The sequence below is a fragment of the Enoplosus armatus genome, chromosome 4, assembly GCF_043641665.1.
Source record: "Enoplosus armatus isolate fEnoArm2 chromosome 4, fEnoArm2.hap1, whole genome shotgun sequence".
Classification (NCBI taxonomy): domain Eukaryota; kingdom Metazoa; phylum Chordata; class Actinopteri; order Centrarchiformes; family Enoplosidae; genus Enoplosus; species Enoplosus armatus.
In genome coordinates, this window is record NC_092183.1 from 26,554,651 (window position 1) to 26,676,365 (window position 121,715).

At 44.1% G+C, this 121,715-nt stretch overlaps 14 protein-coding genes and 1 non-coding gene across 26 annotated transcripts; 8 read left to right on the forward strand and 7 right to left on the reverse strand.

Moving 5' to 3' along the window:
- Positions 1–13,509: 13,509 nt before the first annotated feature.
- Positions 13,510–22,271, reverse strand: LOC139283872 (cytotoxic granule associated RNA binding protein TIA1). Of its 5 annotated transcripts, XM_070903927.1 has the most exons (12): positions 22,110–22,271; positions 21,248–21,344; positions 20,919–21,017; positions 20,033–20,087; positions 19,662–19,749; positions 19,297–19,372; positions 18,934–19,042; positions 18,745–18,840; positions 17,848–17,932; positions 17,184–17,322; positions 16,551–16,702; positions 13,510–14,897 (listed from the first exon to the last, which is right to left on the reverse strand). In XM_070903927.1, the coding sequence occupies exons 1-12, from the start codon at positions 22,133–22,135 to the stop codon at positions 14,759–14,761; spliced, it is 1,161 nt and encodes a 386-aa protein (XP_070760028.1). In that variant the 5' UTR covers positions 22,136–22,271; the 3' UTR covers positions 13,510–14,758. The 5 variants fall into 5 exon arrangements, with proteins under 5 accessions (XP_070760028.1, XP_070760031.1, XP_070760030.1 ...); XM_070903930.1 differs by lacking the exon at positions 13,510–14,897 and having other exon boundaries at positions 15,672–16,660; XM_070903929.1 differs by lacking the exon at positions 13,510–14,897 and having other exon boundaries at positions 15,672–16,672.
- Positions 22,272–22,681: 410 nt separating this feature from the next.
- On the reverse strand, positions 22,682–22,752 carry trnag-ccc (transfer RNA glycine (anticodon CCC)). Its single transcript has one exon. It is a non-coding gene; the product is annotated as a tRNA-Gly (tRNA).
- Positions 22,753–23,075: 323 nt separating this feature from the next.
- On the forward strand, positions 23,076–26,840 carry rchy1 (ring finger and CHY zinc finger domain containing 1). The gene is made up of 9 exons (XM_070904479.1): positions 23,076–23,164; positions 23,695–23,814; positions 24,000–24,115; positions 24,218–24,296; positions 24,398–24,442; positions 24,556–24,614; positions 24,959–24,988; positions 25,575–25,695; positions 25,840–26,840. Exons 1-9 carry the CDS (start codon positions 23,114–23,116, stop codon positions 26,050–26,052), a joined length of 834 nt encoding a protein of 277 aa, XP_070760580.1. The 5' UTR covers positions 23,076–23,113; the 3' UTR covers positions 26,053–26,840.
- A 3,982-nt stretch (positions 26,841–30,822) lies between these two features.
- Positions 30,823–39,940, reverse strand: lrp13 (low-density lipoprotein receptor related-protein 13). The gene is made up of 21 exons (XM_070904797.1): positions 39,877–39,940; positions 39,584–39,742; positions 38,914–39,129; positions 38,599–38,808; positions 37,908–38,123; positions 37,562–37,791; positions 37,088–37,217; positions 36,428–36,618; positions 36,159–36,345; positions 35,666–35,878; positions 35,375–35,558; positions 35,086–35,287; positions 34,559–34,723; positions 34,023–34,223; positions 32,907–33,459; positions 32,645–32,764; positions 32,359–32,466; positions 31,993–32,226; positions 31,451–31,832; positions 30,937–31,045; positions 30,823–30,846 (listed from the first exon to the last, which is right to left on the reverse strand). The coding sequence occupies exons 1-21, from the start codon at positions 39,938–39,940 to the stop codon at positions 30,823–30,825; spliced, it is 4,098 nt and encodes a 1,365-aa protein (XP_070760898.1).
- Positions 39,941–41,932: 1,992 nt separating this feature from the next.
- Positions 41,933–48,601, forward strand: LOC139284505 (mothers against decapentaplegic homolog 2). 5 transcript variants are annotated; one of them, XM_070904798.1, is made up of 10 exons: positions 41,933–42,168; positions 43,591–43,680; positions 43,917–44,110; positions 44,943–45,077; positions 45,444–45,518; positions 46,435–46,488; positions 46,690–46,902; positions 47,044–47,181; positions 47,913–48,057; positions 48,478–48,601. In XM_070904798.1, exons 1-10 carry the CDS (start codon positions 41,933–41,935, stop codon positions 48,599–48,601), a joined length of 1,404 nt encoding a protein of 467 aa, XP_070760899.1. The 5 variants fall into 5 exon arrangements, with proteins under 5 accessions (XP_070760899.1, XP_070760900.1, XP_070760901.1 ...); XM_070904799.1 differs by having other exon boundaries at positions 45,444–45,506; XM_070904800.1 differs by lacking the exon at positions 43,591–43,680.
- Positions 48,602–51,373: 2,772 nt separating this feature from the next.
- On the forward strand, positions 51,374–52,557 carry LOC139284262 (immediate early response 3-interacting protein 1-like). The gene is made up of 3 exons (XM_070904476.1): positions 51,374–51,516; positions 51,936–52,037; positions 52,122–52,557. Exons 1-3 carry the CDS (start codon positions 51,426–51,428, stop codon positions 52,175–52,177), a joined length of 249 nt encoding a protein of 82 aa, XP_070760577.1. The 5' UTR covers positions 51,374–51,425; the 3' UTR covers positions 52,178–52,557.
- A 32-nt stretch (positions 52,558–52,589) lies between these two features.
- Positions 52,590–54,551, forward strand: LOC139284261 (uncharacterized). Its single transcript, XM_070904475.1, has 5 exons — positions 52,590–53,028; positions 53,102–53,265; positions 53,468–53,710; positions 53,802–54,011; positions 54,270–54,551. Exons 1-5 carry the CDS (start codon positions 52,787–52,789, stop codon positions 54,461–54,463), a joined length of 1,053 nt encoding a protein of 350 aa, XP_070760576.1. The 5' UTR covers positions 52,590–52,786; the 3' UTR covers positions 54,464–54,551.
- An 8,954-nt stretch (positions 54,552–63,505) lies between these two features.
- On the forward strand, positions 63,506–73,082 carry susd1 (sushi domain containing 1). Of its 2 annotated transcripts, XM_070904366.1 has the most exons (17): positions 63,506–63,773; positions 63,910–64,050; positions 64,414–64,569; positions 64,884–65,036; positions 65,410–65,589; positions 66,768–66,947; positions 67,087–67,266; positions 67,406–67,582; positions 67,699–67,878; positions 69,641–69,805; positions 69,957–70,051; positions 70,250–70,436; positions 70,583–70,676; positions 71,875–72,130; positions 72,236–72,275; positions 72,468–72,561; positions 72,966–73,082. In XM_070904366.1, the coding sequence occupies exons 1-17, from the start codon at positions 63,719–63,721 to the stop codon at positions 72,982–72,984; spliced, it is 2,352 nt and encodes a 783-aa protein (XP_070760467.1). In that variant the 5' UTR covers positions 63,506–63,718; the 3' UTR covers positions 72,985–73,082. The 2 variants fall into 2 exon arrangements, with proteins under 2 accessions (XP_070760467.1, XP_070760468.1); XM_070904367.1 differs by lacking the exons at positions 66,768–66,947; positions 67,087–67,266; positions 67,406–67,582; positions 67,699–67,878.
- Positions 73,083–76,218: 3,136 nt separating this feature from the next.
- Positions 76,219–78,054, forward strand: zbtb26 (zinc finger and BTB domain containing 26). Of its 2 annotated transcripts, XM_070904766.1 has the most exons (2): positions 76,234–76,785; positions 76,852–78,054. In XM_070904766.1, exons 1-2 carry the CDS (start codon positions 76,234–76,236, stop codon positions 77,497–77,499), a joined length of 1,200 nt encoding a protein of 399 aa, XP_070760867.1. In that variant the 3' UTR covers positions 77,500–78,054. The 2 variants fall into 2 exon arrangements, with proteins under 2 accessions (XP_070760868.1, XP_070760867.1); XM_070904767.1 differs by having other exon boundaries at positions 76,219–78,054.
- A 1,531-nt stretch (positions 78,055–79,585) lies between these two features.
- Positions 79,586–82,688, forward strand: p2rx4b (purinergic receptor P2X, ligand-gated ion channel, 4b). Its single transcript, XM_070904481.1, has 12 exons — positions 79,586–79,728; positions 79,821–79,968; positions 80,139–80,210; positions 80,986–81,058; positions 81,135–81,231; positions 81,319–81,399; positions 81,523–81,664; positions 81,826–81,962; positions 82,048–82,141; positions 82,235–82,300; positions 82,398–82,502; positions 82,656–82,688. The coding sequence occupies exons 1-12, from the start codon at positions 79,586–79,588 to the stop codon at positions 82,686–82,688; spliced, it is 1,191 nt and encodes a 396-aa protein (XP_070760582.1).
- Positions 82,689–83,194: 506 nt separating this feature from the next.
- Positions 83,195–86,872, forward strand: gucd1 (guanylyl cyclase domain containing 1). Its single transcript, XM_070904576.1, has 6 exons — positions 83,195–83,305; positions 83,461–83,545; positions 83,756–83,921; positions 84,025–84,116; positions 84,219–84,460; positions 85,557–86,872. The coding sequence occupies exons 1-6, from the start codon at positions 83,299–83,301 to the stop codon at positions 85,646–85,648; spliced, it is 684 nt and encodes a 227-aa protein (XP_070760677.1). The 5' UTR covers positions 83,195–83,298; the 3' UTR covers positions 85,649–86,872.
- A 427-nt stretch (positions 86,873–87,299) lies between these two features.
- upb1 (ureidopropionase, beta) lies at positions 87,300–90,191 on the reverse strand. Its single transcript, XM_070904923.1, has 10 exons — positions 90,088–90,191; positions 89,330–89,501; positions 89,115–89,202; positions 88,943–89,037; positions 88,697–88,855; positions 88,425–88,594; positions 88,263–88,344; positions 87,923–87,965; positions 87,530–87,684; positions 87,300–87,383 (listed from the first exon to the last, which is right to left on the reverse strand). The coding sequence occupies exons 1-10, from the start codon at positions 90,189–90,191 to the stop codon at positions 87,300–87,302; spliced, it is 1,152 nt and encodes a 383-aa protein (XP_070761024.1).
- An 822-nt stretch (positions 90,192–91,013) lies between these two features.
- LOC139283595 (uncharacterized protein C22orf15) lies at positions 91,014–92,729 on the reverse strand. Its single transcript, XM_070903586.1, has 6 exons — positions 92,637–92,729; positions 92,352–92,478; positions 92,013–92,099; positions 91,689–91,811; positions 91,242–91,313; positions 91,014–91,150 (listed from the first exon to the last, which is right to left on the reverse strand). The coding sequence occupies exons 1-6, from the start codon at positions 92,727–92,729 to the stop codon at positions 91,032–91,034; spliced, it is 621 nt and encodes a 206-aa protein (XP_070759687.1). The 3' UTR covers positions 91,014–91,031.
- Positions 92,730–95,474: 2,745 nt separating this feature from the next.
- adora2aa (adenosine A2a receptor a) lies at positions 95,475–98,150 on the reverse strand. The gene is made up of 2 exons (XM_070904487.1): positions 97,813–98,150; positions 95,475–96,354 (listed from the first exon to the last, which is right to left on the reverse strand). The coding sequence occupies exons 1-2, from the start codon at positions 98,148–98,150 to the stop codon at positions 95,475–95,477; spliced, it is 1,218 nt and encodes a 405-aa protein (XP_070760588.1).
- Positions 98,151–105,180: 7,030 nt separating this feature from the next.
- Positions 105,181–114,082, reverse strand: specc1la (sperm antigen with calponin homology and coiled-coil domains 1-like a). Of its 2 annotated transcripts, XM_070904425.1 has the most exons (16): positions 113,957–114,082; positions 113,729–113,867; positions 112,011–113,641; positions 111,347–111,554; positions 111,114–111,187; positions 110,552–110,727; positions 110,099–110,262; positions 109,829–109,831; positions 109,663–109,781; positions 108,831–108,921; positions 108,218–108,307; positions 107,974–108,133; positions 107,603–107,705; positions 106,359–106,475; positions 106,157–106,216; positions 105,181–105,270 (listed from the first exon to the last, which is right to left on the reverse strand). In XM_070904425.1, exons 1-16 carry the CDS (start codon positions 114,080–114,082, stop codon positions 105,181–105,183), a joined length of 3,351 nt encoding a protein of 1,116 aa, XP_070760526.1. The 2 variants fall into 2 exon arrangements, with proteins under 2 accessions (XP_070760526.1, XP_070760525.1); XM_070904424.1 differs by lacking the exon at positions 109,829–109,831.
- Positions 114,083–121,715: the final 7,633 nt, after the last annotated feature.

The following is a 121,715-nucleotide window of genomic DNA, read 5'->3' on the forward strand; positions in this document are numbered from 1 at the left end:
AACTACTCAATCGGTAATCCAAATCCAGACATTAAATTTGAGCTACTAGTGACCGACAATTTGTGCGGATTCTACGTTTTGATAACAAGTGTTGCACAGACAAACGAGTGCGCACGCAAGCAAGAGCCACCATCTGCAGTTGTGAAACTGTTTCCATCAACGGAAACATTATCTTGGTAATAATCTCAGAGGAAAGTCGAGACAAATTTCAGCCTCCTCCAAATCAAAGAGGGGATTGAATTTGTCGCCCACACTGATGACTGACAGCAGTTGGTTTGACGCCATGTCTACCGCTGCGGCTGGAAATTGGAAATACTACGCACGCATGAAGCTGGACAGGTGGCGTATATACATATATACGTTTGCAATGGACGTTTTGTTACGCTTTGTGACGCCGTTGGAATCCATTTTAATTGCTGTGGAGCGCGGCTGACTTACACCGTGGACTCAGCGGGCTACAGAAGGAGCAAGCTGCAGGCTTTTTAGAGCCACCGCACCTTTTGCAGGTTAAGTGTTTGATACTTAAATGTTATTATGAGTGAAGTACTACTTTAACATGTGGGAGAAAAAGATTCATTAGAGATAAATATGACAAGTATCTAAACAAAACTCGAGCATTTGCTTTTAAGAGCTTGTGTGTAACTGCAGTTAAAGCATTTTAGCTGTTCTCACTTCATCCATTTACTCCACTGTCTTTCTTCCTTCTCCCTCTCTCTCTCGCTTGCTTGCTCCTCTTATGTCCTTCATTGCCTCTCCCCATCTCCTCCTCCTCCTCCTCTCCACTGGAGCTTTTTGTTTTTTAACGGATGAGTTATTGACTTAAGCAGGGCCAATTAATCAGGGTGTAATGGGGCAGTGGGGAGGCCCAGGGAAGCCATGCATCATGGGCCAGAGATGAGCTCTGTCAGCCTGCTCATACAGCCCTCCTCAATCACTCCCACATTAACGCCAGGCAGAGATGAGGAGGAGGGAGGAGGAGGAGGAGGAGGAGGAGGAGGAGGGAGAAATGCGGATTGGGAAGGAGAAACAGGGAGGGGAACAAGAGCAATATAGGAGAGAAAGGGAGTAGAGAGTGTGCACATATGTTGCATGAGCCTGAGTAAGACACTGACTGAGAATGTGAGAGTTTGTGAGAGACCACACGTAGACTGAAGGCTTCATGTGCCACCCATCAACCCTGTTGTCTTTGGCAGCTGTGTGTCTCATCTGATCTTACCATGTGGCCTAAGAGTGTGTGTGTGTGTGTGTGTGTGTGTGTGTGTGTGTGTGTGTGTGTGTGTGTGTGTGTGTGTGTGTGGCGAGGGTGGTGTTGTTGTGTTGCGTCTGGGTCAGATGAGATCAGACACTTGACTTGACTTTACGCCCAAACATAGCATGCCAGAGATCAAAACCATACAAACAACCCAAGATATCTGTTGTTTCCAAGCACACACACACACACACACACACACACACACACACACACACACACACACACAGTTATTGGGCTTGATGAAAGCTCTTTTGATGTATGGAGGGTGAAAAATGACTTTTACATGAGTTCCATTCCATTTAAATTAATAAACACAGGGACAGATATATAAGTAAAGGCAACAAAATTATGTGAATGAATAAATAGATGAATGCAAAAGGACGTAAAAATATTATGTAATATTATCTTTTTAAGTCTATTCATTTCATGCACATGTAGATTTATTTATTCTTTTACTTATCTATTGAAATATTTATTTACGTATACATATTTTCTTCCTTCATATTAATATGCATTCTGCAATTTCTGAAATATACAATTGTCTGCAAGAAACGTAATTTAAGAAAGAGGCGACTCTTTTATAGAGCTCAAGTTTTCACCGTGACAGCTGAGCTCTGTCGAGTGAATATGTCAATAATGCTGATCCGACGGCTAAAGTTCAGCCTTTATAGCAAGTAAAGTAAATACATAGTCACCTAATACGGCCACTGAAAAAGAAGGGGAATCTGGAAGGGGAGGGGCACCAGTAGGAGCCCATGCCCCGATCATGCTCCACCCTCCTACCAGCCGGCCTGCCTGTGCGCAAACGCAGCCCTGCAACGGTGGGTTCATGTAAAATTCATAGTCGGCACTGTCGGACACATGTTGTTCCACTCAGCCTGACTGACTTATCTGACTTCCATTGGTAGAGCCTTTACAAATATCACAGACATGCGTCAGTCAGTGGGTTTAGGCCCCACCAAGCAGCTGTGTGTCACATCATAATCCCCCCTGTCACGACACAGTTACACTGGAGCAAAATATCCACTTAACATGCCGTCCATCACTTTTATCTCCTTCAGCTAGTGCTCGCTTTCTTTTCCGTCTGTCATGATGGAAGCTGAAATATTGCCTCTTAAAGTATCACTTTTTTTTCCCTGTGAAATCCAGGGCAGGATGTGCCATAGAAACATATCCATTTTTGTCCAAAGGGCCTCCCTGCGTTATTAATGCACACATTTTTAATATGGCCGGCCCGAGTGAGAGTCGGTGTCCTGACCCCTGACAGTGTTCGTGACATGTTCTGTCCATTCACCTTCAGTGGACCAGTTTCACCTTTTGAACACGAAAGTTGAAACCAGTTTACGCATTTCATTTCCCCCTAAACCAACTGGTTCTACAGCATCCTGCTTTTGTGATTTATGTGATCAAGGATCAAAACTTCACTCTGGGCCCCTGATGAGAATTGGAAGCCTTAGATAGAATACAGATTTTTATAATGACTGCTGCAAAGCCGAAACAGAAGTTCAGCTGAGTAAAAAGAATATGCAAAACACCCTCATCCTTCCCCTGGAGTGGAGGAAAGCTGGTGTCTGGTGGCGTCTGCAGTGTTTTTGCCTGGGGGGCTGCAATGAGTTGCCAAGCTCAACTTGAGAGAGAACAGCAACAAGACAAAAAATGAGAGAATTTGAAGAATAAATGACCATCACAAATTCACTTCTCCACCCTGTCCTCTAAGCGTCTGCTAGCATGCTGTATGTCTGCAGGGTGGATCAGCACACTGTGTCCACCTGCATCCGATGACTGAATACAGGATGTTGGGTCATAGGATGCAGAACATAGGACACAAGACATAGGAAATTGAACATTACGTACAACACGAAGGACGTAAAGAGGAGAACATAACATAGAACATAAGGTCCAGGTCAGTGGTTCCCAACCTGGGAGTCCCATGCCAAAGCTCCACGGGGGGTTGTTGTGTGTTTATTTTAAGGGTATACGAATGCATTAAGAATTAAGGATTAAATAGATCAAATATTATATACATGCATATGTAATATAAGGAAAAATCCTCTGATACGTTGGAATATCCACCGGAAATGTTTTTAACCCTACAATTTTAAACAAATTGCTCGTTTTACACAAACTTCCTGCAGGTATTACGTTCACTTTTTAGGTTAATTGTTCAGTTAATAGTTCTGTGCTGGTATTGTTGGGGTTTTTTATGCGATGAATATAATGAAATGTATGTGGGTGGGGGTCGTCAGTGTGTATATACACTGGTGAAATAGGGGTCCCTTAAGAAAAAGGTTGGGAACCACTGATCTGGGTTGTAGTGCACTGAAATTAGATTGGAGGAATCGGGACCCGACACACAAATGCAAAAGACAATTAAATTTACCCAGTGAGGTATGAATGAAAAAGGTGAAACGCCTCTAATTCATCTCAGAAATCGCTGTGCACGACACACACCCGCCCACACACATGCTCATACAGCCGTCTCAAAACAGAAGGCACCTCAGTACGCTGACAATGAAGATTACCTTAACTGATTTACTATGTGAGATCAGTGCTGTCTTCTTATTGACACACACACACACCACGTACCGCTGCAACACGTCATGCTGGTTTGTGCGTGTGTGGAGGCACTGCCAGTAGCCGATGCTACCTTTTGTGTGTGTGTGTGTGTGTGTGTGTGTGTGTGTATTCGTGGTGCACATTGGCAGGAAGCAGAGCTGAGAGAGTTGATTGTGCCCTCGGATAGGGACTGAGTGACATGAGGAGAATGGCGATGGTTGGATTTTCGAGGGATGGGGGTTGTTGTTATGGCGCCCAAGGGCAGACTGAAAGACATGTTTTGACATGTGGCCCTTAACTCCCATAATCCAGCTTGATCTGACCGCTTTGCAAAGCCAAAGACTTACTGTACGTGTCAATTTACCAGGACAAGCGTAAACAGAGCAAGAAAGAAAGGTTTTTTTCACCCACAGTAGTAGTTAGCAAGATCACCTGGCTACTCCAACTATTCCACTAATCGGTGAATACATGTTTAAGGGGCAACACAGGAAGAAGGCGCTCTGCTAGTTCCTGAGTTCCTGGCATTGGCACATAATGGGAATACTAGTCAGGTGGAACAGTCACCTTCAACATGCGAACCTCCTTCGAGAACGCCGAGGAAATGAAACAAACAGCAGTTAAGATTGGTGAAGAAGCAACCCAAGCCTTCCACAGGCCTGACCCTTTTCCTCGGTGTTCTTCTCTACAAGAAATGGCCCTCGGCATTTTGCGACTTAGAGCTTCGAGATTCATTGGTTAGCTAGCTAGGTAGTGACACGCCCGCTCCCGACGCCATGCCCCGCCTGCCGGTCCTGTTTCACATGGGAACACATTCGACACTTCTCAAAATGCTGTTTCAGGGAGTTGTTGTTGACTTTTATTCTTATTATTACTATTATTCTTGGAATAGGATGCATCTCTAAACTACAGGCCTGCGTTTCATTTATTCAGATGGCCGCTGTGGTTTGTAGCGGCAGCGATTTTCGTCTAGAATTACTGTCAATACAGCTCCGTCAGCTATTCTGCGTAAATTGTATCTGACGTCTAAACTCTTTACAGCATCTTAAGTGGCGGCATTCTCTCAAGACGGCTTTCCTCCGAGAAAGGAAGTATAAAAGTAACTGTTTCTCATTTCGCAGGAGGGGGAGCAGGGCCTCAGTCAGGGCCCTTGGGTGCCTCTAGCCCTAAATTTGAGAACCAGTCGAGTACACCAGAACCAGGATCGAGCAGCAGCATTTGGCTAATGGCTGAGAACATACAACAACAACAAAAAAGACCCACTCTGTCGCTATATTTCTGCTAGTGCCCCACACACACATACATATACACACACTTATCTACCCCCCCATCCTCCCACCCTTCCCCTCTCTCTCTCTCTCTCTCTCTCTGTTGGTGCTTTATGGGTAATGTCGAGTGACACATTTAAGCGGGGGCTGTCAACCCTGTGTATGTACCGCTGAATGGCAGAGCCACTGAACGCTGGCGACAGGCACACACACACACACACACACACACACACAATCCACATACATATCCTACCCTCCATTACTGTGTCACCCAAATACTGCAGAGGCCTCAGTCCAATTTGTACTCTGAAAGCATCACACACACTCGCACACCATCCATAAGAAGTAAGCACATACTGTCAAACACACACATTCAGACATGCCGCGTCGACCTTGGCTGTTACATGTTCGTGTCTTTCTTTCTCTTAGCGCTCAGATCTTCTGTCCTCTCTCTCTGTCGGCCGTGCGTCCAGCGTGCCAGAAGTGAAGAGAAGAAGAAGGAACGGCAGAACAAAAAAAAACAATCTGGAACATGATGCTCGGCGCTGTCAGAAATCTCCTCTTCTTCGCTGACATTTGGATTTACACATCTCATTTTCCTGAGTGACAAAGTACATAAACACACGCTTCAAGTCGAGGAGCTTGGCAAGCCGCTCCCCTCCAACACACACACACACACACACACATATATATACATACATACAGCCCTCGCTTTGGCTTTTTGGATGAATTTAAGGAAGGGGAGGGGGATATGACAACTAGTCTTTGATCCATGGAGCTCTCTCTTACTCTCTGCGCTGGTGATGAGCGATGAGTCAAGTCAGATGGGGGATTTTTTTTTTCATTTGGAGCATTACAGACAGTGGTAATGGGGGGGGTTAGCCGCAGGCTGCCTTTGTCCTACATAGGACTTCTCCAAGACTCCCTCTAAATATGTGTGCAGCGCAGGAAGTGGCTCGGGCTGAGCAACAGCCAACCGGTGTCCTTCATCTGCATCCCGTCTCCTCCTCCCCGTCTGCAGCGCCGACAGCTTGAATGATGAGGTGACACACACCTGTCAGCGCTGAGCCTGACACACCCTGACAGACACACAAACAAGAGCGAGTTCACACACATGTGCAAATACAAACGGTTGCACAGACACAAACACAAATATAACCTTATCTAAACACACACACACACACACACATTATGACCAGATTTCTAAACACACAGCTGTCCTGACCTGTACATGTCTGCAAGTGGGCGTACAACAAGCATGTGTGTGTGTTTACATTGGAAGCAGTCGCAGTTGGAGTGTACCTGAGAGCACAGCTTCATCTTTATTTGCCTGCTGGATTATTCAGGTTGTGTTTGACGCGTTGCCTATAAATCAGTCACGACTGTCTAGCGAACACCCCGACAGCCACGAAATCACCTGCAAGTCTATTTACACATGCCAGGAATTTGACTCGCTGCTGAAGCTGTATACAAAGTACATAATAAAGCTGTCAAAGTTATAAACAGGGCGGCAGAGCTCTGAACAAGACTTGGCACAGTAAAGTTTGTGTAGTGTCAGAAGAGTTCGACTGATATAATGGTTAGCTCAAATGTCGGGCCAATGTTTTTATGAAAACAGGATATCAGCCGGTCTGATATAATAAATGTTCCCTCTCTTCTTACTCGACAGGCCTGACAGTCGTCTGGATTTAAAGGGTCAGTGCACCAAAATTCCAAACCGTATATATCCTCACACTTTCCTTAAGCGCCACGCAGAAGTTTAATTTTTTTTCCGCAGCACAGTGGAAATGAACATAATTTCATTTGTGCTAGTCGCACACATTGAAAGATTATATTCAAAATATTCAACAGGAAGATCTATGTTGTAGTATGTGGATTTTGTGTACGTGAGAAATGCCCGGATGTATGCTAGATTAGCAAGAATTTTGTGAATATGTGACGTGAGCTTACTGGATATACTCAACGGGCCCAAGATGCACAAACTCTGCAATGGCGCTAAAATAAATGTACAAATAGAAACAAACAGAAGCTACGCAGGACATTAAGGCACAGTCAAGAGGAACAAAGCGGGAGCTCACATAATGCACTATAAAGAAATATTCAACACTAAAATATTTAATCGTTTTAATTTGCCATAAAATGATACTGGGCAATATTATATTTGATTGATCTACATTTGTCATTCAACAGTAGCTTAGGCCGGTCGCATGATCGATACGGTCATGTGATGCAGAAGATGCATTGGCAGGTGGGAAGGCTCAAATGAAAGATGCAGCTGAGTTGCATTATGGGAAATGTAGGACCCAGCATTTTTTTTATCCCAAATTGGCCTTCAAAAGCCAAAAACCATTATCAGTGTCAACCTCCTTCATCAAACTGCAGCAGACATCTGTACAGCAGTAAATGCACTACAAATACAAGCAGTTGTATGAAAGAAAAATGATATTATGTTTAGCCCATTTTACATGTCAATATTAAATGTCACACAGGTTTTTCGCAGTTCTGACCAGCGCCAAGTCCCACCTGCCACGCACACACACACACACACACACAAATGCAAGGTAATGCTTAACATGCGCAGATGGGCTCTTTCTGTATACCTATTTTCTATAGTCAACCTCATGATTAATGTAGCAAGAAATATTTACCATTTAATTCTACTTGCAAACTCAAGTAGCCTGCTACTTCTGGTCAGAGGTGGAGCTGATTCCATTTTCTACTTGAAATGAGAACACATAGGTTGTTTTTCTTTTCATTTTAGAAGCACGTGTTGTGTGTTACAGTGAGGCGATGAAACAGTTTGAATGTGAGGAGTTTGTGGAACGAGGTCACCCATCCCTTCCTTCAGTCTTCACTGTTATATGAAGAGCATTCTGACAGTTTGAAGGATACGGCTGCTGATATTTCTTAATTTTTTTGTTTTGGTCAACAAATCCCATGAAAAGACCAAAAGCAACAACGCACTGGTCCCACTAACGAGTGTTGTCTCTGTATCATCTTATTCCTCTGTGCCAGAGCGCCATTGTCGGTCCAAGGCTAAACTGCCATGAACACACAAAATGTAATTTTGTATTAATGTAATACAATGTCCTGCCGCAGCAAATATACTAGAGCACCAAATGTGTGTTAATCCGCAGTTGAAAATAGTCCCTAATAAATACACTTTTTACTCCTGTTTGAATGAACGTTTGTCAAGAACTACAGTGCCCGGCTGGTTTAGCAAATTACTGAGCCTTTATTAAAAATGAAAGTATACATTTATGACCTGCCTTCAAGGATTTATATCTTCAGTAGGAACCAGTGGGCTTGGAGTGGAGTGCCACAGACAGGGAAAGTCGGTTAGAAAGTACTGAGAGATGGACTCCCTGACTCACGACAGAAACACTCTCGCTTCTCGCCAGCTGGTGCCAATCCAGGCTGCAATAAATAAAATGCAAAACAGATTCAATAAAACCTGCATCAAAGAAAGGTCATTATTTGACGGCACACATTTTAGGAGTTTGTCATCTTCAGCAAACACTGCCGTACCTCCTTCAAAGACTGCCCCGGTGCAGCTCTGCTGTCCATAATAAGTAGCACATATTTAAACTGTGCGGCCGTTGTCCACTGATTACATTTGCTTTGGGTTTTGCAACCCCAGTTACATGTAGACACAATACAAAGTAACGGAGGTTATTTCAGCGCCAGGAGAGAAGCTTAAATAATGAGCTTTTCAAAGAAAGTATTACCATCCAGTGTGACTTTTATGGTCTTATTGTACTACATGCTGTAGATCCCTGCGCAGACATGAACCAACCCCTCCAACACACACACACACAATGTTCAGTGATCGACTATGTGTGCGAGTGTGGTGTGACAGAATGCCTTAATTATGGATTAATTGTGTCATTAGCAGGTTTCTGCTGTTGCCACCACATTGGGCCTGTCAAGGTTAATTACTGGAACATGTTTATTTGCTGTCAGCCGCTGCCGCAAGCTGTCACTTGCATGGAAACACAGACAAACACACAAAAGCTGTTCACTCAAACAATTCACAGGGCACCTCGTGTCCCTCAAGCCCTCAACATATTTCTCTGCTCTTTTGTTTCTGCTGCGGCACACTTTGTACAGTCCTCAGTCAGCCGCCTGAAATACAAACACACCGTGGCCCTGCAGCTTCCCTCTAAACTGAAGTCACGAGTGCAGCTGCACTAGGACCCTCCTTCAAAATGATGTTATTTAAAAAAAAAAGGCTTTTAATTAGCCCAGTCTTCTTAAAACATAGTTGGACCGAAGCGGTTTGCACCACTGTCACTACACATTTCAGGCCTGTACTACAGCCGTGACCAAAAGTTTTCACAAAGTTTGCTGCTTCAGTGTTTTTAGATCTTTTTGTCAGATGTTACTATGGTATACTGAAGTATAATTACAAGCATTCAAAGGCTTTTATTGACAATTACATTGAGTTTATGCAAAGAGTCAATATTTGCAGTGTTCACCCTTCTTTTTCAAGACCTCTGCAATTCGCCCTGGCACGCTGTCAATCAACTTCTGGGCCACATCCTGACTGATGGCAGCCCATTCTTGCATAATCAATGCTTGGAGTTTGTCAGAATTTGTGGGTTTTTGCTTGTCCACCCGCCTCTCGAGGATTGACCACAAGTTCTCAGTGGGATTGAGGTCTGGGGAGTTTCCTGGCCATGGACCCAAACTTTCAATGTTTTGTTCCCCGAGCCACTTCGTTATCACTTTAGCCTCATGGCGAGGTGCTCCATCATGCTGGAAAAGGCATCGATCGTCACCAAACTGTTCTTGGATGGTTGGGAGAAGAAGTTGCTCTCGGAGGATGTTTTGGTACCGTTCTTTATTCATGGCTGTGTTCTTAGGCAAAACTGTGAGTGAGGCCACTCGCTTGGCTGAGAAGCAACCCCACTCATGAATGGTCTCAGGGTGCTTAACTGTTGGACTGACACAGGACTGATGGTAGCGCTCACCTTTTCCCCAAACAATTGGAAAGGGGATTCATCAGAGAAAATGACTTTACCCCAGTCCTCAGCGGTCCAGTCCCTGGACCTTCTGCAGAATATCAGTCTGTCCCTGATGTTTTTCCTGGAGAGAAGTGGCTTCTTTGCTGCCCTTCTTGACACCAGGCCATCCTCCAGAAGTCTTCGCCTCACTGTGCCTGCAGATGCACTCACACCTGCCTGCTGCCATTCCTGAGCAAGCTCTGCACTGGTGGTGCCCCGATCCCACAGCTGGATCAACTTTAGGAGACGGTCCTGGCGCTTGCTGGACTTTCTTGGGCGCCCTGAAGCCTTCTTCACAACAATCGAACCTCTCTCCTTGAAGTTCTTGATGATCCGATAAATGGTTGATTTAGGTGCAATCTTACGAGCAGCAATATCCTATATACAGCCTGTGAAGCCCTTTTTGTGCAAAGCAATGATGACTGCTCGTGTTTCCTTGCAGGTAACCGTGGTCAACAGAGGAAGAACAATGATTTCAAGCACCACCCTCCTTTTAAAGCTTCCAGTCTTCCGTCAGCATGACAGAGTGATCTCCAGCCTCGTCCTCGTGAACACTCTCACCTGTGTTCACGAGAGAATCACTGACATGATGTCAGCTGGTCCTTTTGTGTGGATAAACCATGATCCTGTAATATTTCTAGAATACGCCAAAAGGTTAGTTTTACCATTGTTGTCTGTGCCTCACAAACTTTCTGGACCAATTAGGAATTCAGTACATTTTGGTTAAAACACTCTTTATGTTTGAAGTGACTCTTTTCAACATTACTACCCTGTAATAGCCTGGTCTGAACCTTGATCACAGCTCTGTAGTCAGGGAAACATCATCTAACGTTTAGGCTACGAGAGACAATTATGGGACAATGCTAAAAATGCTAAATGCTAAACTGCTGTTCAACTGTTGAGCCACTGTAACAGCAACGGAAGTGGGCGTCACGCCGTCTGACTCAGTACTAACCATTATATAGCAATATTTGCCTAAAGTTCCCTAGCATTAGCTGACGTTAGCCACAATAAGCTACTGGTCACACCAGGCCAAGTAAGACCGTAGCAGCAGAACTCCTGAGTGTATTCGATTGGGCGACATGCATTTTGTTGCTGAGACTTTTCATTTGTGAGAGGAAGAGTGAGTTATTTCTTTTCTCAGGAGTCACAAAGTCTCACATTAAAACACAACAACAACAAAAAAAAGCTCATGTCTTACAGCTTCACATTGGTTTATTTGCAGTATTACGGTAGCTTATCTATTGCCACAAGACAAATACCGTGTGTATTTGTATTGTGCGCGCATCTCAAGATGAATAGTGAAGTATGGAAGTAGTCTGGGAAAGGAAAGGAAAACCAGCTGAAAAACAGATCACTTTTAATAAAAGTACAACATGAACTGATGTAAATACTAACAAAATATAAGACTAAATGAACAGAGCAATGCAACACTGATCAGTTGACAGTGACTGTTAAATGTATATATGCATCTCCGTCACACATCTGTCACAGGATGTGGATCATTTTGGGCCTGAACGCATTAACAGATGAAGAGACATGGAAGACAGCAGCCACAATGACGGAACTTTTCCCAAATGTTGAATGGAGCCTATAGTATATTCCCTCTGCCCCACACGGTTGCACCTTTTCAACCAGGACAAGAATATTACTCAGAGGACAGGGTGAATGTTTGCACCTCGAGAAACAGAAGAAGAGGAAAAAAGTGAGAGAGGGGAAGCAGGACAGACAAAAAGAGAAAGCGAGCGTGGCCGCTTTGATTGATTTCAGCTGTAATCTGTTCGCTAACTCATCTCCTGACATCTCTCTCTCTCTCTCTCTCCATCTCTAACAGACTCTCCGTCCATTAAAGCCCAGTTGGGTCCTGGCTGAGCAGCTGTGAAGAGACAAACCATTTATCAGCCTGTCAGCTCTTGCTGCCTGTTATTCCAGCCAGACAGACTGCGCTGCTGTCTGAGACCCAATAACTCTGACTGAGGGGAGCTGGCACTGCTGTCTCACATGACACAAACACACACACACACACACACACGTTCAAAGACTTTCTCAACAGAGAGACAAGTTTACAGAAGTGGACACAAAAAAAAGACATTTTCCGCTGACTAGAAGAGACAGAAAATAAACGTTTCATGTGTGTGAATGAACAAGTACTGCCTACAGTCATTTAACATGCTGACAGACTGACTGACCTGAGGTCTGAGTGGAGTGACACAGTGCTTAACAACAGCAGAGCCAAGCCACCTGCGCCACAGCACAATACAGGAAACATGGACCGAGGGCGCCATCTGGTGCACAGATCAACAACTCACAGTTTACATTTCGGCGGTTGGCTGTCACGCATGCATTTCCAGGACAAACTGGTGTTTTGCATAGACGTCACTGTCGATACACAATACCTCATACCCACCGTGAACCAGTGGACTACACTTAAACTCAGTAGATATCAGTAAAAGCGCTAAGTTGGACTGCAGGTGCGGTGCCACCTACTATTTGAATGTGCCTCTATGCCACAGGCTCAGAAAACGGTTTTCTTCCGCACTCTGGCATGACAGGCTGACCCAGCTGACCTCCTCACGAGCACCTGAAACCTCAACTTCAAAACGCCCAGCGCAACAAGGTTTATAATTCAAGCTTTTCATCGTTTCCCTTCTGACACTTTAGGCTCACCTCTTCATCTCGGGCTGTTGCTTACTTGAGTTTCTTCTTTAAAAACACTCCGCACAGGGGAAATTTGTGTTTTAATAACAGTTTAAACACCAGCAACATTTTCTCGTTACATTTTGACTCGTCTCAGTAGGAAAGGCCTCCGTTCCATTAACTGTCCCAGTAAACTAATCCAGTGGGCCAGCACGCACAATACCAGGACCTCCCCTACGTGGAATGCAGCCATTATTAGTTATCGTGTGCTTTTTTTATTTTATTTTATTTTTTTACTGCAAAAGATTTCAGGAGAACAAAAACAGAATAACAAAACATACATACATGAGGAGCAGGCTACATAACAGTATAGGTCTAGCTGTCTTAGTAGCCATCTTCCTGTATCACCCATTAATGTCCTCAGCTGGACATGCACAAAACACTGGTATGCGGAGGACGCAGTTCAGTCAGGCCCTAGCATGCTGTAGCCGGAGTGTCGCCCTCATAACAAATGTCGCTGTACAAGAAATAGTGACCGTGCGTAATAACTTTTCTTTTTAACATGCAACATTTCAATGGCCTGTCAACCAGGGAGAGGTCTCGTCTTATGACTTGTAGTTTGAGTAATAAACACGGTGGCCTCCGTCAACTTTTGAGATCTTCACATCGAAACGTTTCACTCGACAACACAAACCTAAAAAGCAGAAATAACACTTCTCATATTTTCGAAAGCAGCCTAAATGTTTCCTAGAATAAACAACCCCTCCATGAGGAAAAAAAGGACAACAAACTGTGTGGTTTATGTGCATTAGCATTTTAATTGGACAAAGCAAGAAAACATTGATTACAGTAGCAGAGTCATCAGTTCTCAGGGCTAACACCTTTCTAAACAAAAGGGTCTGAAAATGTCTGTAGGCACTGCCTAATTAAAAAGAGTATCTTGTCAGGTAAAAGAAACCAGCTCTATAAGGCAACAGTTACAATGTAGGCCTCCCCATTTCTCTGGCAAAAAGAGCAAGTGTAAAGGTTGAATCCACTCAGATTTTTGATATAAAATACTGGCGTTTCAATAGATATTTAAAAACCATCACAAGTGTCAAACATGTTCACCCTTTAACATTTGAATTGTGTTAAATTTTAAGGATGCACTGCATGGCAATGCTGTCTATCCCTGCATGGAAGAATCGTGTGTTGCACTGCGCCAGTGTCACATTTGATAGTGCCACTCTGCTACGCACAATGTTGGAGTTAACTGTCGAGTTATCAAAACAAACAAAAAAAAGAAAGCAAGCACCCACAGTTAACAGTAGCATTTTACTTACATCGTTTCAAATGAATGAATGGTTATTTACATGTGGCGAAAAGATTTGAGGCTGTCCGAAAGATATGAAGGAGAAATGGAATGCAAAAAGGGAGGAAAAAAAAAAAGAAAAAACACTCTTGGTAGTCAAATTTGTCCAAGTACAAGAGAGGAAAAAACTGTGCAATATTTATCTGCCCTTACAGAGAAACAGCAGTGGCAACAATCCCTGCAATTGATTTTAATCCAAGAGAAAATGAGAACAAATTAAACAGATTTCCATTCCAAAGGTTCATAACTTAGCACGACTCAGACTGAACAGTTCCTTTAAAAAAAATGACAAACCTCTCGGTGGCTGTGTGAGAGGAAAGATGTGAAAATGGAAGCAATTTGTAAAACTCCAGAAAAAAAAAAAATCCAAAAGTTTCTCCTTTACAGTTTTATACTCATTTACAGTTAACTTAAAAATGGTAAGAGCCCTGGTTCATGGCCAGTCTTGCCTACCACAAAGGGTGTAAATACCTGTGTGGGTCAAATCGCTCCTCCCTGGCTCCCGTTACGTCAACCCCCCCCATGAAATCCCATTTACATCTCCTATAGACGTCAACCTTCCCAATAGGTTCCACATCCCAGTAAAAGTCTTAGTCCTGCCACAAATGGAGGCGGTGTTACACAGCCCTGTGGGGCACCGTACAGCCAATAAGAGGCTGATGGTTGACAAATCTCCCACCCTGCCCACTTATCAGTGTGTGGGGTATCCTGCGGCTCCCATACCGGGCTGGTTGGCTAGCATACTCCCATTCAATCCCTGTGTAGGCTCCATAACCCCACCGTTACTGATGGCGCTCATGCCAGTCCACCCAGCACTGGCCGGTAAGTGACTGCAAAAAAACGAGGTAAAGAGAGAGAGAGAGAGAGAGAGACACACAGAAAGACAAAATGCCAGCAGGTTAGAAGAGACAAGGCGAAAGGGAGCAAAAGGGACGGTTTATATTAGAGCTACTAGAATCTGGACAGGCTAGAATGAGAACAAGAAGGCAAACAGAGTTATCAGAGGTTGTGAGGGTGAGGCAGGCTGGGCAAAAATCAAGCTAGCAAAAAAAACAGGGGAAAAAAAACAGAAGGTGGAGGGCTCTTTGGAGGGGCCAAAGGTAAGTGTCATTTGATTAAACATGGGTGGACAAGCAGACAAAGAGGATACAGGCTAAGCGCAGCGAGCTACATATTCCTTTCTACCCCCCTCCCAACTGCGGATAGCCACAAACACACAACAGCTGTAACCAGCCTACAGACAGGTAAGCCACACTGTATCGAAGAATGCAGACCACCTTCACCCCCCTTGCAACACTTCTACATTTGGCTACAAAGTATAACAAAGAAGTAAGTAAATTCTCACCTAAGTCACATGATGTCTTTGAAGTATTTATGTAACTCAACTAAATTCTAAAGTTCAGTGTGGAGATAAGACAGCTTATACAGGATAAAGTTTTATCTTCAAATTTCAAGTCAAGAGAGGCGTCGCCTCTATCTTAGGAATTGTGCATTTACTGTACATTCGACAAACAAGCACACTATGACTGCTTTCATTCCCTCGCGCCTTTGTACAGAGCCTATGCATACAGCTGTTCACCAAGAATTTTAGACTGTCAACAACATATGGCCTCTCCTTTATTTTTCTTGGGTGCACAAAACGTCACTGCACATAGGCTGTCTAAATAAAAACAAAATTTGATAACAACCTACAAATGATATTTAACATGTCCTACTGACATTCATATACAGATCAAATCCTCAGGTATATGTAAAAAGAGATCAATGAAATCAAAAGGGAAAACAATGTAAAAAGCTCTGACATGGATGTAGACATACAAAACAACTGAACAGCCTTAAAGAGCAGTCCTTACACACAGTAGGCAATCTTACACAGAGGGGAAATGAATTCTTCAACAACAAACTATCTCCAGGTGTGGACAGTCCGTGAAAGCGTTGTTCTGGGCTTTTAGCATGTATCGTGTTCAGTCAATTTAGTCAATTATCTTTAAATGTAATGAAATTCAAAAAAGAAAAAAAAAAAAAAAAAAAAGCTTTTAGCTAGTTTTAGTCCGTTTTCTTACAATCAGTTTTGGAGCAGACTACAGTTTGGAACTATTTTGCGCTGTAATTCAAGTGACAAAAACAATTGGGAACAAACCCCATCAGTTATTAGGATGTGCTGTACACAGTGAGCAATAATGACACACTGAAACATGATAGACGACAAAATCAAAGTTCAGATTGTTCTGTGTGTGTGTGTGTGTGCTTCTTTCTCAATCTTCTCAAGATGAGCAGGGTGAGGAAGTTGGCGGGGGAGGGGGAGAAGGGGAGGTGGGGGGGGGGGGTGGGGGAGGGAGGATGTGGGGTTGGGGGAGGGAGGTCATGGCTCCCTCCCGTGGCCAGAGCTGGCTCTCGCTGCCCCGGTCTTGAAGGGGGACTCTGATGGTGCTGGAGTAGGAGGAGGCGATGAAGGGGAGCCCTGTGCACACCGTGCTACTTACTTGAAGCCCTGCTGGTTCCAAGCCTGGCCGTAGACGCCGTAGGTGGGGACCTGCCACCCGTTTGGGACGTACTGGCTGATCTGGGGCCCGTTGCCGTACCACTGGCCCCACTGGCCGTAGGGCTGGGCTGCAGGGAAGCTCATCTTGTTCTGCTGTAGGGTTCAGTTAACAAGTATGGCTTAAGTATGGTTAAGCATACACTTCCTCCATCATAGTAGATGTTTTCAAAAAGTATGTTTTCCAACTATATACGCATTTAAGAAAAGAACAGCTGCTCAAATACATGTGGCCTGTGTTTTCCTCCTAATTAACCAACGCTCCTCTAAAAACATAAATAACAAGTACATAGATCTTTAACGTGCCATTCAGGGGTTTATCCATAGGGGGACATTTCGTGACTGACTTTCTCCTCTTGCGGGGAACTTGCAAAACTTCAACTTGGATAACTGACCGGACAAACATTAGGCCTCCATTTGATGCAATGATGGGTTTTTAAAAACACCACCTCGGCCAGAACAAAGGGGTCCAGCTCCTTGAGTATGTCAGGGAGGATCATAGCTTTAAAGCCACAATGAAGGGAGAAAAATACATGACACTTCTTCATACAGCGTGTGCAGTATATGGTGTCCTCACCTGGGGCATAGGCATCTGCTGCATCGGGTTCATCATGTCCGGGGTCTCTTTACCCCAGTAGCATTTGACTATGTGGCCCTCTATTGAGGTGCCATTCACTGACACAATGGCATGGGCTGCTGACTCATGGGAGTTAAACCTGGACAAAAACAGAGGGAGAGAGACTAAGGACACGCTGAACCTCATTTCATAGATATTTACTCAGCAGTGGTGACCACAGATCTGTTCTGTTAGCAAACTGTGAGAAGTTTTTGTATTATTATTACGACTACGTGGTCACTCAAGAAACATACAGAACATATTAATCTTACAATGCAATACAATGATACCAGGGACTGGAATCAATACTGCAACTAAGTAATCATTACATGATTCCTGCCACCAGAAAACCTGGAAAATGATATAGTAATTATATAATTACAAACAAGTTGTTTGAGTGGTTCTCAATCAGCGTTCAGAGCACTGCTGGTATTATCTCCTACCTTGTAGTGAACTATATTCTCCCTACACCTCAAGTGGTCAGTCCTTGATTATATGGCTAGAATGAAAATCAGCGGGACCCCAGATTGCTGAGGACCAGGATTGAGAACTAGTGCGTCGTATTTTGACCTTGCTTGAAAGAAAAGACGAGAAAAGTAGATATGAAACTTTCAGACACACGCACCTCACAAATGAATAGCCTTTGTCTGGGAAAACTCTTATTTCCATGATTTGTCCAAAGGGAGAGAAGGTCTGTCTCATCAGTTGCTCTGGAAGCCAGACAAACAGAAAGGGAACATCAGATAATGTTTCTATGTGGGTTGATGTGTCATGAAAAAACATTTGCTTGCATTCCAACATCCTCAGTCTCTTGGTGGTCATAAGTTACATTCATAGGCCGGTCACAATTTTGCTCATAATACCGCAGAGCTTTAGAGTGACCTCTCTGAGCAGAATAAACTTAGCCAAAAAGTGTTGTAATGACTGATAAACAGATAACACAGGCATTACTTTATCTTTTCATTAAAACCAACAATTCCCCTGAAAAGGCCAAAATACTTGACTGAATCCTGCTACCGGGTACCGAGCTGTACTAACACATTGGGAGACATGTTCTTTCTTTCAGAGGAGCATGGCCAGTGACGTTTGTCCTCAAACAACCCTGCGACTCCGCTTTCAATCTCTGGATTTAAAATACAGCATCTCTGACAAGGAAAACGTCACTAACATTGCTTTGTGAGTTTGACGAGCTGAGAGTGGTAAAGTACGGTGGCCGTATTCACTTGAATGAAGGAAAATATCATCCATTGCAATGGTATGGCTCTTTCTTGTGTTTTTGGACAACGGGAGTTATATTAGGATCAATAGTAGTAGCATTACTATATTACTATGTTGGTTTCGGCCTCATAGAAAGAACAGTCGTACCATTTAAAGTAGTGCTCGCTGGCTTCCATCAGTAAACAGCTTATTTGCGGTTTTATTCATTTTATCTCTTTGACCTCTTTGCTGACTTTACCTGATATTACCACGGTCAGTTTCATTATCATACTGATGGTAGCAATGCTACTAGCAGTTTCATTACCTGTCAGTCCTGTGCTGACTCCACCACAATACACAGTGCAGTTACTTGGGCTGGACTGATTCACTACTTCATCAAAGGATAGGTGCTTGGAGTTATCTGCCGGGAGAAGACGGAGAACATTGCTACTGTTAATATATGAATCCAACACCTTGAGCAAACAAGCAAAACATGCACATTCATACTACACACTTTCATAGGTGGTCTTTGGGGCGGGGGGCTTTCTTGTGGCCCAGTTAGTTCGAATCTGTCTGCCGCCTAACCACTGGCCACCCATCTGCTGAATGGCGTTCTCTGCATCCTGGAACGAAGAAAGAATCTGGTTATTCCAATGAGCTGGAGTCTAATGATGTAAAATCTAAAATACAGCCCCTTTGCAGCACAGCACACAGAAATGTGTGTGAAAATGCCTGGAAATATCAAATCTAAAACATCCTAAATTTTTAATATAACTAGAAAGAAATGGTTCAGTTTTATGATCCCCACCAATGACAGCAGAATTAACGTGAACATGCACTAAGATTAATATTTGGTGAGTCATGTCTCTGTACTAACCCATTTGTTGAAGAAAGACACAAAGCCATAGCCTTTAGATTTCCCTGTAGCCATATCTTTCACGACACGAGCATCTCTGCGGGCAAAAACACCAATAGGAGTGCATTGAAAACATGCAGCACAACACAAAGCTTGACAGTACAAAAAGTGTAAAAGAATATCAGTTTAGTCATCTTAAAAAACACTCACATTTTAATTACATATCCCATTTCCTGGGGCGATCCCTTTATGAACGTACCTACGTTTTTTTTTTCTTGATATATATATATATTTTTTTCTTGATATGAGAGGGGATAACAATACTTCCCGTTCATTTTCTTCTGTCTGTCCGTATCTTTGCCCGTAAATCTTAGCTTGATACTTACGATATCCTGCCAAACGGTCCGAAGGCAGCTTTGACATCTTCTGTGGTTATTTCTGGGCTGAGGTCTCCAACGAAGACGTGAAAGTGATCTAAAGGGAGCGGGGGGGGGGACATATTTTAAGTCCAAGATTGTGACTTCTTGCCTGAAATGTATCAGTTTGTTAATAGGGAAAAGACAAAGGGAGAGTCATCTTGGCAAAACCACATTCCACACAAGTGAATGAAATGACTATTACTACATAGAAATATGTAAGCACATATACAATGAAAATCTTTTGCTGTGATTTTCAATCTTTCCAACTCATCAATATTTCTGTTCTTCTGAATCAGACTTCTGTTTTTTAATAACATAAAACGAGTACTTGTACTTACTACTTGTGTCTTTTTTCTGGCTGGTTGGCGTCGTGGCCCAGTTGACTTTGACCTCCTGCAGAGAGGGGCAGAGAAAGGACAGGCCAGGTGGGGTATGTTTACATCATTTACAGTAAAACCTGGTAATGTCCACTGCAAGGGTGTATGGTTTAGAGACTGACTTAAAAGTTTTAAAAAAAAAAAGAGACTTGATGTAAAATATATGTGCTATGGTGCCTCAACACTCACTTCTGCCCTGTGTAAGTCAAGACCAATGCACCTCACCTAGTGTGGCTGCTCAGTTCAGCATCACAGTCATTTGATTTCTTGGTTTATGTCCAAGCACTGAGTCCAGAAACTCAACTCATTATTATGCCATCCAGCACCACTTTAATATTCTTTTATAAGGCCCTGTGGTCCTTTAAATGTTGCAGACTAAAATGTTAATGGCTTGCTCTATTGTTCTAAATAACCTGACTTTATCCAGTTCCTTCCAGACTTTGTTTTGTTGCCATCTTTCCAATGTACATGGACTTGAAGATTTTTGACATTACATCACTGGCTTATTCAGTGGACCCCTGAATTACATTTCTACAATATTCCTCCACCTTCACTACCACAGCTTCATATATTTCAAGGCCATTGGATTTAAGAGGCCGGAATGAAACCAATTTTACAAACAGTGAGATAACTTTCTGGCAGTAGTAACGCTCTGAAATGTTTAAGATCTGATTTGGACCATGGCTCCAGCAGCTTCCCCTTGTCAGTTGGAAAACCCTGTCTAATTAATAGAATATAAATGCTAGCAGTCCACTTTTTTTGTTTTGTTTTTTGAAGGCACACAAGCTAAATTCCCCACACCCGAAGCCCACCCATCCCCACTCACCCTGTAGACACGATAGCTTACCTTACCCATTATTTTCCTTCCATTCATGGCTGCCAATGAGGCAGCAGCATGCCTGTGGTCATAGAACTCCACAAAGCAGTACGGATCATTTCCAGCCGTCTGTCAACGGGAAAACAAGACTGATATTAAGTCCACAGCAAAGATGACAAGAGCCACCTATTGTAGTTTGGAGTGCCAGGCCTGACATAATAGACTGGGAGAGGATAATTATCAATATCAAGCACATATGTAGATTGAGACTTTCATAAGCAGCACTACCGCCTTCCAGGCCACTGCTGAATGCCATTTCCTACAGTCAAACAGTATATACCAGAGGGGATAACACTCACATCAACTATCATTTTACAGCTCTTGCATGGTCCTATCTGTGTGAAGACCTGCAGAATGAGGGGCTCGGTGACATCCCTGGACAGATTCCCCACATACCTGCAAACAAGGAGAGAGATGGGGGGAATTGAGTCTTTGTCAAACAGGAAGTAGCATGCAAACAAAGGCTAGTTAACCGGGCTAGCTACAACCCACAACAATTCCTTGTATTTACGAGAAAACAACGATAGTGGCGTAAATACTATTGGGGACAGTGTCAATTTTATACAAACAACTCCAGTATCGTCACCCCCTTAATGGAGCTGTCCCGGGCCGTGTCTACGAGCGTTGACGTGGCTTGTCTGCCAGCTAGCTAAAGATAACGCTAGCCGGTTCAAAAAGGGCCTCATGCTAAGTGGGTTGGCAACAAACGGTTCTTTATAAAATTACATCCCTTCCGCGAGGTTCCAGCTAACGGCTGTCTATTGATAATAAAACACGAGTCTTTAGGGAATAAAGCTACCATTCCATGAAATGTGTGCATTTTAGAAGAAGCGGCTGGCTAGCTGCGTTTGCATTTCGCTAATGATAACTAGCATTGGCTAGCCCTGCAGTTTCATTTTCAGACGAGTTACGGTTCCGTCTATTTGTACGACTAAATCAAACAGAACTTTACGTTCATGTCGAAAATGCTGTGTCTTATTACACGTACAAACGTCGCTACTGTCGACGTGAAATGGCAACGCGAATTGAATACCTATTTGTGGCTAAATTACAATGTTTTACAGTTTTTAATTGAAACAACAACGTGGAAACATTTCGGACGCGCCGTAGTTACACGGAGCCTTCCCATTCCAGGACATAGACAGGGCCGCTGTTACTCACAAGGTTCTGGGTTGATCGTCCTCCATCGTCAAGGTTTAGTGGTCGCGTCCTGAGAGGTCTTTAATCCAATGACATACAAATGGTTTGTGCTGAACTTGAGCGGCCGCGAACGTAAAGGTTTTATCTCCGATAAATCGGTGGCCGATTCTGCTCTCACACACACCGCAGACAGCCTCAGTCTGATGCAAACAATAGGAAGTTGAAGATGGCGGAGGAGCGGCGTCAGCAGCGTCAACCTGCGCGCTGAAATGAAGCCAAAATCAAGCGCTCTTTCTCCCACACACAAAGATGTGCCTCCACATCTGTATGACATACGCTGCAAATACAGGGAATTTTGTAGTTTAACACAACTGTGCAGAATAATATATTCCATTAGCCTATTCGTGATCATTGCTTTATGGACTAAAGTGCAAAACGTTAGAGAAAATTACAGCTGGACGCATCTGGGAAATGCATTCCGGTGACACTAGCAGGTAACTTACAACGCAGTTGATGACTTGAGCATTATTTGGTGTTTATCAAACATTTGGTGCTGCACTGTAGCAATGTACTTCTCACTAATGCAAAATACGTGCGCCGCCCGGGAATCGAACCCGGGTCGCAAGAATGGGAATCTTGCATGATACCACTACACCAGCGGCGCAGTCATTTGGTAGAAGGGGAACGAGCCTCATTAAGCCATTCTAGTGCAAGCAAACAAACAGGAGACATATAAGAACAGTGGAAAACATCCGTTATCGGGGTGTATGACGCGGTAATTTAACTCATTGTTAAGCCACTGACATTATGCCATATCACCTTGCTAGTCACGGCAATTTTGTTTTTTTTAAATACATAACCAATTTGCTAACGGTTTTAACGAATGTGGCAGAACCGACGGAGGAGGGCAGTGTGGCCGAGTCTCCGCTGTACGCCATATCACAGAAGAGAAGAAGAAAAGGGGGACGCGTCGTCGTCGTCGTCGTCTCGTCGTCGCAATCGAAGGAGAACCAGATCTAGGAAACATGGCTTCCTCTGCTGGCTGTGAGCATTATGTGCGCAGCTGCCTATTGAAAGTGAGTAAACTTAATTGTATTGCATTTGTTTGCTTTACCTACATGGTGGAGGCATGTTGGTGTTGAATACGCCTCCCTGTAACCCTGCTATATATATATAACGAGTAGCGCTAGCAACCACTCACAGCTAAGTTAGCTAACGTTAATCAGTTACTTAAAAGCTAATGTTGAACGAGACACAGCAACTGTGTCGTTACCATTATGACATATTAGTTAGCGTCTTATACCTTTCTTATGTGTTAGCTGCATAAGATGGGGGGGGGGGGTGATGGCGTGGGCTTTAGAGTTTACTGAGTATTGTATTATCTTAGCTTTCTTTTAAGTTAGCTTATCACTCACTATCAGTCATACGTGTTGGTTATTAATTGCATTTATGCGCTGAGAATGTTCCAAACATTTTACGTATCTGTAAACTTACAGTTTTGTCGCAGGCAGGAATAACTTATTGTTGAGGCTACCCTAAGTAGTAAAGTCTGACTGACATACCCATCGTTCACCTGCCCATGTGCCCCGTGTGGTATGTCCTGCAGGCCCCCTGCTGTGGTAAGCTGTACGTGTGTCGGCTGTGCCACGATGCAGAGGAGAACCACGAGATGGACCGATTCAAAGTCACAGAGGTGCAGTGCTCCGAGTGTCAGACAGTGCAGCAGGTAAGCTGAGGGAAAACAGGCTGTTGATGCTCCACTGTCAGCTGTGGCAGGGCCACTCTGTGATCTTTAATGTCACTTGTTGTTGGATGTGTGTGTGTGTGTGTGTGTGTGTGTGTGTGTGTGTGTGTAGTGGTTAGCTCACATCAAGAAGAAGAAAAAACACTCTTTTCAACGCATTCTTTTAGGCACAGCAGACTTGCCAGCAGTGTGATGTGCGGTTTGGGGAGTATTACTGTGACATTTGCCACTTGTTCGACAAGGATAAGAAGCAGTACCACTGTCTGCCCTGTGGAATATGCAGGTGAGAAATTGCTCTTTTTTTTTAATGTGACGTTCTCTAACTTCCACTCACATGTTACTCATGTATGAGTTGAGTGTCATCTCCGTGTTTTGACCTGTGCAGGATTGGGCCCAGGGAGAAGTACTTCCATTGTGAGAAGTGCAACCTGTGTTTAGCCCAGGATCTGCAGGGAAACCACAAGGTGATGATTACTCAACGCGTGCGTCAGACTCGCACACATCATGTGTATCGTGGATCCTCATTGCTGTGATTTACAATTCTTTGTGTTTGTGTGTGTTTCAGTGTGTTGAAAATGTTTCAAGGCAGAACTGTCCAGTGTGTATGGAGGTAATAAAACATGTGACACATTAGAGGACGGTATGGAGAGGGATGTTGGGTTTTTATGCAATCCTATACTTTCTCTACAATTCGGTATGTTTTTTTTTTTTCTGTATGTGCAGGATATTCACACGTCCAGAATTGGAGCTCACGTTCTTCCATGTGGCCATCTTTTACACAAGTATGACTCCTTGTTCTCTAAATACTAGTAGCTCAGTGCTGTGGGATTGAATTGTGCATGTTTAGCTGTTTGTGTGTATCCCAGCTTTAATCACACTGCAGGGGGGGAAAAAAAGACATGAATCTAAGACTTTTTATATACAGATTGATTACTCTATATACTATGTTTTCAGAAATCATAGTATCCGTCATAAAATACGAACAGAAATATGACCTCATTACAAAGATGAAAAGGAGAGAAGCCCTGTTTTATGGTTAAATAACTTGTAATCTTCATTTAGTGATCATGGCTCAAGATCTTCTGTGACATAAAGGTAACAATGTGTTTGTCCACATTCTCTGCAGGACCTGCTTTGATGACATGCTCAGAACGGGGTATGTGGAATAAGTACTTTTTTCCTGGTATATGTATAGTTAGTAAAGTAAGGTCTTGTTCCAGATTAATGTATTATTTATTTAGTTGAGTCCTGCTTCAGTCAGCGCGGTTACTTACAGTTAAGTAACCAGGTTAAAGTCGGTTTTCTTCAGTTAGCTTATGTAAACAAACCTGGTTTCTGTAATCAGGGTAGGATATCAGAGAAACCTGGTTCCCCTGCGTCGATTTCCCCCGGAGAACGCCGATTTCTCTGCCGTGTACACAGGAAAGCAGGTTCCCTAATCGGCTTTTTACAAGTAGGCGTGTTTACGACAAAAGACCGCAGACAGTGACAGTAACAGCTGAGTGACGGATGGAAGGAGAGATCATTACACAGAGTGATGCATCCCTCTGTGATGGATGTGATTACTGACCTGCCGCATGTGTATGTGGATTTACAGCAGTCAGGTTACTACAGTGCACGTAAACGCATTCTCCGATTACCCCCGTAACCTGGTTTCTCTGAGTAACCTGGTTACTTAAGTGCACGGAGAGGCACTGAGTGAGGCCTTCCACTAAATGTGATTTTCTTTGTTTTGTTTTAAGAGCGTATCGCTGCCCTCTGTGTATGCACTCTGCCTCGAACATGGAGGACCACTGGGATCAGATAGACAAAGAGATTGCCCAGTCACCGATGCCCACTGAGTACCAGGGTGCCACTGTCAAAGTAAGACCTCAATAGCACAATACAAATTTGCATTTTTTTTTTGTACTTCTTTCAAAGCGAATTTGTACAATTCACTTCAAATGGACAGTGCTGACTGTTGTGAGTAATCGTCTAATCCATCGCTTTCGTCATTCCACCCGGCAGATTATATGCAACGACTGCCAAGCTCACTGCACAGTGCCTTTCCACGTGCTGGGGATGAAGTGCGGCGGCTGTGGCTCCTACAACACAGCACAGGACGGAGGACTCATCCAGCAGACCCAACGAAGGCAGCCGCAGCAGGACACTGAGAATGAGGCGGAAACTGACACAGAGCCAGAGCAGCGGGATCAACCTCAGTCACCCACGCCACATTAAAATTACAGCCAACCACAATGGGTGACATTTATACGTTAGACATTTGGCTGGTGCACCTACTTGTAGTAACTTGCATTGAGTGTAACAGCACACTGAGCCAATGTTTGTAGACTGTACATATTACGAAAAAAACAACAAACCCTTTATTTTCTGTACCTGCTTATCCGAGAATACCATCTGACCCTCCTGGGTGGTGACAGTCCACTGCTTCACGCGAAGGGGAAGTGCTGGTGGAGGTTGCACAGTATCGGACCAATTACGGTTGTTTTCTGTGAAGTTTAGGCGCTGGGCCAAATGTCCCATTTCGATTCTCTCAGTGGGACAATGTGTGAACAAAGGTGTGGCAGCGTCACAGTAATCTGCCCGGGCAACTTCACACTCCACCGTCTTTTGTAAATATGTTGTCAGTCACAGATGAAAATTAAGACTAGCCCCAGAGAAGAAGTCAACATGATTATTTGTTGAAAGTCTGAGCATGAACTTAACTGACATGTCGGCAGCATGGCACAAGGCACAAGGCAACTTTTCTAAAGCCAACCAAGAAGATGACGGTATGAAATATGGCATTGGAAATATGTTCTAAGCCTTGCCTATTTGTTCTGATAAGCTAATGTGACCTAATTACAGCTGCAACACACGCACCCATTGAGTATTTCCTTCTCATAACAAACCCACAGCACTGTCATTTCTGGTATGGCTGCTGTGACAAAAGGCCCTTATTTTCAGTACCATTTGCTTTTACTTTCAGGTGTAGAAGTTTGGTTACCATCACAGTGACAGTAATGCAAACTCCCAATAAACACCATCAGTTTACTAAACACTGTCGCATGGTGTTTTCTTCTGAACCAGTCACTGAACTCCTGAACATTTCATCTCATTTTCAGCTGCTCACACGAAGACGTTTAAGGTGTCGATCCCACAAATCAACAGTGCTCCAGTTTTACCGTTGAAGAGTTCAAACGTTTCCATTGTATTTATATAGCAGTCATGTACACTAGCACCATTATAACAAAGTTACCGCTGATGGAGGCAATGTGCAATCAAAGTTAAAAGTGCAGTCGGGACATTTAGACTTGATGTTACAATGATAAGGTATCAAGACAATGCTACATATACACGTACAGCAGTAACAACAACTTTCTGTCAGGGTCAAATGCTGTCTCCTCTAGGTGGATCCGGCTCAGGGGTCACAAACTGGAAAGTGACGCAAACGGGAACGCCAGCCAGGGCGGTGTTGATGGTGATGGGCAGGGGTGAGGCTGTGGAGAATGGTGGAGGTGTTGTTTTGGTGGTGTGTGGAGGAAAGGGTGGAGTGGCACCCTGGGGGAATACTTGGTATGTGGTGGTGGTGACGACTTGTGGTTGGTTTGTGTCACCAATACCTATGATTATATCAGTTTCTGTAAGGCCCGGGTGGAGGGAGACCTCTGTGTCTGGCAGAACGTGCACAGTGTCTGCGTTAGCGGAGTCCTGTGCAGGATCAGAGTCGGGCATGTCCTGAGAAATGTCTACGCCCAGAGCAGTTTGCAAAGGATCATCTGGCATGAGTTGGAAAGCGTCCGCGTCAGTGGAGGTTTGTGGGTCCTCGGGGTCGGGCAGGGCCAGAGTATCGAGCGCGGCTGTAGAAGGCCCCGCGCCTGCAGAGGGAAGTGGGGCTGCGGTGTCCGGGGCGTCGGTCTCCTCCATAGCGTTGTGCGTGTCTGTCTGCAGGGGCTCCTGTGAAGGCCCAACACGAGTGGCAGTCTCCTCTGATGAGTTTGACTCACTGGACTCCGATGACTTGGATGAATCCTCACCCTCACTTAGACAAACCTGTTTTTACAATAAGGAATGTTCTTAACATTTGTCACGAGTCCTCTTAGATCACAGTGGTGGCAGCAGAATAGGCGAGCTACTCACGGGTTTAGACAACGCTACAGTCACCATGAAGACAGCACAGAGTGTTGTCCTCAGAACGGCCATTGCTGTCTTTCCTGTATTTGCTGAAACAAATAAACCATAAGCACTGTATTGGTGCATCTCCTCCACTACATTTACCTGACAGCTACAGTTTCTAGTTAATATGTAGATAGATAAATAAAACATGATTATCTTCTGAAACATGACGCATTGTTCAGTGAAAAATCAACCTCTTATGAAGTCATTTTAGGCTGGAATTGAGTCCCTAAAATTGTACTTTCCCATAAAAAGTGCAACAGGAAGGTTTCAACACGTTTTAAAGACACAGACACTCATTTCTCGACTCATTTTAAACAAGTTGATTTACATTCAAACTGAAATGTTGTAACTACTAGAAATGTCTTTACAAGACGGAGGGTTTCCCAATACCATCAGTTGTAAATATCCTATAATATATACTTTACTTTATTTACTTTTGATACTTTAAGTACATTTAGCTGATCTTACCTTTTTACTATGTTACTTTTAAGTAACATTTTGAATGCAGGACTTTTACATGTAAATGGTTGTAACACTACTTTTTTAGTAGGGATCCTGATTCCACCACTCGATTCAACTGAAATGTTGTTTAACTCCAAAATAAAGCACCTATTAAAGAATGAAGACATCTTTTACAATATACTGTAACTTTGGCATGGACATGAGCTACAAAAGTGAAATATTAGATGGTAGAGTATTTCAGCTGTGTTATTTCGGATAATACAGCTTTCCTGCTCTAAGACCTACCTTGATGTGTTGAGTGTCCTCTTATCCCTGCACACCATATGGATACAGCAGACTAATTCTGAAATGTCGCAGCTCTGACAAAAGCAGCACAGAAAATTCTCATTTCTTCTCAGTCTTGCGTTCGAAATCTTTATATACGGCTGTTGCTGTGTGTGGGTACAATAAACCAGTAATTCATCATCTGGTTCATGTCCTCAGCATTCTTCACTTCAGCCCTGACACACGAACAATTCAAACTAAATCATTAAACACCCCGGAAACAGTGAAATTAGAGAGTCCTAAAAATTCTTAGAGGGTAATAAGAGAAAAAGTACACCAGAGGTGCCTATTCATAAGCAAAGTAAACATGTGCTTTGTGGTTTGGGTGTAAACAATGGGAAGAACCAGGTTTAGACTTTAAATACATGTCATCAGAATTTCTCTGTGATGTGCCATCAATCATATCACATTACACTGACTGCAACAAAAGCCACATGGTTTGAAAAAAAAACATTTTCTTCAATATCCTCAGTCTGTCACAGTACCCAGTAGCTTTTCTTGCAGCGGTCACTTAAATATGCCATTTGTCCACAGAAACAGACAAATATTGCCTTCCACTAAAGCAGCACGCCCTCCTGGATTCACACCAGTTACATGTGTCCATATCTACATTTATTCTCACAATTTACATGACAGTCAAATAAGGAAAAACTCCCCACCAAATTTGCAAGTGAGGAATGTGAGCATCAAAGCAGTGGACTCTTATTGCTCTTTACTTAAAGGACATACACATCCAAAATAATTCAATGTGCAGGCCTTTAAGTAAACATACTAATATCACAATGTAGAAATATTGTTACATTAAGAACATTAGTAATACCAGCAAAATGTACTCAAGTCATCACACTCACTTTATCTCTGGATTACTGTCATCGATGTGTTAACATTTAAGTATTTCTTAACCACTCCATGTGTTGTTGGGTTGTTTCGTCTGTAACAGTACATCACGTCTTGTAGGGACGACGTTCATCTGCAAATAAAGTCGCTGTCAAATAAATGCAGTAAGGCGTAAAAATTGTCATTGTTCCCTTCGAGTTCTAGTATGGAAGATGTAAAAAGTTGAACAAAATGGTAATACATGAACTTCATTGTATTCCACCGCTGCAGTGAAACAAGACTTCAGCCACAAGAGTCCACAGCTACACTAGCAGCTCTGTGAGGCTGTGCATAGGCTCAGCAGTGCTTTGAGCAAAATGCTAACAATGACCGTTTACATGCTGATGTTTAGGAACTATGTTCACTCTTCGTTTAGCTTGTTATCGTGCAAACATTAGCTTATTAGTACTAAGCACAAGCTGATGGGACCAAAATATTGGACAAATTAAAATTATGGATCAGACAATGGCGTTAGGAGAAAAATATGGGATGACCAAAGTAATAATATTTCATCCTGAGGGGGACATGAACGTCTGCACCAAAGTTCACGACAACCTGTCCAATACCCGAGATGTTTCAGTCTGAGCCGGAGTGGTGGGCCGACAGAGACATTGCCATCTCTAGAGCCATGTCATGGCTAAAAAGGCCTGTGTGCCAAACATGACTGACATTTATATTTTCAGTTGGTCTTTTGTTGAGCTGCAGCGTTAAGTTGAAAAAAATCCGCCTACAGAAAAATGTCTGATGTGCTTTTCGCCTGGCGAAGTTTTTTTTTTTTTTTTTTTATTGCTCGACATTTCATAGACCAAATTATTCATCGAGAAATGGGAAGCTAAATCGACAATTAAAATGCAGCAATCATTCAGATCAGAATAGACAAAACTGCATTTTCTAAACTTAAAAAAAAAAAAAAAAAAAAAAAAAAAAAAAGTCTCTCTTCGCTTCATTCAGAGTCATCCTCAAAGCTGGACCTCTTGATAACTTCAGGATGATGTCCAGAGGAGAGTCCACCCGGTGGTCACCGACCTGGAACTACCCACCATCTCTCGGTGTGTCAAAAATCCAACGCTGGTGGTCTAACTGACAGTAAACAATGCTGAAATAACTTCACAGGAAACAGTGGAAAATGCAAACTGTTTATTTAAAACATTGCTGGCCCATAAATCTGCCTCAGTCCACAGAAGATACCGCTTCCTGCAAAGAAAGAAAAGTTAGACAGTCACCCCGCAAGCACAGAAAGATAATGGGAACCTGCTAGTTTGAGGTTTTTTTGGGGAGGTCCACCTCTGGTTTGTCCGCGTCTGCTGGGGCAGGTTGTGTACTGGGGGTGGTCTCCGCTTTGTTCTCCAGGTCAGTCATACTCGTTTCCTTCACTGCTGCTGGGCTAGCGCTCCTGCAGGGAGGAAATACAAAAATGGCAACTGTTATTGTATGTGATAAACATTTAACCACACAGAAATCCAATGTAGAGATGCACTGAATGTTTACGTCAATATTCCAAAACATGGATGTTGCCAGTCTATCTCGATACTGTTGAATCGATTCCATGGAATTCTGTACAGATGTTCATGGTCCCCAGACTTTTCCTCTGGCACAGCCATGAGGTTGACTTTGTTTATTGAACAAATGTGTCGTCAACTACTGGTTGATGTTAGCATTTAGCTCAAAGCACCACTGCTAAGTATAACCTCACAGAGCCACCAGCATGGCTGCAGAATCTCATTTAAACAGACATTTGCAAGACAGCAACATTTTTTTTTTAATGTTGTGACAGGAAGGTTTTCATAATCAGACAAACCTTGTGTTAGCGCTCTTCCTCCTCTTAACCACCACCGCCATCACAGCAATGACCACCGCTCCTGCACAGAGCCCCGCAGCGCTATAGACAATGGGGCCCTGCATGGTCTTCAGGAGATGGTCTCGACAGGACTCACCGCTGTAGCCCAGTGAACACACACAAGCAGTGTCTCCATTGGTGTCCACGCAGCGTCCGTTGCCGCTGCAGAGTTTCTGGCTGCACTGCTGGGAGTCCAGGTTCCTGAGCTGACCGCTGACATTCAGGGTGGCGTTCAGGCCGGTGTCTTCAAAGAGGGGAGGGAGAGGTGAGGGAAGGGGAGAGGAGCGGAGGGACTGGGTGGGAGCCGGGACCTTGGCACCTGACCACTGCTTCAGACTAACGCCTAAGAACAGAGGACAGTCTCAGACAAAAGCCCATGGCATTTTCCAGGTCCAGTTTTAGATTAAGTCATTACACCTACTTGGTGTACATTATATTTTCTGGTTCTTGCTTTTTTTTTTTTTTTTTTTTAAAAACACAAGGCAGGAGGCATAAAGACTCACAGTTCTCATCCGAGTGGTCATAGCAATCAGCATGCCCGTTACAGAACTTCTCAACAGGCTGGCATGAGAGCTGATCCAGACAGGGCCTGCTGCCACCTGGGCACCGCTGCTCCGGGCTGCAGTGGGTGGCATCCACGAGGATGTGATCATGGGCACACGTGCATGTTCGACCTCCTGGGGTGGCGAGGCACAAGTGCTGGCAGTTGCCGTTGTTTTCCGTGCACTGGTTTGAACCTGTGAAAAGACGGGTTGGTATATTGTCAGTCAACTGGGGTTTGTGATGTATTGATAGAGGTTTGGCACGAGACCACTTTTGGAAGACCCTCTGAACTGACGTCAAAACTGCCGTGTGGTTTTCTTACGTACCGGTCTGACTGGACTCGCTGAACGCCTTTAAGCTGACCACTTCTGTGCCGACCTCAAACCACAACTTGTTTTGCTGCTGCTCATCTCGGTACCAGAGCCTGGTCTTGTCTGAAGGAAACAGCCAGCACAAAGTAATTACATTCGAAATCAGGGAAACAGCATTTCTCGTGCAGGCTATGTCTTGAGCTACTGATTTATATTTAAAAGAAAAAACAATTTAAAGTTAAGTTATGAGGTATAAACGTGGCCTTAGGCGCCATTTAGTACATGCTATATGAGCCATTACCACTGACAGTCATCCAGAGCAGCGTGTCATCACTCAGAGCCACAGCAGCCAGGCCATCGCCAGTCTTCAACTCTCTGTATCCAGACCCATCCAGCTGGACAGAGCCGATGGTCCCTAAACCTGGGCAAGAATCCAAGCTATGTTACGGCTTTTATAAAACAACAAAATGACATTTATTCTAAAGCATTTGACTTCAGTGCATGAAAAAAAGTCATCTTAAAAACAAAAACTTCCCATATTGGCAATTTGTGAAAATTCGTACCCGTGTCAGCCCAGTAAATTGTATCTCCATTACTGGAGAAGTCCAGAGACGTGGGCTGGACGGCATCCTTCCACACCACACTCCGCTCGGCACCGTCCATGTTGGCGCACTCTACAGTAGCCGTGGTACCTGCAGCACCCTGCGGGCCCAGGTTGGTGAAACAAACTCTTCCGCTGGGAGGGTGGAGGGCGATGGACTCCACTCTACCGATACCTTCCTTTATGATAACGGCAGTGTGTGCAGCCGTGATGGAGGTGACCTGCAGGCGGGGCTGTTTGTTGCTGCTCCAGTAGACGTTAAGTGTTGCCCAGTCCAGGGCCATGGCGGTGATGGTGTCGCCCAGGAGTTTCAGAAGCTGGCCCTGAGAGGACAAGTCCGAGTCCTTCAGCTTGAAGGAGCTGAGTGAAGTTGTGCCGTCGTCCGTCAAGAACAGGGTGTGGTCACGTAGGCTGTAGTCCATCATGGCTGCCTCGTTGACGCTGGGCACCTGCAGGGCCAGATGTTCAGGCCAGCCCTTCAGCTCTGCTGCTGTGTGTCGGGACTGCAAGTAGATCTACAGAGACCACTGGGATTAGATATACGTTTATCTAAAAAGTAAACGTGGTTATTTTCATATACTGACGTATGATAAAATTGCAAGTTATGGCCACTAGAAGTACAGCTGATCATGTTATGCAGCAGATGGTGGTTGAAGTTTATGACCAAACAAAGAGCAACACACTTTTCCTGAGGTTATGACCGTCTCTGGGCCAGCACCAGTAATAGCAACTTGGCTTTTGTACAAATTCCCTGGTTTAATGGAGGGTTATGTGCCAGATTAAAAACATCACTTGTTAATCAGTGAGTTTTAAATGGTTGGCTTCAGAGTTTTTAGGTGCTGGTAACTGGATTTGGTTTCCTTTGAGGAGAGCAAGCTAACCGTTTCCCCCAGTTTACAGTCTTTGTGCTAAGCTAAGCGGCTGCAGCTTCATACGGATATGACAGTGGCATCAATCTTCTCATCTAACGCAAAACAAAAACACAAAGCATGCCTTTCTCAAAATGCCCAACTATCCCTTTAAAGTATATTCCGTTAGAGCAAGTTAGACCTAGTGCAACTACGCATTATAGCAAAACCTGGGTGACGCTGGAGGGAGACAGCATCAGCAGGAACCCCGAATTGACCAGGCCGGAGCAGGTCAGGCCATCCTCCGCTAGTAGAAGACCAGAGGGACACTTGCACACTGCCTTGGGTCCCGGGGCCAACACACACATGTGGGAACAGTCCATCTTCTCACAGGGGCTCTCGATGCCCATCTGGAGCAATGGGTGGATGATCTGCAAGTCAAGCAGGGAACACCTTGCAATTCATGCTGACAAACTAAAAATTCAATTATAAAAACGTACCAAGTGCCATGTGTAACATCAGTTCTGCAATTTTCCCCCCCATCAGTGACCCTAAGAGTTTTACAATTTCCCAAAATAGGCTCATATCCTCATAAGTGGAAAGCTTCAAACACACAATGTCATAACCGTGCGTGGGCAATTCAGCAAGCTGCTGCGAGCACTTCACACACCTGAAGTGATCCACAGTTACAGCGTGTCCATTATACAATACCAGCCCCGTTTCCACCTGCGTCTAAAACATCCTCAACTCTAAACATTCTCCTCACCTTCACACCAAAAGGTTGTCTGGGTCTTTTCAGGAGAACTTGGCGGTTTTTGCCAGAGATCTTATGAGCAGCCTGCACCACCCGCTTCTTGGCATCAGACCAGTAGAGCATGTCATTGAACACGGCCAGGGAGAATGGGTTGTTGGTCTCTTTCATCTGTAGAATCTGAAAATGACATTTAGACATGGCACATTTATTTATTTATTTTTTGGGGCACATGACCGTTACGTTGGTTTGTTAGGCTTTAGAGTGTCTTGCTGTTTTTACATGAATAAATTAAATTTCATCCAACTATGCTCGGGCCATTATGGAAAAAACCTCCTATGAAGTGCCACTTGTGGGGTACTTTGTTATAAAAAGGAGGGCAGGATGACCCTCTGCTGGTAGATTTAGCATTGAGTTGTAGTGTTTGAATTGATTTTCAAGAGCGACAAGCTTTGGGGGTGGATGCATCTAAAAACTGAAAAGGAAACATTCTTTCAAAAAGCTACAGCAAGGACAACGTCCCCCTCCAAAAAGCAGTTTACCCGAATGTCGTCTCCATCCAGTGTTGCAGATCCAATCGCCCTCAGCCTCTCATCTGTCCAGTAGACTCTGTCAGAGATGGTGTCCACAGCCACACCGCCGGGCCAGCCCAGACTGGAGTTCACCACTGCCATCCTCTCCGACCCGTCCATCCCAGCGCGCTCTATCTTCACTACATTACCAATCTCTGTCCAGAACATCAGCCTGGTTGACAAATTAAAAAAGGACTCTGAATACTGGTCTTATAAATATTGTAGGACAGTTTGGAGAGTGAAATAAAGTCCTTCTGACCCTTTTTGTGGCAGCAATGCCAGAGAGCGAGGCTGATCCAGGTCTTCATCCAGGATGACGCTGTGGTCCAGTGACTTCACAGTGGTGGTGGCCAGTCTGATGGCAACAATCTGACTGTTCACTCCATCGATCCAGTACAGGTTCCTCCCGAGCCAGTCCACAGCTACAGAATCAGCCCGGACACCTGTGGAAACAAAACCGCGTCACGTGTCTCGACTTCCTCGCTTCAGTATTAATGCATGTAGATGTCAGTCACCCACAACGCTCTGGCCACATTTGTGTTGCGCCAACCTTTAATCAGAGTTCCCGTGGTCTTCTGGTCCAGCGAGGACCACCTGATGGTCTCAGTGTCCAGACTGACCCAGAAGACCCTCTGCTCCCTCCAGTCGTAGTCCAGGGAGAGGATGGCCTTCTTGGCAGGGGAGGACAACACATCTAGGCTGCCACTGCGCAGGCCGAACAAGAAGAGGTCCGTTTGGACCGACGACAACAAGAAGGGCTCACCTGTGGGATGAGAAATAGTTTATAGGTAGGTGGATTTTCTTCGGACTGAGCCGTGCTAGCCGTTTCTCTTTGCTTCCAGTCTTTATGCTTCATATTGAACAGTGACATGAGTGGTATCGATCTTCTCATCCACCTCTCAGCGAGTAAGTGAAGTGTATGAAAAGTGTATTTCCCCAAAGTACAAATATTACAACTTGTTCTTTTAATGCTTCCCCTCCGAACAAACACTGTTCTGTGGCCTACTAAAAAGGATATTGTCTACCAAAAAAAAGCACTTTACCAGTGATCTTGCAGTGGTGTCCCCCTGCTTCCATGATGTAGCCTGGGTGACAGTCACATTGATACGAGCCTGGAGCGTTGATGCACAGCTGACTGCACACACCTGGGCTCCGGCCTTCACACTCGTCAATATCAGCACAGGTCAGCCCGTCCTCCATGAGCCTGAACCCTGCTGCACAGCGACAGCGCTACACGGCAAGAACCAAGAATTAGAAACATGACGCGCTTCTCAAAAAAGAAACGTTAGCTCACAGTCTTCACACAGCTCACCGTTCCCTGCGGCGTGCTGTAGCAGCTCTGAGAGCAGCGGCTGTTGTCTGCCTCTGCACAGTTCATCTGGCAGCTGCCTCCCTCGTCTGAGCCGTCTGCGCAGTTGGTAATGTCGTTGCACACCAGGACTGGATCCAGGCACTCCTGGCTGCCACACTGGAACTGGTGAGGGAGGCATGTCACCACCCCACCTGGTACACACACACACATTTCATGTTTAATACACAATTTCATAGATATGCAGCTGCATTTTGAAACAAAGGAAAACTGAAAGTTAACATGTTTAAGCGCTTTCACTCGTTCACATGTAGCTGAAAACATCAGTTTGCTGAAAGCTGAAGTATCCGTTTTGTATTCTAAAATTCAGAATGTGTCCAGTCTTAAAAAAGAAAACCTGTGAAATAGTGTCTCTTATGTTCCTTGTTTTTGTCAATATCGCATTAAAAAATTGTACAGCGAAACAGAGGTAGAATTTCAGCATATAGCAGGTGGTGAAACTATGAAACAGCGAATTTGGATGAATCTAGAGAACTTGCAACGCTGGAGACGTTTCAGTTACTAGGCTATGATGACGCCCTGATTTCACTTAAAACCAAGCGTCGTTTCATTTCTTTTTTGTTAGAACTCCACCCCTGTCCGTGTTGTATAATAACTACTCACATTCAGTCTCGTCACTGCCATCGTTGCAGTCCTTCATGCCGTCACACCTCCAGGCTGTGGGGATACACTTGGTCTTGGATTTACACGACCACTGGAATTCAGCACAGTTCAGTGGAACCACAGGGCAATCCTAAAGAGGAACCAACAGACTATTTTACTGTCCTCTAAAGTGGTACCTCACAAATTGAACTTTTGATTTGAAAATTGGAGGCAGGTGAACTTAAGTTCTCCAGCACACAGAATCCCCACCAATTCCATGAGTGTTTTCTGACACTGACCTTTGACCTTTACATGGCAGAGGGGTATGTGAAAAGAAATTCTTCAAGATGAACGTTTGTGACTATATTACACGTTGTTGATTTACAGACGTTTCATCCCTAATTTCAGTTTGATTCACATTTTACTTATGAAAGCTTGGTGCCGTGTGACATGTTTCCTGCCCATCAAACTTGTGGCGTTTCTGTCAACATCCACCTTCTCGTCTGTGCCGTCTTTGCAGTCCTGATCTCCGTCGCAGACCCACTCCTGCACCAGACACTCCTTGCTCTGGGGGCAGCGGTGTTTGGTGGTGCAGGCCGGTACATTGGTGCAGCTCTCCTCATCCGAGCGGTCCCTGCAGTCTGGGTGACCGTCACAGCGCATCGTGGCCGACACACACTGACCACTGGTACACTTAAACTCTGTGGCACTGCAGCTCTCGTCAGCTACAGCAGAGGGGGGGGGGGGGCGGGGGGGCAAGGATCACAAAAGGTGTCCAATACAAGTAGAGCTGATTAATACAGTGAGTGCTCATTAATGTCCTGGTTCATTGACAACATACCACAGTTTGCCTCGTCACTGCCGTCCCAACAGTCCCTCTCCCCGTCACAGAGGAAGCTGTTTGGAATGCAGCGGCTCTTGTCATCACATTGGTGAGCGCAGCCCTCCATGCGCTTGGCACATCCCAGTTCATCCGAGCGGTCCTGGCACTGAGGCACTCCGTCACACACCTGGCTCTGCTCTATGCACTTCTTTCCGTGGGCGCACTGGAACTGGTCTGAAGACAACACATGGCGTGATCAGGATGCTGGCAGGACTGGGCGTATGATAATAATGCTTCAAATTATGTAGCGTGTTCCTAGATTTAACTGTCCTCCATAATAATCCACCCCAAATATCTGGGCTCTTCCGCTATACAGTACATTCACTCTGTTGTCATACATAATGCTCTTTATGTTCACTACCCATGAGTGATTTGCGCAATTACTTCTTTGTTGTGACAATATAATCCATCGTCACTTCAGATTCATGACTTTTGACTACATTCAGGTCAACAGTTACATTCACCAACGGTCCCCACTATGTCACTTATCACTGAAGCAACATCCTGCACATTTAATGTACTTTGAAGAAAGGTGTTTGTTTGTGCTAAAACATAATTAGAATGAAAGCTGCCCACTAGAGGGCAGTAAAGTCATGTTCTTAACCCATGTACAGGAGATCACACCCACACAAACCAGCCACCAGATTACCCGTTTCACATGACGATGAGCATTCTTCCTCATCCGAGCCATCCCGGCAGTCTGCCTCTCCATCACAGACGTGGTTGTAGAGGACACACTCCAAGTGGTCCTTGCAGTGGGTAGAGCCCAAAGGACACTTGACTGTGGTCGAGCCGACAGAGGCAGCAGGCAAAGAGGTCGTACTGGTCCCTTCCTCCTTTTCAGATGCCTCTTGGTCCTCTGATGCAGATGTCAAATATAAAAATGGGAAAACATTATGATAAGGCTGTTTTTATGCAAGCAGGAAATATTGATGGTCCATGTTCTCAGATAGTTTCAGCCTACCACAGTTGGCCTCGTCTGTGCCATCTAGGCAGTCCCTCTCTCCATCACACAGGAAGTTTGCAGGCAAGCAGCGACTCATGTTGTCACAGTGGTGAACACAGCCCTCGGTTTGCTTCGTACAGTGCAGTTCATCAGAACGGTCCTGACACTGAGGTATATCGTCACACACCTGGTCCTTGTCTATACACTTCTTCCCATGGGCACACTGGAACTCATCTGCCGGCATTCAACATTGTAAGACAAGTTTTGAGCCATTTATGCTCACATTTAAAAATCACTAATATGTTGGATTGGATGCCAAATAGAATATTGAAACTCTGGAGCACACAGATGCCAGTTTAAGTACACCTAGCTTAAACTAATGCAGTTTAATCCAGTAGTCCCCCCATTCATGAAGGTTATAATGTTCAGTTTGTGTTGGAACAGTTTCAGAGAGGTGTTGGTTCAACTGTATAGTCATTTTGGAGGATGTAGTTTGTGGTGCTGTTGAACATGCCAAACAGAATAATCTGACTTCTAAGACAGTTTTCATTGATAGTCATAACATTTATTCATTCACAGAACTGCCCTATGTGGCGAATACAATCCATCTGACTGAGTGGGTCAAAATAAACCTCAAAACAAAGGTATTTGACCACACCATGCATTATCTGTGGATAACCTCCAGTACCTTCATTGCATGCTGATGTGCAGTCCTCTTCATCTGAACCATCCCTGCAGTCAGGCTCTCCATCACACACATGGCTGTAGAAGATACACTCTGAGCCATCCTTGCACAGTTTAGAGCCCAGGCCACACTTCAAAGGACCGCTTCCAGCTGAGACAACTGTTTGGACCAAGTGAGCAGAAAAGGACAAAATGTCACTGCTAAAGTTTTAAATATATATATATATATATATAGCTGATAATGCATCCCTCATTCTGTGAATTGTAGATGGTGTGAAAGCAGTTTTGGTGCAACTGGCTCACCTTGCAAGTGCCTTGACAACTGCAATAGGACTGCACAAAGAAACAAACGTCCACCCATCGCCACAGATAAAATAAAACGGCTCAAGGGCTCAAGCGTAGCATTTTATAATGATGCCAGGTGAGGCCAATACAACCTAATTGAACACCTGACCGAGTGAGGGGAGGAGCTATCGCTTCTTGCCATACATTATCCTGAGCAGTTGTAGTTGTAGTTATGGGATAGATAGATATTGAAACTCATTCAGATACCAGATTGTGACATTCTTTTTTTTTCTTTTTCTTTTTTCTAACGTTACTGTTGTATTTTGTTGAAAATGTCAGAATCAGAAACTGTTTATTGCCAAGTAACATACATTACAAGGAATGTGCCGTGGTCTGATGGTGCTTTAACATATAATCTGACAGACAACAAACGTGTAAAAATATAAAGGTAAGTAATAAAGTAATTAGTTAATGTCCTGTGAAAATGCTGAATAATAATAATAAAATAAAAAAAGCTTTTGCCTCCAAACCTCTCTGACTGACAGATATAAACCCATGCTGTCAAATAAACAATAAGGATGATCAGAGGCATCAACCAGTGTTCAGAGCATGTCTTCTTCTAATCCTCCAATCAGTTTTTGAATAGGAGGGATTAAGAGCTAGTACGTAGCCATCAGGTTTGTTTTGTTGTTCCGGTCTACCTAACCTAGCAAACTAGCTCCAGTAGCACTGGTAGCAACTTGAGAGGAGCCCACAAGCCTTGTCAAAATTAGCTGCAGTACAATACAGTTCAGGCATTTTTATGTTAACAAGGCGTTTAGAGGGCTGTGCACATCTTTTTCTCAAAAAGCGGAGCTTTGGACTTTAAAACTGGGGTAACTATTGAAATGCTTTTTTGCTGTTTTCTCGACTTTGAAGCATGTTGTTTTGTGTGAGAGATGGAGGTGCGGGAGCCAGGGCTCAGTTTGGAAGAGTTCGTCCAAGATGCTAACTCATTTTGGTGCTGTGTCTATATTTTGGTAAAAGTCGCAAATATTCAGTAGCTACGTTGAAGTAAAGCACTACAACGTTTAAATTCATAAAGTGACATTATGTTATTAGAGTAATTATAGCCTGGATGTATTTGACAAGCTGAGCAAAGTAGCGCGACTTGACTGTTGCGCATAGGAGGTTTTTTCGTGGATCACAACAAAAGGATTTTTGATAACAAGCTGGCAGCTAGCTAGCTTATTTAAGCTAACGTTAGCTGGCCGAGCTACAGGGGAACTTCTCCATGAATTGCCTTCGATCTGCTTAGTTACGTTAACTGTAGTTTTTCGCCTTTCGTTGTTAGCTAAAACTATTTCAGCGTTTTTCTGTTAAACACTCAGCAAGCTAACGCCAGTGAACTTATTGTTGTGATTTGAGTGAAGCAGGCCCCCCACCAGGTAGCTAGCAGCCGGCCTTCCCAAGCCAGTTGGTGTTAGCAGGGGGGTTGGGGGTGGGGGGCTGTCACAAAATACTCTCATTTTTCACATCCGTATGATAGCGTTTACTGTGTTGTTCATTATGTCCATTAGTCGCTGGTTGTAATTACTTCTGTGCACGGAAAGCGACAGTACGAGGCCCGTCCCGTGTGTTAACTTTATAAGTTTGCATGCTAGCTAGCTTGGCTGTCGAGCAGGGTTTGTGACATGCTAACGTCAAGTGGACATCTCTGTTTGTTCAACTCTGTCCAAATGCTTAACTTCACACAAGAGGCAGTTATGTAACGTTAGCAATGCTGCTGCCAAAACCACCATACTATATTATTCACCATTCACTAAGTCTAACTGAGTAATACATGCTATTTATTGTTTTGATGTGACATATTCTGTTTGTAATGATGTACTTTGTGTGTGACTTTCTCCCAAGGTGTCCATCTCTTTTGAGTATACCCTGCTAGCACTGGCTTCCATCCTGTGACTCATTGGTCACTAGAGGGGCCCCGTCAGAGCAAGGGCCCAAACTGTAGCTCTAGGTCCCCTCTGTCTGTGTGTGTGAGAGCTTGTGTTGAGTCCTCTGGAGACTCCCGGCTTGTCCAGCTAAGATGTCCTCCATCTTGCCGTTCACCCCTCCTGTGGTGAAGAGGCTGCTGGGTTGGAAGAAGTCGACCAGCGGCCCGGGCGGAGCAGGCGGCGGGGAGCAGAACGGGCAAGAGGAGAAATGGTGCGAGAAGGCTGTGAAGAGCCTAGTGAAGAAGCTCAAGAAGACAGGCCAGCTAGATGAGCTGGAGAAAGCTATCACCACACAGAACTGCAACACCAAGTGTGTCACCATCCCCAGGTATACTGCCGAACACTTGACTTCTGTTCAAACAAGGGTCAGAGAAAAAGCTGCTGCTGTTACACATGTACCTGCAAGTGTGCTTAGTGGAGACCTCGTCTAAAACCATGAAACCGTGTGCTGTTAGCGGATGCTGATCTAGCACTTCTCATTTCTTAACTCTGTTTTCAGAATTTCCTGCGACCGTAATGTGAAAAGGTTTGTTTGGGGATGCAAAACAGTAGAACTTAAATTGCTCATTAAAGATGAGCTGATAATGAGTCACTTCTCTGTTTGTTTACAACCGTACGTCCAGTTAGACCGTTTGTATTCCTCTCATGGGGAGAGAGACATTAAAAGGGTGAGAGAAGATGTTCTCTTTATCAGCCAGCCAGCCTTGATGGGCCAGACTCACGTTCAGTGGGAACACTGTGTTAACAGATTAATTCCTCACTGATGTGCCGCCAAGTACCGCATCAGATGTTTGTATGACTATAGATAGCAGCCTGGTTGTTATCGCCTGAGAATTGTTCTAGGCCGCACTGTTATGTTTGTAGAGATGCAGCGGCTGGCTCGATGTGAATGAAATCATTTCTTGTAGAGGACTGGGCTAGTAGAGGATATCTTCATGAGAGAGGGTGGGTTACGGACCGAATGTAATGCCAGATTGGCGCATTGCCACCAGCCACACTTCAACATTTGGATTGATTCTTCTTTAAACACCTAGTTTCCTGCAGTAAAAATAGCCGTTGAATTTTAGGATCTACAAGCTGCAATGGCTGGTGGACAAAAGTTGGTTTCCTGCCCCGTCATGAACCAGACTGTGTGAATGGTAGTTGAGATCCCACTAAAGTAATAAGTCTAGTACATGTTGTTCTGTATTTGTAGCCTTTAACATGTAGAATTTGTTATTGTCCAGCTATTCAGAAGCAACTACTCTCATTTGTCCTCATTCCAAGTTTTTGATTTCTTAGTTTTTGGCCATTTTCTTGTGAATGTTTCGAGACTGTCCGCCTGAAAATGGATTTTTTTTTTCCCCCCCAAGGTTGCCTCCTCCGTTTCTTTTCCCCCCCTCTTTTGTACCATTGTGTGTCTTCAGTGTTTGTTTGAATGTCTCCAGATAAGTTCTGGGTTATTTTCAGTGTTTGATACAATGCCACACTGTTGAAGAATGCTCTTTGTCTCACTCATTGTGTGTCTTAGCAGATTCCATGTTATGTTTTTTTCCTTAATTCTGTCAAAAAAAGGCTTCTCTTATTTGAAGGTCCCATCTTTCATTTCCACAGCTGAAAATGAATTTGATGTCTTTATTTTGCTATAAGACATAAGAATAAAAGAGGCCTTTTAATGTTTACATTACCCATACTGATATTTCTGAATGAGCCATGTCCCATGTTTATCATTTGTTTTTTGTTTTTGTTTTGTTGTTTTCTCTGTGCACAGCAATTGCTCTGAAATATGGGGACTGAGTACACCAAATACGATAGAACAGTGGGATACATCAGGCCTATACAGCTACCCTGACCAAACCAGGTGACTATCCTCAACTATTGTATGGTGTTGCATACAACTTTGATGTGGGAGAGTTGTCATTACAATGTTGGAGGTGACGGACATTGAGAACATCTTTTGTTTCTCATTCTCGTCACCACTCAATTCAATCCATCTCCATTTCCCTCCCCTACCTGGCCATATTATGTGTCACCCCCTCTCACCCCTGTGTATCTTCTGCCCATCTCACCACCATCTCCCGTTTGCTGTCCAATCAGATCACTGGATGGCCGTCTGCAGGTCTCCCACAGGAAGGGCCTTCCCCACGTTATCTACTGCCGCTTGTGGCGATGGCCAGACCTCCACAGCCACCACGAGCTGCGTGCCATCGAGGCCTGTGAGTATGCCTTCCACCTAAAGAAGGATGAGGTCTGCATCAACCCCTACCACTACCAGAGGGTGGAGACCCCAGGTGAGATGACTCTGTCCCGTGGACGTTTGTTCCCTAAAACATGCACATCTCTTTGATGCAGTAGACAATGAACTACAACATTTCAAAGACATTTGTCATTTGCCTGTGTAGAACTTTGTTTAAAGTGTTGGCCGTAGAGATCTGAAAATGGTCTATGACGCACACCTTTTTTATTTGATGAAACATCCTCCTTTTTGTTTAGTTAAAGGAATAATTTCACATGTTGGGAAATGTTGAAGATCAATAGTATTCTCATGTCTGTACGCTAAATATGAAGCTACAGCCAGTGGCCGGTTAGCTTAGCTAGCACAAAGACTGAAAACAGGAGGAAATGGCGAGGCTGGCACTGTCCAACGATAACGAAATAGCCCTACAGGCCCCTTTTTAAACACTCGCCATTTGCACCTGTCCCCAGTCTTTCTGCTAAGCTTGCTGGCTGTAGCCTTATACAGTATTTGAACACACAGATATGAGAGTGTGTTAATCACTCAAGCACTAAACTCTCAGCAAGAAAACAAAGTTCATCTCCCAAAATGTCAAACTATTCCTTTTAAGGGTTTCAGGGGTGGACAATGTCCAAGTCTGCAGTGAAACGTGCTTCACCCTGCCTTAACAAGCCATTATCAGTTGAAGTTTCACTGGGGAGTTCTAGTGTTTCATCATTGTTTTATTGCTGTTGCAAAGTTTTTTCCACAATAATGAAACTTTTTTTTTTTTTTTTGCATTTAAAACATGCATTTTGTCCCAAAACAGCTGACAATCATTTTGGAAAAGCATATAACTGATAGACGTCTAACTCATCCCTTGTGACACTTTCACCCAAACGCTGTAGTGCTGCCTCCTGTTCTTGTGCCAAGACACTCAGATATACTGCCAGAGCTGCCACCTCTGGATGACTACACTCATTCCATACCTGAGAACACAAACTTTCCCGCAGGAATCGAACCTCCAAACAACTATATACCAGGTGAGTTTGTCTCTGGGCTGGATGGGAGCGACTATATTTGACTAATTCACTGAAGGGTTACATAATGTGCTAAGTGAAGAGACTTACTCTAGGTTTCTGTATGCCCTGTATTACATGCTATGTAGTTTAAATATGCAAAGTTTTTTTTGTTTCTCATACTGGTATTAATCAAAGACAAACTTGCAGTTCTCTGTATCCTGGGTTTAGCTGTGAATTTCCTCTGCCTTTACTATTTTCATCACTTCAGGAGGGGGGAAAAAGTGACATGACAAAAATATGTTTCTGTGATTGCAGTAGGTTAAACATCAGTATTGAATTATGATAACGCCACAGCTCATTGTTGCATCCCTGCCATCATTTCAACAGAAACGCCTCCACCAGGCTACATCAGTGAGGATGGGGAGGCCAGCGATCAACAGATGAATCAAAGTATGGACACAGGTACCCTAGACTAGCAACTCCTTCTCCTTTCCTTGTGAGTCTGCCTCTGCCTCTCCCAAGCCAGGTCAAAGACAAATCTAATGTTTTCATGGAATAAATCACTTTAAGATGCATACGTGATGAACAGTCAGCAATGCTGCAATAAAGCAGTTGACAATATATAATGTCAGTGAAAAGCTTTATCCTTAACACCATCCTTTGCAGCGACCAGATCCTCCTGCATTTGATTTTGACCTGGTGTTCATATTAGTTATATTTATATTTTCCCCAGTGAATTAGTACTAATTAGGACCTGATCTACCCTACATTACAAGCCAATCTTGGATCAAAGATTGATGACAGGTTTAGCTCGAGAGCGTTGCCTAGAGAGTTTGCAGCTCTGTGAATTACCCGGTGCAAAGCTGCTGTTAACATGCATTAGGACAAGTGCGTGTTGGACTATTTTGAGTTTCTCTAGGAACTTTAGAATTTAGGAAGGGTGATACATCCTTTGTCCCACACTTGAATATGTAGCCTGTCTGTCCGGTTGTAACACCCCTGCCCGGCTCCAGATGCTCAGCCTCAGAGGTAGTTTGTATCTTCCATGTGCTGTTAATGATAACCATAACAGCAGCAGCAAGCTACTTATTGTTTTATAGATCATCCATTTTGTTCTTTGTGCAGTCAAGTAAGTTATAGTTCAAACTGTATCATCTCAACAAGCAAGATTTAGGATGTACAGATTAGGCTGTTGTTATGGTAACGGTAAACAGCGTCTTCATCCTTCTCACGCAAACTGATCCATTTTACAGCAGTGGGTTCCTTTGCAAGGCAGCCACCAGTTTCATCATAAGTCTTTGATCTGATCCATGTGTTCCCCATGTTATGGTCTCCTGTGAACCCTTCCATATCGATGACTTCCTGTTTCCTCTATCAGGTTCTCCAGCAGAGCTTTCCCCCAGCACTCTGTCTCCTGTCAATCACAGCATGGGTAAGATGCAAATCTTTCCCATCTGAAACAACACAAAGACTAAAACAATACAGAACTAACAAGCACACTGGATATTAAACCCTCACGGGTCGGCTCAGTTAATATTATATACTCAGACATTTGCCTTTGTCTTCATCGGCATGTGAACAGTGTTGTATAAAAAAAAGAGAGAAACCTTACTGACGTGATCCTCTACTGCAGACCTGCAGCCGGTGACTTACTCGGAGCCAGCCTTCTGGTGCTCTATAGCCTACTACGAGCTGAACCAGCGCGTAGGAGAGACGTTCCACGCCTCTCAGCCTTCACTGACAGTGGACGGATTCACAGATCCATCAAACTCTGAGCGTTTCTGCCTGGGCCTGCTGTCTAACGTCAACAGGAACGCCACTGTGGAGATGACCCGGAGGCACATAGGTATGGCACAGCTTTAGGTAGACGACCTGTTAGCCTCTTAAAGTTTGGTCTAGTCTTGCACATTGACGCGTCTTGTTCAAGTCAATTCTCGTGTTTATTGTGCTTGAAGAGCAAAACGGTTCCGTCTGTCTGTGTTTACAGGAAGAGGAGTTAGACTCTACTACATTGGAGGGGAGGTATTTGCTGAGTGCCTGAGTGATAGCGCCATCTTTGTCCAGAGTCCAAACTGCAACCAGCGGTATGGCTGGCATCCAGCAACAGTGTGTAAAATTCCACCAGGTAAGATGCTCAAGGTGTCACTCGTGTAGCAATCAGGGACATTAGCTGAAATTGATGGTATGGTGCCCATTGCACAAAACTGGATAGCTTCTGGGCATGAATATACGTTGCTGTTTCCATGTAAATGAAGATGATGCTGAGGAAGACCATACATACCCTGCAGACCCACCATACTGTATCCTGAGTGTTTGAAGTATATATGCCACCAAAAGTGTCTTTTTAATATAAAAATCCATATCCTGTGTCTGGAAAGTTTGTAGTTCCTTTTGTTGTGGATGGCGGCTATAGTCAGCTTGGACTCAGGGACCCAGAGCCACTGCAAAAAAAACTTTATCAAACATTTCAAAGCGTCTATAGAAACCAATTTTGCTGTACAATCCACTTCTCCTCCACTGATCAGTGCTCTGTCAGTCAGTCTAAACTGTTATCATGTGTCTGATCAAAAAAGAAACGCTGTAAACATGGTAAATCAATGATTGGCTCGGGGGAACAGCCAGTCAGAGCTCACATTCTCACCTACTGGTTCTGATTTCAGCGATTCAGCATGCTCATGCGGCCCAACTGCCACTGATTTAAGGCCATCTAGAGCCAACGATGCCAAACACAGCACAAACACTCCGGGCAATTCTTGCTCAGAGACTGCTGATGAAATGTAGCTTTCCAGCTAACTCTGGGACAGTCAATGACGGTCCATTGCCCCTGCTAACTGTTTACCTCTTTGTTCCTTTCAGGTTGCAATCTAAAAATCTTCAACAACCAGGAATTTGCAGCCCTGCTGGCTCAGTCAGTCAACCAGGGCTTTGAGGCTGTCTACCAGCTCACCAGGATGTGCACCATCCGCATGAGCTTTGTCAAAGGCTGGGGGGCCGAGTACAGGTGAGCACTGCAATACAATATACAAAGCAATGCTATATTTGAACAGCTTAATTCAAACATTTGAGTATTTTTACCAGCGTATACTTGTTTTCCTGTTATGGAGGTGTTAAGACATGGAAAATTGATCTGAAACTTTTTAGTAAAGGAAGTGATTCTGACTCATGCCTCACAAACTCAACTTAAACACACTTGGTGATACATGATGGTCTTGGACTGAAGACTTGACCTAAGTCCGGTTCAGCTTCCTCAGCAGGTTTTCTTTTTGAGAATGAAGCTTACGTCCTTATCAATGACCACATAAACCACAACCCTCTTCCTGGTAGCAGCGGCACGTACTGCACATAATAAAGCACGAAGCATCATAAGTCACATGTTGTCGGCACAGCCCCACACATTAAAGTCTGCGTCTTTGTTTTCCAGGCGGCAGACTGTCACAAGCACTCCTTGCTGGATCGAGCTGCATTTGAACGGCCCCCTGCAGTGGCTGGACAAGGTTCTGACCCAGATGGGTTCCCCGTCTGCACGCTGCTCCAGTATGTCCTAAACAGCTAAGGAAACGCCCCCCCCCCCCCCCCCCCCCCCCAAAAAAAAAAAACCCCGCAGCCCATGATCATTAAATTCTAAACTTGTGAGTCCTTTCATGAAAAAAAAATGGAAACCCCACAGAATGAATTTTCTGTAACATTCTTCATAGTATTTGTGGCCCAGTTCCACATCCCTCTTTTAACTTTACACACACACACACAAAAGAACAAATGCACCTACACTGTCGCACTCACACACACACACACACACACACACACACACACACACACACACATACAGACTTTTCAGTAAAAAAAAAAGAAAAATTTGGCACTTTGTTACCCATCTATGTCATGCACCTTGTTAAATTGCTTTTCCCCAAATCCTTAATATTAGATCTATTTGTGGTACAAATAAAATGTATATTGGTTTTTAGTCCAGGAAGTAGGGGAAATACCAAAAATATCTGTGAATAGTTTCTCAGTATTGAAGATTGCTTGTATGAGTAACACGAGCTTGAATGCTAAAATGATTTTTGTTCCAGCCCACCCCAACCATTGTTCTGAACCTAAGTTTACTTTTCTCTGGGAAACTTGGCCCCATCTTTTGTCAGGGGGAGGTGGCTCGGTGAAGAAACGATGGCCTTGGTGGCCGTTGTCCTCTGAAGGAAACGCCACAATGTGTTCATGGAATTTGATTGAATTGACTTTGCCAGAATGGCCCTTTTTGTAACTCTCGACGTGTGTCGTTATAAGACATACTTCTTAATGGACAAATAGGAATGTTAGTTAAAAGAGTAATAATTCAAATACCCCAAACATACTGCAAGCTCTATCTGGCTGTAGTTTATTTCTTTGTCATTATATGGCACTCTACGTGTCCTTGGTTTAGTTGATGTACATCCCCACTGAACAGCCTGGTATGAAAGCTAATGAGATGTTGGCCAGGCTTTGCAAGGTGCACTGGGCAGGGACCAGAGAATATCAGCTGTTATCAAAAGCTTTTTTTTTCCTCTTTTTGACACGACACTGGGAGTCCTGGGGCTCTCCAAGGTGAAGCATTAAAGGTCTCACCAGGAGAAATTGAAGGTATCAATGAATTCATTCTGTTTTTAGCCTATATCCCCATTGTTTTGCTACTTTTTTGTATTCTCATGTATTTTTATATATAAATATACTTAAAATTTTCTGTCGTTCACTTTTTATTAAAGTAATATTTTCAAGACCACAGCTGTTTCTAAAGTGACATGGAGGGCATGGATCATTCCTTCGTTTTACCCAAAATCTGTTTGAATTCATTTCCAATTGCAGCTCTTTGTCTTGGTTAAAAAAAAAAAAAAAAAAAATCACTGCCCCACATGATGTGTAGCCTGTTTCTATCCTTTTTGTTTTTCCAAAGAAATCTGGTGCATTTAAAGTACACAAAACAACAGATTTGCCTGAAACCCAAGATCTACTTTCCTGTAATGGTTTTAATGATTCCAGAGGCATGTACAACTTTGTAATGGCCATTCATTCATTCATTCATTCATCTCTTCACTTTTTTTGAAAAACACACGTGACCTCTTGTAGCCTTTTGGTGCTTAGTCAAGCGGGTTAAGGTCAACCAGATATAATTGGCTTTTAAAATGTTACAGAAACATGGGAGGAGAGCAGTTTTCTTCCATGAGAAAAGAAGAGCGAATGTGCCTGCACACTGGGACATTCTGTGTTAATGTGTGTATTGTATTTGTTCTGTCTATAAAATACAGTATGTGCAACGAGACTTAAACTCTGCCATTATTGTCATTACGTGGCTGTTGGGAGTTTAACACGGTTTCCCTCCTCCCTTCTATTTGATGTAAATGTGTTTACCTAATGGCACTAGTGATTGTACTTTAAGTGCACCTAGTGAAGTTTGGATTTGGGGAACTGAACCATGTGTTAGGGTCCAGTGTTACATTGTTTTTATCTTTGGCCTACAACATATGAATGTGAAAAAAATACATTACAAAAACTGACGTGGACCAGACGTACATATACATAACAGTAGTACAGTATGTGTGTATTTAACAGTAATCTTTTTGCAAAGCAGTCAGTACAGTAGATGTCGCAGTTGTTTTACCAGTAGAGGGCGGTATTGATAGAGCAGTTCTCCTTTTTTTTTTTTTTCTTTTTTTTTTTTTTTTCTGACCATAAGCTTCTCAGGCGTGTGGCATATTATGCAGACTTCATAAAACACTAATAAAGATTTTTATTCTCATGATTCTGTCTGCTGTGTGTGTTTCTGGATTGTTGTCACTGAAAACATAATGGAAGACTGGAAGGTAGACATGGCTTTAATCTACAGTAATGCCCATCTATTATCATTTCACAGGTGACCGGTTGCACAATTTCATCTTGGTTTAACTTATGCGTAGTACAAGTACTAATATTATCTGACAATATCTACACTTTTCAAGCAGTGGAGGATTGTAACCTAAGTACATTTTCTCAAGTACTGTACTGATTTGTACATTACTTGTACAGATTCTGAATATTTGTATTGTATTTTGCGTAGTAACTGTACTTGTAATTGACCACATTTCAGAAAAAAAAAAAAGCCATAGTTTGCAGATTCAGATTTTATATTCAAAACACATGATTAGCCTACAAAATGTGATGCATTTCTTACACATTAAACTACTCAACATTGAAATACCACTTTTGATACCTTAAGTACATTTTGCTGGTAATATGTTTGTACTTAGTTAGTATACTTCTATAGCGAGCTGTCGTTGGGTTTGTCCTTCCTCGGCCACCGTACGCTACGTCAGAAGTAAATACTGTGTGCTAACCTACAGCTAGCTTGCTTGTTAAGACAATATGGCTTTTACTTTGTACTCTCTCATTCAAGCAGCCATCCTGTGCGTCAATGCTGTCGCTGTATTGCACGAAGAAAGATTTCTGAGTAAAAGTAAGTGGCTGTAGTTGGAAACGTACGTTAACATTAACCCTAACCCTATTATATCATGTGCAATTCGAAATAGGTTAGCTAATGCTAACTAGCTAACAACTTAGGTGCTAGAACAAGACCATAAAAACCTTTGGGATTTATCGGTGAAGGGTGACGTTCTTCACAGTTACTGTATCAGCCTCTAATGAACGGCTATACATACTGTGACAAACAGGTTGTCCAACTTTGAGCTAAATCTACTGAATGTGTTACAATTTCCTACTTTTGAAAGCCACAAACAACTTTATTAACAAACACAACAGACATAGACTTAAAGAAAAGGTGGGGAATTAAAATAATAAATAGTACTTAGTCATTATTGTATTAATATATAATAATGCAGCTGCATGTCTACCTAATCTATCTGTCTGTGTCTTTAGTTGGCTGGGGAGTAGACCAAAGTGTCGGAGGTTTTGGTGATGAACCCGGCATCAAAGTGCAGCTAATGAACCTTATCCGCTCCGTGAGGACAGTGATGAGAGGTGTGTGTTGTTCACTCGAGTACCCGCACAGTTTACTGTTGTGACAAACTGACCGTGTCATCTACTGCCTCTGTCGCTCTGCAGTGCCTTTGATTGCGGTGAACTCAGTTTGCATTGTGCTGCTGCTTCTGTTTGGATGAAGAGGAGTGAGTGAAGATGGGACCAACCAGTCTGCTGTCAGGAGAACCTCTCCATCGCCTCAGGAACCCGTCTGCATCAACATGTGGTCTCGTTGAAACACAGACTGTCTCCTGTCAGCCTGGATATGAATGTTGTCACGTGATATTACACATCAACACATGAGATATTAGTTAGGCCTGTTGTACGCAGCACAGTCTTTCAAAAGACCTAAATGCAGCTGTTTAGACTGGTTAAGTTCCCTCTTCGTTTGAATTGTACAATAAAATAGACTTTTGATTAAAATATTGATATGGAAAACGGATGTTTTTACACTTTTCTGAGAAAAACATGACTGTCACAAAGAAGCCGACGGTGAAGTGTTTGTGATTTATACACTGCATGTTGTTGTTTTTTTAAATAAAAGTGTGCTAATGCGTTTGATTTCCGGAAATTGTCGAGGGTATGTTGTATGTCCCAGCTCGCACTCCGTACTTTCACCCTGCGTCGCAGACGGTGAAAGTTGGTGTGTAGTTCACGGCACAGACCTCCCAAGTGAATTAATCTGATATATATGAGTGATACTGAGAGCTAACGCCGTGCTGCGTGTTAATGATGTATGTTGAGCAGTAATGGGGTTCACGCAGACTTGCGTTGTTGCCTCGCTCACATTGTGTCCTGCGTATTTAGTTTATGTTTACATTTACTGTTCTCATAAGCTGTTGAAGACAAACGTACTCAACAACGACAGACTTCCAAGTTTCGTGTATCTTTACATCAAGTATTTGGCCAAAGCTCTGAGCCGGAGGACGGGCTACTTGTACACAGCGACTGAGAAGGAGCGAGAGGTGGTTTACACAGTCCTCAACTGCAGGTGAGCAGCAGCTTCTAACCTGAGAATGAGTTTTCTTCCACGTGATGAGATCAGTGTATTTTATCTCCCCAAGGCTGGAGACGCTCCTGTTGAGGGGGTTCTGCAGTGCTGCAGGTTATGGTTGGGATTATCCAGATAGCGAATACAGAGACATCCCGATGTGCTTCCCAGAGTTCCTCTGTCGCAGACTGCTGCTTATGGTGCTGACTGATGGAAACTTGAGGCTCAGCCCAGCAGGTAAGACATAGGACACACTCTGCATATCTCTTTACACAGTGTACAGTACATGTGTGCGCAGATGTCTCCTAGAACAAACATGTTGGGTGCATCATGTTTAGTTTACTCCCACCGCCCTGATTCCCATGTTTGATTGGTATGCTTAGAATAAAAGGTTAGAAAATGGTGGTGATGTGATGGTGAGTGTGAATTACTTTTGCAGGTCTGGTTCGCGTGCGGCAGAGTTTGAAAACCCTTCAGCCGGTTGATGAACTGAAGAAGGGCCCGTTTGTGCTGCAGGTTCGAGTCCTGGAGTACCGGCAAATTGACACAGGGGTGGAGGTGGACATCTGTCTGTCTGCCACTTCTCGCTCTGGATGCCCAGTGTGGGAGAGCGTCCTGACACTGCTCTCCAAAAACAAGGTCCACAACGCCGGGAGATGCTCTCCCAAGAGTGAAAACGAGGGTGAGCGGCGTCATGGGGATCTCTGCTAAGAATGTTTTTAGCCTTTTTGCAGACTCACACTCTTTCTGGTCATGTTTCCCTGTCCTGACAGGCCGAGCAGATGAGCCTGTGCCAGATAATGTGAAGCAGGTAGAGCTCAGAGTTCCCAGGACTACCGGCCTGCAGTGTGTATGGTCCTTCTCTGACCACCTCCCCTGCCGGCTCCTCTCTCTACTGGCCGGGCTCTCTGGCTACAGGTCGCAGACTGCACCAAGCCTCTGGATGCTGTCTGTCTGCTTGGCAGAAATAGAGAAGCACAAAGGTAGTGGATTTTATGGGAAGATGGGGATGTAGCATTGTAGTAACTGAACCTGCAGTCAGTTCATGAAGGCTTTTATATTTGCTATTAAAGGGATCAAAAAGGGAATGTGCCTTTTTGACAGCAGACTGTTTTTTCCTTTTTCTGCGGTGGCAAGTCAAAATGTCTGCTGTGAGGAAGGGTCTATAGTCATGGATTTATTGTGTGGAGTGTTTTCAGAAGTACTGGTCCGACCCTCACTTTGCTCTGTTGTGTCATCAGGGGTTGGAGTCATCACAGCTCCTATCGATGTCACAGCCCAGTTTAAGGAGCCTCTGTTGGCACCGGGCCAAGTGACGATCAAGTTTTGGGAGACGACCAAAAGTGGGGGTCAGTCTTCTGCCCGAGGCCTCAGCTTCCTCATGCAGCAACATGGAAGCGGCATATCTCACATGACTGGATCGATTTCTAGGTGATTGACTAACATAGAAGGTTGATATTTGTAGTTTTGTCAAAACAAAATAAAATGCTCTGTACTTTTACTTTTTTGTTTTGCTCTGTTTCAATTTGGTCATTAAATGCAACCACTTCAATACCTATGATGGAGTTTTCTTCTACAGACAAGGCTGATTCTTTCAAACATGAGACTAGATAGCTTCAACACTGTTAAAAGGTCCATGTCATCTGATAAAAAAATATTTTTTTTGTAAGACTACACGTTAGAAACCTCCACTGTAAAATACAATGTGCCGTGTTGAGATGCATGAGAGGAACTGATTTAAATATATGCTGAATCAGTTTTTTTGTGCAAGCCTAAAGATTATTTTTGATGAGTTTTTATATAAACGACAGCAGATATGTGTTAAAAAATGACCAGTTACAAATTCGTCTGTGGCCTATGATGCATCATTGTACATGCATATATATATATATATATATATATATATATCTTGGATATATATTTTGGTCTGTTGCCATCTACAACACAGACTCAAAATGAACTGACTGAGCAAGAATGGTGTAACCTTAGTTTCTGTACCTATTATACCATGGTTTACCTTATTTACTCAGATTTACACCAGTGCATCACACTATTATTTTGTATGGGGGAATCTTGTGAGTGTAACAAAAAGTCTAATGTGACTGGAGCATGTTAAACTTTAGGGTATTTAGTGTTGGAAATATACCAGTGTCTACAGTAAATGACACCTTTCCATTATCAGATATGCCTTTTCCTGACATTTTGACGTATTTAATAATCATTAACATTAAATTGCTCCATATTCCATGTTCCTTAAATTAAGGTTCCTGTCAGATGTTCTGTTGCTGATTTCTGATTAGTTTCATCAGCAGGACTTTGTGCTGTAGGTTTCATAGATCTACTGTACATGAGCACTTTGTCAGATGCCGTGTCTGCTGGTTGACTATACGAGGCTAATGCAGACATCATCCCCACAGGGAAGAAAGACTTTTCAATATTTGATCCCTTTGATATTCCTGTTTGCAGCTTTCATGTATGTGAAGGTCTGTCCTCTGTATTATTTATAGGAACACATTCGGTGCATGGGACTGAGAGAAGTGGCTTTTCATGCACCGCTGCAACGTTTCATAAAGGAATAAGAGAGATGGTTCCTAGTATGATCTCTCACGTACAAGGGGGGGGCTTTTTCCACATTCATTTATTCATTCATTCACCTTAAAATGATAGAAAATAGGGTAAAAAAATCCAGGTTGGGGTTTTTAACAATATATTGAAAAAGTGGTTTCACATTTTGGGAAATACACATATTTGGATCGTCTGTGCGCTGAATATGTGTGTCATTTTTACACCAGGGTTTTTGAGTGGATTAAACAAAGGAGAAATAACGTGTAAATAAGTGAGCTTTAGAGGTGGTGTGGGCAGATTTGTCAGGGCTAGCTGAAGCTAAGCTAACTGGCTGCTGTCAATAGCTTCATATTTACTGCACAAATATGAGTGGTATCATTACTCCCATCTAACTCTTGGAAATTAAGCCTATTATAAGCATATTTCCCAAAATGTGAACGAATGAAAGCAGGTTCTTGCAATATTGCCTTTCCTTCTGGTTTAATGAGAACAGTTGTTCCAAAAGTGAATGTCTCATTTTATGCTCTGTAAATACTGATTAATTCCAGGTTTAAATATGTGCAGCTGTATGAATGTGCCAATCATTCCACACAGGTTCAGCAAAAGCCAAAACAACCTAAAAAAAAAAAAAAAAAAGCAGCATTACCAGTGTGATTGCGATTAGTGGAGCATCTCGTGACTGGCTCTCTGCACACACTGTGAGCAGTTGTAGTTTATAAGATGAGGGGAGGGCGTGTGTCTCTGTTTATAGACGCCCAGATGGAGGAAAAATCGCTTTCACCAGCCGTACTACAGACCAGAGGGACACGCTGGCTCATCCCACCTCTGCCATGTGATTTTCATTACAGCAACTTGGGGAAGAGTTCAACCGTGGAAAGCTTTAGGTAAAACCATTTTCATTTTCAATATTTGAATTCAAGTGGATTTTTGAGAAATCATTGATTTCTGTGTGTATGATCCTGTATCTTTTCTTGTTAGTGTACAGGGCAATGTTGAGTAGCTACTTGTGTAACTACTGTACAGTGCTGCTGTTTGCAGTGACGCTGATTTCTTGCAGGAAAAAAAGCTAGTTAAATAGTGCTCTAGAAATGTTCTGTCACTCTACAAAATGAACTTGTAAATTAAATGCTTTAACTCATGATTGGCAATTAAGTTACCCATGCTGAGATGAATCTTTACAGGATTCATTTAAGAGATAAGAGTTGGATGACAGATATGTTGTAAAGATTTACTGTTTTGAGGGTATAAAGGACAACTGTAAGCACTTGAGATGAAATTATTGTCTAATCTCTCCTTCTTCTGCCAGTATAAGTTCCCTCTGCCACAGTTGCCACTGCTGAGACAAAAGCAGCCACCAGCCAAGTGCAAACTCGAGCGCTAATGCAATGAGTGTGTTTAAATCAAATCTATTTTTCATCTATTGTTGCTCCGTCACAACCGCAAACCACAAGGACTGGAGCACGCTGACACTCGCTTGTACATGTACATTGCTGTTATTATTAATTTATGGAGTCAGTTATGAGTCAGTCAAGTGTAAGAGGGTCAGTCTGTTAAGTGTATTGCATTTGGCATGTAGAGAGGTAAAGTGGGAATGCTCCTCTTGAAGCGGTCTTTTAATCTTGTAATTAGTATAAATATCTCATTTGTTTTAATGTCATTTGAATGACACACGTGTTCTTCTTTAAATGTAATCATTTCAAAAGGACTGCTGCTGTAGCCTTGGCTGATTCCCACAGTATGCACCTTTAAAACACCTGACACTCTGCCTCAAGTACTTTCTGAAGTCGTTCAGAGTGATGCATTCATCACTTCATCTGAAACATCGTTTCTGGGTGGAGAAGGAAAGTGTGTGTGTGTGTGTGCGTGTGTGTGTTTCATCTCTCTAAAACACACACACACGCACACACTCTTTCCTTGGTTAGAGCACTTTAGAGGAGTTCATCTGTCTCCTTCAAAGAGCTAATCCTCAGGGAATTTAAGTTATTTTTTGCTTCTTTTAAAAGTACCAGCTTCCTTTATTTATTCAGAGAGGCCAATAGTAAATGACAGCTTGTTCTCTCTTAATGTTGTTCATAAAACAAGTCCACTGCACTTAGTATTACCTCCTCCAGTTGCTGTGCTAGTGAAAGATGTGAATAATATTAATACTGCAACTGCACAATCGCACCATGTATACTAGGGGGGAGTGAGTCTGTCACAGTGTATGTTATTTGTAATGGTGAAAAATTAAAAGGAAAAATCGGACTAAATTGGTGCAAAATGATACCAGATGTAGATGCGTCCCCACAGGGCTCAATGAGTGAATCATGTGCTATTAACCATCACAGTCACCAGGTCTCAACCCAGGCTGTTACACCACCGCCATCATTAAAATAACAATTGAGGGAACACCACCATCCCTCCAGTAGAGTGGAGACAATGCCAAGGAGCACTGACGCTGATTTGGAGGTTCATGGTGGCCCAACACTTAATTAACACACTTAGTAATGTGTTGGGTAAGTGATGGGCTTCAGTTTGTCATATGGTACATTTTCTGAGAATTCAATTGAGAAAATAATAATTATAATCAGATGGAACTGTCTGTTTTTCAGCCACACTAGCAGCGTGGCTTTATGTTGGCAATAAATTCAACCATAGATTGAATGCTAATGACTTTGGTGATCCCGACTTTTCCTCTAGTCCCACCACGAGGTTCACATTTGTGGTCTTGAGTGAAATGTCTCGACAACTAGCAGATCGATTGCTGTGAAGTCCGGTACACACCTTCATGTTCCCCTCAGGATGAACTGCAATTTATCTAGCACCATAATCAGGCACATGTTTTGATTGTATAATACCTTTGGTTTATTGCCGTATACCATATAGTACCTGCACAACTAATTCCCATCAACCTGCTGACACGTGGGTGACCATGGTAAACCCTATCTGCTAAACAGCATGTTAGCATGCTAATGTAATGTAAATCCAATACTGCCAACATTCAGAAACACAGATAGATTTTGTATATGTAGAGATAAGTGCTTTGCTATGTTTCTGACGACCATTTTGCCAGTTTGTCTTAACAGTCACTGTGTTGTTTTTAAAATGTGAAGATTGCTTATGGTTTTCAAAAGCTTATTCATAAAGTGTTGTTATGGCATCTATTGTTACATCAAAACTGCTGGGTGTCCCGCATACTTTGTTGGTATTAAATTGAAAGCAGCCAAAAACAAGTAACTGGCAAATTAAATATCTGTTATATTCAGTCGTAATTATTTCCACTATAATCCACTATTTTCTATTCACTTCCAATAGTCTGATACTATCTTACATAGTAATAGTCTTACATTAAGGATTCTGTCAAGGATTCAAAAGGGGTAACACAATGTCTACTCGAGCTACAGTCTTCATCTGTGATATAGCTACAAAGTAAATAGAGCTTGATTTAAGTTTTTTTGCAAATGGCTATTTCCAAGGTCAAGAATTAACTTGCAATTTTCTGTTTGGCCTCAGTGCAGCAAGGGGAAATACATGAAGAAGCAAGGAAAAGGCAACACTGCCAGCATCCCCCTCTCTTCACCAACAGGGAGCAGCAGTGTGCAGGTCTACCATGACTACCAGAAGGTGGCTTTTAAGATGTATCCTGGGAATGGTCGTGCTGCAGAAAACGGTTCTCACGCCAGGAGAGACCAGGTCGCCAGCCGAGATGGTACAGGCAAGATGTCCTCTGTCCCAGACATCATCTCTAACAGCCAGGACCAGAGGTACAGCGTGAAAGACGGGAGCGCTGAAAGGAACTCCTCGTGGATGATGGATTCCAGCAGCCAGGCCTATTCAGGGCCGGAGGACAACTCCACAGACCCACATGAGACACTGACAGAGACTTCAACTCTGACCTTTGTGGACGCTCACACCATGGAGGAATCCGCAGAGAACCACAGCCTCCATGGGATGGGGATGGTTTACCTCAAGGAGTTTGTGCTGATAGATGATGATGATGATGGAGACATGTCGCTAAGAGAGAAAACGGTGACAGACTTGTCCGTCATGGATGGAAAAGCCGCTGACCTGGTGTGTGGGAGGCTGTTGTCCACCTCCAGTGGCTCAGTGTCCGAGTGTAAGGAGGAATCTCCGGCTCCTGAGGCGCCTCCACCTGAGGAAGTTGAGAGTGCACATGAAAAGAAACGCTGCTGTTCCTGCACTGTTCTATGACCAAGCAGGGCGTGAAGGATCTGATATCTTGGAATCTTGCAGCAGTTTGTGTGTCCAGGTTCAGGACTGTGGCTTACATATGTGTTCCTGTTGAAGCACAGAGCACATCTATAGCTGTGACATATGCAGTGTCATTTTGTTTTCTCATTCAACTTTTCTGGTACTTATTTTACAGAGCATTCAAAACACTCAACCAGCAAAAATATTTTCGTTTGTCTCAAACGTCAGCCAGTAATGTGTTTTAAAGACTCCTTATTTACGTCATTGTGAAATGTGTGCTGAGAAGTGGAATGCTTTCTGTTTGGTTTACATTTAACAAATTTGATCATGTGAGTTGAGATAATCCTTTTCAAGTTCAACAAACAAATCTCTGATATCTATTATAACATTTTGATACTAAAGAATGCATGTTCCTGTGTAATATTTGATCTGAATGACAGACTTTGTGATAACTACACAGAAGGTCTAGAACGATCAGATGCTGACAACAAATAAAGATATCTTCAATAACCAATTACTTTCCCTATGTACCCACCAACACAACTGTACTGCAAAAAATACAACAATGATAAGAATGCACAATGGTGCATCATTGTGCAAAGGTATTATGTAATGAGCGGACCCAGCAATTTTGGTTCAGGTTGCACTGGTTACCCTGTGGAGTCTTTGGCTCTGTTCATACCTGGTATTAACATGCATCCTGGGTGATCCAATCACAAGTGGACATGTCTAATACCAGGTGTGAATGCACCCAAGATCCGATCGCTCAGACCACATTTGCCGCGCTGGGTGTCCCTCTGCCATGTGATGCTGTTATAGTCTGTAGAGTGACATCACTAAACACCACAGAACAACAGGGGAGGGCCTGCACCCGTTTTTCACCTGATGATTTTGGTTTGAGGCTAGATTACACTTTCAAGTCATGATATTGTACTTTGAAGTACAGCGTTACTTCAGGGTGAGTCTTACGTGTATTGGCTAATTGGCATCAGCTGTTTCATTCATGCTTCACAATCATTGGCTCGTTCAAAGATGTGGACAAGTAACATCCAATTGTATTCATGTACGTGTACAGCGCAGCCATTGTAACCTGGCACTTTTCACTATTACTCTGCCTCCTTATGTACAGTGCATCCGGAAAGTATTCACAGCGCTTCACTTTTTCCACATTTTGTTATGTTGCAGCCTTATACCAAAATGGATTAAATTCATTTTTTTCCTCAAAATTCTACACACAACACCCCATAATGACAACGTGAAAAAAGTTTTTTTGAGATTTTTGCAAATTTATTAAAAATAAAAAACCTGAGAAATCACATGTACATAAGTATTCACAGCCTTTGCTCAATACTTTGTTGATGCACCTTTGGCAGCAATTACAGCCTCAAGTCTTTTTGAATATGATGCCACAAGCTTGGCACACCTATCTTTGGGCAGTTTCACCCATTCCTCTTTGCAGCACCTCTCAAGCTCCATCAGGTTGGATGGGAAGCGTCGGTGCACAGCCATTTTCAGATCTCTCCAGAGATGTTCAATCGGATTCAAGTCTGGGCTCTGGCTGGGCCACTCAAGGACATTCACAGAGTTGTCCTGAAGCCACTCCTTTGATATCTTGGCTGTGTGCTTAGGGTCGTTGTCCTGCTGAAAGATAAACCGTCGCCCCAGTCTGAGGTCAAGAGCGCTCTGGAGCAGGTTTTCATCCAGGATGTCTCTGTACTTTGCTGCATTCATCTTTCCCTCTATCCTGACTAGTCTCCCAGTTCCTGCCGCTGAAAAACATCCCCACAGCATGATGCTGCCACCACCGTGCTTCACTGTAGGGATGGTATTGGCCTGGTGATGAGCGGTGCCTGGTTTCCTCCAAACGTGACGCCTGGCATTCACACCAAAGAGTTCAATCTTTGTCTCATCAGACCAGAGAATTTTGTTTCTCATGGTCTGAGAGTCCTTCAGGTGCCTTTTGGCAAACTCCAGGCGGGCTGCTATGTGCCTTTTACTAAGGAGTGGCTTCCGTCTGGCCACTCTACCATACAGGCCTGATTGGTGGATTGCTGCAGAGATGGTTGTCCTTCTGGAAGGTTCTCCTCTCTCCACAGAGGAACTCTGGAGCTCTGACAGAGTGACCATCGGGTTCTTGGTCACCTCCCTGACTAAGGCCCTTCTCCCCCGATTACTCAGTTTAGATGGCCGGCCAGCTCTAGGAAGAGTCCTGGTGGTTCCGAACTTCTTCCACTTATGGATGATGGAGGCCACTGTGCTCATTGGGACCTTCAAAGCAGCAGAAATTTTTCTGTAACCTTCCCCAGATTTGTGCCTCGAGACAATCCTGTCTCGGAGGTCTACAGACAATTCCTTTGACTTCATGCTTGGTTTGTGCTCTGACATGCACTGTCAACTGTGGGACCTTATATAGACAGGTGTGTGCCTTTCCAAATCATGTCCAATCAACTGAATTTACCACAAGTGGACTCCAATTAAGCTGCAGAAACATCTCAAGGATGATCAGTGGAAACAGGATGCACCTGAGCTCAATTTTGAGCTTCATGGCAAAGGCTGTGAATACTTATGTACATGTGATTTCTTAGTTTTTTATTTTTAATAAATTTGCAAAAATTTCAAAAAGACTTTTTTCACATTGTCATTATGGGGTGTTGTGTGTAGAATTTTGAGGAAAAAAATTAATTTAATCCATTTTGGAATAAGGGTGTAACATAACAAAATGTGGAAAAAGTGAAGCGCCGTGAATACTTTCCGGATGCACTGTATGTCTATATAAAAATAACAGCCATGTATGTTTTGCTGTTTCCAACTGAGCTGGGAGTAGGAAAATAGCAAGAATGGCACTAGACACCAAGTGACATAGAAAATCCAGTAGAAAAGAAGTGCACTACAGTCATGCTGTTTCACTAATCGGGGATCTCTTGGACATACCACAGGAATACCACAGCCATGAGTGTTTAGCCCCAAAGATGACAACAAGATTAAAAAAAAAAAAAAACGGTTGAATGCTGACTTCAGTTTAAAATTATTCTTGATACAACTTTCATTTGCACTGTATCATGTCTTGTTCTGGTCAGATTTGGGCCCACACAAAGACTACCCTCCAGTCAGTTTTGGGGGTTGTCTGCTCTGAGGGACAGACCAGGGTTAATCAGTCCAGTCCAGGCGCTGCTTAGAGGAGTTAGCTTGCTGGTTTGAGTGACAGTGAGACCCCACTAAGGAACCTGCTGGGCAGAAAGATAGCAGCTCACTAGACTTATCTCCCACCAACTGACACCCCCTCAGCACCCACTATAGACCCCGTGGTAGGACTGGTAAGGATGTTGGTTCCATTGACTTAAAACACTACTTATAATAAATTATCAATTGAGCCACCTTGAATTTAATAAGGCTTACGAATTACTTTAAATACATTGGACAAAGGGTAAGCTGCACCATGATATTCATAAAATGTTTGGTCTACAATAGCAGTGCCAGTCATTAACATTAACTTGTACACGATAGTTTTTTTTACACACATAGTAATGATGCGGTTAATGTGCTTTTAAAAGATACAGTTTCAAAATGCCACAATGTTTGTGAGAGGGCACCCAGCAGGTTCGTTAAGCCAAATATAGCCGTTATCAGTCACCGCAGCATGAGTGCGCAGTTCACCAGAGCGAGCACTGAGCGTAGTGAAGTGTAACTGGATGTGTCAGAGAATGACAGATGAAGCCACAGAAGCACCAGCTGCAAGAAGACCATTGAGAAAAGGAGCCGTTTCTCAGAGTGACCTCAGCGTGCCCGCTCACAGCGCCCTCTCAATCCTGGTTATCAAGTCTGCTCAGCATCATCATGGTCCGCAAGGCGGAAGTAAAAAACGAAAAAAGAAGATGAGGATGAGGAGGCTGAGTGTCTGGTGAAGAGAAGGACAGAGAGACTCGGCCGGGAGAGGATGGACGAGAGGAGCAGAACAATGATCGTGGTTTTTCTGCTCTGCGTCATTGCAGGTGAGAGTTTTTTGTCATCATTCACATTTGGTGATTAATCAATCTAATCGATATTTATAGGTAACACTGACACTTGGAGAAGGGGTGAAAAACCTTTGAAGACATTGTCAGATGGATGGTCTTTCTATCCTCTCAGACATTCCAGCTGAAGGCCACACTCTGGACGTGTGTGCCACCTGCCACGCTAACGCCACATGTGACGACAAGTCAAATGGCTCTGGCAAAGTTTGTCACTGCAAGTACGGGTTTGTTGGAAACGGGAGAACCTTCTGTCAAGGTAAGAAAAAAAACTGCTTTTGTGTGTGTTTGTGTGAAGCTAAACTTCTATATTTGCAATGAGAACCACAGTCTGAGTTTAAATATTGAATTCAAAGTATAAAAAGGGAATTCATTTAATGCTCTAATTGATATTTTTATATCAACAATGAATCAAATGAGTATGTGTAATGTGAAAGGTGTCGCTCATAGTGATGCCATTAGTTTAGTAAGTATCTAATCATAAACAAAAGTGTTTGACTTGATGACCGTGCTGGATGAAAAGTCAGGGGATCACTAAAGTCAGTAGGGTGCATCCTCTTGGGACCATGACTGTCTGTACAATATTTCATGCAAAAGTGGAATTAACAACATTATCTTCCAGATAAAGACGAGTGTCAGATAGGAGCCAGTAAGATATGTGGGCATCACACCACCTGCCACAACACATATGGCAGCTACTACTGTACCTGCCTGGCTGGCTACAGCCCTTCAAACAACATGGGCGTCTTCATCCCAAATGATGGAACCCACTGCCAGGGTGAGTTTGGGCTGGACCTGGGGTCTACAGCGCTGTTAATAAAGATACACAAAAGGGTATGAAAAACATAATCACATTTGTAGATTCAAAAATGTGAGAAATGACAACGTATTGTCATACAGACCATATAGAACGTTTTGTAATTCTATATATGTTACACATTTTGTTATATTTCACAACAGTTCTTTGTACATAATTTGGTTTCAATTGTAATATACTATAATCACAAGTACGTGCAAAGGCATCTTGTATTAAAAGCTCAATTATCAATTTCTGATTAGTAATAAAATCTCTTGGTCTCACTGGTTGTGCAGACATTGACGAGTGCAGGATTGCAGGCCTGTGCGGAGAAGGGGGTCAATGCAGGAATTTTGAGGGCAGTTATGAATGCAGTTGCCGGCTGGGATACCAAATCCACAACGGAGAGGAGCCCTTCCACCCTGACAGAGACAAAGCTTCCTGCAAAGGTAAAAACGGCATTAATGGGACTTGGATAAGCATACTGACAGCTGTGAGTATATCAAATGTTCTCACTTTTGAACACACTACACACTCAAAACCTGCTTAGAAGTAGTATGCAGTATGGATTTGGGATTTTGAGACAATCCAGCAAGGTGCAGTATGCTAGATACACTTTCAAACCTTTTAAAAGGCCATATATTTGCACCGTGTATTTTGTCTGTGCTGCTCCATACAGATTGTACTCCAAAGAAGCACTTAGATCCCATGATGTCATCAGCGTGTTGACCCCTCAGTTTGGTCCTGGCTGGTATAATAGTGACAGTCTGTCCTGAATGTGAAATCTTTTAAGTGGGTTTTGTATGTTCTTGTCCCAATCAGTGGTCAACTGTGGCCGGCCTGCCTCAGTGGAGGACACAGTGCTGCTCTCCGTCACTGGGACCACATACGGCAGTGTGGCCATGTTTGTCTGTGATGAAGGCTTTGTGCGGAGGAGTGGAGACAACAGCTCCGTGTGTGGAGCTGATGGACTGTGGAAAGGACCCACCATGGTCTGTGAAGGTAACAAAACACAAGAAACTCCACAGCTCTTATTTTCCTCTTCTAGCGTTGTACACATGTTCAACATCATTCATCAGCACTTGTGACTGTGTACTTTTCTTTCTCTGCTTGTTTATTTCATTGCTTGTCTTTTCAGGGTTCCTAACAATGTCAGCTAAATGTTTATGTGAAACACGTATCTTTAGCCACTCTAAAGGCTCTATGGACAGCAGTGCCGGTCCGTCTGTCAATATCTAAACAACTATTGGATGGATTGCCATGAAATTATGACACTAATTCTTCACTTGGGATGAGTTGCAATAATTTTAGTGATCAATTAACTTTTCATCCAGCACCATCATAAGCTGAAAATTTGTCCAAGACTTTGGTTTATGACCAAATACCTGCAAAACTAATGACATTCCCATCAGCCTCAGCAGTACCTAGTGCTAATCTAGTGCTAATTAGCTGATGTTAGCATGCTAACACACTAAACTAAGATGGACATTATACCTGTGAAACATCAGCATGTTAGTGTTGTCATTGTGAACATATTAGCGTGCAGACGATACCAATTAGCTTAAAGCACCGCTATGCCTAAGTATAGCCTCACAGAGCCGCTAGCAGCCTCACTGGGAACTCGAATACAGTATTGATTATTTTCAATGCAACTACACTGGAGAACCAGAGGAGGTAAAGGGAATGGAAGGTGAGAACATTTATGTCCCCCTTCCTTAATGTCTTTCTTATCCCTTATATTTGGTTCAACCTTTTCTATGAAGTCACTCCTATACTGGAAAATTGCTTCATCACATCATTTCCACAAGACACAAAGAGCACATCAGTTGACCTCACAGTCACAGCAATACCATGTGAGCAGTTGTTAGTGCCTATAAATAAAGATCAAGCATGATGAATGTTTTTTAAAGGACAGGTTCACAATTTTCAAAGTCAGTCTTACAGCAGCAGTACTGCGGATTTTGACCTCCATCACCTCCATTGCAATTGCATTAGGAAGAGGCCAGTATGAACAGGATGAACCTCTCTTTTAAGCTTTAACGGGATGAAAATATAATGAATCTCTGCAGGCTTTTTAGTGACTTTTTAAGCAGTTGCAGGAGCACAGGGATCATGAAAGTGACAGAGTTCCTGGAGAGTGAATACGGTTTCATGCAGCATGTCACTGCTTTGGCTCTCAGATGTTGACTGTGGCTTTCCCCCCGCCCTGCCTCACTCTCATATGCTGTGGAATAAGAGGTCGAGGATGGGCACTGAGGTGCTTTATCAGTGTAACCCTGGATATCATAATGCTGGAAAGGGCAATGTATCTGTCTGTACTGCTGCTGGACAGTGGGAGAGACCGTCCGTGTTCTGTCAAGGTACAGTCACTGTTTTATCACATCTTTTTAGAGAAAAAACTGATAGATGGTATCTTTTTTTCTTGACTAAACTGAAAGGGAATTCATCTGAGTCCTGGTGTTAATGCTCCATGGTTGTGGTGCCTCTTTTTCCTTGTAGAGACCTTGTGTGGAAGTCCTCCTATAATTGAATCCACTGAGCAGGTGTGGGACAGTAATTCAACCCCTGGCAGCACTGCACTCTATTTTTGTAAAGAGGGCTTTCACAACAAAGGAGGACATAATGTGTCGATCTGTAAAGAAAATGGTCAGTGGACCCGCCCAACTCTGTCGTGCCAAGGTAATTTAAACAATGACTGAAACCCCTGAGATGGTTTTCTTTTCAAATAGGAAATTATTTCTGGTGTTTTCTGTTATGTCTTTTTTTTTTCTTTTGAAAATCTGTATAACCCCCCTGTGTGTATCATTTCCTATCCCAGAGACATTATGTGGGGATCCTCCTATACTGCCTCACACTGGGCAAGTGTGGAATGGCAGCTCCACCCCTGGAAGCATAGTGACTTACTACTGTAAAATAGGATTTTATTACAATGGAGGGAACATATCATTGTGCACAACCAATGGTTACTGGACAAAACCAAACATCTCATGCAGAGGTAACAAATTGTTCCAAATTGCTGTTAATGCTGTGGTTGTTTTGTTTCCATTGCTGTTGTCAAATAATAACTGGTTTCCCTATTATTTTGCAATAATGCAATTTCCATCCTTGTAGAGGTTGATTGTGGGGTGCCCCCACCCATCCCTCATTCAATCATGCTGTGGGATAATATCTCCACTGAGGGATCTCAGGTTGTTTATCAGTGTAACTCCGGATATCACAATGTTGGAGAGGGAAACGTATCAGTTTGTGCTGCCAGCGGAGAATGGGATGGAGCCTCTCTGCTCTGTCAAGGTGATAATGACACAACATAGTATTGGGTTGCTTCAAATGTTGACAATATGTCATAATTTGCATGCTGTAATTGAGCAGTATGAATGTTACTGTCATCATTCAACTGCCATTTTAACCATTTCAAGATGTGTGAATTGTATCTATAAACGTCTCCTTGATTTTAACGTTTCAAACATCTATCTATCGAACAGTGAGCTGCAATGACTTGCTGTCTTTTTGTTTTAGAAATCAATTGTCAAGAGCCAGTTTTTAAACCTCATGCTAAAATGCTATGGGACGGCATGTCACACATTGGCAGTGTGGTGTATTACCAGTGTGAGGAAGCATATTACACCAGGAGCCTGAGAAACTACTCAGTATGTGGAGAGAATGGACTGTGGGAGGATGTTGATCTATGGTGTGAAGGTGCAATGTTTGATGACAAATATATTAATAAGCTACGGTTTTACTTTCAGAATATATGTATCAATTTGGACGCAATATTTGTAGCAACAGTTTGACATTTTGGGAAATGCTCTAATTTGTTAGATGAGAAGATCGATACCTCTCTCACATTTGTCCATTCAATGTAAGGCTACAGCCAGCAGCTGGTTAGCTTAGCTTAGCATAAAGAGAGGACACAGGGGGGAACAGCTAGCCTGGCTCTGTTCAACAAAATCCCCCTACCAGCACCTTAAAAGCTCACATATTCATACGTTATATCTTGTTCGTTTTAAGAGTGTAAAAGTGACACATTGCGGTTTTAGTTGACAAAAAGACTCCAGTCACTATACTTGGCCAAGAAGTATTACATTTGTTACCTTTGGACAGAGCCATGCTAGCTGTTTCCCTCTGTTCCCCTAGTCTTTGTGCTAAGATGAGCTAACTGGCTGCTAGCTGTAGCTTCATATTTATCGTAGAGACATGACAGTGATATTGATCTTTTCATATAGCTCTCCGTATAAAAGTGAATAAGCATATCTCCCAAAATGTCAAACTCTATGCTTTGCAAATGTGGTAGAGTCCCAATACAGTACTCCATAAACTTGCATAATCATTCAAAGATTTATTCTATGCATTTGACGCACACAGTTACAAGTGTAATATGTACACAGAATATATCATGAGAATTTACTACTAGCTCTCTTTATGTTGTGTTTATCTTTGTGATGTACTATATGCCTGTTCATAGCACACAGTCTGCTAATTCATGTCTGTATGCAGAAATAAGATGTGGTCCCCCACTAAACCTCCCCCATACTAACCTCCTGTGGGATCGCACCAGTAGACCGGGCAGCGTGGCGCTGTATGAGTGTACGGCTGGATTTTACCAGGAGAGTGGGAGTAATATTTCAACATGTTTACTATCAGGAGAGTGGGGGAGAGTATCTGTAAAGTGCAAAGGTACAGTGATAATCTCTACACATACATTGTGGTTAGAGGCTCCCTTATTTATTCCTGCTTGGGCTCTATGTTCTGTGCTTGTTATAGGTTTGGAGATAAATTGAAGTGAATATTAATGTTTTGTAACTTTCACATTATCCCGAGTTGTGCTGGTAAATTTATTTCTGTGGATCTACTGCTGAGTGTTGAGGAAACAACAAATGCTGCTGGTTTATTTGACTTCACTAAGCAATGGCTTTTTTCTCCAGTGGAAGGCATTAGGAACCCAAACAAAGATCAATAGACATCGATATGCGTGGAATCTCCTGTATATAACTATGCTTATGGCCACAAGACTTGCAATCAATTAGTTAACCAATCAGTGCCATTGTTTTCCCAGCTAAATGTGGCCCGGTTCCCGCCCTTGCCAACTCAGAGGTGGTGTGGCATAACAGAAGTGTTGTGATCCACCGCTGTGTGGATGGATATCACAGCTGGAGGGGCAGCAACGTCTCTGTGTGTGGCAGCTCTGGGGCGTGGCAGAGAGCTACACTGAGATGCATAGGTGAGTAAGAACACAGCAAGTAAGCTCTAACCCAACGAGGAACATCTGTAAATTGCGGGATTGAATCAGTAAAGGGATTTGTAATATTGACAAATAAAAGGGGAAGATTTGGTGAACTGTCGCTCTCTTTTTGGTCTCATATCTCTTACAGAAATAAAGCCTCCGATCAATCACCTATTTGTCCTCAATGAAAAATGTCTGCATTGGAAAGCGGAGAAGTATGAGGAGGATACAGCAGTGTACAAGGTAACAGGAGATCTTATTTGTAAGCATAGGAAATAGGTGCTTTCAGTCATTTCTTAACCTTATTCTCTGGTTATATGTGAATGTGTATGGACAGTTTAGAATTTACCATGCAATTACCATATTGTTTTTGTTTTTCCCCTTCATCTACGGAGGGTTTTGTGACCCTGATTGATGCCACATTCGATGTGACCATTCCAGGTGACATATATAGGATCCAGAGACTACCAGAGGTCATTTCATGATCAAAGGAAGCGGTTTCTGAGGTCCAAGGCTGACCAGCTGGAACTCTGTCTGGACCTGCTTCCAGTCACAAACTACAGCATCTCAATCACTGCAGTGTCTTCCGGATTCACAGCCGCCATCACCACTAACACCAGTTTACCAGGTATCATTGTACAGCCTTAAATTGACTCTACTCTCACTAAATGTTTTCCTGCATCAAAGAATCAAACCTTTATGTCTAATATAATTGTATTTCCTCTGATGCAGTCTTCTTTATACTGAGCATTACACATTATAACATTCTGACAGTGCCGCCAGCACCAGTTGTCTACTATGGAGAATTTGAGACTCCTGTACCAACTTTGAGGCTGCGCAGATCACTGAACACACTGGACCCAATAAGGTAACAACCAAGATGGCAAGATACAGTATTGGACTCAATGGAACACACTGATTGGGGATGTGAACCAGGAGCTCTCTATGTACAATAATAATAATATTTTGTGAAATAATTCTCATTAAAACCATATGAGATAAAACAGACAGTCATGTGCCATCATGCGTCAAATGACTTATAAACTTAATAATGGTGGTTGAGTCTGTACGGCTCAGAACAATACTTGCAGCTTTGTTGAATACTTGATTCAGATTGGCCCGTGAATGCATAGAATTTACTGTACTAATACTTAAAAAACCTAAACTTTAAATTGATTCATTTATAAAATACATCCATGACTCCTGGACAAAAGCTTTCAACTGCTTCATTGAACATGCATGAATATGAAATCAGTTTCCCTCCAGTTTTCAAGGCTAAACTGTGTCTCTACTGACATTCACTGTCACCTAAACACCACAGAGAAGCAGGTATAAGTGCTGGAGCTAAACCGATAAATCAGGTCAATATATGGGCCGATATTAGCTTACTGCAGATATATATCAGTATCTGTGTATATGTTGGCCAATAAGTAACAAGAAGTTGCAGCATAGAAATACCAAACTAGGTTTGAGGTCATTCAGAGACAGTGACACCATTACAGTTTGTCCATCTACTTTGGTCACAATTCTTTAAAAACAAATCTAAGGGATCTGTATCAAGACCGCTTGTTTATGTTATGTGTTTATGTTGTAAAAAAAATGACTACATCATTTTTTAAAACTCCCATATATCGATAACAGTATCAGATATCAGATATAATACTAGCTGAATCCCATTCGTGCATGTACCACGTTGCCTTTATGATATGTTCAGGTGTTACAAATCTTTCGTGTAAAGAAATTTGTGTTAACGTATCTTTATTTATGGCCACATGGATAGTAGCCTGTCAATTTGTAAATGAATATAAAGCCATTGAAAAGGGACATTATCATACTATTAAACCTAAATATATAATTCTGTCAAACCAGTTGTGTGTATACTGGTTTAATTACTTTATGTAAAGATCATAGTAAAGAGATCATAGTGTGTCTAAAAAAGACCATTCACAAAAAACCCTGTCTACCCAAATCTTCATCCCAAATGAATATGGCCGTTAAATATTCAAGTTAAAATGTAGCACCTTGCACCTTCAAAGTAAATTATTTTTTTGTTCTTCATTTGGCAGTTTGTACCAAGTGATTGTGCTTCCTGTGGAGGGGATTATGATGTTTGACTGTTCCTCTCCTGCAAGCTCAGAGCCCTCAAGCGAAAATAAGTCGTCAGCAGAGTACATCACTGCTCAGATTGATGTCAGACACGTCGGGAAGGATATGAACTTTACTGTAGGGGATGAACTCTACTATGGAGGCTTCTTTAATGCCCCACTGGAGAATGGCAGGAACTATTATATCATCTTACGAGTGGTCAGTCAGTGGAAAACGGTGGGTTCAACTACTATACAGTCTGGTATAAAAACGCATTGACTTAGAAACTGCATCAGACTTTACAGTTAACTTGTTAAATTATCTGAATGTTTTCTCTCCTAGGCTTTAAAAACTTCCTGTGTCCTGTGGGCTAAAGTAAGAGGTAATTCACTGGCCAAAATATAGTGTCATTTTTAAAATGATGACTTTTGGATTGAGATTTTTTGTTTTGATTTTGCCTTGTTACAACATTCTGAAGTTACGCCAGAGGGCAAGTATTTTAAAAAGCAAAAAACAAGCAGATGTAGAAAATGCTAGTTGCCAGTTACTCACACACAGCATTTCCTTGTTCCAGGCACATCATATGTTCTGAGGGTTTCATCTCTGTCTGCCGCTGCAGTTATCGCACTGGTTGCCTTGGTCATTTTGGGTGGATTCAGTTTCACCTGGTATGGAAGAAAGTACAATACAGTGCATCACCCACCCTGTTAATGTCATTTTATGTGTGAAACCACATTGATCTAGGACTATATTAATCCATTCAAATTGTTCAGTCTAAAGTCATTGTAGTGTTTCTAGAATTACCTGCATGATCACTGGATATTTCAGTTTTAATATTATTATTATGTTTTATTGAACCATGTATTCATAACATGGTAGCTTTAGATTAAATATAAATATTCATTTTTATGTCGTTTTTGGTGGCAAAATACAGTAATCCTGTATATAGTGAAAGTGGCTTGTTACATTTCACTGCTGAATGACACAAGTAGAAGAGTTCAGGCACAAGTTCAGGTAAAATACTGCACAGGGCTAATTGAATGACCTGGTTTCCCTCTGTCTCCTTTTCCAGGTTTTTCAAGAAGACATGACACTCCTAAGTGCTGATGTTGATGAGTTTTGACTTCCTACCTGTACATGTTGTTTCGTACTTTTTGTAAATAATTCCAATAAATGCTTTTTTCAGTAACTCTTGGATGTGTACTGAATGAATGCTTGGACTTGAATATGTACTTGGATCTCAGCACACTTACAGTTTCTAAATGTGACGGCATGGTTGGTTCTCAGATTGTCAATTTCGGCCCTGTTAAATACGCGATACTCAAATCTGACCTACAGTTTCGAAACCAACCAGACTCATTCAGAATCAGAATCAGAACTACTTTATTGATCCCCGGAGCTCCAAACTTGAAGGCCCCAGTTCAGCGCCGCCTCATTCGCTCCCAGCCTGCATCAGTCTCCTGGCTCAGTCAGAGCTCGGCAAAGGGGCATTTATTTTGACACAATAAATATCTCGAATCCCCTGCATGACCCCCATTAATTAATACATAAATTCATGCATTCAAACTTGATGAGTCATGTCTTAGTTATGTATTAAACCAGTGGGTCCCAACCTCTCTGATTTGTGACCCACAAGGTTATGGCCTCTTTTTGCCACCTTTTTCATTTACACGGACTTCCCCAGAAATCCCCTATATCTTATATGTATACAAGGATACCTCTGATCATTATAGGAATACTGGAAAATAAACATTAAATATTTGAATTAAAAAAAACATAGGAACAAATGATGCGACTGAAATCATGAGTTATGGTACATATCTAAATATGATTATTTATGTTTAGGTGTTATAACAGTGAGTTTGGCTTATTTAAATTTAGGAAGTATTTGAGGACAGAGGATGGGAGGTGACCCAATAAATCATACTGGGCCTTTAAATTGGTTTAGCAGCAGTAGGTCTGAGCAGGTCGTTTGGAGAAGGGCTGGTGCGGAGGCGGGTTGGCAACACTGGACTGTGACTGGACGGGAGATGGCAGATGGAAGTGACGGATCAGGAAGTGTGTTAGGAGAGATGGAAGTAGGCGGCGGGAGTTATGAAGAGTGGGATATAGTTAGGAAAAAGAAACACAAAAAGAAACAGAGGGATAAATCGGATGATAGTGACTGCGACGAGAGAACAGCTGAGGACTAGAAGGTCATTGTTAAACTTGCACAAGAGGGTGCTTCTTTCGGTGATTGGAATCCAATACAGCTAACTAAATTCATAAGTAAAGAAATCGGAGAGGTAAGGAGTGCTAGAATACTTGGAAATGGATCACTGCTGATTAAATGTTAGGATGGAGGACAACAAGGGAGAGCAATCCGAATGAATAACATAAATGGCAAGACAGTGCACTGGTCTCTGACCAGTGACAGGAGATTATTGCCTTAACTTCCCATTTATGTAAAATCACGGAACGAATGGTCACAGAGAGACTAACATATTTCCTTCTATCTCCCTATCAAAGTGGGGAGCAAGTAGAGTATCTCTACAAAATATATGCTGGGCACTCATGAGATCTGTCTTTGACTATGGGTGCATAGCTTACATGTCAGCAGCAGAATCAAACCTCAAGAAGTTAGATGCATTACAAGCTCAGGCCTTGAGAATCTGTAGCAGATCATTCAAAACATCAATCAAATATTCCATATAATGTACAGGATGGAAATTAAGGGTATATCTACACCCCTCCTTTGGGTTCCTGCTCACGTTGGTGTGGGGGGAAATGGGCAGGTGGATATTCTGGCCAAACAAACGCTCAGAATTAAGCATGTAGACCTACAAGTGCCATGAAGCCAAGCTGCAGCTTAGACATCCATTAGGACATATGCGCAATCAGTATGGCTGGCAGGAGTATTGGGATGATAATGAAACTGGAAGACATCTATTTAATATACAAAGACATGTCGGTGCTGGGAGGGACGGTGGGCTGGAAACGAAGGGAAGAAAATGAGAATAGGTCACACAGGTCTCAACCATACATTATATAAAATAGGCAAACCACCTTGACTTTTCATTGTCTCTTGGAGGAAACAGCAGGCAACGTTTACAATGACATTATGAAGTTTTCAAATGAAACTGGTTTGCACTGCATACTCTCTTGTTCTACACCCCAGTCCAGTTGTTGGCGGTAATGCACCTTTAAGCTGGTTTGCCAACCGCCAATAAACTCCAAGGAAGAATTGGTTTTGCATCCGGAGCAGCTCTTTAATAGCCCCAGTCAGACAGGCCAGTCTCCTCCCGGTGACAACCCACTTTTAACGGGTTTGTTTACAAGGGGTTAACAGGTATACAACACGTATTACTGTCTCAGCTGAAGGGAAAACATAATAATATAGTTAGCTGGTTAGCTAACGCGTTGCATGTAATCGGACAGACTGAGATATCGGCTACAGAGTGGAGGAGGAGGCCAAAGGGGGAGCTATGGAGGCGACTTGTGATCGGTTGTTTACATATAACGTTAGCTGCAGCTCTCTGCACGGAGAGTCCGTTCAATACAAGATTACTTTTTTTGTCTTGCTGTAACCCAAAGAGTAATACCTGGGCTAGCTGTTTTCCTCAAAAGAAAGCCAACGCTTTAACGTTTCGTTCCCGGTGGCGCTAAGCTAACATTGATGCAGCCGTAGGTCCAGTCAACTCGGACAGCAGATGTGCCAACCTCCGCGAAGACGTGTTTAGACATTTACATTCACGTTATAACTAACAGAGCTATTTTTCTCTTCTTTTTTTTTTACCATTTAATGTAATCCGTCTTTCAGCTGTATTTAATATTGTTCGCTGACACGCTGCTCACCACTGTTAACACCAGGCAAACCAGTTAAGCTAGCTATCGTTAACGTTAGCTATAGATGCTACAATTAAACATGTGTTGTTACCTTTTGTTTGAGTGGATGGACGGCAAACTGAAGAGTGGACAGTGTTCCCGAAAATGTGTTGAAACATAACGGTGTTCATGTACTAACTTGCTCGTGTGAGTTTGGTGGTGTGTTCACTGTCTCACCCCACGCGCCACGTTCTGCTGATGACGCAGGTGGTGCCAGCACCATGAATGAGCTCTTTTTTCTTTAATGAAAATATGGGCTGTGTCTGTCTCAATGTGGACTATGATTAATGTCCACGCATTTGAAGCAGACCTTAGTGTGAGGACAGACTACAGTTCTGCCTTCTGAAGTACAATATTCAACGCTAACGTATCAAATTCACACAATTTACAGTGTGCGACTGTTCACGAGAGATGACACAGTCTCTGTGTTTGAACTAAACAGGTGCGCTGCTGCTGCTGCTGGCTCTCGCTTCACGATGGCCCAGAACCAGGTGATCCTGCAGTTCCGCTTCGCCACATTTGGGGACTCCATGCTGCACAAGATGAACCTCCTGCGACACCAGAGGCGCTTCTGTGATGTCACCGTGCGCATCAACCAGCTGGAGGTCCCCGGTCACAAGGTAGTGTTTGCCGCGGGCTCCTCTTTCTTGAGGGACCAGTTCATCCTTCAGCAGGACTCCAAGGAGGTCCGGATCTCCATGATGCAAAAGGCGGAGGTGGGCCGGCAGCTGCTGCTGTCCTGCTACACAGGTCAGCTGGAGTTTCCTGAGCTGGAGCTGGTGCATTACCTGACAGTGGCCAGCTTCCTTCAAATGGGCCACGTTGTGGAGCAGTGCACTCAGGCTCTCAGTAAGTTCATCAAGCCTCAGCATGCACGCCAGCTGAAGATGGATGTGGATGTGAGGAAGGAGAAGAGGGAGGAGGCGCAAGAGCGCTCTCAGATTCAGACTGTCCACCAGGAGGATGACTACAACGATGGCGACGACGACGACGACGATGATGACGACGACGATGACGACGACGACGATGTGATCATACAGCCTAAGGCCCCTCTCCAGATCTTAGGCAGATGTCCAAGGCAGGGAATGGTGGAGAGTGACATTACTATAGTAAAAGTGGAGTCTGTGTCTGAATTAGCTGAAAACTCCATCACTGGTCACTTCACCAGCCCACCTGCTGCCCTCCACTCTCCTGAGCCCCAGCACTCCCTCATCAACTCCACGGTGGACAGTCGTGGCAGTGAGATGGCGGTTCCACCTGGCGTGGCCGAATACTCGCTCAGTCCCCTTCCTCTGTCTCCTCCGGCAGAGAAACACAGCGGGTACCAGAGGAACTACGACAAACCTCTCCAGTGGTACCACCAGTGCCCCAAGTGCGCCCGGGTCTTCCGCCAGCTGGAGAACTACGCCAACCACCTCAAGATGCACAAGCTGTTCATGTGCCTCCTGTGTGGCAAGACTTTCACGCAGAAGGGCAACCTGCACAGACACATGCGCGTCCACGCCGGCATCAAGCCCTTCCAGTGTAAAATCTGCGGTAAGACCTTCACCCAAAAGTGTTCTTTGCTGGATCACCTAAACCTGCACAGTGGGGACAAGCCACACCGCTGCAACTACTGTGACATGGTTTTCGCGCACAAGCCAGTTCTCCGCAAGCACCTCAAACAGATCCACGGGAAGAACAGCTTTGACAACGCCAACGAAGGCAGCCTGCACGACGGGGTGCTTGACTCTTTTTTATAAGCTTTGTTGGAGGCCGTCAGTCATTTAAATGGACATGATGCACTTTCCCTCAGATTACTCCAATGAGTCATCCTAAATTTAGCAGTTCAAGAAACTGACATCGATTATCCAAAGCTGGGTCATAGAGCCTGTTATTTCTTTTTGTGAGAAGCCGACGATTGCATTATCAACTCGAGACCACCTTGTGATGGGATCACGCCAGCCGCAGCGCCCGTCAACATGTTCACCACACCCACATACTAGCATAGTATTCTGCGCAAACGTGTGGTAGTGCCCGCCACACGCTGTCGCAGCTGGTGAAGACGGGCAGATGAGTGAACGTGATGGCTGCTTGGTGTCAGCCTCACTCTGATGGGTTTAGCTGGTCCACATTTCACTGTAGCTTCATTACTGTGGACTGTTTTTTTTTTTCTCCCTACAATACATTGTAGACATTGCCTTCATATCGTACTTGAAAATCCAACACTGAAACACAAAACATAATGACTGTACTTCATGAGTTTTATTGATGATGATTAACATGTCTTTGTGTCTACGTTGTCCAATGAAAAATATCCATATGTATATTGTGTATACAGTCTACTGTAGCCTTTCTTTCTTACCTGTGTGAATATGACAACATGGACTTCATGACTAAAAGGAACTTGAAAGAGGGAGGTTTGAAAAATATTTTATTGAAGGCAAGCTACAGCAGTGAGAGATGGGATGCCAAAGTGTCTATGTGAACTGAAGTGGTTCTTTTATACAGACTTTATATCTGAGGTACTATTGGACCAAAGTGACATTGTATCTGTCCTGTGTTCATGGAAGTCAGTGTGTGTTAGGAAATTAAAAACGGACTCTTAATCTATGTTGCTGTCAAGTGTTCTTACTGTTACACACGTCTCTCACACCAGTCATGCACATCAAAATGCAAATACTGCATACCTGCTGTTAAATTGTGTGGAAAATTAATGTTGATTCATAGTTTTCAAATATAGAGTTCTCGTCATGCAGAAGTGTTTCAGCTAGTGCCTTCCTCAGTGTGCAGGCTCAGTTTTACAAGCTTTTTAATCAGTTAGAGTTTGCAGTGCGAGTGGCATGTAAACGTGTGGTGAGTTGTTGTAACAAAGTTTCATTGTGCTGCTGCAGTATGGTCGGAGTATCTTCAGACCAGTGAGTAGATTACGAGAGAGGACGTTAAAGGGGCCGCTTCACCCTCCTGTGTCAGTGCCTGTTTGGAGACTGTTGTTACTTTGGAGACAGGAATTGGAGCCCTGGTCATACTCAACAGACTCCCTTAACTAATGAATGGACAGGACCACAACATGACATGCAGTGCTGTGGTGAACACTGAATGAACAGAAGTTAGTTGAGTATACGGCATCAACAATCTGTGGTTGGTGCAGTGTGTTTGGCAGGTTTAGATCCATATAAATATATAGAGTCATGTATGTCCTGATAACATAGCAGCTAAAGTATTCACATGTACTCCACATGTACAGTAGTATAATACTGCAGTCAGATCTAGTCTTTAGGATTCCTCAGTATCCTTCAGCTTATGACTATTACACACCACGTACCAATCAAAAACCTTCAAATATACGACATGTAAAGTGAAGTTCAGTATTTATTGTAATAGTTAAGTTCATCTTGCAGGTTTATTTGACAATAAACCTCAATGAATATCTCTACAAATGTGCTGAAATTAGCAAAATGGCATGTGTTCATTTGTAGTCTCAGACCACATTTAATTAATGACTACAGTACAATACCAAAATACAGTATACACGTATATATACTATATATATATATATACGTATACATTTACATAACAGTTATTACTATGGTCCCACACTGGCGAAAGGTCAAGGAATCACATAAATATTTACAGATGATATTTGCTGAAGTATGATAATAATAGTAATAATGTCCTGCCTATACTGTATAAGATTTGTTTAAACCTACTATACTTCCACTAAATGTAAAACGTGGTCAGAAGACGTGTCCATGCAGTGAATGTGATTTGAATACAATGATTTGAATGAGGGTGAGCTGCGTCCACTCCTCATTGCTGCGCGGTCCATCACCGGTGTGTGGTGCAGCGATGAGCACGACTGCAGGCTGCTGCCAGAGCTGTCTGCATTATGCGTTTGATTATGAAACAACAAAAACTCTGGTTATTCCAAACATACGGGTAGGACTTGTCTTCAGGTTCATCCAGCTCCTGGTGGCGCTGTATGTGGTGGGGTAAGTGACAAAATGGCTTGGGATTTGGTAAAATGCAGATGTACTGTTGTTGATGAGCTGCCTGGTGATCTGTTCTGGTTTGAAACCTGCAGGTATGTGTGTGTGGTGCAGAAGGCCTACCAGGAGACGGACTCGGTCATCAGCACCGTCACCACCAAAGTCAAAGGTTTTGCTTTCACCAACACATCTGACATGGACGCCCAATTTTGGGATGTGGCTGATTATGTCATCCCACCTGAGGTATTGATAACATACAATTCATCTTTATTACAAAAACACACTTGAACTTGACCTCATCGCCCATGGTATATGACATGGTAATTGTGCTAAACTGATCTACACAGTTTGTTCTACTGCATGACTGTGAGTGAGACTTTGTGACATCTAAGCTTCTCCTCTGTCTTAAACAGGGTGACGATTCATTCTTTGTGGTAACGAATATGGTTGTTACCCCTCGACAAACTCAGTCCCGTTGTCCTGAGGTGAGTCACCGATGCTGCCTGATATGACGTCCTGTGATGTTCCTGCTCAGACGGTTTTAGTGTGAACATGGTTTGTTGATTCACAACATGGCATTAGAGGCTGGGATGATTTCTAACCGGGTCTTTCAGAGTTGCAAGTAATTATTATTTTCATCACTGATTCATCTGACAATTATGAATCGATCAACAATTTAGTCTTAATATAGTCAGAAACTGGCTTGTTCTGCCCAACCAACAGCACAGAAGCCAGACAAAGCTGAAGCCAGCACATGTTTGGCTAGCCATGCTAATGCTAATCCAATATCAGTCGGTCCACCACTTTGGTCCAAACTGAGATATCTCAGCTACTATTTGATGGATTGCGGTAAAGCCCCATAGTGACCCCCTGACCTTTCCTCTGGCACCACGTCAACTTTGTTTTTCGATTAACTTTGTCATTTGCAAATCAATTAATTGTTATTCCAGCGCCAGTATGTTGGCACCCTATTGGACCTGTTTTTTTCCCCCCCATGTGCTGGTATGACCAAAGTCTCTGATCATGTCTCATCACGCGGACTGTTCAGTATAAAGCAGAGGACCACTTGGGACCCCGGGTCTAAAAGCCTCTCATACTGGCAAACTTCAATCCTGCTAAAGTTCCCTTTGGTTGAGCGTCAGGGCTGCACACCGGTCATGGGAATCGTAGAATATTACAAATGAACACCAACATCTTCAGGCCAATAACCTCACCTTCACACATCAGTTGACAAATTAACACAGGCGATTTCTCTTCCAGCTTCCAAACCCATCAACTACTTGCGTGGATGACTGTGACTGTATCGAGGGACACAGTGATCCTCGAGGCAATGGTAGGCCTCTCTGGGTGACGTGAGACTGATGTGTGTTAATACAGCAAACACCACCTGACATTCATTTTACACTCAGGTATACAGACGGGGCTGTGTGAGAACTATTCCACGACTGTCCGGACCTGTGAAGTGCGCTCATGGTGCCCTCTTGAAATAGACACTAAGCTGCCTGAGTGAGAACACGTGCAGTGTTATTGTATTTGTAAGTAATTCGAGTACGATATAGATGTGGCTTGACAGGTTGTTTCACGGTCCCACAGACATGCACTGCTGGCTGCCGCGGAGAACTTCACTGTGCTGATCAAAAACAGCATAACATATCCGAAGTTCAACTTTCACAGGTCAGTGTTTCTGGATGCAACAGAAAGGTGTGCAGAGAGGTAGAGGTTCTCGTCAGCGCAGTGTATGCAAATGTGCTGTTTTATTGCGTGCCATCATGTCGAATGTCTTCTTTGCTCCCTCAGAAGAAACATACTGCCGCATGTTAACTCCTCATACCTGAAGAGGTGTGAGTTCAATCGTACAACAGACCCTCACTGCCCTATATTCCGCTTCAAACACATCGTCTCAGAGGCTGGAGAGGAATTTCAAGACATGGCCGTGAAGGTATTGCTGTATGATTTACCCCCCCCCCCCCCCCCCACACACACACACACACACACACACACTCTAATCTCCCTTGAATTTCTGTCGTCGGGTCTTTCACAAGTGATGAGAGTGCCAAATTTGTCTCCAGGGATACAAAGTTTTATTTTATGTTTATAAAGGGCGGTATCCTCGGTATTATCATTGACTGGAGCTGTGACCTGGACTGGTGGGCAGGGAAGTGTCACCCCAAGTACAGCTTCCGCAGGCTGGACAGCAAAGATCGTGCCAATAATGTGGCCCCTGGATACAACTTCAGGTGAAACCATTTCTAACAAACGCTTATAAATTAAATACATGGATTAAGCGGAAAAAACGTGCTTTAAAAACACCCTTGCTTTTAGGTTTGCAAAATACTACAAGACCCCAGATGGAGAGGAAACTAGAACCTTAATCAAAGCATACGGGATCCGGTTCGACGTCCTTGTATTTGGAACTGTGAGGCCTTGAGAAATCTTGAAATTGTAATGACTTCAACAGCAACAGCCTTCTCTTTGCATTGACAATATGTGGGGCTCTTTTATCTTGCAGGCAGGGAAATTTGGAATTGTACCAACCATAGTGAACTTGGGTGCAGCATTATCATTCCTCAGTTTGGTGAGAAGACGTGCTCAGCCCCCCACTTGAAACACGATGCATTTTTAAACATTTTTTTATCATCAGTGATACACAGAATTTGAGTGTTTTCCCGCAGGTTCCAATGGTTTCCGACTGGGTTATGTTGACGTGCATGAGAAAAAGAGATGTTTACAGCAAACATAAAGTCACATATCTGAATGAGGCTGCTGACACTGAATCAGTAAGTGACTGATCTATCGGTTTCACATTTTACATACCTCACTGCTGCCAGCAATTAGTATCGAATAAAATATTTCCTAGTTATATCTCTTATATATGTATTTCTTTATCATTACTCCACAGTTGATCTGTTTCTTTTTTTTTAATAACACAGCTGTCAATGGCCACCTCCTACGGAACCCAGTAGCATGGCCACATCAACATGGGAACCTTTTTTTTTTTGCAGATGGATCTGAACCTGCTCTTTAAAAATAAATGACATGAAAACAGAGAGATTTTCAACGCCGTTTGAATTCTTCTATAAGGCCGGTTAAATGTGAAAATGCAAAGGAGGAGTGTAAGAAATGTTGCTGTAGCCTCATCCGCAGATTAACGATGACTCCTCCGCACCGCACGGGGGCGGTGCAGTGTAGCCTGGCGACATAGCAACACAACACAAGAAGAAGCTTGTCAGTATGCTAGCAAGCAACAGAGAAGTGAAGCAGAAGAGCCTGTTAGATAGAGGCACCGTCACAAAAGCCTGCCGAAACAGATACTGTTCTAACTTCTATCCATTATATGTTTAGTTAACTAATAATGTATGTCTAGTAGCGGTGTGCGGAGGAGGAGCTAGCCTCGCTGTATAAATCAACAGATTAGTTAATGCTGTTAGCCTGACAGCTAGCTAAACTTGCAGTTGGGCAGCCGGTTTCTTCTAGTTAGCATCGATGAGGAAACCCAACCGCGGCTCGAACGGGACTCACCGGCTTGTCTTGAGTTAGCTAGTTGGCCGCTTGTCTAAGAAAGAATACAACAGAATGACAGGTGAGTGACACGACCTGATGTCAAGAGCTTCACACACATACGACTTGAGCTAAGCTAGCTAACATTGTTGTGGGGGGGGTGTTTGTGTAGCAACGTCAGTGTGCAGCTTTTAAAGTGTAACTTAACGTTGATAATAACACCACTGGTTTCCTCAGATGATGCCGTCTTGCTGAATGTACCTGTCATTCGGCAGCTGTACCACTGGGACTGTGGGTTAGCCTGCTCCAGGATGGTCCTGAAGTAAGTGCACAGTAAAGCTGCTAACTTCCGCAATCATCTCTGTGAGTCCTTTTTGCATGACGGACTCAGCCAAAGGTGTTCTTCACAACTGCAGGCATCACCATGCAGTCATATTGAAGTTGTACTACCTGGCACCGCCTGACATGTAGTGTAACATGGGTGCACACGACAGTTAACCCACTGGGGGTCTCTAACTGTCCAATCTTGCAGGTACCTTCATCCAGTCAGTGACGAGGAGTTTCAGAGGGCATGCTGGGAGCTAAAACTGACAGAGAGTGTGTGGACTATTGACCTGGCCTACCTCATGTGTCATCTAGGAATCAAACACTGCTTCTGCACGCAGACTCTGGGCGTTGATAAGGGCTTTAGGAATCAGGTACTTTGCTGAGTAACCTGTCTATACTGTCATAACCACATTTTGATTAGTCTAGTCCTGTGTGTGTGATCGCATCTGTGTTGTCTTTTGGTATCGTTTGCAGTCCTTCTATAAGAAACACTTTGATACGGAAGAAGACAGAGTGAACGAGCTCTTCCTCAAAGCAGACAGTAAAGGTGTGGTCGTGAGGAAATGGTGAGTCTTCTGTGCATTCTTATTCACTTGGATGAGCCCCCTGCTTTTGCCTTTAGACAAAGTAAACACCTGAAATGTGTGTCGGTGGTTGTCTTTCCATAGTTCTGTGACGATTCAGGAAATCCAGTCTCATCTGGAGCAGGGCCACGTTGCCATAGTGCTGGTCAACGCTGTCGTCTTGACGTGTGAACTCTGCTCCTCGCCTGTCAAATACTGCTGCTTCCTGCCTGTGGGTCAGAAGTGTTTCTGCAGGAAGCCAGAGTACCAGGGTCACTTTGTGGTGGTGTGTGGCTTCAACAGGACCACTGGTTGTATTTTCTACAACAACCCCGCGTATTCTGACAGTGAGTAATGTCATATGTCCAAATCACCAGCAGAGTGTGGCATAACTGTATGTGAATGGGGAAAAAAACAGCCAATGGGTTAGGAGAAAACTGGACAAAAACCGAAAAAAAACCCAGTCTGAAATAGATTTAATGTCACGGTAATGCCTAGAGAGAGTGTCAGAAGGTACATGAGGACTGCCCTTTTCAACATGTAATGGGGTTTTAGTTTAAGTGGCGCATAAACAATTAGTGGATTCATCAAGAAGTTAATCCACAGAAAAATACTCTTTTGGTATTCACTTAATTGTCTAAGTCATTCATCGAGCAAAAATGTCAAACACTTGCAGTTTCTAGATTCTCAAATGTAAGGATCGGCTGCTTTTCTCTCTCTTATATGTTTGTAACTTACATAGCAACTACGTAACATTACATTTTGGACTATTGGTCTGACAAAAACAAACAAACAATGAATCGATGAATCAAAAAAAAACAATCGACAGATTAATGACAATGAAAATGAGCTGCGGCCTGAGACGGAAGCATGTTTTGTTCCGAAGCTTCAAATTCAGAATCAGAATCAGAATCAGAATCAGAAACTGTTTATTGCCAAGTAACATACATTACAAGGAATTTGCTGTGGTCTGAAGGTGCTATTGTTTTGATAACAAATAAGTAGAATATAAAAGCTAAAATAACAATAAGAATAAAATAAAAATAAGATAAGATAAATAACAACAGTGCAGTGACCAGAATAAAGTAAAGTAAAGTGTCCAAATTCATGGTTTTGTCAGCAGTGTAGACTTTTAAGTTGATGATTGTAAGCTACTAGTTTTGGAATACTTGTGGAATAGCCAACTATTGAGATAATTAGGATCTAAATCAAAGTCTAAAGTTTGATTGATGATGCAAAACCATGGATGTCTGTACCACATTTCCCAGCAATCCATCCAGCAGTTGTTGAGACGTCTCACTCAAAACGCCTCAAGGGGGCGCTAGAGGACAAGTCGAGGGATCACCATCATTAGTAGCAATCATCTGGGAACCATGAATGTTTTTACAAAATGTCATGGCATTCATCTAATAGTTGTTTTGTGTGTGTATGTGTGTTGATCAGGGGTGTGCTGCACCAGCGTCAGTAACTTTGAGGAGGCCCGGCGGAGCTACGGGACAGATGAGGATATCCTGTTCATCTTTAAGCAGAGTTGATGGACCATGATGATGGATTTGGATTTCACTCTTTCACCCGCAGCTCATCATTGTAGTGGCATGATGCTGCAGGTCAACAGATCCCGACTCGTGGCCGCCCCTCCTGTTGTCTGTTGCCGCAGATCCCCTGGGCCTTCTTCTCCGGTGCTAATAAGCCCACCTGCTCACATGAAAAGCACTTAGCTGCAGCATCGCCACTCTTATACAGTCAGTGCTGCTCGACCCATGAAGGATTAACAGCTGGGTGGTTCAACAATCTCGGCTGAATTGTTTTTTTATTTCCCTTTTTTTCGAGATGAGCAGATGCATTCAAATGAATTTTATTGTGTCTGTTGAATTTTAATGACTGTGGTTGATCATGTATTGGAGCTGTTGAAATCTCAAACTGAGAGTGTTTCAGGCTTGTGAAACTACAGTGGATGAAACGTGGGAATCATGACATAGAATAGGACGTGCCAGGAAATAGCGCGCACATAATTCAGGGCTGATGATGACAACATTTAGTATATCCAATTTATTTGTTCAGTTCGGTGTTGAAGTCTGAAGCCTCACCTCCTTTTGCCTTTTAAAAGAAAAAAAAGAATCCTAACTCACCTCTTGGTCACTTTTTATTCTGATGATTCTATCAATAGGGAATACAGGAAGTAGTGGTGTTTTGAGAGTCTCAGGTAATTAATGCCCTAAAGTGTGACATGCGCATCAAAAGACAAAACTAGTTCAATGCAATACCCCATAGTCAGTCTATGGAACTCAGCCTGCCTGCAGAAGAACATGGAGCGTGGACTGACCTGCTGACACATGAACTCACCAGTTGCATTCACTTCACTGGAGGGAAAACGGCTCAACATCTTGGTGTTTTGGCGTCGTGGGATCGTGCCGGACAGATGCATTGTTTGGTCGTTTTGATCAACAAAGGTTTCATTATTGATTCACGTTCTCTGTGGAAAGCAGTGATGACTTGGGGATTTCCTCATTGTCGCTATTTGTTCATTTTGGTATTCTGTATATGTTTTTGCACTACACTTTTCAAACCAGACCTAACTATATGTTATTTAAATGAAACATCTTACCATGGAATTGCTTTTTTTGAATCTATGAAAAGGGACTTCTCCCTGGTTGTGCTCTTTGGTAAGAACAAACGGCACGTTTTAAACCGCAAACTTTATTTTTTATTAAATATAGAGCTGCATTTATTACATGTTGTGATTAAAGGATCTGAACATATGCTCCGTCCTTGTCATTTCTTTCGGGCACATGAGCATTTAATGAGGCACTTCCACCTTCAACCTCATTATATACTAACATTTTGCCAGAGATTGAGAGAATAACATCAGATCTGGGCCCTGTTTTGCATACATGAGTTATTAATGTCGGCTACCATGACATTCGCCAGCCAGTACGATCATGTGAACTCCCAGCGAGCTAACTTGGTTCTTTGGAGGACGGAGTCATACGTCCTGAATGAATTTATCTCAAACATAAGTACATTTTAGAAGCTGAGGAACCTACTGCATCTGTCCGACAGCATATTCTAATGATGAAATATTACCTCCTAATATAATCTCCCATACAGTAGATTATATATAGAATAAAAAGAGACAAACTGGACTCTGTGTGTTTCATGCTTTTATGGACCACAGTGGGACATCATCTACTCCTTCACTATGTTGGGCTTGAAGTCGTGTCTGGCAGCCTTGGTAAGTTCCTCGGCGTACTCGGCATACCGCCCAGTCATCTGCAATGAAAGGCACAGTGAAGAGGCAGGAGAACAGGTTGTATGTCCAGCGCACAACCAATCCAATCACTGCAAGAACAAAAACAGAGATCAAAGTGGGAGGCATACAGGGAGGCTGCTTATGCAAACTGCCCACTTACATTTACCTTAAAACTCCATTTGTCGCTGATTTGTCTGTTCAGGTTGAGATCCATTTCTACCACCAGAAGCCCGTCACAGGTCCTAGAGAGGCCCGGGGTGCGGCTGCCGTCAGGAGCAGCCACATAACTGGATCCATAGAAGTGTCCAAAGTCATGGTGAGCTGCAAAAGTCCAGAGAGCTGTCTGTAACTGGTACTGAAATCATTCACCACACCAGTAACAGCTACTTACCAAACATGGCTGACGAGGGGAAAGAAATGGACTAATGGACTGATAGATAAAATAAATGCTGCAACATCTCAAAACTACACATTTCTTGATGGATTTATTTGAGTTATTCTGTTATCTAGTGTTTTTCTGGTTTGGTCTGGTGTACTTGAGACATAGTTAAACTCTTACCTTTTTTCCCATCACCAGATGTGAATTCACTTTTGAAATGTTCCTGTGTGAAATACAACAATTCACATAAAAGTCACACAAGCAGGGCCCCCGGGCTACCACGCTGAGCTCAGGTCAGGAGCTGGGTGTGGATATAGTCTGCATTTTTGTAGAATTTTACCAAAAGATAGCTTTTATTAAATGTATAGTGTAAACGTACAAAGACTACTGGTTGGCCATTTTTCTAACCAAACCAGGTTTAAAAAACCAAACAGTTTATAACCAAATAAAAAGCCATGTGTAGGACTGCTGTCATTTATCAGACCTACGTGTATGACTGCAGTTCTGGAGACTGACTTACCGTCCCAACGCGGTTGATCGCACAAGTGAAACAGTGGTTAGCTATTGCTGCGTTCCTGGCCTCTATAGGCCACATGGGCTCACTGCGGAGAAGAAATAACAAGAGAGGTGGGGGTTAATGGGAGCACAGCTGAAATAATACTTACTCCATTGTGGCCCTTACCTGAGAGCTCCAACAGTAGCTGAGGGGTTGAAGATGATCTCGGCTCCATTCATACTGTACATGAACCAGTTGAGAGGGTGATGGCGCCCGTAGCAGATGTTCACAGCTACCTTCCCAAACTGTGTCTGGAACACTGTGTGGCCAGTGTCGCCCTCCATATAATATGTAGACTGAGTGTAAAGGAAAAGAAAGAAAAAAAAAACACAGTGAGCATAGCCTGATTTCATACAGGTGCAGTGGATCATGTAGTCCAACAGAAACCACACAATAACCTCATTAAAGTCTCCGATCCTGGGGATGTGGTTCTTCCTGCTCTTTCCCAGCACGTTCCCAGAGTTGGAGATCACCACTGCTGTGTTCCACAGGGTGCTTCGCACCTCTTCCCGCTCCAGAATTGGAGAGATGACGACCATGTTGTGCTTCTTGGCCAGCTGATGACAGAATTTTGCAGTGTCATTGGACGTGGGCTCTGTAGTAAAAGCGCATCACTGCACTGCGTCGGACCTCTGCGATCTCACCTCTTGGCAGAAGCGCGTGGTGCTCCCCTCCTCGGCAGACTCTGCAAACTCCGTCCACGGCTCTTTCTCACGGGTGCAGAAAGCAAAGGGCATGGCTGTGGACAGCAAGAGGCAGGTTAGTCTCTTTTGCTGGCTGACACGTCACGTGGTACGGACTCATGAAGGCACTCACTCCAGGTCTCCTGAAAGCAGACGATGTTCACTCCGCACATGGCCGCTACTTCAACCATCTCACCAACGCGACTGTGCATGGCATTGATCTGTGGAGGGGACAACCATGGTTTTTAAAGAACAGATGAATTCTATCCAATGTCTGTCTCTATCCCACTGACGCCACTACAGGCCTGTTTTGCACGTGTTGTTTGGCAAAATAACACGAGTCCGGACCTGGTCCAGGATGGGGGCATCAGTGGGCAGAACAATGCGGTGCTGAACGAGCCCCACGCGGATCCTTCGGGGCGGCCTCAGTTGTTCCTGCGCAGCCTCGACCCTGTAACCCTTCAGCTCGAAGCCACGCTCAGAGGCGGCGTCCACGGCACATGGCGGGAGGTCCAACTTCCTGCAACACACCAGTCTGTTACCACGGTCGCTCACGCCCACGACGGGAAGAAGATCTGACATTGATTCCTCGCATAACTGAGCACAGTGTTCAAATATTTTACATCTCAGGCCTTTACGTCAACAGTGAGCTGGTTTCTGTGTATTCTGCTCAGTCAAATCAGTGTCTGCCACAGAGCAGAGACCTGAACACTACAGTCTGTGACCAGGATTGACACGGGGACTCAGCCTGACCAATACAAGGTGCGTCTTAAATAAACCACATGGCCCCGATGATAAGCGTTGCAAAAAATGGAAAACGTGCTGGTTGCAGCTTCTCAAATGTGAAGATTTTCTGCTTTTCTTTGTCATATTAGTTAGCAAACAGAACATCTTTGCGGTTTGGACTGTGGACAGGTTAAAGGTTGCGTGTCGTGCACTGCAGCACCAACAAAAACAGACCAAAGTCCACTCAGCAGAAAAAGAAATCACTGACCAGCAACAAACTGAAGAGAAAAAGCACCGTTAAAAGAAAAGAAAAAGAAAACATAACATGATCCAGAGGCCCGGTTCACTACAGTTAAAGAGGAACTCTCGCGATGACTCACTTGGTGTCCTTTCCGAACAAAATGCGCTTCACCTCTGAGAGCTCGGCCTCCGGCAGGTGGGCCTCCAGAGTCTTCTCCAGCGACTCCAACTCACATGCGGACATTTCTGCGGTTGTTCTTCAGCAGCAACAGCTCAGAGTCTGCTGGTCTACAGAGTCTGCAGGGTCTACAGAGTCCATCCAGCGGCTGTGTCACTCATTAACCGTGTGTGCCCCAACCCCCCTCACCTGCCCATGCGCATGTGTGTATAACGTCAGGGCATGATTCAATACTGCGTGTGCTGCATTTACTTCTATCAGGAAAGCTTTGCTGCAGGTGGAGATTGTATAAAACCACCGAGCCTGTGATCGTGATGAATGGGTCGTTGTCACAGAGGACATTTTGACAGAAGAGCACAGGTGTAAGTAATCAAATGGAGGCAGAGAGCCAGCACGCTCGACAGCAGCACCCTGAAAGCTGAACTCAGCCGCCATCAACTTGATCATGTTATTTCTCCCACGCTTTTCCCTCCGGTGCTCAGATGATGGGTTACCATCACAAGCACGATTCAGGTGGGATTTTTAGAATCGTGAAATGAATAAAAACCAGGTTCTTCCTGAAGGGTAGGACAAATAATACGGTATGGTCCTTTTAATCCGCAAAGACTTACAGGACAGTATTCATTTTACATGCTGCTCCTTAGAATTACAGAGACAGGATATATATATATATATATATATATATGTATTTAGAGCATATATAGTACACATGACACTGTGTCTTTTATTCACATCATTCACACATTAATCTTATTGACGACGATCTCAAACATCTCCTAATGCACAGTTACCTACAGGTCAGGTTGGTGGTACACTTTACTGTCCTGTATCCGATGCATTTCACAGATTGTTTGGACCATTCATGTGTTTTTGTGTCGTTTTCTACATAAATGACTCCTACAGAAACTATTTCATCTGGAGGCTCTTGTCCTCTGCAGAGGTGTTTTTGCTCCTCCGCTGTGTCCGTCCTCCTCTGATCTTTCCGTCTCGCTCCTTGACGGGGTTCGACAGTTTCCTCAGCAGCTCTACAACAGAGGACGGTGAATTGAAAATGTAAACACGGGTTTGACCAACAGGAGGCCTCAGTTCACTTCCAGCCATGGTGGTTTCGCTTACCTGATAACTCAGGGCGACTCTGGCTGAGGTTGTTCAGGAGAGACACGTATTTCCGACCTCCAGCATCGTCTCCTGAAGGGAAGTAAAGTCAGGGCACTTTAATGGGTGAAAACTGCTGGACAAGATAAGTGCTTGTCAGACATTTACATACAAAACAAAATGAAATATCATTTTTGATATAAAAACCTACATGAGCTGCAAATACAGAGTTTAAACTTCTATGTCCTCCAACATATGATATACTTTATATATTACTTTAACATTTGCATTCCAAAACTATAATGAGGATAGTGAGATGATAATCATTTTGTCAGAAACTGTCAGAAAGCACCATCATTTGCTAGTGCTGTAGCTCATTATTGCCCTTTTTCCAAATACTTGATATCTAGACTTGGAATCAAACTATTCAGGCCAGAGACTATCAACTAGAGACCGAGATGGACTCACGGTGTACTAGCAGGAGGACGTAGTACTGTCTCTCTACCAGGACGCTGCTGGCCAGAGCCAGACTCTGCTGCCTCCCCTCCAGGTCCATCACGCGACCTCTGCTGTCCATCAGATCCACACACTCTGCAGGAAGAACTTTGCTTGTAGTATATATCACGTAATGAATTGATTATACGTAGATTTTACATTCATAATAATCAGACTACAGTATGGGAGCTGGTGCACTGCGTTGCCCTTACACGTCCAACAGGGAGATAAAGGGGAAATAAAGGGATCTGAATGGCCCATTGAGTTTCAATAATGGTTGTTTCTGCTGCGGAGTACCTTTGAAGTCAAGACCGCTCCTCTCCTTTAAATGATGGATGAAGTTTATCAGCTTACAGTCGAGGTTGAACATTTCCATCCTGCTGTCTGTCAAGAAAAATATCCATTTATAAAATATAACTTTGCATATGAAACTTTGCATTTTGATTCCTTCATTCTCCCAGTACCAGGTCGCTGTCGCACTAAATGTTCATTTCTAAAGCAAAGCAACCATTTACCACCACATTGAACATATGTAATCCCGACTTGAAACACCATGTTTAATCCGACTCGACAGCGGTAACAGGTTCACATTTTTTTCCGCAGAGAGAAATGAATGTATCCGGGAACGTTACTAACCTCCGAACAGGATAGTGGCAAACATGTTGTGGTCCTGGCGGCGGCTCAGCTCCACTGGTGCTGCCACTCGCACTACTTTAAAGCTTCTGTTTCTTCCACAGATCCCAGACAGTAACACGTTTGGGGACTGGGCACAAAGTGCGACAGCAGAGGCTGTTAAATCTGTGTTGTGGTCTGCACTTTGTAACAAAGACTCTGAGGGAGAGGCTGTATGAACTGGCCTGCATAATGTAGAGACGGTAAACACACACACACACACACACACACACACACACACACACACACACACCTCCTTCGCATCCTCCTCCTCATTTTCTCCTTTTCAAAGCTGCAGCCTTTTAAATGAGAGGACAAGGGACTGCTGTTGCTTGTCTCCATGGAGTCTCTACACACAGACAGACTGGCACTCTGGACTTCATAGCTGTTGGACAGTGATGTCCACGCTGACTGGGAAAAAAAAAAGAGGCTTCATTGAACGAATGAAACAGCTTGACCCAACACTGTTTCTGCTTACTGTAAGACCACCGAAGAAGAGTTTTAATCTGAGTTCTGAAGATGAGGTTTGCATTCAGTTTGCAAGAAATACGACCCCCAGTACTGTAATCACTATTATCTCTCAATGTGCAGTTATACGTCACACTGCTCAACAGTAATGTGGCGGCCCTGCAGCCTAATCAGTGCTCAGATGAGAACCAGCAACGTCCTTAAAGCAGCTATAATGGATATTAACGGCGTATCGAACGGCAACGTGGGAACAACGTGAAAGGGCTGCAGAGACTTATCACCTGAATCTGCAGCTCCCCTCGGCCTTCTGGAGCATTATAGTGAGTTTCAGCTCACTGTTTAGCTGCCGGGGCCCACAACTTCACTCTTTTAGTTCACTCACAGTGTTGTTTACAGCCGTTTTCTGTGGAAAAGGTCTAAAAACCCACGGTGCACTACCCGCTGAGCTCCCACACAGTTAGCGGCCGGCTGGTGAACATAGTGGAGCATATAGCAGCTAAAGAGCCGGACATTATCCCTCAGGAGTCGGGCTGATAAGCTGATGAGAGTGGTGAGACTGAACCAGGATAAAGGTCAAAAGGTTAGCCGGTTAGCTGAGCTTAGCATAAAGAGGTGGGAACAGGCAGCCTGGTCCAAAGTCAAGAAGTCCGGCACATAACCATCATAAAACTACAACTTGTCCTTTTTACAATTTGGTTTAAACAAAGGAGAAATTTAATTAGGGAACTTCAGAAGTGCTTGCCTTTTCTTCTGTTTCAAGTCTTCATGCTAAGCTAAGCTAACCAGCTCCTGTGCAGGAGCTTCATATTTACTGAGTGGCATCGACCCTCTCAGCTAATACTGAATGCAAAAAGCGCATTTCCCCGAAACTTCTACTATCAAATTATTCCTTTAATTTAAGATGCCGATTAGAGCGGTTTTTTAAACGGATCGACTTCTAACAAGTGGACACATTTACGGTTCGTTTGCAATGGCAATGAAGTTCTCTCACTACAGCTCCAATATAGCTGCAATAGCTTGAGATTTTGAATCACGGCCTTGATATGACCCAGCTGAGGAGACAAGACGCTGCCACACAGGACAGCAGCAGAGCACGAGGACTCAGGAGGTCTCCGGGGTGAATCTTTAAAAGAGCACTGAAGACCTCTGGGGAAGCTTTCACAAAGAAGTGGGCCCTGCGCCCTGTAACCTGAACGCACAGGGGAATAGTGATAAAAGCTGGGAAAATAAAGAAGTCCAAAGATAGTTAGTCCAAAGATAATTTCCCAGAATGGGCAAACTCAGCTCTATAGACGCCCAGATCTGATATGAAACATGACCCCGCCAGCTGGAAAGCCAATGGGAAGCCTGGAGCTACTGAATAATGACTGGGCCATTGTGGCCGCGGCTGAATGCAAACACAGTACGTACACTTTGAAGATGTAAAAGGATTTATTTAAAGACAGGACTTTGTGCTAAACTGCCACAGAAGGCTACAACTGTTCCGGACTGAGGACGGATCCATCAGGAAAAATACAAAAACAGAACTTCTGCCATGAGCTGGGTTTATGTCTGAAATGAAATTATTCACTCTTCAAATCATCTCCCATCATTCATCAAACTATCTCAGAAGTTGACACTTACGTGAATATAACTTAAATAAGCGCAGACCGTCACACTGAGCAAAGAAAAATACAAGGTTACACTTCAGCATTACATTAGCAACTATCGACGCAAACATGTCAAGTGCTGCTCTTGTTTATTTTTAGTCCAGTTAGAAACAGCATGGGGGCCACAGGGAGCATCTGGGTGCAACATTAAATCAGAGCCCATTCATTTCTGTTGGCGCGCACATATAAAAAAAAAAGAAAAAAGAATGTGTCACTTTCCGCAAATGAGCGTGAACTTTGCTGAGCGGGCTGGCGGTGCAGGGTCCTCGGGATGGGCTGAATCCAGCTATGGTGCAAATGATGAGCGTGAGAAATAATCCCCTGCCCATGATCCATGGTGGTGCGTTTACATCCACATCCCTGAAAAATGCGTCAATAATTTAATACCATTTTGTCCGATTCTATTAGTTCAGCCCGCAGTTAAACGAGGAGGGGCATCCTGAAAAGGCGACAGTCAATGCTTTATCAACTCTTAATGTTTGAGGAGGGTGAGAGGTCCACACTGCCCCCCCCCCCCCTCAATACTGAGCTGGGCCTTGGTGGGTCACGCTGGTGACAAAGTGCATTTGTACTGAACCACTCACAAACAGAAAGCGAAGTGTCCGTTGCTCTTGCGGTCATGTGGGGGCGTTAAGAAGCAGCACAAACCTGTTTGGGCCCCTGGCAGCGCTTTTAGACTTTTAGTCTGGTTTAAATTAAGAAGTCACTGTGTTCAAATAGTGGAGATTTAAGTTAACTCGGTAACATTTTGTTGTTCATTATCTGTGCTCCCATCTCCATTACTTCCTTGCTGACGCTGATGTTTCACTGCACGGCTCCTGTGAACGCGTCAGGACGCCTTTGCTCACTAAAGCACCTCTATTCTGCTCTGCTCGTTGAGGGGCGATGCGGCCTGAGCGGAGCGGAGGCCCCGCTAGTCCTCATCCTCCGCGGCTTCTGGTCCAGCGCAGTCATGCTGCCGCTCCGCATGTCATAGATGATGACCCATGGGGATCTGAGTCTGTCTGAGGGCTTGCAGTGGACAAGGGCCCATCTTAGGACAGTGGGAGATGACGACTGACAGAGGGGGGTGCGACACTGCCACCAGACCGCCCCCTACAGGAGAGACGGGAGCAGGGCAGTGGTAGGAGCTCTCACAGCTGCTGCTGAAGCTGCTGTGTTCAGTGAAAAAGTCAAAGCTGAGGCCGTTGGCCTTGAGCCTGATGGAGTCAGTGATGCTGTAGTGAGTGGAGTTGCGCTTGCTGCTGCCGCTCTCGAGGCGCTCCTGCCGGCCCAGGATGTGGCGCCGGATGATCTTGCGGAAAGTTTGTCGGAACTCCCGGATGCGGTAGGCGTAGATGAAGGGGTTGATCACAGAGTTGGCGTGGGAGAGAATAATGGCCACGTACATGATCCAGAGCGGAGGACGATCACACTCTGGGCAGAAGAGGGTGAAGCAGTTGATGATGTGCAGAGGCAGCCAGCAGACCGCAAACAGCCCGACAATGATGGCCAGAGACTTGGCAGCCTGGACCTCTTTCTGCAGCGTGGAGCGCGACTTCTCTCCGTGGGCCGCTTTCACCTCCATCAGCTTGAGCTGGTGGCGAGCGGCCATGAAGATGCACAGGTAGATGGCCAGCATCAGCAGCAGGGGGATCAGCACACAGGCAAAAAAGTTGAAGTAGACCATATACTCCATGACCACCACCTCCTCGAACAGGCACTTCATCAGGCCGGGCGAGCAGGTGCAGTTGGCGCTCTCGGGCAGCTTGTGCCAGCCCATCATGGGGGTCAGGCCGATGATGATGGATAAGACCCAGCAGATGGCGATGATGCCTCGTGCCCGCTGGCCTGTCACCAAGCTGTTGTACCTGGAAGAGGGAGACGATACGAACATCAAGCAGCAGCTCTGACCGTCAGCTCAGAACTCTGTGGAAGTTAGAGGTTAGAGGTCATACCAGCGAGTATCTCCTGTTAGATACAAGACTGTGCACTGTTATTAATAATCTTTTGTATACAGAATATGAAGTTCCGCTTGACTTATAATTGGCGCAGCGGATTGTTCTGTGAAAGCACTTCTCCTCCCAGAACTGAAAGAGAAAAGATAAGCGAACAGCGTCTTTCAGGACTCCTCAAAGGAAGAGTCTATTTTGAGTGCGCCTGTGGTGCAGTGTGGGAGAGCAGCTGAGATATTTGGCTTGTTTCTATCACATTCTTGAGATGTTAAAGTGCAAAGGTTAATGTTGCAAAAACAAGCCTTGCCCCCCCCAGCCCCCCACCCCACTCCATCAGGGATGCAAAAAAAAAGCAACACAGAGAGACCCTCACGTATCTTCAGCAGCAGGAGGAGGCTGTGTGAAAACAGATAGTTTGAGTTCCGGGAAAACAGGAAGGCTGAGCTCCATGTGGCTCTGAGGTGGGGGTGTTTCGGTCCGATGAGGTCACAGCTCGGGCGACAGCATCACTGCGGGCCGGCGTGTCACTGGGTGACAGGTTGAATGTCTGCAGACGTGCCGTCCTTGGCTAATTGAAATGCTACATCTGAGCTGACGTTCGACATGAACGAGTCAAGACAAGCGCAGTGTTTTTACATGAGGAGTAGTAACATGATAAACTACAATCACACGGGGGGGGGGGGGGCTACACAGTCTGTCTAAGCAATTAGAGCAAAACTCATTTGACTGCTCCGGGGAGGGACGCGGCCTCGAGGGGGACGCCATTTCTGGACGCGCTTATTCAGCCAAGACCTTGTGGTTCAAATGTCAAGTGTTCGTTGATAGATAGAAATGACATATGAATGTTTTATTGTGAGACCTCCACTGCCTGGGACTAAGAGACAGATTCCACCAAGCTGACAAAAGACGGGGGGGGGAGTTCTGACACATTTTAAACGCACTCTCTCTCTCTCCTTATATATATTCAGTCATGCACTTTAGGTTCTTATTTTGTTTGCTAAATCTCTCTCTACTTTAAAAGCCATCCCTTTTGAAGGGGTTATGAGTTGTAACTGTTTTATTAATAGTCTTATTCATGGTTAATAAACCATTTACTAATGCTTAATAGATCAGTTATTAATCAAACTATTCAGGACAACTTTTGAACTTGGTTGCAGTTGTAAATGTTAACATTAATACAGGCTCAAGGGTTTCTCCCTTTCTAATTAGCTGCGTAGGCTGACTGATCTAACTGATCCATAAAGCATTAATCAATGATTTGTTAACAGTTAACAAAGCCACTACTTACTTATCTTTCTCCTCTAACTACTTCAGAAGTATCCACAGATACTACTACTAAGAATTCCCCAGAATTGAGACCTCTGAGACACTGACCTGAGCGGTATCTTGATTGCAATGTAGCGGTCTATAGCGATGGCCAGCAGGCTGAAGATGGAGCTCTGGGTGAGAACCAGCACGAAGCAGGCGATGAACAGGCAGCCGTAGAAGTTGGAGCAGAATCCGGTGCTGATGGCGATGGCGAAGGGGATGGCCAGGACGCCCACGGCGATGTCGGCCACCGCCAGCGACACCACGAAGAAGTTGGTGATGCTCTGCAGGTTGCTGTTGAGGCACACCGCCCAGCAGACCAGCACATTGCCCAGCACGGAGAACACGGCGATCAGCAGCTCCAGGACGATGTAGAGGGCGGAGGCGGCGGGGTCGTCCGGCATGGTGAGACAAACGGCGAGGTCACAGATGAGGAGGGAGGAAAGCTCACCTCAACGACCATAGCTGCAGCCTGGCAGCCACTGAGCTCGGCCTCCTGGCCTCCAACGCGTCCACCAGATCCAACTCCCTCACGCCTGCTCAGCTCAAACAGCTGGAAGAGAAGAAGCTTTATTCAACCCTCAGACAGCCGCATCCATTCTCTCCTGGTGGAAAGCTCCTCTGCCGTCCTCCCCCCTCAGGTCCTTCCCCCCCAGCGGCTTTTTCCCATGAACTTCTCGAGGGGCTGAGATGATGCCAACAGCGCACATCACTGGAGCATGATGCGGGAGATAAAGAGGAGCAGAAGTGAAAAAGAGGAAACGCTTCTATGCTAAAGGAAGTGAATTTCAACAGAGACGCACTTGCATCTGATATGTTTTAGAGCAAGAGCTGCAGGGCTGTGTCAAACATGATGTGGTGTTCCTGAATAAGTCAATATTTCCTCATATGCAACTTCTAGTACTCTGAAACTTCTTAAATTTCACAAATTGGCCAATCTATGTCTGTCCTATGAAATAAGGGAGGTTCTTCCTTGACTACAGGTTCCCAAAAAACAGACTTGAAAATGCATTTTCTTTTCTTTCTAGGACTGGCTTCAATCACATTTTTGAATTATTAATATGTACAATTTGAATTTGGAATTCTTCCTCTTAAGGCATACGTGTTTCCCAGAATTCCCACTACAAACGAGTGGGTAGGTGGGGTGAGGGTTAACCCCACAGTCCTGATGAAGCAGGTGGTGTTAATAATAAGTAATAATCAAGGATGTTTTAATTTTTTTTGTCAAGCCATAACTTTGATTATTGCTTGTTTAGTCACCAAATGAATGCTAATGTTGCTCTGTGTGCCGGGTGTGTAAGAGGTGATAATATGTCAATACGTTGTGTTTATCGCTTGTTTCTGTTGCCGCCCTCCCCCCCCTCCAAGTGGCCAGATGAGGCAGGTTTAAGAATAAAAACTAAAATACATTTCAGTTAGCTTTAGAGATTAAAAGTAGATATAATATATCACGGGCCATCATCTGAAGCAATAGGTCAAGAACAGGGTCGTTTTAGCTCACAATTTGCAGCTAGGGTTTGATTTGTAAGCTGTAAGTGTGTCTCATTCTTCACTTTTAGCGAGGAGCTTTTGACCCCATGCTACTGCAGGTCTTAAGGGCATTTTTTAATTCTTAGAATTCTTCTCAATTAGTGACTCGCGCAGTGGGCGAGTTATACTGCCTTGATATCTGTGAGCCATCGGCCATAAAAGGCTCAACAAACAGGAATCTGCTGTTTTTGTGGTGGTGAATCCCCTCGGAGGGAATGTTTCTTGAGGTTACGTGGAGTTTTCGGAGATAACAGCTGTGCTGGAACGCCGAGGTCTTTGCTCTCCGAGTCAGGGTTTTCCCTTTGGGTCGGATGAGACCTTTTCATTAATACCAAAGACTTGTTATTTCAATGTCGATCGTTATCAGTAGGTTTTTGTTTTTTGTTCATTCTATTAGACTTACAAATAAAGTTTTTGTTGGTCTCTTTCCTCTGAGCCCAGGGTATTCATGTGTCTTGATGTCGGAGACCTCGTTGAGACCTTTGGTGTTATGTTGCAGTGTCTTGTAATGTTTTATGCAGCAGCGGTGCGTCCAACACAAAAATCCCAGAGGACAGGAAAGGAAATGATGAATCTCTGAAAAGTACGGCAGTGATTCTCCCATGCTAGCAGTGCATCCTACAATAACAAGCCGCCCTGACATGGAATTATGACACACATCAGAGAAACAAGGGAAAGGGAGGTCTTTCTTAAGGACATTGGCCACTTCAGGACGCGACTTTTGCTCAGAGATTGAAATTCAGAAGTATATTTGTGTTCAGATACGTGATGGAGATGTTTGGTCCGATAGGGAAGTGAATTAAGGGGTAAAATACCGTTTGCAAGACTGTTAAAGTTCAAATGAATAAGGAACAAACATCAGAGCTCTCAGCTTCCTGATAGCAGACGGTGCAGATGGACACTCAAAGTGACAACATGGCTGCTGGCGGAGTGATTAGGGCCGATTATCCTCCAGCAAGAGCAGCTCTGCTGACAAGCCTCTGCCCTGCTGAAGTGTCCATGAGCTGAGCACTGCTCCCAGGAGAGCCCCTGAGGGGGTCCTACACCTAGTAATCAACGTTACAAATGACATTACAAAAGGCCCTGTGGCAAAACGTGGCCGTGGGCCCCCAGTGACTCCCTCTTTGTGGTCATTTAGTTAAGCGGACATTTATTTATATGCACCAGTTATATTTGGACACAGGACCCACAACATCGACCAGCAGACCGGGACAGGTGACAGTGCAGGACCTGCCTTCACTTATCATTTGATTTCATATTATTCTTTAGTCGTCCATGTTCCAAAGTAAATTTGCAATTATTCAGATTAGCACAACTCAGCCGACAGCTTGACGGGGCCTCAGGGGCCCCCTGGAAGTCTCGCTGTAGTCCAGCCTAGCAAGCAGACGTAGATGCAGACCCAGGAACTTTTATCTCCCATATGGGATTATTGACATCTTCAGATGCATTACACTTTGCTCTCTTCATCTATGGATCCATACAGTCTTAACTAAGACTTGACTTGACTCTGGGCCCCACTTTAGACCGGATTGATTCAGGCCTGCCTAAACCTAACTTGACTTGAATTGACTCCCAAGTTTTCTGGGTAAACATAGACTTGAACATGAACATGCAGTCGGTTGATTAGACAAGGCTGTATTACCAACCGGGCAAAGCAGACAACTGCCCCGGGCTCAAGGGCCAGTACATCCAGGGGCCCGGAAAGCCCCAGTTTATTATGTCAACTGAGGAACTGCATTACATAAGCACAATAAAAACCAGTTCTTACAGCATGATTCCAATCCAGTTTCTAGAGCTTTATTAGTTCAGTTATTAGGGCAGTGTTCAGCAGGGGCCCAACAGCACGTCACCCCCACGTGGGTCACATGGTCATTAACACCCCGAAGCTGCAGGTCTTTGTGTCACTCTGACACTTTCACTTCCTCACACCTCGCGCTTTCAGACGCTGCACCTTGTTCCGCCTGCGGTCGGGCGCGCTGCACGCGCCGTAACGGCACGTTTGAACGCGTTGCCGCCGCGTGCGTATGAGAGTGTGACCTAACTTACTACAACGAAGGATGAACTCCGACATTCAAAATCTCAAAGGTTGTATTGAATTTACGCAGAGTGACACAGCTGGGAGGCAAAAGACTCACCGGGTTTCTTCTCCTGAACGAAGGTTTCCGACAGAGATGGTGCGGTAACAGCCCGCACCGACTGCACATATCACGCAGATGGTCGTTCTCACTTCCCACTGAAGCTCCTTCAGTCGGCTGCTCAGGCTGCCGGTCCCAGTTCAGTCCACGGAGCTGCTGAAGTCCAGGAACTCATTCAGAGTCTGACCACTCCCCCCCCCCCCCCCCCCCCCCTCTGCTCGCATCAAGGAGAAGCTGACACCGCTGCTGTAGTGCAGGACTCCAGACTGATGAGACTCGCTCTCCTCCCCCCCCTCACACTCTCACACACCTCCCTCATAAAACATCTTCAGCCTGATTGAGCCTCTGTTTCCTCTCCAGGGGTGGATCTACTGTGTGTGTGTGTGTGTGTGTGTGTGTGTGTGTGTGTGTGTGTGTGTGTGCACAGACTGTTGATGACTCACACTACACTTGCTGTTCTTGTGTTGAAACCTGAGACACACATTATTCACACATTGTCTTACACCGGGAGGCACATGTGCAGCCTGTCCTCAGTGGCGGGGCCCATCAGTCTGATCACTGTACACATGAAAACAGGCGAGGCAGCTACAGCTGAGACACTGATGGAGACAAACATGGCTGTTTCAATGGTCTTTTATAACTATTGCCAAAAAATAAAATAAAATAAAGCAACACAAAACCAGACAGCATTTGTTGTTTTGTTTTGTTTTTTTACAACTGATTATCATTGTAGTGTGCACTTAATACTGTAGCTTCGTCCCTACACACACACACACACTCACACACACACACACACACTTAATCATTCAGCTATAACTTTGCCAAGGGACAATTTCAGCACTGCATGTAGAGTGATCAGGATTTTCTTCCACACCAAAAAACAAAATGTAACATGGGCTGTTAAAAAAAACAAAACAACAAAAAAAAAAAAAACCAAAGGCAACATGGAAACAAGAAGACAAACTAAAGCAGGTCTCAGTGGAGTTCTCAGAGCATTTTCAAGTAAACAAAAAGAAAACGTAAATGTAGCGTGATGACGTGGACCCAATAAAAGACATAATGCACCGTTCACATTTGTTTTGCTCGTTGTGGGAAACCTACACACTTAAAGGGCATCGTCTCAGGTCCCAAAACAATGCCACGCGTCCCTCGTGGCTGCATCATGTGGAGGCCGAATGTGCTTCTAAAAACCCAGACAAGGATTTGTTGTGTCTGATGTTGCTACTGGGAGCACAGCTGGCAGCTTCATCTGATCCAGATCAACAGTGCGTGGTCACCTTCACCAGACAGACACGCTGGGGGGGGGGGGGCTCAACCAACCAGCAGTGCTCCTCAAGAGGCGCAAGACAAGATGGACCCAGGGAATTAGTGTGGAATGCAAAAACAAACAAACTAAATAAGCTTATCTCTCAGTGCAGCTACTTACTGTGTGCCTTATACATTCATACACACGAATAAAGCAACGACCTCACCACATCGATTGGAAACCATGCAAATAAATACAGTGAACTTGGTATGTTGAGGCACGATAAACACGCAGCATCACATGGGGACACCATGTCTTCGCATTTAGAAGCAGTATATTAACATTTATTAACAACACGTGGTGTATAACAGCAGATATAAGTGTTTATTAACGTATCGGTCAGCAACTATAACCCCATAAGTGAAGGCTGCCGTATAAACAGATAATGACAATATAGTAAAACGCAGCTGTAATAATATAAAATGGAGAATAGAAGTTCTGACAAATACTGTACATTAATAAACACTTAAAGGTCTTTACAATTACATCATAGTGTGTTATCATGAACCATATTATTAATTGTTTGTATACTGCTTATAAATACTAAACGGGGACATTAATGTTGCTGATTGAAAGTATCTCTGTAGGAATGTTATACTAGAAACACTACCAGTCTGACACTGCATCAGTATTAACACACAAGTCAATGGCACATGTGCACATTCTGTCATTTATGTGCAAAATGCACGGGTGTCGCAACATTTGTGATTGTTAGAGGAATAGTTTGCCATTTTTAGAAACGCACTTGTTTGCTTTCTTGCCGAGTGTGAGAGGAGAAGATTGACATCTCTCTCAGGTCTGTGCGCTAAATGTGAGGCTAGAGGCAGCAGGCAATTAGCTTAGCTTAGCATTAAGGCCGGAAACAGCTTGCCTGGCTCTGTACGACGGTGACAAAATCCACCCGCCAGCTACTAACTTGTTATGTCTCCTTTAATCTGTACGTACGCTGAAGTGTAAAAGCTGGAGCCAAGATACAAAACGTGTCAATTAGTGACCATTAGTGAGCGTTGGAGGTCCTAGCTTCATGTTTAGTGCACGTAAGGGAGGTATCAAAATCGGCAAGAAAGCAAATGAGCGTCTTTTCCAAATGAGTTGATCTATTCTGTTTCAAGGAGACGCTGCACTGACCTATAAACAGGTCTTCACCGATGAATCTGTCGCTGCTGGTTTCCCCAACATCAAGTCCCTGGGTGACACGCTATTTTTCGAATTAGAGCCCTGGGCTGATACAGTTTAAGGCTCTCTGATCTAAACAGAACTTAGCTTGTCTGTCAAAACACATTTTATGCAAAAAAAAAAAAAAAAACCTAAATGCTACTCACTCATATTTTGGTTAAGATGAAACGACGCAGTGTGCTGCTATGTGCCTAATGAAAGAAGTCTACGCAGGCCTACAAAATGCAAACACTCACATTATGCGGTTTAACTCCAATACACATCGAGTGAATATCAGCCCACCTTCCTGAATCTTTTAGTGAAAAAGCATCACCAGAGCGCGTTAGTGCCGCTGAAACCAAAAACCACAACAAAAAAAAAAAAGGCTCTGAAACATATTTGGCAGGCAACAACTCCTCAAATCTTCAGCTTCACTGAACTGTAGTGAAAAGACACTGCCTCTGCGGGGGGGTCGGCCCGTAGAGAGAGCTCACACCCCGGCCTCCTGCATCAAAACTCGCACAGGCACTTTATCCATTGAAGGAGAGGCATCTGTATCGTACTGTAACGTCTGGAAGACTTGGTGCAAAAAAGGCTGCGTCTGTCTGGATTCCTTTCAACGGGACTTTTCAGGGTTTGGGGGGGGGGGATTCCAACATGACTGACTTGTGCTTTGTTATTCTGTAGAAAGCTGGCGTTTTCCACAAAATATTCACAACCAACTAAAGAGAGAACATTGTGACTGCTTATCAAAATGACTCCTCCTACAAAGTCAGATTTGCAGGAATTCCCCCTTCGACACCCTGGAAACTGGGTTAACTGTGAGGGACTTTTATTTGCCAGGAAAAGCCAGGTAGAAGGCACTGAGACTTGGTTTCTTTTTCGGGGCTGCTCCTTCAGACGTCAACTGAAGGCAAAGGTGATCTACAGGGTTCCATCGCTGGTCAGTTCACACTCGGTTCACCAGGCTTTCACCAGAGTTACTTCGCATGGCTTGCTAGTGTGACAGTAGACATACAGGCAAGCCCTTGGACTACAACTCCACACAAAGCGCCTTATTTATTTATTTTTTAACACTGCACTGGGAGGATGGAGTAGCTCTGTGTGTCCAGTGAGGCTCTGGTCTGCCTTTAGTGTTGCTAAATACCGTGGACCCGACATGCGGCGTGACAGGGTGTTGCTGCGGTGCGGGGGAGAGGGTCAGTGAGGTATAACAGTTGACCGTGGGGCTGAAAGGTCGCTGAGAGCTCGGGAGGGCTTGCGTGGCTCTGATTGTGCTGCAGGTGCAGGGTGGGCGAGGCGGTGGAGTCAGGTCTCAAAGTACTTGTAGATGGCCGTGACATAAGTCATGACACTTTGCCAGTCCGGCCTCTCGGTGTGCACCATCTCATTTATGTCCTGGAATAGAGAAAGAGGCACTTTAGGAGGAAAAACTGCTGAGTGTACGTGGAAACGACTGAGCCGTCTCCATAATAACTGAGCAAACTGATGAAGGACACAAGTTGTGGCTCAAAGCTCCAGAAGAAATCTAGTAGGTGAACCTTGAGTCAAGATTCTTTAGTGAAACTACTTCCAAGGACAAAAAAAAAGAACCTTCATAATCATAAAAAGAAATGAAAACAAATTTAATAAGGCGTACCTACGTATGAACCAGGCCGGACATCAATGGAGGCTATCCTGTATAATGTTTATGCATTCGACTCTTTAACATGCACTTCTCCTCTTTATGTCTTTGTAGAGTTAGACGAGAAGGTTGATACCACTCTCACATCTGTCCGGTGAATATGAAGTACAGCCAGCAGCTGGTTAGCTTAGCTTAGCAACACCCATGATTCATTCATCAAAGGGAAATATTCTCGACGTTTTGGGCATCACGTCATGCACACTTTCAGTTTGAGGATCTCCACTAGAATTCAAAACACAGTTCCCTGGGTTTAAACAATGTCTGGCTGTCCGGCTTGGGTTTGTAGTGCCTTTTGAGGTTAAAAAGCGGAACTAAACACAAACACACCGTAGTTCATCTCTGGTTAATGATTAGAATGAGCAATGTCAGTGGTTGAAATGTATTTTCATAATGAGGTAGGGGGGGCATATCATATCATATAACTCCTATGCACATGTTTCTGTACACATTCCAAATAATGTGCCACATGTAATATCCAAATCAAGGCATTTCAAATCTGACCCAAAGTTGTGTCTGGATTTTTCCTGCGCACCTTCTTTACACTGGGAGTACAGTTTTATTCACTGTAATAAAGTCATTTCATGTTGGTATGAAGCTTACCAAAGTGCATTTGATGCCCACGCTCTCTGCAGCCTGGAAGGCTAAGGTGAAGTTTCTCCTCTGAGAAAAGAAGAGAGAGTCAAAGTCTCTCACACACACACACACACACACACACACACACAGTGGAAAACGATGTCTAGCGACGGTAATGATACAGTCACCATGGCTTAAAGGTTGGGGCTTTCCTGGGAGCTCTACTTGCCTTCTCCTGGCTGGTGAGCTCCTGATAGGGGATGTGTGCAGGCAGGTAGGTGTGGAGCACAGCGCAGAAGGCCAGGCCGTCATTCCAGCTGCTGCTGAAGTTTGTGATGTCAATGTTCTGAAAAAACAAAAACAAAGAGGGCGATCCATTTAAGCTCCGATTTCAGCTCGACAGAACATTTACAGCCCGGAAACAACATTGGTGTAAAACCAATTTCTGGGCCTTATGTGAGCTATAAGGCTACAGCGTTTTATCCCAGGTCACGAATGTCACATTACATTACAGTCTTAATAAACTCACTTGTCATGGAACTACTTCAAATGATTTAACCACAGAGAACAGCTGGGGTTTTATATGAAGTGAACATCAACATTACTCATCCATATCACCTTTATCATCTTTTCCACCATCAACTGTCATCTGACCTTTGCAGGGGCTGTAAACCAGTGACTCCAAACAGCCACTAAAGGTTGTACGTAACTAGATGCTCAAGTCTCCTCAGTGCTATAACCTAGATATTATGCAGTGATTCAGAGAAAGCCTCATGTTTTTGTCGGGCAGGTAACTCACAGGATGTGTTAAATGTTGCACACTTCCTGGAGTAGATCCAAGGCGCCATGGAAACCACAACCAACATCAGTTAAGAGGGGTAAACATCACGTCTATGTGGTGAGTGACCTGTTGATTGTCATCTCCTCGCAAGTAATTTCTAGGTCACTGCTTAGACGTTTATTGTATCTGCGCGCGTTTAGACGGGCGTTCTTCGATTTGAGTCAACTGTCTCAGTAAAGAGACGGCACTTCAATCAGCAAACAAGCGACAAGGGGAGAGCGGTCTCCATGACGCTGTGCATCCGCAACAACACCATCACACTAGATTGAAATGGAAGACAAGAAATGTATTTTCATTTTGTACTTGCTTCTCTGTATGGTAGTTCTTATTGTTAGTGGCAGGGTTTGCCATTCCCGCGCTGGATTCTAACGGCCCACCATTGCACGAGGGATTCACAGGAAATGACGCAGCATGTAATCCAGCTGTAGTATTAAAACTGCACACGCTGTTACCACCAGTGACCACGCGGGCATGCGTACGACATTTACCCTACATTTGTTATTTAGCGTCAGCTGACAAGGCATCCATCTTGGCACCCATTTTACGAACAACACAGACAATAGACAAGCATGAAACAAACATTGGAGAAGAGTTATGGACAGTGCGGGTCAGTAGCAGGACAGGGGACCCACCTGATAACCCTCAGTCTTCTTCTGGCACCACTTGAGCAAAGCGTTTCTCTTGGAGCCTCCATACTCTCTGGCCAGTGCTGACAGCGGGTCCTTTCTCTCTTCTCTGTAACAGACGGTCAGAAGAGACATGTAAACACTCTATGTTATATGTATGGTAAGCATGTTTGCTTGGGGAGCTAGGGAAGCTGTATCACGACTACAGTATGAAGAGGTGACGTCACACAGGCAACTGTGCAGATTCAATGAAAATAGAGACGCTGACTTTAAACAGGCGGCGCGAGCACATTTGCTGGATTCCAGGCAAATAACGCGACCCACTTTTCCCAATCAGTGCAAACATACAGGTGTGTCAGGGGCCTAGGAGGTGATACCTTAGGCGGCTGCGTGCTGTGGGGGTGATGGAGGCGGTGGGGGAGGAGGAGGACAGGGAGAGCGGGGAGGAAGCGGCACTCATGGCCATCAGGGAGGTCGAGGAGGCCCCGTCTGAAGCCGACATGTCCCTCTTTATCTCCTCACTGCTCCGGCGGGACACTGCTCGGGACAGGGGAGACCATTACAGACTAGTGACGGAGTTAGTTTACAACAAGTTCATATAACTCAACTACTATCTCTAACCTGAGATGGTCTTGGTGGAGTCCATGTTGGAGACCCTCTGGAGTGCAGACGGAGGTCGGCTAGCCGAGGCTCCCCTGAGGAGGTGCTCAGCTGTGGATACATCACAGTATTAACATGGGTTTCTATAAGGGACTTCCTCTGAAATGGCATGTAACGGGGTCAGTGAAGAGCCACATTCCAGCCCCCTCTGAGCTCGGGAAATGCTGACCAACAAGAAAGCTCGGCAAGAAAACAATAAATCAGAGAAAAAGAAATGGACAAGTGGAGGCTATGGTCGAGTCTGCACGTCCACATGCAACACTTGAACTCATTACTGGTGAGAATGAACTGAGGGAAATTCTACAGTATGTGGAGGCACATTACTTTCCTCTTATCATCCACTCAAGTGTCTTGATTAACTGAAACACAAGGTCAGCATACAGTAAACGTAGGCCTGGGATTTCTCATGTGAGTCCATTCCCGTTAATCTTTACAATAGCTTACTGTGACAGTGGGAGGTATAGCAGAGGACAAAGGACCCATATTTTACAGATTTATTTATATTTTATAAGAAAGTGTCTGTGTATACAGTGCATGGAGTGTATTTAAATGATCAGTGTGACGGCTGCCTCACCTGGCATGGTGATGTCTGTGTAGCTGGGCCTCTTATCACTCAGGGAGGACAGCGGCTTGGCTGCTGACATAGACCCAGTTATGGAGTGTCTCTGAAACAGCAACAAATAACGGCGTTCTGCATTACAAATCCTGTGACGGGTCTAGATTCATGTCTTACAATCTACATTTTGTCATCGTAATTGTTTATACTATGATTTTCTGCTGTGAATCTTTCTGAGGTGTTTTTTTTCTCCCTGGTGTTGTATGCTCTACGGACTGTAAAGCCCACTGAGGCAAATTGGGATTTGTGATATTGGGCCATATAAATAAAATTGATTTGACTTAATGCAATATAACATATATAAATCCAACATTTCTTAATAGCAATACTCCAAATTTGTTGATGCTGCATTTGCCAGAAGAACTGAAGTGTTCCTTGGTTGGTTGACAAAATCGTCCTACTTCTCAAACTAAGAGAATCAAAAAGCCATTGAGTTATCTGGAAAATGTTTTGTCATGAAGCTAAAAACGGAGCCGTTCTCCCTGGCTCATTAAAAAAAGGATGTTTTGGAGAATAATAATAATCTTGGTCCTCAGACCAAAACATTTTTTTTTACAGTTCTTGCACACCCGTCAACGAGACTTCCAGGTGAGAAAGAACTTTGCAGCAATTGTTACAAACTGCTCTCGGTTTTTCTACGATTTCTTCATTATATTATATTATATTATATTATATACTACATTTAAGTCTTTTACAATCATGTAGCTTGTTGATCTGTCCATCAATTGTCCGAACTAAAAAACACTTGTGTGAAACAGTAACACAGGAAGAAAGGACATGTCTCCTGTACCTGTATGGGTGAGACAGCAGCTGCTGGGGGCGTCTTCATGGGACTGGGGCTGAGGGGGGTGCGTGGCAGCGGGGCGGCCGCGGCTGTTGGAGTCACAGTGGCACCGTTGGTAGGTGGACCTGAGTTGAGAGTGAAAAAGAACCAACACATACAGCTCAGTTTAGACCTGCTGAGCTTAAGACCAAACGACTTTACTGCGAGGTCGGAGTTCTCCCTGATAATCCGCTCTGTCAAAAACTATGGATTTTGAAACAGTGATGTAGGTCTCAATCAAAAAAGCATCTTGACAAATGACCACACTTGCAGCAACGGGGAAGAAATAATGAAACATGCAGAACATGTCAAACAAACGTTCAATCATTTGGGAATGTGAAAAGATGGTTATTAAAAACCGGCAGCAACACACAAAAGTGAGCGTCTTATGATTGCGTGCTACCTTGCGAGGCACTGTCAAAGCTCTTGATGAGTGTTTTGACGGTGGGCGAGGGCTCTGAGGAGGTGGAGGACCGCCGGCTGAGACCCATCCCCTGTCGGAGAGCAGCCAGGTCCCTCTCCACCGCATTCATGTAGTTGTACACTCTGCCTCTCTCCTCCTCCTGCCTGGGAAACATACAGTACTCTGCTCAGTGTGCACACTCAAGAGCTCCTGCGCTGCCTGCATTACGGTTCCAGAACGGATCTTATTCAGTGTATATCACGTGAAAGGGACAATCATTTATCGTTTGGTCAGTAAAGGCAATTTTTCAACTGTGGGATACATCCGCCTCCAGAAACCTAATTGAATTAGAAAATTAGAAACGTTAAATCTTCCCTCGTTCTGTTCACAAACACAAGGCAGATGACGTCAGCGTGACCGGAGCATCTCTCTCTCTGTCTGTCTGTGTCTTACTTGCGGCTCTTGACCTCGTCCAGCTCTTTGCTCAGCTTCTCATTCTTCTCCAGGGCTTCCTGCAGCCGGCGCCGCAGATCTCCAATCTCCTCCTGTGCTTCGGACTTGATGTCATTAGCAATGACAACGGCTGTCTGCAGATCAGCCTGGAACTGACGCCACTCCATTGACTCCTCCTGCGTGCACACACACACACACACACACACACACACACACACACACACACACACACACACACACACACACACACACACACACACACACAGACATCAGCAGACAGCTGGATATCATTTAGCATTCATTTAGAGTCGTGTTTCTGGCCACCTGATTCATTTAAGTCCAAAATCTTTCAGCTGCTCCACTATGTTGCTAACTTTGTCTGTCTGCTGTTTGGCGCTGAGCGGCCAGATTACCAGAGCTTTTTCAGTGAAACTGTGAAATCTGGAGACGGGCCACTGGCAGAAGAGTGTTGGCAAATACTTCCGAGTGTTGGTTTTAACCAATGTCCTGACAAATGTACTATTTGCTAAATAAAAGCAAACCCCCCCCTCAGCACTCTTACCCTCAATCTGCGGTGAAGAATCTTAATCTCTCTCTCCATGTCGTGCTTCTGGTCCTGCAGCTTCTTCACGGAGTCTGAAACAGGAAGCAAATACATGTTGGTGGTGTTAATGCCAGCAGGCCACAGTACAGACTGACTCAGTACCACACACATCTTACTGCCGTTAGTCTGAAGATCCACAGTTAAGAGGACAAGAGAACACTTTCTTTTGAAACTGTTGTGTGCCCACTTACTCTCCAGGTCTGTGATGATGAGGTTGTCATGGAGTTTAAGCGCTCGGTGCTGCTCCACCTCATCCTCCAGCTCAAAGATTGTTTCCTTCATGTCTGCAATCTCAGTCTCTTTCTCCTGCAGGACCGCGCGCTGCTTCTCCAGCGCGCGGTCCTGCTCGGCCATCTGCTGCTGCACCTGCTCCTGGAAGTCTCTGTATTCCCTGTCCAGCTGCACGCACACGCACACACACACACACACACACACACACACACACACACACACACACACACACACACACACACAGGAAGAGAGTCGCTTTATTAACAAGACCTGAATTAATTCGCTGACTAACGTGCAGCAAAGCTCCAGCAGTGTCATTCTGTAATTTATGGAGATGGATTGTGTACGGTGTGTCTTAACCACACATCTGCACGGTTGTACTCAGTGTTATGTTGGTGAGGAATGTTTTTTAAAAGGTCAAATCTGGTTCTGCTCCATAGACAATAAGAGGAGCAATCATTTCAGTGACCCAAAAACTCTTGCCTGAGTTCTTGCACACTCGATTAAAGCCTCATTTAGGTCAAACACATCAATTTAGCATCGTATGGCTTCAGGGAATTGATGCCCCACACGCCGTCTCTGTAACAGCCTCTGATTTTACATCCTAAAAGCTCTTTAACTAACCTTACTGCAGGTCTCCTGCAGCCGGGTGAGTTCGCTGTGGGCTTGTTCCAGCTCCTCCTGCAGCTTGGCCGCCTTGGCCTCAGCCTCTTCTTTCTCCAGATGAACTCCTTCCAGCAGCTGGCAGATGTCATTCTTGTCCCCTGCGGTGTGAAGAGAGTACAGCTCGGCCACCCTCTGCCTCTCCTGGTCCAGCTGGGCTCTGCAGCGGCTCAGCTCCGCCTGGTCGCTGCTCACCGCTGCCTTGTACTCCTCAAGTGCGGCCGCCATGGCACCTCGGCCCTGTCTCTCTGACTCCATGATGCGCTCCATCTGGTGGTTCCGCTCCTTCAGCGCTCCGATCATCTCCTGGGCCTCAGCGTTGTCCTGTTCAGCCATCTTCAGTGTGTTGGACAGGTGTTGCTGAACCCCCAGCAGCTGCTCTCTATCAAAGCGGGCATTATCCGCCAGGTCTGCGTAGCGCTGCTCCAGCTCCATGTAGCGGCCACTCTTGATGTCCTCCTCTAGCGCATATGAGATGTGATGCTCATCCAGCATGGAGCGCAGGTACTCGATCTGCCGGCCGTACAGCTCCAGCTTGTCGCTCTGCTGGCACAGGGAGTCCATGAGGATCACCTTCTCTTCGCCCAGCCGCTCGTTCTCTCCGTTTAGCTCCTGGGTGATTTGCTGCAGGTCAGCCAGCTCCTGTAATGTGGCCTGGAGCTCCTCAGCAGTGCTGTGCTGGTTCTCTTCCATCTGGTGGATGCGCTCCGTCAGGCAGGCCACTGACACCTCGCTGACATTGCCACTGCTGCCCCTCCGCGAGCGCTCCCTGCTGGGCGCGCACTCCGACTCAGATGACGAGGAAGCTCCAGACGGGGCGTCCAGAGCATCATCACTGGAGGTGACGGCCTGGTAGACCTCGCTGGATTCACTGTCGAGGTTGTCTGCTGAGCCTCCGTGCTGGTGTCCAGTGAGCAGATCCTCCAAAGAGCCGGGGGCAGAGCCTTCCACTGAGGAGGTCAGCGTACCTGTTCCTCCGCCATCACTCTGCCCGCTGCCTGCTGCCAGGTCCGGGCTCAGGGAGGCGTAGTTGAACAGCTTGTCAGCGCCATCCAGCCTCTGCTCTAGAGAGAAGCCCAGCGCATTGAGCCGGTCTTTTAGCATTCGGTTCTCACTCTTCAGCAAGTTGAGCTCCTCTCTGATGGCCTGGTTCTGCTCTTGTAGGAGGATCAGAGTGGACTCCACGTCAGCTGCGGTGATGGCTGAAACCTGGGGCTTCTCTTCCTCCCCAGCTTCTTCCTGCGGCGGTTCTTCCTTCCCTCCCAAGCCAAGCTGGACCCTCATGTCCCTCAGCTCACTGCGAAGGTGGAGGATCTCCACGTCTTTGCTTTTAGCCAAACCCACCAGGTCTTTTACTTTGGCCTCCAGAGCCACCTTATCACTGATCTGGCCGTCCGATTTAGACTTGCTCATGCGGCCATCGGACTCTGCCAGGATCTGGCCGCGAGAGCGCTTCCCTGAGGCCACATCCCCCGCTACGGTCCCTGATACCAACTGCTTCTTATTGGCTGAGGTCCTGGATGTCCGGAGACGGTCTCGTGATGAATTTGGCTCCTTGGAAATCGAAGACGTCGAGCGCTTGGATGAAGTACCTGGTAAGAGACAAAATGTAATCCTTAATTTCCAGAAAAACAAACATTACAAAAGACAGAATGAATATCCAGGCATGGAATACATACCTGATGTTGTCTTTGGCTTGCTGTCTAGGTTGCTAGCATTAGTCCCAATGGAGGCGGTCCTCTTGGTCTTGGCGACAGCATTACTTGACGCAGGATTCCCTCCGGCCATAGCTGCTAAAAGATCATCATTGCTTTTCACCTGGGGAGGCACAGAAATTCGAAAACCTCACGACCAAACAAGGAAATAAAATCTAAATTCAAACTGGTCCATCACGCGAGGAGTCTTACCTTAGACAGAGGCGCAGTGGCGCTGGTCTTGGCCGCAGGCTTTCCGTTCCCAGTGGCAGCCGCGGCCTCCGCCTTCCCTCGATCCCCGCTCGCCTTACTCACCGCTGGCCGGACCGACTTCTTCATACTGAGCTCTCTGACGCCGATACATCTACAGCTCAATCTGTGCACAAAGGAGGGAGGAGAAAGGTAACGTGTGTCAGCGCGCAGAGTGATAGCTCCAGTTTTCCATGGAAGAGGAATTCTTTCCACAGAGGCTATTCCCTCAACGCTAGAAAACACTGAGACCACGTCGAATAGTGGAGTTTCTCTCTGACTGACTCTGTGATTTGAAGTGTATTCTAGACGGTTGGTGATCATTTTGCTTATTCTCCTGATCCACAATGATTAATCCAGGTTGACACTGCTGTTGATTTATATTCACATCGTGACACATGGACACACGTGTGTTGGTACTTGCAATTCAACTCATTTCGTCTTCCCTGCAGTTACATTTGGTGGCAGTTAAGACAGCTGAAGGGGACCACCCCAGATACAGGAATGTTAGGTAAACACTGAAAAGGAGGCTTTCAAAAGGACAACCAATATCTCCACTAGATGGCTCCCGTGTGTCGGTGATAGTTCAGTCAGTTCAGAGTTTCACTTGCCTGTCAGCTGCAACAACGATGACACTGACAAAGACTTTAATTTGACGGTGGGGGTGGGGGGTGGGGGGTTGCTGCTGCTTTCGGTATGTATTAATTTGTGGGAAGAATGTGGTCTTAACATCCACTCCTTAGAACAGACAAAGAGCGGCAAGAGAGGGTTTTTCATAGCTTAGTGTGGAACAATCAGCAGAGCCAAAAAAGGAAAAAGTAGATTCCTTCACAGATCAAAGCGAAAGCTCAAACCAACTGCACTCATATTTTGTGAGTCAGTGAGTCTGTTACTGGGCAACCGGTCTGATGCTCTGCATCTCATCTCGCGCTGCCAAGAAATCATTTATGTCCGCGCAAGACGTACTCATACCAGTTCACAATTACCGTTGCTCTACTTAAACGACTTGACGACCCAGAATAGATTCCGAAGAATAATTTAATGGGGGCAAATTCTTGAGCATAATTTGGTGTGTAATGTGCATGTAAAACTAAAATGAGACACCTATAACCATGTTGGTATCTGGTGCAATTTTGCATCTGGTGTTCATTTGGCAGTGGACAAGGTGTTGAAGCTGGCTGCGACCAAAACAAAAAGCTTGTGTAAAAACACAGGAGGCTTTCTTCAGCATTGTTCACATGTTGCGTCCAGGTCTGAGGAGAACCTGACTTGATGCCACGATAGCTAGAAAAAGGGATTTGGGACACAGCTGGAGACAAAGAGTAAGTACTTTAGCACAGATTTGGATGTCTTGGAGTCCTTTTTGCTCATAAGAGGAAAAAGTGAGCTGAAGTTATTTATTGTGCGCCGGAAAGCCGGCAACAATCTATCTCCGAGACGGTAATCTGTTGTTTTCCTGAGCAGAAGTTTGTTGTTTGGACATGGAAAAACATCTCATCAAATATAAGCAGTATGTCAGACTTTAAATAGAACACTATGAGAAGCTGACCAATGTACTGCAGCAGGAGCACAAATGTTTCGACAATTCCCTGACTGCAACCTTTCCTTGAATCTTAGCTAAATAAATACACACTACAAAAACGAATCAATATTTAAAATCTGATACAGCTGGAGCAGGTGGAGATCTGTACACAATAGCTCACATCTGAGCCATATATTGTCAACCTTCTCTCTCCTCATGCTTCCAAAATAACCTGCTACTAAACCACAACTGCACTTTATTAAAAAACAAATCCTTTTCTAATAGATTTCAGCTGTGTTTCCTTGGAACAGATGTTACTTTAAATCCGTCATCCTGCACCGAATCTTCCACTTCGAGCGCTCAGAGGCCTCAGAGTTATTCTGGGTTTTTTTTTTTTTCCCCTGCCGAGACGATATTTATTTGGCTTATTATTTCTGTCGGGTTGACCTTGGCCTCCAGTGACGTAGATGCTGAACAGTGTTTTGCTACACCTAATTCATATGAACAAACCACAGAACCACACAGGCCGAGCTCTGATGAAGCGTTATGAGGAGGTTGATTGGACTTAAAGATAAAGAAATGTGCACTTTTCAAGTTGCAGAACTTGAAATCTTGACTCAAAATTAACACGCAAACTTCTTACGGCCACAACATGCGTGTGTCACACACCATCAGACCACAGACAGTTGCGTGTAAGTTTATGAAGAGCCGCAAGCAAACAAAAGAAACAATCCTACCAGCCTCATGTGGAGGAAATGGCAAATAATGAATCTCAGCTCAGGTTTATTTTATTCAAAGGTTACAATACAAACTCTACTTTCATAGAATACTTTGAAGCATACTGTGTTTACATCTGCAACCTCTCTGACCAATCAGGATTAGAATATGAATGAAAGTTTACACCATCAGTAGGTTAAAGCTTTTTATGTACATCCACATCCCCACAGGCCTCACCTTATTTGGGAGGTTTGACGTGTCAAGACTTTATATGTTGACAGGTTATCTGAGATTATACATGCAGCAAAGCTATAAATAATTGTCTGGAAAGCTTTTGTTACCTTTTTTTTTTTTTTTTTAAAAACACAAACCTTTTTGGGGAAAATGAAACAAAAGAACATTCAAAATGTGTCTCAGCACAACTGCAGCTGCTAAACTCATAATATGTGTCACCAAGCAAGTAACTTCTCCAGCTGAAGATACAGGACAACCAATCGTCTCAGTTTGCTAAGGAATAGGCCTATTACATCCCTTTCTGTACATTACTTCCCAACTGTATCGGCCTTTGCACATCTACCTCTATACTGCCTGTGTACTGCATGTATTTATCCACAACACATACGTTTGGCAGGGCGTTTTCCCTGAGCACTGACATGTGCACTCAACAACTAGCCAGTTTTCTGAATAGCTGAATGTGTGTCAAAGCAGATGTCTGAAACAGAGAGCTGCTAGCTCAAGCGCAGCTCTTTTCATTGGATCTGAATAGACATGGGAGCGCAGGCCGGGGACAGAAAGTGCAGCTAAATGGGGCAGAGGCAGTTGCCTTTTCTTTCACTCTTTCACTCTGCAAAAAGCACTGCAAATATGTGTGTGCACCATTTCAAAATACTCTTACAACAATCATTCAGTAAATGATTTCATACACCACAAATGTATACACGCTGGCCTGTCAAGAGTCACTTGGTTCAGTTTGGAAAGTGTTCTTCTCACGCTGATGTCCTTTACACCAACATCTGTGATGAATCACACTGTATCAAAAACAATGCTGTTTCTGTGACGCTGATGGTGACTCCACATCATCGGGCTGATTGTTCAGGACATCGTGGTGTATTCATGTTCAAATATAGCTAACATCTTTATTAAACAACACAGAATAGGAAAAGGTCAGAGTCCATAAGGTGTGTTTGCCACGAGCAGACATTTTTTTAAATATTATCCGAGGGGATTCATTGCCGACTGCATAAATCTCGTTGGGCTGATATTCAGAATCTGCAAAACATATTCAACCACAAGGATATTTAAAATGTAATACTTTGTTAATTTTATTAAATATAAAAAGGTCCACCACTATCTATCAATTAGACGATGCTATCAGAGGTAGGAGGTTGTCAACAGTATGTGAAAAACACCTCAACTCCACTTTGAAGAATGCAAGCTGCGCCTCACTAGGCCAGAGGCCAATAACACTTGTCCTGATTCAAATTAAATGGAGCTACAGTATTTGATTGCAGTGTTAATGAAGGCAATGGATCTGATCCAAGGCTGACCAAAGGGACAAGTGTGTGTAGTGTTCCTTTTACAGACGGCTGAACAAAAGCACGAGACGGAGACAGAGGACGCAGAAGAAACAGCCCAGTGGAGTCTGGGAAGCGGAGGAGGAGGAGGAGGGGGTGGCAGTGGTCTTGCAACTCATTAATACCCCTTCCCCGCTCTCCTTCCTTATTCGTGCTTTAACTGCGGGGAGGCACTTCCTTGCCATAACATCAGCTTCCTGTGGTGGCGTCTCCAGTAAAAGAAGAAGAAAAAAAAAGAAAAAGTAAACCCTACAAGGGTGACTGTGTGTGGGACAAGCAGGCACCGGTCTGCCTGAGACAGAGCAGACGCTGTCAAACCTTGAATTTAATTTGCCAAAATACGCCTCACTATTAATATACGAGCCTGTAACGTGATTAAAACAAGCCATTTTTTTTTTATGATAAATGACAATCACCAGTTTCAGTATTTCAATGCAACTATAGTATACTGATAAAAATGGAGGATCAGTATCTAAAATGCAACACATTTACCTCTTTGGCACCTTCGGTAATGTCAGCATTAACCTGGCATTGTAGCCAGCGAGCCTTAAATTGAATGAAATCGTGCATGGCTTTGGTCCTGACCTGTGAGTTTGCCTTGGAAACACATCTCTCTCTCTCTCTCTCTCCCCTTGTTCAATGTCACTTGGGGGGGGGGGGAGCAAAGTTTCCAAGACTGGTTTTCCCCAAAAAAATATTTTTCTAAAAGCAAAGCGACGCTCAGCCAAGAAGGAACATCCCATAAGTCATATCTCCTGGACATAGATTTAAAGAGTGGGCTGTGACATGTTGCTCTTTCCAAGCTAGTCCAGGAAACATCTGTGGTCACCTCTGGTTTAAAAAAAAAAGACAGAAAAAAAAGATGATTTTAAATGAACTGAGTACGCAAGAGAGAGGGAGACTTAGTGTGACAGACACAGAGGCTACAGCTCCGCAATAGTACGCCGTTCGGGCCAGCCAAGGCAGTGACAAGCTGCAACATCAGTTCATTGTTGACTCTTCTCAGGGGGATGGCAAATTCACATTGTTCTTGGCTACACCTACATTAGCAGCACCGCGGCTAACGTTAGCCCCGACAGTGTATCATTCAACAAACGCATGCACATAGTTTATAAACCAACCCTCTCAGCTAAAGACACCTACCCGGCTCTAGGGTAAGCAAACGTTGGTACTAATCACGTTAGAGACCAAACGGAAACTTAAAAACCAAGGAGATAACCCCAGCTAGCTAGCTAGCTAAATGGTCAGGCACGCAGGGAATTTCACTAACTTCACTTCCTGTTTGGCCGTGCGCTTTCAAAACAAAAGGCACCGAGCTAGACACCTAAGCACAACTTTTATGAAAGTATAATAATTACACCCAAACTCCGATAGAGCGAGGGAATTTGAACCTAGATTGAAAACAGAGGTATAGTAGATAGGGGTATCGTACAGTAGATGTAATATGGCCTCATACTGCAGATGATTTATTGCCAGGTGACAGAGATATTTTCAGGTTACGATGCAGTCAAAAGCTCTGAAGACCAAGCGTTACCAACTTATTATCACATGTTTGTAAGTAGTCTTGCCGAGACGTGCAGAGTACTAGCCAAACTAGCAGTACGCCCAAATGTGTCCCATAATTGTTTTAAAACCATTGCACGTTAAATTATGAATGCCACTGGGGCTGTACACGGCAACAGCGTTGAAGACTTATTTTGAAATCATTCATAGCACAGATCCAAGGGAAATTGTTCGAGCTTGACAGCTGAGCAAATCTCTGCTTTTGGGAGTTAAAACAACAATTATCGCGCCGTTTAAAACAAACGAAACGAACAAAGCGAGTCTGCGGAGGTAACGTAACGTCAGGAGTACGTTCGTGCGTTTCTCCTCAATCAGTTTTATTGACCTCAGCTGTCAGTAAGCAAATGGCAAAGCTTAGGCTGCTAATGCTATGGTTAGGCTAACAGCGCTAGCACAGCCGGCAAAGAGACAACGCTGTCAGTAAACTGGTAAAACGCTCATACCTGAGGTTCTCCTAGTTTTCCTGTTTGATATGTTGATGAAGGTCCGGTGAATGTTCATTTGCGGTCTCTAACGGCTCGCCAGTCCCCGACTTCAGAGGGCAGGCAGCATCGGTTTCGGATGTCAGCCCCTCTCTGTTGGCAGCGGCCGGATGATCCTCTGCCCCCTCCTCTGGTTGCATCATCTCAGCATCAGCCTCTCTGCACGGGAGCGACAGCGTGCTGCCTCCAGGGTGTCCAGATACCCGGTGGCTCGTTTATTATCGTCTCCAAACGACCCCTGGAGCAGGGCCACAAAGTCCGCAGAGCTTCTCCTCAACCAAGCCTACACCACCTTCACACACCTTTCATTAGAGGGAATGGAAACGTGTTGTCCGAGTTACTGAATAACCATTAGTGTCTGCGGGTAAGAGTTCATCCTTTCTCTCGTTTAGATACATCTTTGGCATTATTAGACTATTAAGTTATGTGGTCACGTCAGGAGGAAACATGTTGCATAGATCAGTTCATTTTGTAAAAAAGGTAGGTATACTTACTTCATAGATTACCTTTACATAATTGGAAATGTGTGGATTAACAGGTCAGCAAAGCCCAGGCACAGTACATCTACACAATTTGATCACAGTCTTCACTGAACAATGCCCACCTGTAGCACCATACACACTAGACAAGGCACATATTCATAAAAGAGGACTGAAACATTGCCGAGCCTGGACGTGATGATAAAGCAGAGTGGATGTGTGTTTGATCTCATACCAAGACATGACGCATTGCAAGAGTAATGTTTTTATTTACATAAATCATACATACAAGACCCACTAGTCATTGCTCGTCCTAGGATTACTAATAGTTATTGCTTATTTTACATCAATCAAGTCTTTAGGGTTATAGTTTGTGCTAACAAGTGTTTGAATACTTGTAATGATTTGGGGGGTGGGGGGGTATTAATGCAAGCACACAGTGTATTTCCACATGGCTTTTGAAGGTAATGCTAGGTTTATGGATGACAAGCCTGTTAATGAACCAGGAGACTTGGATATGAGTGAATCACTGTGCTTCAAGGGTCCTACCAGGGAACATATAATCTCCTGGTGCTCTCATTTCTACAGCAGTGTGGTTTTGACCTATATAGGAAGGCTACAGAGAAGGAATGCAGAAAGCAACACATATACATCACCTTTAACTGAACAAATCCAATCAGATGGACACAAAACATATGAGATATGGACAAAAGACAACTGTGCAATTTAAAATTACACACAGCACAGTATGTATTCCATGGGTGGAAGAATTAGGCCTCGCCTTTTCCTGGAATGATTTGCCTTTCACTTCTCTGTACCACCTCCAAAAGCAAGCACTCACATCCACGTGAACGTTGGCTCGGACACCACCAGAAGAACCTGTGAACTGAATAACATGAACTGGAGAGCACAGATAGCAAAAACGCTTCAAAATGGGTAGGTCAACATGCCTGCATGTTGCTGTGTGCTAACTACGGTCTTCAGTCTCGTACGGTTAAACTCTGTACAAAATTAAGAGAGTGTGTGTGTAAACATCAGGGTAACTGAAATGTTCTATTGGTCATCAGCAGGGAAACGTTGGCACAGGTGAGCTTTCAACCAAGTCAAGCATTCTTCGGGGGGGGGGGGGGGGGCATATACAGACATGAAAAACATATGCTCATTCATCCATCATCCATCCACAGAAATAAATCTTTAAAAAATCCAACTACAGCAGTCTGTGAATATGGAGCTAATGTGCACAGTGACAGAACAGGGCAGTGGGAAATATGGAAGTACAGTAAATAATGCTTCTTGGAATTTAAATTAAATTAAGAAAGGAATGATATACTTTGTCCATACATCATATAGGGTTGTCGTTTACTGACACAGCAGGTAAGCGTGGAA

Coding starts and splice junctions, on each gene's coding strand:
- LOC139283872 (XM_070903927.1), bottom strand. CDS start 22,135: ATGGAGGACGATCAACCCAGAACCTT. Junction 21,018..21,247: donor GCTGTAAAATGATAGTTGAT/GTGAGTGTTATC, acceptor TCCCGTTGACAG/ACGGCTGGAAATGATCCGTA. Junction 18,841..18,933: donor CCCAAAGACCACCTATGAAA/GTGTGTAGTATG, acceptor TTCTCCCGGCAG/ATAACTCCAAGCACCTATCC.
- rchy1 (XM_070904479.1), top strand. CDS start 23,114: ATGGCTTCCTCTGCTGGCTGTGAGCATTATGTGCGCAGCTGCCTATTG. Junction 24,443..24,555: donor ACTGTCCAGTGTGTATGGAG/GTAATAAAACAT, acceptor CTGTATGTGCAG/GATATTCACACGTCCAGAAT. Junction 25,696..25,839: donor ACCAGGGTGCCACTGTCAAA/GTAAGACCTCAA, acceptor TCCACCCGGCAG/ATTATATGCAACGACTGCCA.
- lrp13 (XM_070904797.1), bottom strand. CDS start 39,940: ATGGGTGGACGTTTGTTTCTTTGTGCAGTCCTATTGCAGTTGTCAAGG. Junction 38,124..38,598: donor CTCATCGTCATGTGAAACGG/GTAATCTGGTGG, acceptor TGTTGTCTTCAG/ACCAGTTCCAGTGCGCCCAC. Junction 31,833..31,992: donor TGACCACTCGGATGAGAACT/GTGAGTCTTTAT, acceptor CTCTGTTCTTAG/GCGTTAGTCTGAAGCAGTGG.
- LOC139284505 (XM_070904798.1), top strand. CDS start 41,933: ATGTCCTCCATCTTGCCGTTCACCCCTCCTGTGGTGAAGAGGCTGCTG. Junction 45,519..46,434: donor GAATCAAAGTATGGACACAG/GTACCCTAGACT, acceptor TTCCTCTATCAG/GTTCTCCAGCAGAGCTTTCC. Junction 46,489..46,689: donor TCCTGTCAATCACAGCATGG/GTAAGATGCAAA, acceptor CCTCTACTGCAG/ACCTGCAGCCGGTGACTTAC.
- LOC139284262 (XM_070904476.1), top strand. CDS start 51,426: ATGGCTTTTACTTTGTACTCTCTCATTCAAGCAGCCATCCTGTGCGTC. Junction 51,517..51,935: donor AGAAAGATTTCTGAGTAAAA/GTAAGTGGCTGT, acceptor CTGTGTCTTTAG/TTGGCTGGGGAGTAGACCAA. Junction 52,038..52,121: donor CGTGAGGACAGTGATGAGAG/GTGTGTGTTGTT, acceptor GTCGCTCTGCAG/TGCCTTTGATTGCGGTGAAC.
- LOC139284261 (XM_070904475.1), top strand. CDS start 52,787: ATGGGGTTCACGCAGACTTGCGTTGTTGCCTCGCTCACATTGTGTCCT. Junction 53,029..53,101: donor TACACAGTCCTCAACTGCAG/GTGAGCAGCAGC, acceptor TATCTCCCCAAG/GCTGGAGACGCTCCTGTTGA. Junction 54,012..54,269: donor AGAAATAGAGAAGCACAAAG/GTAGTGGATTTT, acceptor TTGTGTCATCAG/GGGTTGGAGTCATCACAGCT.
- susd1 (XM_070904366.1), top strand. CDS start 63,719: ATGGACGAGAGGAGCAGAACAATGATCGTGGTTTTTCTGCTCTGCGTC. Junction 63,774..63,909: donor TCTGCTCTGCGTCATTGCAG/GTGAGAGTTTTT, acceptor CTATCCTCTCAG/ACATTCCAGCTGAAGGCCAC. Junction 64,051..64,413: donor CGGGAGAACCTTCTGTCAAG/GTAAGAAAAAAA, acceptor ATTATCTTCCAG/ATAAAGACGAGTGTCAGATA.
- zbtb26 (XM_070904767.1), top strand. CDS start 76,234: ATGGCCCAGAACCAGGTGATCCTGCAGTTCCGCTTCGCCACATTTGGG.
- p2rx4b (XM_070904481.1), top strand. CDS start 79,586: ATGAGCACGACTGCAGGCTGCTGCCAGAGCTGTCTGCATTATGCGTTT. Junction 81,232..81,318: donor ATAGACACTAAGCTGCCTGA/GTGAGAACACGT, acceptor ACGGTCCCACAG/ACATGCACTGCTGGCTGCCG. Junction 82,142..82,234: donor ACGTCCTTGTATTTGGAACT/GTGAGGCCTTGA, acceptor TTTATCTTGCAG/GCAGGGAAATTTGGAATTGT.
- gucd1 (XM_070904576.1), top strand. Junction 83,922..84,024: donor ATAAGGGCTTTAGGAATCAG/GTACTTTGCTGA, acceptor TATCGTTTGCAG/TCCTTCTATAAGAAACACTT. Junction 84,461..85,556: donor CAACCCCGCGTATTCTGACA/GTGAGTAATGTC, acceptor TGTGTTGATCAG/GGGTGTGCTGCACCAGCGTC.
- upb1 (XM_070904923.1), bottom strand. CDS start 90,191: ATGTCCGCATGTGAGTTGGAGTCGCTGGAGAAGACTCTGGAGGCCCAC. Junction 88,595..88,696: donor GGATCGGAGACTTTAATGAG/GTTATTGTGTGG, acceptor CTTTACACTCAG/TCTACATATTATATGGAGGG. Junction 87,384..87,529: donor GCGACAAATGGAGTTTTAAG/GTAAATGTAAGT, acceptor CTTTCATTGCAG/ATGACTGGGCGGTATGCCGA.
- LOC139283595 (XM_070903586.1), bottom strand. CDS start 92,729: ATGGAGACAAGCAACAGCAGTCCCTTGTCCTCTCATTTAAAAGGCTGC. Junction 91,812..92,012: donor GAGCGGTCTTGACTTCAAAG/GTACTCCGCAGC, acceptor TTCTTCCTGCAG/AGTGTGTGGATCTGATGGAC. Junction 91,314..91,688: donor CGTCCTCCTGCTAGTACACC/GTGAGTCCATCT, acceptor ACTTCCCTTCAG/GAGACGATGCTGGAGGTCGG.
- adora2aa (XM_070904487.1), bottom strand. CDS start 98,150: ATGCCGGACGACCCCGCCGCCTCCGCCCTCTACATCGTCCTGGAGCTG. Junction 96,355..97,812: donor GCAATCAAGATACCGCTCAG/GTCAGTGTCTCA, acceptor TCCCTCTTCCAG/GTACAACAGCTTGGTGACAG.
- specc1la (XM_070904425.1), bottom strand. CDS start 114,082: ATGAAGAAGTCGGTCCGGCCAGCGGTGAGTAAGGCGAGCGGGGATCGA. Junction 108,308..108,830: donor CACAGACATCACCATGCCAG/GTGAGGCAGCCG, acceptor ATGTATCCACAG/CTGAGCACCTCCTCAGGGGA. Junction 106,476..107,602: donor AGAAGACTGAGGGTTATCAG/GTGGGTCCCCTG, acceptor TTGTTTTTTCAG/AACATTGACATCACAAACTT.